General features: G+C 38.6%; 1 long non-coding RNA gene across 1 annotated transcript; it reads left to right on the top strand.

The window, feature by feature from the left end:
• Window positions 1–2,336: 2,336 nt before the first annotated feature.
• LOC137276946 (uncharacterized) lies at window positions 2,337–63,099 on the top strand. Its single transcript, XR_010956595.1, has 2 exons — window positions 2,337–2,512; window positions 61,679–63,099. It is a non-coding gene; the product is annotated as an uncharacterized lncRNA (long non-coding RNA).
• The last annotated feature ends 68,758 nt before the right edge of the window (window positions 63,100–131,857 follow it).

Genomic DNA, 131,857 nt, shown 5'->3' on the forward strand with positions numbered 1-131,857 from the left:
TCGTAAACAACAAACGTGATAGCTTCGACCGTGAATAAAGTAATCATTCCCTTTTTCAAATTAATGGAAATTTTCAAGTTTTCGACATAAAAGCACTTGACTGGTTTAACACCACGCGACAAAGTAATATCAAAAACCACAATATCAAAGGGCATTAAAAAACCGACCAAACACGGGAACAATAATCTAGTTTTATACAACTTTAAGTAGATTGGCAGCCAAATGAAAAATGGCATTAAGGAAACGCATGTACCCCGGAGTTGTCAGTGAGTTCCCACGCCTCGGCAGTTCGGTACTGAGAGATCCAAGAACCACGACAGCCGTTTACGCAATTCATAAGCAGCGAGTACGAAAACCAAAATGCCCATCTGGTGCATCGTTGCTCTACCAGCTGTAGATGGGCGCGTTGGATTTGCATATCCGAAACGTTGGGCTGCATTTTTGAAATTGTTATTTGGAGTGACGTTGAAGAATAGACGTCATACTGTAACGTCACGTTGACGTAACTACGCCTTGTGTCGCGTCGCGTTTGTTTCTTTGTATATGGAAATGAGGGGTTTAGTCCAGGTCTTAATGCTTAAGGCAATGACAACAGGATTTTCTGCTTCACCATATTGCAACGTTTCATCAGCTGACGTCATGAATTCATCTGAAACCGAAACGCATCCTGTTTTGATATTCTGCTAAATGGGGCTTAAAGCAATTACCATAGAAAAGATTATGTCTGGGGGTCTCGCGATGTCTTTTAATGTCCATCGTTGGAATAAACTGTGAGACTGTATGATATGACATCGAACTCTCCATTGCTTTTAGATGTGTGTTTCATGTCCGTTGATCCCTCATTTTATTAACAAGCCCACACCCTTCACAATTCAGCACCAAAATTGGGGGTATTTTCCTTGGAGTGCTATTTTCTTTTGGAAGATAACAGCCACTTTCTCATTGGGAAATTACATAAATGAACAAAATGGACCATTTTAACTACAAATCCTACAGTTTGGTTACAAGACACATTGTATGAATGAAGGCAGTTTACAATTATTTATCATTAACCGTATGACTGCATCGTCATTATCAGTTATTGGTATCTCTGTAGTCTCTCCGATGAAGAGACCGGAGCATCCCAAGTACCCTGCAACAGCCGCAACAATGAAGAACCGAGTCATTTACGGCCGCTTCGTAATCTCTCGCCCATCTCTCGCCAAGGCATTGTTCTCGTGCCGGCACCTGGCGCCGTGCTTTGATGTTTTCGCCAGAGGATTAAAACACTGTCAAATGAGGCACATTCACCCATTTCTGTAGTTACTTAAAAACGACGGAGTATCGCAAAAGAAAAGGCCCAGCAAGCCTTCACCATTGCCTGACGTCGCATAGCTCCTCGGAAGCGTTACGTCAGCCAGAGTATGTAATGTATACTCTTGTCTATGGGAAAGCACGGAAAACGAGCTTTCTGATCAATCTGGCTAAGACAGGGGAGGCAGGTTGCGTGCAACCAGTGCATCCCGCCCTGGCTTCCAAAATAGAAACCCTCATCCTGCATTTCCGGTCTCTCTCATTGACTAGATGATTATTCCAGTCAATTTGGGAAGGTTCTGACCTCTACACCCCTTGTTGGGGTTAATTGTAGGTGTTTTAAGGTGGTGGAACTGTACCCCGGGATTCTTGCCGAGTCCTGTTTGTTTGTTCCTAGCGCGTGTGCATCGAGTTGTATTTTGAAATGCTGTCTCATGCTTCCCGTGCTTTTTATCACCTAAGAGAGCGTGTGTATGCATGACCAACCTCTTGACTGAAAACATTACAAAACCATTACATCGGGTCATACCAGCTTGAAAAAACTTACAGAACAGAATCTTACCTTCACATTGGGCTCAGACGCAACAATAAAATGTTTTGTGTCTTATTCTATTAAAGAACACTGGCAACCAGTGAGTGAGAAATTATTATTTAAGAATAATTTACAATATTTTATAAGTTTAATTTTTATTTTAAAAAAATAGTCGTAACGGTGGCGTGTCTGCAGCTAAAATGCACCGCACCCAAACGAAAATTCAGCACCGTCACATACAAGAAAAGAATGCCACATTTGCAGGCTTCTAACCATCTGAGATACCATCAAGCGTAAAGTTCGGAATTTCTCATTAAAAGCAGCTTTGATGCACCTCGGCTATACTGGGGCTTCCGTTGACAAGTTTTCGTTAACCCGTTCGTGCAGCTGCGAAAAAGACAAACCCCTGTTCTACCGTTTGTGTGATTAAATCTGATTGCTTGTTCTCGTTGCTCATTTATTACGTCACGACGGTCGAGTTTAGGACAATACCGCTCCCGCTTTGTCCGTCGCTATCTAAACGCTATTTACGTATAGAAACGCCGTTTATGAACTGCAAACCCAGTTAACGGTAGTAAATTATGCATATTCGCGCCAGCTCGTCCTTACCGCTGTTAATTTGCTAAGAAGTAGCGCAGCGTGTTTGGATCTGAGGACATGCTAACTGCTCCGCGCTTCTCTTCGACGGTGAGTATATGTAGACATTTTGCTATTCATTGTCGTTGTCAGCTTCCACATAGTTGCTAAGTTGGTACCGTGGGTCTCTCAAAGTTTTTGTTTACCGTTAGAAACGACCCTGCCCCTTTGCATTAAAGAGCAGTGGGGGCTAGCGGTTGCTTTCATGGATCTTCAATAAGTGATAGTTTGGGCGCTGAAATGCATTTCTGTCTGATTGCATAACATCAGTAGGGCATGCTTTACACCCTCTCTCCGTATTCAGCGCACGAAATGGGCTGACCTATCGTCGAGACAGTCTTTTCTGTCGTAACCCCAGCCCCACTTGAATGAACAGAGGTGATTATTTACCCAAATACACCCGCATACTGCTTCGGTGAACGGGTAGATCGTCTGCACACCCTCTAAAGCAGGTACAGGTCTGGCGGGTGAAAGCAGACGACAACGCGTTGATTCTCGCCCCTTCTCTTCTGTCGTCTGCCAGACCGTGGTGTGATGTCTGCGCGAGGTGGAGCATTGGTTCAGAACGAGGTCACTTTAGGTTAATTTGCATAGGCGGGAGACAAACGGCGGAATAGCTCTTGGGATTAAAACCTATTACACCAAATCTACACAAGTATAAAAATTCATTTTGTACCGTTCTCTCCTTGAAATGATGGACAGGCCTGCAGTGAAATGTCAATATCACTATGTCGTGGGTGCCCAGTGTTAGATCTGTCTAAGGGTTAAGGATATTTGCTTTGCAAGGTGCGCTCTTACACGGCTCTCTAAACTGCCGTCTGCCAAACGCACCGCGGTTATGTAACCTGCATGTGTGTCTCAAGGAGGATAGCTAAGCTATATTTCTTGTTTGGAGGGGTTTACAATCCCTGAACTAGATAAAAACATAAAATCGAGATCATGGGGGGATACTTTGATTTTATATAATACATTAGTGGTAAAAGTTTACATTGTTTTTTGATCTATAAACTTCACTTGTGACAATCACTCTGTGTGTTTTTAAGTAATTCAGATTCTGATACAAAATATTACATTATATTTGATGCTGGCTTTATACTGAGACAGACTAAGACTAGGAACTGGATTGTTAAGACTAGGAACTGAATATACTTGAAAATGTGGCATTAAAGTAATGGATTTTTGTTCGTTTGTTGAAATTCTTTTAGGTTCACAGTTTCAACAGTTTTGATCAGCATTTTATCTGCTTTTGAACACATAAAAAATCAGATATAACGGATAGTTCATATGTTTGAAACTACAAGTCTGACATGAGTTTCCATGTTCAGTAACAAGAGATAGAATAAAACAGCATGTTTAACGTTCAAATAGCGGAACAAAATTTGGATTCGAGACTTCATATTTTTTTTATTATGTGTGTTGTTTTCAAAGGTCCATGATTTTATCGTTCACACTATTTATTAATGGCTATATCTCTCTGTGCCTTCAGATTTTGCACTTCAAGAGCACATTTAGGGAACATTGTGCTCTACTGGCAGGACCAATTATTTGACATTTTTATCGTAGTATGACATAGATTTCGTTTGTTTACCAAAACATTATATGTAAGGGGAAATATTGTAGTGAAGATTTGTTCTATATAGCTTATTTACCACGGGATTTGGCTACGCTATCTCGCCCCACACTGTGAACAATACAATCTCAAAAGAAAGGTAGAAACAAAGCAATAGCCTAGCACCAAGCCACATCCAGATATCGATTTTGTCTCCGTGAATTATGTTCTTATTGTATACAACAAAACTGAACAGATGTGAACACCAGACGCTGTATATGTGTGAAGGGAAATACAATATGAAATGGTTTGAATGGATTGTTAAAGTATATTTGGTGACACATTTATGAAACGTAAATCGCGAACATCTGCTTTTCCGTTTGATGTATTTGTCAAAGCTATCGGAAAATATGTGAATAACAAATTTCTTTTGATTTGATAGGGCAGACGCAAATGGTGTTTATCAGAGATTGGTGTTAAAGATATCGATTTGTGTCATACCTACCACGTTTGCTGACCCAGGTGGAAAGTATGCGTCTCGTTTTATCATGTCAATTCACAGTTATATAACCAAATAAAACCTACGTATATTCGCCTTTGATACTCAGCTGTTGGGATGACTGGATTTGAACATTTAAAATGTAAACAGGTTGTTGTAGAAGAGATTGTTCGTATATATAAAAGAAAATATACACTGGTTGTTACTAAGGATCAATATTTTGTACCATGTGTTAATATAATTATTTTATTGGTATATTTAATTATTTAAGACACATGTTGTGAAATCGTTAATTAATTCCAATATCTTTCTTAGACGCCGTATTTTAGGAGCCCATGTAATTTTTAAATTCTAGAAACTGGGTGGAGGAAAGATACAATACAGTTGTTAAAAACAATCAACAAGGTCATATTCGTGTAATAGACCTGGTGATATGTGCTTAATATACACATACATATATTGTGAAATCAATCATATTCATTCTGTGTTAAATCAGTTCCTGTGGTATTATTTGTTTTCAATCACTATAAATTTGTCAATGTTAAATTTGTTATTTAAATAAAGTCTTAACAACACAACCTACATTAAGTTATTCATCCACATATTGTCATTCTTCCTTAAAACCTACGTGCCGAAATACCACATAAGAATGTGATCATTTAGAGGTTATAAATTTGTTGTAACAAACTATGTACGAATCCAGGTTGAAATGTGCACGAAAATGGCAACCGCACAGGCGCTCTGTTTGAATAGTGTGTAGAGAAATTAACAAGCCTGGGGTGGTTATTGACAAGGGATAAGGTAGACAATGACATGATACTAACTAGTTTATCAGTCGGTGTACTCAGGCATAGTCTAATCAGCACTTGGGTCGAGCAGGCACTAATAAGGCAAAATTAATTTGCATGGTAGGTCAGTTTAACGCGCTTTTGGTCAGAGGCGAACCAGCAAAACACCTCGGTCAAAGCGGTCAGCTGACTCTGCGAACTTGGCTGGTCTTTTGGTCTGCTGGTCAGACTTAGGTGGAATGGTCATTCGGGAATGGTCATTTGGGAATGGTCAGACGCTTCTACGGCATTTAGGACAGTTTCCCTGGCTACTGTTTAGGATTGGGTTAATTGGTAATTCTCATACAAAACCATACATGAATTATGAGGTTTTAAAAGCAGAAACAGATTAATATTATATAATAGACAATTTGATAATAAACACGATTACTCTCAACCAGGTAGTATCGTCAAACCTTTGAAACAAAGATAATAAGGAACATTACCATTAATGGCAGAATTTTGTATATTGTTTAAGATGCTTTCAGCTTTCCTACAGTTTAATATAACAATTGTTTAACATTGGTGGCAAATGACATGTTGTGTGTGACTATTGTACGGTAATTTGGCTGCAATACAGTATATAATTTCCCACGGTTTTTAATCTGCTTGGATAGAGCTTGGAGGGGCAGCATGAACGACACACCGCCTCTTGACGACCACGCAATTGTTAACACATCATGTGTGTATTTGACAGCAAATTAACCAAACCTTCAGGCGGTGCTGGCATTTGTGGATAAGAGGGCTAAAAAATATCGGCTTATACCGCAGGGGAGCTCTCCATTATATATACCAGCCTTATAGAAACACGATAATTGTACTGACTGGAATAAAATAAATATACATTGGATCACCCTTCCAATATAAGAAAAACCTTTTTCCTCAATTTCCGATTTTTTGTAATCGTTGTTTTTAATTAGATATTTTCATATGTCTAATTCATATCATCTATTGGACAGAATCCCCTACATTGTTTAACTTAATCATTACGCTGAATAAATTCTGATTTTAAAACAAAGTTTTTAGTTTTTTACTTGCAGTAAAACATGTGTTTTATCATCTATTTAATCGAAAGTTTGACTTGGAGTACATCAATATGACAGGGCAGTTGTGACGCTGTGGAATTTTGATTTACTGACACAGATGTTTAACACCCACATATGGTGTTAAAACAAGTACTACCATGGATGTTATGTTCAAATATTCAGTGTTCCATAGAGATCGGAAGGTCTTTGACTTGTTTGAGAATTCCTTTCTAAAATATATCATCACGAGAGACTGAACAGTATCATGGATCATGTATCTGAAGTCAGTATCACGGTCTACACTTCGCAGATGACTAATTAATGCGATCAATGGACATGTATGCATAAAATGCACCTGTGATCTGTAGATATGGGGCGATATTAACAGGTGTTACAAATGCAGGTATCTCCGATCATATCTACAACACACCTTCCTAGCTCTTTTATGGGCTGTCTCGCGCATACGTGGACGTTAAACATCATAGAATTAGCCCAGAACACAGAAAATGCGTTTACTTTTATATGAGTGAGGCAACCGGGGTAAATCCTTATACTGAATCATTTCCTTTTGCTTTAAAACTGAGAGATATTTCTGAGTTTAATCAAACGTACCTGATGTTTGACGATAGCGATTCCGTTTGATCATGTGTTTGAATCGTCATTACCTTGGCGTTTGTGAAGCTTGAAATCCGTGTTATAGTTTTTACAGCTGCATTCATAAAATGACAAATCCTCTCTTGAAATTGTGCATCATCAATTATTGTTTCACTGGATGACAATCAACAACTAAGGTAGTTGAAAAATTATTATAGAATAAGCAGTATGATTGTGAGGACTGATTTGATACGCATGGAATTGGCTGCTGCATGTATTCGAGTTCGTCTTTCCAGTTGTAAAACTGGAGTATCGGGTTTTAAACTTGAACGAGGTAAGTTTAAAGATGACTATGTAAGTAATTCAAGAATGGGTATTGGACTGATTCATATAATATACAGTTTTGATATATCACTTTCTTTGATCTCAGGCATGTAACGTGTAACATGTAACAAGATGTGTTACAGCGAAATCAGGTAATAACGACAAAATATACATTTCATACCAAGTGCCACCATCTTCCATTTCTACAATGGAACAAGTTTCAAAGTCGCAATGCACGTATTGGGTATCAAATATTATGTCCATATCATGTCAATATCAGATTAATTCCACCATTACTCTAATCTCCAATCATCTTTCCATGTATATTGCATGGATGTCTAAATCATATTTCATATTTATAGCACAGCCCTAACCTCGCCTGGGGTCCTTACCTCGTAGCCTGGTATAATTAAATTATTTCTGTGTGGTCACACCAGAGAGTGAATGTCCCTGGAGTGCTACCAGCAGGTCTTGACCACAGTCCGAGTTCGGCCACCTCCCCCTTTCACTTGATCTCCAACCTCATCTGACCACTGGAGCCGTCAGGTCGGAACTGGGACTGCTAATTGTGATTGAAATGCAAATCCGGCCCAAGGCAAAACTAATGAAAACGGAATATTGAAGAAATTACTAGCCTTTATTGTCTGGGCATTAAAGACGCCCTCCTCGTTTTGGTGCTTAGGCGTCTGTTTTTCAGGCAGAATATCTGAAGCAGCCACTATGATGATTATTAAGACAGATTTTGAAAACATGCCATCAAATTCTTCTGCAGATTGATTAACAAAAGTATACCAGATACAACGTGTAATGGAAGAAAGTCAACGATCTGACATGAAATGTTACACCGAAAATTTAACATCAAAGAAAAAAATGATCACAGAATTTTCGATATATGTAATGTCCGTTTTGTAAATGTTGATTGTGTTTGACTGAATATTATTATTGTGTATGTGCCATTGCAAGATGGTAATTGTAGTGCAACTCAGAATGATATTTATAATATCAATATATAGACGAAATGTGTGATAATATAGGACGTTTTGCATGAGATTATATAAACATACGAAAAGGAGTAGGTTTGGATTTGAAAACTGTGTAGACTGTGCTAGTAGACTGTGGAAATACAGGTGCTGTATTATGAAGTATAGATAAACAATACACCAAATGAAGATAATATGTAGATGTGTAAGAGAGGTCCTCGTCGTATATGTTGGCAGCGGCTGGAGCTGTATGCCGTCCCAGCATAGTCGCTGATAGTGGAACGTGTTCATCGCTGTTTCATATTGTGTTTGGAACTGTAGAAGATCCAAACTTCTTTACTAAATGATATTCGTGAGAATGATAACGGATATCTTCACAAGACTGATTTCATTTTGAAAAAAATATTTATGTTTCAGTTTTGAGTGGAACAGTTTTTAGACTGAAAAAAGTGAAATATGATAACAAGGTGTGATAAATAGCCGTTTTTGACGTCTTTTGAAATAAACAACCTTGATTACATGTCGAGGTGTTAAAAACTATTTGTGTCATTTGAATATGAAATGAAGCTCAGCGGCAATCACTCAAATTTAAATAAATCAGAAGCTTGTATATAATATTTGTTCAAATACCTCTGCATCACAGGCATGTACATTTCACTTGTTTATTTCAACATTCATCTTCATGGGCATATTTCCGTAAATCAATCGCGACGTCCGAAGCCAATCTCTTATCTGATCATAATTCAATCATAACTGACAAAGTCTGACACTTTGTCCACTCTTTATCACTTGTGTCAGTCTGAAGGGCGGTCAGTTCTGACCTACAGTCTCATTACCTCCCCCTTGACCACAGGTGACCCCACCCCCCACCTCTACACTCACCCCCAACCCCTATACACCTTTAACCTCGGTCCAACATTTATGTCTAATTGAAACGGCTTTGACTAATCAATTTACCGAATGACCCCCAAGACTACTCACTATGCTTCCGCTTGATTTTCCGTTCGCCACCAAACCAGAACAAACATAATATACTATAATATACAACGAAACCCCTTTAATCTGGACTTAACTGTCCCTTTTAAATTCTGGATGACTCGTATGTAACGAGAAGTGAACGTGCATATACAAGCGTATACAATTGTACCTATTGCTGGGTGTCCAGATTACCGAGGTCTTGGTGTATAGAGTACACTATTATAAAGATAATAACACAATATAAATACCCAGTTAGATTAGTATACATGTTTTACAGTGAGGCAGGTTTATTGGGAGTTGGTACACATGTACCCCATTTAAATCGCAAATCTCCACAAAATCTGGTGGTCGATCTCTGTGAATATCTATGTTTTGATTGACACATGTGAATATCAGTTTTGAATGTGACAGGCGTCCGTGTCAGGTGAGAGGTGTAAGTGACACAACAGGTAGTTCCACCTGTAACTTTCAGACACAACACCTAGATACAGTCAACCCTGGTTTATCTGCACATCTAGACAGTCGTGTCATATTCTATAGTGGCGTGACTTATCCTCATAACTTATGTCTCTTTAGCGTCTCTTGTAAAATGAGAATTTTCATTTTTAAACGACCTTTTGTGAAATTTATGCTCATTTTGATAAATCCTCAGGTACTGTCCAAACCCATTAAGCCTTCATGTTATAAATTTATCACCACATCGCCTAGATTTATCATATGACGCGACTCATCTTTTATAAGTTAGTTCATGAACCTGTAAATTCCCCCATTAAGTACCCTTAAAGCTGAGTCGAAACAATCAAGATATCTTTAAACCTTGTGTGAACCTTGTTGTGTCGAAGTAATGGATTATTACAAATATACGATAAAACGGGTGGTCGAGAAACAATGGATTATGTTCAAGATAGCAGAGTTTCGAGTTAACAATATTTCGTAATAGCCGATTTCGTTTCAGTGAATGTCGAATTCGCTTACTTTTCTCAAAAACCCGGCAACTTCTTTAAAGAACTGATTTTTTTCTGAACACACCTTAATTCATCAACCATGATTTTATTACGCTTTTAAGACAAACAAACAAACCCAAACAATGTAATCTGAACAACGTCTAATTTCCGTCTGTTACACATTTTGACCCAACTGCCGAGCAATATGTATCCCTATTCCACGCAATGCATTTATCACATCACTATCGCTTTGTTGTACATTTCATATATGTTGATATTAATTACCCACTCAAACCCTCATTACTGACCCCGTTGCAATATACATTGATATATTTCACTATCAGTGTGAAAATCCACTTATCATGTATTGTCTTTGACCACTAATATTTGATAACCGCCGGCCCTAGCCCGTTGTCAACGCTTATTAATCAATATCGCACAATTCATGAAGTGTGTAGAGCATGCAAAGCATGTGACATGTGGGTGTTACAACTGTAACAGGCAGCGGGAGTTACACATGTCAATTTTGTAAAACAATGTAACATACACTTTGATATACCCAGTATAAATGGCTTTTTACTAATTCCCATGCATTCGAAACACGAGAATTAACTTAGTACATGACAGCAGCCCTAAGTTTGAAAATATCGTCGCCCGAAACCTGTCAGCATATTTTTATCATATTTTATATGAGTTTGCTTTTAAACTTTAATGGTACAGTTATAACAATATATATTAATATTGGCATAAGGATAATGGTATTTATTGCAACATCATAAGAATATGTTATTGCTACTTATTCGGTATGCTGAAAGTAGTTGTGACAATAAATAGTAATTCTCACCCTTTTGACGAACAGAACAAGCAATTACTCTATAGCACTTACCTTTGTAAAAGCCTCGACGGGTGGAATCCTACAAAAATGCTTGAGAACTACCTAATGTCTATTTAGAACATTTGACATACACTTTACATTTAAAATTAATGTGATATGAGTTTTAATGTATAGGAAGATAACTTTCAAAAGCTAATATTTTTATTAAATGTAAATCTGTGTTACTGAATCATAATCATTCGTATATTCAGCTTTTGTTGAATTGATTATTTGAATGTTCTTTTGCAGTTTGACAATTCAGTGTATAGTTAATCAATGCGTAGAATGTTTTCACACATGCCTCTACAATCACTTTCGTTTGACCCTTCTTGTACAATCGAATACATGCCAGTTTATAGTGATGTTAGCATCGCATATAATTATGTTACGGTCTAAATTAAAAGGTTTGAAGTATTCTCCTTTATTCGTATAGTATGCAAAATTCCCATCGTAATATGCGCGTAGTTCCTTTGATGTACCGAACAAGAAAAGCTCTGAAATCTTCAATGAATTCAACGAGATTTTGTTTCGGATATTTTTATAGCGAGCCAGCATCGCCCCATTGTTAGATTTGCGATAAACAGCCACATTTTGTGCACATAAATGCCCCATAAACCCAAATATTTTTTCTCATTTTTATATCAAGAATGCATCACCTTTTAAATTAACCTTATAGGGTTAATGAACGCTGTTTATTTTCACTTGATGCACATTTCTATTCGGCTTGGAGATATTCCTATTCTCTGTCTGTGTGCATTGCAGCTATAAGTGTCATATCACGGCCGTACGGTGTTAAATAACTGTGACTATGCGCTCAAGAGTCATAGCAAAACGTCAAGTTTATTTAACCCGTGTTCATTTCACATTTACATGTACATAGCAATCATCTCCATGAAATAGACATACTTGGCCCAGCTGGGGGGTGGTTCTACAATTATATTTAATTTGAAATTGACACTGTAGATTTAGTTAGATATATCTCCAGTGATGGTATCACCTCCATGGCTCGAATGCTATTTCTTATGATTATGCTGTATTACGTGGGGGCTGACAGACTGCCCTGTAACAAATGGCTTTACTCAATAGAGGGATAATTTGCTATTTATCTAAGAGTCGTTATAGATGTTTATCTCATCATCTCTATAATAAGAATAAATTACCTCGTGACCTTTAAGGGTAAAAGTCGTTGCTTGCAGCTGACTTTTTGGAAGTGATTATATAAGTTGAAAACGCGACACCGTGCCCTTTGAAGTTTATACAGCCAAATTCTTTTAACTCCTTTAGACGTTGTATTCAGGCTGTATTTGATTGCATTGGTGTTCGTTAAGAATTTAGATATATATTTTAAGTATGTGGATTACGATGAACGATCTGTGGTCCTGTTAGATTACTTGTAAGGGGTATATTAACATTCTTTGACTTTAAACAAGGCTTGGAGCATGGTGACAAGACAGAGGACATGACCTTGTGGAGATTTGCCCCAAGGTCAAAAAGGATACTCTTTTCATAAGTATGAATGAGTTAAATTTAGCTTGCCAGCTCCGACAGATTGGAGTGTGAGGCATTTAATGAAATAACAGCAGAATAAAGTGACTCATTTTGGGTAAAGGTTGTAGTATTTTTACCCCGTGTCATTTTTGATGATTGGCTCTTACCGGGCTTATAAACCTATTTATAGAGGTCGATCTGGGGCGTTTAAATAGTGCATAGTGCAGCAGGGATCACAGAGAGATGTCACTGCTGAATGGGGGGATGTAATTTCAGACCATTATTGGACATATGTTATGTGATTGTGCACAGGAGCTGTATGGTGCATGAATGGAAATTAGATTTCAAACTGTTGTGTCATTTGTGTACATTAATCTTACTTTGGGCCAGCTGCGAATACGGTTTGACAAATTGAGGCTCTACAGAAACGCAAATGATCTGTTATATCAGTTCACGAAAGTGTGTACTTTGTACAAATAGTGAGATGATAATAGCGCGTTTTGTTTTTGTATTGTGTGAGGAAAGAGACCTGTACACAGTGTTGTTTATTACTACATACTGTCCTAGAGAACAGTATAAATCTGTTATTTAGCAACATGGATGTCGTATTTTGTACATCATTCAACTTTTTTATTCTCTTTTATTTTCTGGTGGTGTTTGGTTGCTGTCTTGTGTCTTTTGTTTTGATTCTGCAACCAGTTTTTAAGGCTGTTAAGAGTTTTTCATTTCTTGTTATGACTTGTAACATCTTAATGAATACAGCATCACGTTTAATATGTATTATATCAACCCTGTTCCCCATATCTATGTAAAACCTTTATGTTTAAAGATATTTAAATGATAATGTTTTAATTAACCCAAACTAGTTTATCTGGAGCCGTCTTATACACTCTCTGACGTGAACAGATTCTAGTAATGAGTAACCTGAGAATAATCATAATATCGTTCGTGAAAAATATTTGACAAAAAGGTAACCGTCTCAACGATAACCTTAACCTTCAACCTGACACATTTTATCTTAAATTACTCCCACCCATACACATGTATATAGATATGCATAAAGTGTACATATCAGTCAATCAACACGTGACATGCAGGCCATGAATGTTATTTATGGTTGTGCTGATACTATCGGATTTTCTCAGTGTAAAGCATGCATCGTTCGAGCTATTGTACATTTCACCATACTGTAACAACACAGCATGTCTGTTTCACGTGTTAATTACATCATGACAGGTTCCAATTTCATTAATCATTCTGTGCTTAGAAACAGGGTTACAATGTGTTTTGTGAATATGATTTATGGGATCGTCAAAGAACAAGAACGACAGCCAAAACAATACAGCCTAAATGTTTAAATGGTTGAGAGATTATAGAGTCTTAAAAGATACGCTAAAGTTTGGAGATTTATTTAAATTATATACAAGAAGAACATGATTACTCTAATCGAAGGGTATTCAAATCTACATAAACGAAATATACACTCCAATTTCGAATGATAAGGCACATTACTTGCAAATATTGACAAATTCCATTAAGCCTGAGTAACCATCCCTATTGTGCCAATTTGTCTACAACATAAAATCATTCGCAGGAACAATAAGAGACATGTAATACAGACACCACATCAACCCAAATCAATGGCAAATAAATCATAATGTATTTGATCGATGAAATGAAAAATTTATAATATTTTCTGGACCCCTTAATTTATCTGTAATGCGAGACGGTCAAGAGAGGCGACTTCATTCATGCGCCATAATGACGTCATTTATCACGACAAGAACAAAACATCATGTCATAAAGGAGAAAAATCAAGGTAAAAATTAGAAGGGCCACGGGGTATCCCTGTTTGAACCAAATTAAACAATGAAGTTACATAATACATAACACCACAGGGTGTATTGGGACCTGTCTTGTCGTTTAAAAGCATCCAGATTTTTAATCGCTTTGTTTGTTTGTGGCATCATTGTGATATTTGCAATGGTTCCGTCACAAAATAAATCATGTATGACCACTCTCCCACACATTAGACACACTCTGTTAAACATACTATGTTGAATCTTTTAACAATAATGCATTCTGATTTTAACTGGTTATAAAGCAGGAAATATAAAAATGTACAAATCATTCTCTGCCCATTGTATTCTCGGTAAACTTTCAAAGGAGACTTGTATTTTTTTCAAAGCATTTAAATATCTTGATTTAGGATAACTAGACTTTTTCAAGTCCGTGATCACTGTTAAAGCTTTCATTGAATGTAAATGTACATAAATACTGTAATTTATACCCAAGTAACAAGTTATATAATCCATGTTTAGGTCCACAGACACACCGATAGCATGACACGGATGTGGCCAACACATGTGTATGTATCCAGCATCACCAGGATGAGGAGATATACCCCATGCAACTACAAACGAACATGTACAGATTTCAAACAGTCCACACATAAGTACAATATATGTTAAATTTCATTATACGTGATGCTCATAACAAAATGTTCAGAACATTTAGAGCTAAGCAACTGATTAGAAATGATTTCATTTTATGTGTTTGTTATAGCATGTATTGGTAAGTGAAAAAAGAAAAGCAAGACGATTGGAGCTTTTTATATCGCAAGTTATTATATTAGAAACGGAACATATGGTATGGAGTAAACGATTTATATATATCTGCAGCCTGTTAAGTTTGTACGTAATTAATAAAGCATTTACGTCTGAAAACTGAATAAGCGTGCGTTGGTAGATGTTAACAAGAATGTGTATTTTAGTTACGCCATACATAATCCCAATAAAGTGATTTGCATGAATTACTTTGTTATTAAAATCTTTATTTTTTTCATCGTCCAAATTGTGATTATATTTATACTTTGTTGAGCATGGCGTATACCAGAAAATTAAAAACGGAAGGTTATAATTTTGATGCCACTGGCATGCACAGTGAGCCAGACATAGACATCAAAGTATTCCTGTTGACAACAGGTGGTTGAATGGGGTACAATACAAGCTGTGTTGTTCAAGGGATATAGCCCACAAGCCCGCCCTCTGTCGGAGAGAATAGGCTCGACGCGGCCCTTTACGTGTTGAAATCTGAGACGCGTCTGCTATCTACATATCCGTGGACACGCCCCCCGATATATCTCTCCCAGCGCTGCGTGTAATTTTGTACAATCAAATTAAAACGAAAACGTGTTGGATGAAACATATACATCGACTTTTATGTGTTAATAAAAATATGAACGTAATAATCTAACGATTTTTTAAGTTTAAGGTCAATACACCTTCGAAAATACAATTTATCACCAGTTTGAACTTGTTGACGTAACAACACGAACTTCTGTTTCGTTCTTCATGAAAGTTCGTTTTAGCAAGATTTTGTTCGCAATGACGATCGATGTGCCTGTCGCTAACGAACAAATCCGATAATACGACCAGAAAGGATGGTTGAAAAATACTTGTTCTAGAAGTTTACGTTCACCTGTATATCTCAACACAGCTGTTGTATTATATATATAGTTGAATCATTGATTAGTTGAAATATTAGCGTATTTCTGGATGTAGATGAACAATTTCGATCCTTAAATTCATAAATAAATATCCGTAGATTAATTACAATCCAAACGATGCAAGTGTGTTTCATAATTTTGCTTTGTTAAATCGAGCGTGTCGATTGCAAGTACTATGGACGTTTTACTGTATACACAAACGTCCTGTAATATGTCACTTCGCGGTTTCATACACAATGGACATTGATTAAGGAACAAATATTAGACAGATATGAACATATATATTTAATTTGTTTATTAATAATAGATGTAATACACAATGCCAGAGATTTCCAATTTATAGTAATGAAATATTTACGACTCACTAGTGTTTTAAATTTCATTTTCAGATCCTGTTTTGGGTTGTTTGGTTTGGGTATTTTTTAGTTGTTTTTTTTTTTTTGTTTGTTTGTTTGTTTTGTTTGTTTTTGTTTGTTTTGTTTGTTTTTTTTGGGGGGGTATGCTTTATTTTTGTTTTTTCTTCTTTTTGTTATACATATATAATAGGTTGCACAAAGGGAGATCCAAATTTTGAATCAGGGTTGAACATAATACCACAAAAGCAACGTTGTCGGGGACGCACTTAACGTGTGGGATCAGCAGAAATAAGACTGGGTATGTGTGGATTGTGGGGTGGGGGGTTGAGGGGACGGGGAGGGTATACCCCTCTTCTGTATCACGAGGGAGATTTTTGTCTGATACAAAACAAAGCTGAGAATATGTATCTCACATTCACTGTACATGTGCTATGAATCTCTCGTCTAACGTACCGTATAACCATATATATCCAGTTACTTATCGAAGCTCATCCTTCTGCATGAAAGGGACATGACTCATGTAAAAACGGGAGTCCAGGAAAAAACAGTAAACGTTCTTATGTATAACCATGCACTAATGTAGGCAGTATCAGATGCATGTATTATATACAAAAGATAATATTTCTTGAATAATGTCCCAGTGTCCGGATATTCTTTAACGGGAAGATTACGCTGAGCATCGTGCGTCCAGATTAATGAGGTTTAATGTACATCTATTGCAAGGCGATATTTGTCTCAAATCCACTCTCTGCAATCAATCTCTCGTCTTTATTTCAATACATCTGCAATTAATAATCTAATGGCAATGTACAACCTTAATCAACTGTAAATATCTCGAAACAATGTTCTATATTTTTCTTTGCTGTGTCCACATCACAAATATCATTTTTCTTTGTACAAAACCATGTAAACACTGGACATCATAAACTCCAAGTTAAGAGCTCCCTTTTTCAGTCCTTTTCATCCGATCTTCACGCGCACGCACATGCATTTGTCATACGGCGAGTCCGAGCCACGCGAGATTTGCGGTTACAACCGCGAGAAGAGTTCGGCATTAGAAATAGTATTAAACACGCTCGTGATGCGGGGCCTGTAATGCAAAGCTCACCACTAATTCAAGCAGTTTCCTTCCAAGAGAGAGCCACACAAACCACAAAGAGCATGTAACGGCTAATGCAAATGCATTCATTCATCGCGGATCGATCAAACCCGTTTGAATTACCATTTAACAAAGAGGCAGCCGCCCTATTGAAATATGTTGCCAGCCGCGAAAATTTCTCCGATTTTTTTTCGATATTTTTGTATTAAAACTTAAACAAAATCGTTATAAGTGTTAAAGAGGCAATAGTTGTATAATAATGCGAGTTGGATAAAAAAAATTACCGATTCACGCTTTGTTTATTGATGAGAAGGTTTTAAAGAGCTCAAGTTAAAAAGTAATCGCTCAAAAGCGATTTACCTCATTGCGCATGACACTTGACCTGTTTCCGGTTCACATGGATTTGAGAGGAAGCGGAAATCAAACGCCAGGAGACGAGTGAGATGTGATTAGTTTGTATTGTTGGAAAATAGTTATTAAAACCGTATTAACACATTATCATATCAGTCTGAAATGGGAGTGAATTTGCCAAATCCGTCTTCTGGTAAACTATCTATTGTAGAAAGGCATAAAAACCTTTGGTGCCTATTTTCAGTACAATTGGCACGCGTAAAGCACTATGCTTAAACCGCACCTTAATCAATTGCAAACTGAAATATGCATTTGAAATGCATTTGGAAATTTGCTAGATTGATAGCTGTTTTGTTTGAGAACCGGATTGATTTTTTGACAAGAAGTTCTTTCAGAGAATACAGCTCATCGACCACGAAGTGTCCATGCATGAGGGGGCTATTCTTTTAAAAGCGATTAAATGCATATTTTGTAGGTTTGTTATACACAAAGGAAGCCAAGCAAATGTGCGTTGAACTGAACAGACAGTTGATGTAAACCCTTTGTCTCGATCATAAAGCCCGACGACAGGAGTCCTCTATGCATTTACTGAAATTTTTATACTTGCACGACCAACGAACTCAACGTTAAATCAACTTAAGATCCATTGTGAGAAGTGCGTGATTCTTTGTTCAGTATGAAAGATAAACACTAAACAAGTGTAAATTAAGACCCAAGTTTCATATTTTCAAAACGACAGCTTTTCAGCGTACATGTCTGTCGAGAGCATACGGGGTGATTACATTGTATTTTCATCACAATTAAAAGTGAAAGTCTGTGTTGAAAATGCCTCAAGTATTATATAATTACAATCCTATTATTCTGTAATTGAGAGTTGAAAGATTCGTAATTAATCAAATTCTATTCCACGACAAACATGTTGTTTTTGTGTTTTTGTTCATTCTTTTCAATTCGACCAGGGAAGAGCTATGACAATTATACCCCTTGTTGTTAGGAAATTATCAGGGAATTTGTTAATCCTGTTTCCCACAAAACTAACATTACCACGATGTCCATACGGAAACTGTTGATTGTTGTGCAAGAAGTGTCATTTATTCTACCACTAACGAACTCACGTGCACTTATTCTGTAACTGAATAGTGATTGAAATTCAACTGGATTTTCAATAAAGGGTTACAATGTTGTTGTGATGTTCAGTTCAACAACACAAAAAACGTCAATAAACCTGTTTTTTTTTCTTTTTATTCTTTTGATTTGTCGTGGGACGTTGAAGGGCGGGATGGGGGTGGATTGGGTTGTGGGGTGTGGGATGGCGTTCGGGGGGTGGCTGCTTAATCTAGCTTACTGGGAGCTTTTGTCTGTTTTACTGTAATCGTGTTTATCCAACAGAATTCTTCCAGAGGTGGCGTATTTCCCGAAATAAGTCCAGTAACCAATGTGACTTTAGTTCTACCATCATCTTTAATCGATTTACGACTAGATTTGGAAAAGCAAAATCGCTGAAGGGATGATGCATATCCAACTGGGGTCCATGCAGGAAGCAAAAGTACTGTAAGTCCCTATGGTCCCTAGTATGGTGATCTACCTTCGTCAGTTCGCAATATATAGTCTGTTTTTATGTTGTGTTGTCTTCTAAATTTCAAGCGTTTTTAGATTTACATACTAGTTTTATATCCATGAGTGTGATATCCCAGTTGTTTTTACTAATAAAAGTATCCTTTCTTGACAGTATATTTTTCAATTTTAACTTTATGCATTATGAATCTATAAATTGTTTCAGTTCAGTATGACTTAAATTCTGAAATGAACTTAGAATTTCAACTTAATCCCATCCCTCACTCAGTCGGTGAAAAATGAATTTGCTTTACGAAAGTTTAGAAAAAAAATAGATTGGTGTGAAAACTAACCTTGAACAGTCTACCTTGTTTAGAGTAGAGTCTTCGTGAACCTAGTAAATGAAACTATCGATGAATTGCAATTATTGAATCTCCGATAGCAATTAATCGATCTTAGAAACGCAAACCTATCGATGCATCCATTGTGTGTGTGGCTATCGACAGTTTAGTAATTTATATTAAATACGTATGTTGTTATGTATTTTTCTATTGTTTGGGTGTAGACATACTGAGTTTGTGTTTTAACTGTTTACCTGATCTGGGTTTTCGTTTCTCGCCAGTTATTAACAAAGAAACTACGTCAACTTGTATTGATTTCATATGAAGTATACATTCATTTGGGAATTGACGTCAAATGAGACAATACAATTTGAGAAAAACTACAGCTGGTCGCAATAGCATGTTGCAATAGACTATGGTTATCTCAATATTTGTTTCCCCTTCAATAGTCTTAGTAGCAAAACCTAACTCTAAAGGAATCATGGTTAAAATTGGTTCTTGGTCCCCGTTCAGCAAAGCGACCTTACCGACACGACGATTGTAAGCCCATGTTTCAGCATGGGAGTTACGATCACTTTAGCTCTGATATCTTTTTAGTGAAACTGGGCCCCGTTTCACACTGCTGTCGTAGCGTGACGTCACAAGGTGACGTAACAATGTACGACGCACTTTAACACAGACTTACGACAACGATCGCTTTGTTAAACCGATCCCAGGAACCTGGGACTAGATTTTCGAAGCTCTCTTAAAGAAAGAGAGTTATACGTGCCATACATTTACGTAGACTTACGACTTTCTCAGCGATAAGAGAGCTTCGAAAATCTAGGCCCTGATTCTTGTCGATGTCGTAGGAGACGACAACAGTGCATATAACATGTGAACCTCGGCGACTTGGCTGACGGCGACCATATGTTATAACACCCATATGTTATATCGGCGTCGTAAACTTTGCTGACAACAATCACTAACTTAATGCGAAATGCAATATTACTTTATGTTTAATGGCGGACATCTTGAAAATGGCCGCCATCTTGAATTTTTTAAGAGTAATCCTCCCAACCACCCCCCCCCCCCCCCCCCCCCAAACATGTGCGCCAATGTTGGTGCTTGTGTCCAGAAATGCCAGAAATGAACGGTTCTCATGAAAGTTTCAGTTATCTGATCCACTACTGCGACAGGAACGACTTCAACGACTGCCCTTGAGGTATAGTCGTCTAGAACGTCTGCCCGGAGAGCGGAAATTCGTTGTTCGAGAACCTGGCCGTTTCAGACTTAAAACATGGTACTTGTTATTTCTCTGGCTTGATGTGATAAAAGTCTGATCGGCCTATAGTCAGTCTGTGACTGTGTCTGTATGGGATGATCGTGGGGTACCCATATTACCTGCGGCATGGGATCTCAGTAAGCCAGGACCACTGATTTTCATAACAATACTGATAACAATAAGTACTTTTATATTGCGCTAAACTCCACTAACTAGGTGAATACCCAGCGGTAACTAATATAATCTGATTGTTATTACCCCCGGAAAACCCAAGCTGCTTGTGAGGCTCTAGAAGGTTAATATTCAGATGACTTATCCCACCGGGTGCCCATTTTCTGCTGGGTGAACAGACCGACTTTGTAAAAATCCACTTGCCTAAGGTAAGATCACTCGGTGGGACAGAACTGAAATCCGAGAAACTTTCAGGAGTCAAACTGCCACAGCCACCCATCCAAAGACTCTCCGCACCCAACTTCAACTGATTTGCGACTTGCGCTGTATGTCCAGGACCACACACCACCAGCATCCCGACTAATACAAGCAAAATATGCCTGTCTTTGTTTGTTCGAACATTGGATCTTCTTGTCACCACTCCTCATTGTTGGTAATATAAAACTTTATACTAATCGCTGTGATGCATCTTTAAAACAGAAATAACTGTCACTCACACAAACTTCCTCTCTGATGTCAAATACCAGGTCACAAATGTGTCTTTCCTCCAGATTAAATTTTGATTTCCTTACTTTTAAAAATTCAAATATTCCGTTCTTGAATTGCCCCGCGTTACTAACCAAATAATGAAAGGAACTACCGCCATTGATCTGGAGCTGAACGCATGTCTGGTTCATGCAAGGACAATCACATTCTTTGTTGTATAGCATCTTTGGCAATCAGAATGTAACCAGCTTAAGACGTTATGGCCAGGGGTTGACGTTGATATTGAAACGTTATTCTATTTCAAGCTTGGCCTGGTCACAAAGCCCTAGAACCTCGAATAGATGACTAACAGAGTTTATAAAGAACACGTTCGAAATAATCGCCAAACTTGGAAATGAAATTTGCGATAAAGGTTTCGGAATCGGAAGTGTCTATGACCGGATCTGTTAACTCTTAAGCTCAGCGCATGCGCGGGCGGAAATTCATTTTTACCGGAGTTACGCCTGGTGAACCTTATTCAAGTGTGCGCGGAATTTGAAAGAGGCAATCTAGCCTCGTGCTTCTCGCATCACTGGATCGTTCCGTTATCTAAGTAGATTAATCTAAAACTGCTTCTCCTTCAAAAGACCTTTCACCTAAGTCGCATTTGCTACAATAATGCATCGGCCATCTTGGTTTTTTTCTGCTCTGCACTCACTTCAGAAGAGCAGCGCCTTAATGACTGTAGCCAGTTACATGTGAAGCCAAAAGTTTCCGGAGTTATTGCCTTGAACTTTAACAGAACTCTCGACAAAATTTTCCCGTGAATTTTGCGGCGAAGCATAAAAAGGAAACTGTCTATTAATAATCGTGAACTTCAAAGAGTGCGAGTAGGAATCGATCTCGTACAAATTAGCGTCCATATCTGTAATCGGGCGATTTGGCTGTGTCGTTACACCACCATTTTCAGTGTTCTGCAATTTATAACCGAAATCTAGATTCTTATCTCGACTTGTGGATAAATTGTGGTTATTGATGACAGAAGGTGATGTAGATTTCTGTTTTAATTTGTGTAGCGGGCACGATTTTACATGATGGATTTCAATTCCTTGCTTGTCAGTTTCAAATGAAGTTTCCACAGATGTAAACCGCAAATTGCCGTTTCCAGAAACTTTCATGATGCCTCGGATAAGGTTGACAAATATGACAAATGACCTGAAAAAAATCCAATTATTCCAGAATGTGTATTTTGCAGTTTGAATAAGGGGACGTGGTCGAATACTAGAAATAATGATCTTGAATATCAATCATTTTTAACATCATTACAGGTTAAATCTTTAAAAAAAGTTGTAATAAGGGTGACAAACGACAAATTATCAATCCTGTTTTGAGAGAGCATTACATTTCTAATTAGTGCTCAAATTTTACAAAGCTTTATGTTTCTTTCATTCTTAAGGAAATGTTTCAGATATTAAATATTACGATTGGATTGGATTGCCATGAATGAAAAAAACAGTAATGACAAACAACGTGATTGACCATTGTTTTAAATAAAAAAACAACACGTTTGGCACTGCTGATGCTGGAAGTGTGTTTCAGAATATATCACAAAATTATCCTATATGTCATGGTGCATTTCTGCTAATGAGATTACGCGGTTCGACAAAAATTTATAATGATGTTAATGAGATTGCTGGCTTCCAGGCATTCTGACTTTTCTGGACTTTAGAACACTTCTCTGAACTTACTAATATGGCCGTAACTCAGATCATATCAACTTTGAAAGATGAAAAGTTTAAAGATTTGATACACATTCTTCCTCCACGGGGACATATCCATCAAACGGAGCAAGGCGGGGGTTGTTTGTATTGATCAATCTTGTTAGATATACGTGCAATGAAAACTCTATAGTTATACAGACACGGTCTGTGAAAATACTTTTTTCTGTACTGGGGATGTTTTTTGGACCTCGATTTAATCTGCTGAATTGGTGCCATAAAATATTTGAATATCATGGCTATATCAACATGCATATTTGATCGAAAACGTTTAAAGAAATTGTACATTAGTAATTTCTTTTGGAGAAAAAACGTAAAGATACTACTTAATCGGAAGGGATACGCATTAGAAAATATGATGAAAGTTATATTATTTTTAGGCACATGTATATTGCTGTCATGTAATGTAGTTTAGATATTACCATTGAAAGCATAGATCATGTGTTCGAGAACCAGCGCATGTTTTCAAAAAGTAAGTTTCTTACCCATTATTTCGTTAAGTTCATTCTCTACTCTGTTCAAACCTTAATTCAATTAGCTGTCAAAAACACACACTTGTATATGTGCCTCTAAGTCCGTCACTCGCTTGATAACCGTGGTAGTACCCCTTAATTAATACCTTCCTCGAAATGTCGTTCCTGTTGTAATAAAGACGTTACCCAGCGATGTATTCTCAGCCTTCTTCACCGGCAAAGAATCAGGCTTGCTTATCTGCTTAATCGTATGTCGATATCCATGATGTTAGTCATCGGATTGTCGAGTCCAGATTCGATTATTTACAGATCTAAATATATGTATCTAGAATATTGCTGAATGTGACGTTAGAAAGCAACCAAACAAACACATACTTAGAAATACAGTATTAGACGTCAATGACCCTTACCCCTTTGAACTAAATAAACAATAAACACTAATTAAGGCACGCAAGCATACCGTACAGGCATTCATACCCTATTAACGTGTGACGTAGCTTTGCAAAGGTTAATGACACCGGGTAGCGTGACTGGGACATACAAACCACACACCTGTCAGTCAAGTGTTACTTGTGCCCAGGTGTATCTAATGTACACGCTTCATTTCGTGGCAAGAAGTGGAGGACCCTGGCTAATAAATAAGTCATTTAGAGACGGTGGGTGGCGACTGCCGAGCAGGACAAAACGTCGGGCTGATGAAGGTGACTCGCTGAATCGCTGATGCTCTTTGTCAGTTTCCTGGATAGAGATTCTTTTCAAGACACCCCACAATATTCATCCGTTTCAGTTAGCTAAACATCTAGATTTTTGTAGCACCTAGGACCGGCTGTAATGGTATTTATTGATATATACATCTGTCCACATATACATCCTTCCACTCATCCACTCACTCATTTATTTATTTATTTAACAGCTCTTGATTGGGGCTAAGTCGCATAACTTTCGTCTATGCGCTTTTTAAGAATATGTTTTCCAATACTAGACCGAAAACGGGTGTTATTGTTCTCACACTGGTCATATATCAACATAGGTGTTCCCTGACCGCTGTTTCTACACCAAACCCGCGACACTAAGAATCTGATCAAATATGTCGAAGCTTTAAAACTTCCCTCCAAGCGACCACCATAAAAGAACAGGAGGTATCGCATCACCTTGGCACAGACCGCAACCCTATAATTATTGTAATGGAAACAAATTGAAGAAAAAGTTAGCCTTTGTCAAAGAACTAATTGGTTTTAATTACATACGGGCGCCTTCAGATCACGGAGAAGGGTGTATCTCATTCTATGTAGGCTTGATACTCGCAAACAGATTTATCTGTTCGTGACAAGACATATAAAGAAGCAGTGGTTGAACTGAAAACGCATTATGTAATTCTAGGTTTTGTCTTGCTTTAACAATATCTGGCTCGGCCTGGAGACGATACCTCATTATACGTAACTGTTATGCTTGTAGGCTATGGGAGATTTTGGGCATCGTGTTTCTTAATGGCTATTTCCACCAAACATTAGTTCGGGTAAAGCAGAAATAGGTTTCTTATTCGAGCGGAAAGTCTTGAATGACGTGAAACCACTCAAACAATGTACCACACATACACATACACATGCTCCTTACATCTATTATCAAGTCAAGGAACATCACGTGTCCATTTCCATATATAGAGCACGTAAAGTGCTTAAATAGTCACAAATGAAGTTTTTCTCAAGTTAATATGTATAAAACAGAATGGATTGTTATATAACTCTGTCGAGGAACTATTTAAGGTTTCTGTATTTCAAAATTCTGCCTCACTGACTTGGTTGATGCAGTCGTATCCCGGGTACGCACATCGGTTCTCTCACGGTTTCATTCAGTGCATCTACAGACCCCCGTCATCTTGCTGGACTATCACTGAGTGAGGCGTTAAACAACCAACCAACATACACTTGCGAATGTACCGTTAGTTAAGTATGCTGACCTCAGCAGTCTGTCATACAGACCCTGAAACAAATACGCTCAATAAAACAAGATAAGGGCAATCCCAATTTTCAATATTAAGCATTTACTAGTACGCATTATGATCCATATAATCCTTAAATATTGAATATTGAGGTGATCCTTGACTTCTTCTGGTCAGTATATATCCAAAAATGCCCATGCATGTTTAGAATGTGTGGCAAGTCCATATTTCCAGTTTCAAAGGAGAAGGTCTCAGGGCTTTTTTTCATACTATATATATATTTTCAGAATGAACTTTTTTTCCTGTAAATTACAGTAAACGCTAAAAGAAACGTCACCCCATGCGTTATTAATTCCTTAGAAACTGTCACATATATGTTAGAAGGTATGAACTTACAAGAAAGCTTAGTGACGATACGATTCCATGTTTGGCTCTAAAATGCAGCAGAATGTTTCATCCTCACTTGAATAGAATTTACGAAATGCATTAAGGAAGGGGAGTTACGTTTCTTTTGGCATTTAGTGTATGTTCATTTCTAGCTGTTAGTCTGTGACCTCAGAAAAACCGAAGTCCAAAAAACCCATACAGCATTACGATGATGAATTCTACATTATATGTCATATACTGTTTGTCTTTAACTCATAGACAGGACGTTAAAGGTTTTCCTTCGAGCGAACGAGGTTTAACTGTAATTCTGTAAATACGCCTAGTTGCTGACTCACAGATGGTAGCATATCAAGTTTGACATTTTTTATTCATTCGATCCCAAATAAAAACTCGTCTCTAAGGTTCATGAGGTAATTCGAAGGCAACGACACGTCGATCGAAATCAACCAAACCAACACAGCACATAGTTACATGATACTCCACACTCTTACTATCTGTTCGACACATATGTCTCAGAACGCTCACGGTTTTTGTATGAGTCATATTTTGTAGTTTAGCAGTCATATCAATGTCAGATGTGACTCTAAGGATAATTTTACAATCATCAGTGTCATCCACTAAAGGTATTCATAGCAGGGCCTGGTTTACGTTAGAACGTATCAGTGGTGTGCTTTATAGTTAACCTACTGTCATATGCCCTAATGTAATATTTCCGCCACAGCGGACGGACAGTTCCAACAGGAAAAGATCCTGTTCCTCTTGGGAAAGGCTAATACAGCCACGTTAAGAACATGTCAGGATGTGCTCTAAATCGACATTGTCCCTGAAATATCTGCCATCTTATTGTCTTTTTGGGCTGGGACAGCTGTTTTGTGGTCGTAAATTTCAATAAGGACGTTGACAAAGACCACGTTCCTGCTGTCTGGTCGTGACAGAGGACCCACCTTCGACCCCGTTCACCAGCGCTCTGGAACAAGATTAGCCAAGCAATATGGCACAGTACTTGTAACAACATACACTGGCGGCCATTACGGGGCATTAGATTGAAATAAAAGCGCGCACGAGGGACCCCAGCCCTAGCTTTTCATCGCGGCTAATCTAATTGGTTTCGCGCAACATGGATGCAGTGCCTTCTCTTGAATATGAAATATAACAATGTCCACCAAGAATGAAATTTGATGAAGTTTTCCGCACTTATGACGTCACGGTATTCTCGCGAGATCTGACCAGATTGAGATTTATGCTATGAAAATGGAACGGTGTTTCTCGAGATGACACGAGACAGCCTGTTTCCTGTGTGGCACTCTGACACGGGGTATTCAAGACATATCTAGATCCTGTGGCGGATTTGTATTGTATAATTAGAGACAAAGGGAAAGACAATTTGTCAATGCTTTTCACCGATGACTAGGAAGAGGGAAACAGACGTATGCAACGTGTCTGGCATAATATATCTCTTGTCACAAATTATTGCCATGCAGCGTGAAAGCAGAATGCATGTCGTAATCAGGGTTCTAAAATACCGCAACACACGCGTGGTCGTGAAAGAGATTACACGTCCTGTGGTTTCAGCTTCGCAGATAATAAATTCTACTGCACGTGCATGCATTCGTTTCGCAACCTTGCAAGTCCTTTTTCTCTGAGTCATTATTGTATCAAAAGACCCGTTTTGAAACTCAGGCTTAGGATTCTGAAATTGATGACAGCCTGCGGTTTTCCCTTTCAAATTTCAGCTCACAAAGAAAGATACAAGCTGGAGATTCGGTTTTTGTGCCTTTAATATCGTTATGGAATTCGGTTTGAAGGGCACGTGACGTAAATGACATCATTAAAGACGACACCGAGAACACTGTACCTTTTATTCAACAATACACGCTACAGCTCATCATAGCTTACCAAAACCCGGCTCTTTGATTAAGCGTGTCTTACATTCAGCACCAGATGTTGCACATTATATTAGAGACATATATTCAAAATACTCTGTTTAAAAATCCATCTGTTAGTGTTTGACTGTCATCGAAATCCCTAAAACAGACATGACATGCGCGCTTATTTTTCCTCAGGATTATATATTCTACCACGTGGTCCCTATAGTGAAATGAAAGTTATTTTTATCAATAGCTTTTTTAGAATTTCCATTCTGTTTTGTCACTTTCATGTGAAAAGTCAAAGCTATATAGCTTACCCAAGAGAGAACCTTTTAGACGTGTGAGTTTCCCTGCTATATCAGCGTCTTTGCAGATCGCGGAGGTGTCTTTCTATCAAGCACATGCGAGCTTGACGTATGTACATTTCTTTGCCAAAGTGACAATTTTATGAACAAATTAATGTGATTTATGTCAGGCGGTGTCTTTGAAGCTTAACGCTTGTAATTATGATGGTACTTAGTGATTAAATACTGGTTCGGAGGCTGCATTAACATCTTATGTAGGGCGTGGGCTCTTGCTGACATAAACACGCGTGCTTATAGACGGATTAAGCGGATGAAATGAAAATCTTGCAGACTAGCTAGCGGGAAAACAAATTCTAACCTTGTAATACTATTGTTTACACCCAGGCGCCTGAGGAAAACATTAATGAAATCTGGATTTTAACCAAACACCTCTCATAAACATTAGTAAATGCCGAAGCTGTCGAAACGTTTGAATAACTGAGGTATTTTGAGTTTAGAGAGAATTAAAATGAGTGTCTATGGGGATTTGTTTGCGTGCTTGCTTGCTTGCTTGCTTGCTTGCTTGCTTGCTTGCTTGCTTGCTTGCTTGCTGGCTGGCTAGCTTGCTTGGTTGGCAAGTCTAGTATTTACAGGAATATTAATATTCATATTCTTTCCGTATAATAGGACAGTCAAATGTCGAATGTGATGCATCTTATCCATTGTTTGTGATGATGATGATGATGACGATGATGACGATGATGGTGATGATGATGATGATGATGAACACGAAGTTCGAACCCACAATTAGGTGATCATGATTACTAAGGACGCCCAGAGCGTCTCACACCAGTAGGAACTTGCGCTCTCCAGGAGCCTTTTGAATAATGAAAAGCCGTATCCTATAATATATCATCCATGTTTATTGCCGATTTCTCATACCTTTTAACTAGCACCGCATCGTCAACAAATTACAACAATCTACCGATATGTGCGGCCAAAGACACTTACAGGACATTAAAAAATGACATTGCTTTATTGCTAAGTCCCACTTAAAAAGAGAGAGTGTCACATGAAACGAAGAACGGCTCAGCAAACCCTAAACGACCGAGGCGTTTTATTGCGATATTCCCACTGACACTGCCCCTCAGCACTGCTGTCATGAAAAACCGACATCTTTGATCCCATATTTCGTGCAAAGGAGTGTGTATATCATACTGTCGGACACGTGTTGCGTGCGACGTCGGCGTAAGTCACGTGCTTAACTACCTCGACTCCGACGTAATACTACTATTACTTCAGTTTTGGAAATTTATTCCTGTTCCCCCCACCCCCACCCCCCTAGACTGAATGAAATGGACATATATTGTGACCATTTTATATGTAGTTGTTCACTAATTTTGTAGGCACCATGTTACCGTAAAGTTGTCAGCCTTTTGGTTCCGTTAAGATATAAACGTTACATAGATTCACCCGAGTCTTGGTGCACGTTCGATGTGCTTGGTTCTGATTACATACACTTTTTTACACTTTCGGGAACTACATTGCAGATTGTTTAAACGCCGTTTCGTCTTATATTTGTTTTAGATTTAATCTGGGTTGCAGATTGAGATATAAATCATGTTAGCAACCAGGATGAATTATATGATCATATAATGTTTATTTTCAGTTTTTGTTCTTTCGAAATGCGTGGCCATGAGGTAGCCTTGTGGTTAAAGAGACTGTCGATGTCGGGGTGTCCATTATCCTCATGGGTACAATGTGTGATATATGGAAATGTTGGAATATTGATGAAAGTGGCATAGAACCTCACTCACTCACTCACTGTTGATGTTTCTGGAAGCGTAGGTGAATATTGTGATTCAACCATTCGTGTCCTTTTGTATAACTATAATTTTATATAATTAACTAATGTGTGTCCAGGGCCCAGATTTTCGAAGCTTTCTTAGCGCTGTGTTAGTCGTAAGTTAATGTTAATGAACGGCACTTACGACAATCTTAGCTCAAAGTGGGCTTCGAATATCTTGACCCAGCATCAACGATATTCCGTACGCATGTTCATATTGAACTACATTTTTCGATAACTGCTAAAACACAAGCTATGCGACTGATATTGATACTGCTTCTATTTCCTACCGTTATCATCATTACTGCCTGTAAACACGGACTCTTATAGGTTATATATTTTCAGACAAATCAATTCTCCAAATGTCCTTGAGCAAAGATTTTATGGAGGGTTTTCTAAGCACAGGAATTATGAAAAATGTATGCACTGAAACTGTAGCATTGTTGGAAGGACAAGCAGGGAACTCATGTCATTTGTCGAAATAATAGTGTCGCGTGAATGTTAGGGATTTAGGCCCCCTCGCTGTACAATTCAATCGCTTAAGGATCATTACTTCTATCTTGCGACTTGGTGAACGGAAATTCGGAATTCTAGTCAATGGCTACTGGAAACTGCTTTTTAAATAATTGTTTGTAAATTGCCTAGTTGAGGTTTTGTGGCAAGTATTCAATTGATGGGGAGTTTCGTGATCGTTGAGCATATTAAAGAAACATTAGAAACGTGAGTATTTCCAAGGCGAACACAACTTTGCAATACCGCTTTAACTATACAAGCCCTTCAGAGCCAAGAGAGGGGTTAGCCAGGGTTACGCTCTAAGTGTCAGATTATTCGATAATGATAAAACGTTAACTGGCTACACAATAAGTACCCAATCTTACTGATTAGGTAGATTCAACCAATACAAAAGGGCGATAGTTCGTTCAATGATCACAGGCCCTGATTACCCATAGAGAATCTCTAACTTTGCATCTCTTAGGTTTTGGGCTTTAAACTGCTTTGTTGGTTTTTGCCACTGAAATACGTGTGACGTGGTTCAGCTGTGTGACGCAACATTTAGAAGTCAATTAAGCGTGGTGTGGCGCTAAATCATCATTAAGAAATTCTCAAAAGCAAATGGCAGTTTTCCAAAAGGGAGTGAAGCTGCATATGTTTTTTGTGCTTTTTTTTTGCATCCTGTCTTTCTTTGGTTTGGAGCAATATTATGAAGACGATCAAAGCAGTTCATTCATTGACAAACTTTCATCTGTCTGATTATGTGCATGTGTTTTGTGATTTTAGACCATATCCTCTTCGTCTTCTTTCAAGCAAGTTATATTTAAAATATTATGGTCGCTCCATTGATATAGTTTTAGATCATGTGATTTACAGTCGTAAGTTGAAGAAGGCATGCGTGTTTATTAATTATTCTATAGCCGATCAACAGCATAGATTTAACAAAGGACTTATATATTACTCATGTTGGTTTATTTCAGAAATACCTCTGGGGGATTTTTTCCCAAAGGGTAATACTTTTTTGATATATTCCTAAAGCATTATGTGTGTCGTTATCAGTATACACACTACTCCTCTGTTCGTTATGAACCTGGAACACTGTTGATAAATAGTCAATCGATACTACTAAGAGAACCTTAGTACAAGCCTTGTCTATTTCCATTGTTCATATATGAACATATAGCTCCATAAAGGCCACTTTGTTGTCAATTTCTCATCTATTGTGTCTACAATAAATATTCTCCCTTTCATTGCACATTGTTAGTCGTGTTGCTTTCAAAGGTTGAAGACATTGTTGCTACTGATGGATTAATTGATTTCTTCTACTACATGTCTCTCTACCAGTAGACAATTACCGCAGTAAATGTCATCATCGCTGCGCTGTCTCTCTGCTACAGCTCATTTGGTGAGATGCCAGCTCTAGTATGGTACAGACACGGTCGTTAGAAACATGAGACTGGTATATAGTTCGAAGAAATATCAAATATCATAATTCAAAATTTCATGTGAAGGTATTTGCGCATTACATTCGTGAATGGACAAAGTCGTAAAGGATAACTGGCATTTTTAACAATTTTATTCCATATAAAGCTGCAATTTGCGTCATCTATATCAACGCTGACAGGTGAAAAATAGAATTTGTCCTAAACCAAATATTTTATACATTTATAAAACTTAAAGCAATATTTTGTCGTTCCTCCTCAAATCATGTCTAACGCGGCAACCTCTACCCAGCCTATGAACCAGGGCTTATTTACAAGCATCATTAGACCATCAATTACGTTTAGCAATAACAATATCTCTAGTCTAAATGTTATGTAACAAACAAGCCTGTAAATCATTCACAATATGGTCATAACGGTACTCCTTGCTAATGAAGACCGACATGACTCTTGTGGTGAAAGCATCCCATTGGCATGAGATGAAGATGGTGCAGAGCGAGCATATGATGCCACTACTTCGTTCCTCCTCTCCTATCACTTAGTGGCATGAAAACAGAAAGGCTCACAATTACTTACGTCATTAAGCGATGTAGAAGACTGTCTTACAAGTGATGTATTTAAGCTGCATTAAAATGTGTCTCCCGTGTATCATTCCGTTCGTTATTTATGGACTTGAGCGAGTTTCAGATTCTTGTACGAATCTTGTTCAAAAGTTGTTTGATCATGGTTACGATTCAAGACTATAGGGAAGCTCTGTAAGAGTGGATATGTGAAAGACAGTTCCATACTGGAACCATCTTTGACGGTGTCTCATGTAATACTTCATTTTCACTAGTGTTCCTGTGTTTTGAACGGTGAGGATTTGGTTTGCGTGTTGTTTCTTGTTGCATCGACAATTGATTGGAACTTGTTCAACATAAAGTGGTCAGTTAGTAGTTCAGCATAGAGTGGTTAGTTACTTGTTCAACAGACGAGGCTTCTTACTTGTTCAACACAGAGCGGTTTGTTACTAATTCAACGTACAGTGGTTTGTTACTGGTTCAACAGACAGTGGTTTGTCATGAATTCAAGGAGTGATGTTTTACTAATTCAGTAGGTTCAGTGGTTAATTACAGGTTCAACATCGAGTGTATTTACTATGGTGGTTAGGTTCAGCCTACAGTGGTTAGTTACTAGTTCAACTTGAAGTGGTTAGTTATTAGTTCATCCTGCAGCGGTTAGTTACTAATTCATTGATTAGTTACTAGTTCAACCTGCAGTGGTTAGTTACTAGTTCAATCTGCAGTGGTTAGTTACTAGTTCAACCTGCAGTAGTTACTGGTTAAAGCTGCAGTGGTTAGTTACTAATTCACTGATTAGTTACTAGTTCAACCTGTAGTGGTTAGTTACTGGTTCAACCTGCAGTGGTTAGTTACTGGTTCAACCTGCAGTGGTTAGTTACTAGTTCACAGATTACTAGTTCAACATAGAGTGGTTACTTTGTGAGTGTTCAACAGACTGTGTATAATAGTTACCTTACCAGTTCTCCAGACAATGGTTAGCTGCTGTTCGTACATACAGTTGTCACTTGTCAGATCTTGAGATGTAGTTATTACCGGTTTTAAAGGAAGTGGTTAGTTGTTAGTCCAGAGACAGCGTTGAGTTCCTGGCAGACAGCCGAGAGTTATACTATAGTGTGACATGATAACAATAATATAGATAGCATACATATATAATATATAGTGTGAAAATTGGAAACACATCCCACCTAAAGAAAAATAGATCAGACGAAAGTTCAGTGTAGTCGGTTTTGTTTTAGGGGGGAAAATCCTGAAGAAAGCGATATAAATTCATTGAATAGTGCAAATGGAACACAAAACCAAGTTACTGTACGATACCGTTACCATTCTAACAAACGCTTTTAATCGACGTTAAGCAAAGCGCGGTGAGTAAACAAAATAATCGATGTTCGAAACAGTTTTCCGGTCAAGTTGGTGAAGAGATCTGCCATTTTTCTGGCAAATAAGAATGACTCATTGCACTTAATACAAAGCATTAGACACTTGACCAAAATGCACGGCCTTTGGGTAAACCTCGAGTAATATAATCAATTCTGCTATGGCTGAGTTCAATAAAGGAAAAAGGTATATCTGATATTCAACCTCGGGGATGTAATGCATGGTGTTGTTCTAAAGCACGTCTCTGCTGGCGCCTTTGAGCATCGTCTAAATGTCTTTCTTCTCAAAACGAGATAGGGCTACCACAGGCCTCGGGTAATGATGAACAGTTGGGTACAATGCTCCAGTCATGTATTGGGCAAATGTACTTGTCAGATCTTTCAGTTAGAAGGGGAACCGTAACCTTTGGACAAGAAGCCCACAAATCAACAGCCAACTCATTAGAGCAACGTCGAGCTTCCCCGCAGAAGGTTGGTTAATGTCACACTTGGGGCAAAGCAAAGCCCATGGGGCAAACCCTCTCGCGTGTAGACTTTTGAAACTGTCCAATCAGATTGGTCTTTCTAAAGATCGATGCAGGGTTACTGTAGAAGATTGAAATTTAGTAAACATTTCAAATGCCGATGGATTTGACTTAATGACACAAGATTTCGTTTGAAGTTTATCTATATTATCTCCGATTTGGGTAAGCAATTCGCAGTCCGTATATAGATATATATAAATTGCCATTTGATTCTTATGTTGGAATCTGCTTTTGATTTATACCATTGGTGTTTTCGATCTTGGTATTGATAAATGTGATTCTTGCATTTTTGTCAAATACTGTATACCGTTTAGGTTATAGCTTCAAAACCTTCCCTCTTTGAAAGGAAGAGCAGAAGACGTTTAATTCTTTATTTTGTTTACAATGAAGTCTGTTTTCGGATATCAAACACTTCCAGAGAACAATGTACGAAGGGGATTTTGTGGTAGAGGTTAAAACCTCAGGATAAATCGTTTTCTCCTATTCTTTTCGTTGAAAACTCAACCTCTCTTCTTTTGATCACTCCGGGAACGAATTTGAGATCCCACGTGATCTCGATGTCCACACTCTTATCATAATGGAAACACATAATTTTTCATATTACTGTCAAACTTTCAAAGATCCTTACTGACATTCTGAACCTTTAAACTTTCAAGATCGTAATAGTTTCTTTATATATACTGACTTCTTCTCTCTAACTTCTTTCACTTTTGTTTCCTCCTTCAGAAACATGTAAAATTGAGAAGTCGCTTCCTCGTAATGCTATCCCTCGTGATTTTTTTATTGATTGCCATTCACAAAATGAACATCTTTTGTCATTCCATGGCGTTTCTGTATTCTTTGAAACTACCTTTAGATTAATTAATATAAATTTGCTCCTTCTTGATTTACAGAATGAGTAATAGATTTCACACCATCACATGTACATTTCGGTGTAATTTGGTGGCAGAAGGCTTTTTCATCCCTTCTGATTTATGTTAATGAGAACGTCCGTATCTTTTGTTTGATGGACACAATGGAGAGGACAAATGGTCACGCTTTTCATGAAAAAAGTGAACGAACAAAAGACAGTGGTCAAGTGAATGGGCGGGGGTCATTCCTTATTGACCTGTTCATTACTTCTGATATTGGAGATAATTGGGCACAACATTTGGTGTGGTTTTGGTTTGGTCTCATAGATCACGTTTCTGCAGATGACTGTGTAACGTTTCATTTGTTGAAGACGTCGTTCCAGGCGAAATACGACTTGAATATGATAGCAGACATATTTTTTATTCAAATTCCGATGTTCGTTTTGTAGTTTTCACCAGAGTGCAACATTTGAATCGCATCATGATAATGTATTTTGGGGTTTTCTTATTCCAGATTATAATGGTTGCTATACTCCATCGTATCCCAGCTGCCCAGAGAGGTAACCATGATCCCAAGTACTGGAGACTGTTTGGTCCAAACTCGATCATTTAAAGACTATTATATACCTTGGACATTTGCTAGGTACAGCGTTCAAAAACAAACAAACAAATAAGATATTTGCCAGAAAACTGACATAATGTTTGGACGATATTGTAGTTATTTCACATGTATATACTACTAAAGAAGATAGCTTGGAAAAAGACACCTGAATAGTATTTCCGTTCATCGACCTTACACATGACGCTCTTAGATTGTTAAGATTTACGATGAAGATACTGGTATTCATTCTGCCAGGTGGGGAAGGGAGATGATAGCTACAACAAGGACTGGCCAGCTCGGACTGTGTATAAGTAGAGTGCCTGCGTTAAGCTCCGGCATGAATATGCTGTAAGACAGCATAAATCCCTTTAAACGCATACATGAATGCAAGATGCAGTATAAGTGCAATAATTTCGTAGGGTAAAACCCAGTTTACCTTACCTATGGTATTTTCAAATCCTTGGTATCCTAATCACATGTAGAAATGAGAATCTGATTCTTTTCACTTCCTATACAACGAATGTATTGTTGTGTATATCATGCTGTCCTATTCTGAGTGATATGTAGTCTTACGTTACGCTTATTTATCATAATTAATTTCAAATATTAATGAAGATGTATACTATCGAAGGCCATGGGTTTACAGCGTTTCTTGCATGTTTATTCACGTTTCAGGTTTAATATACATATACACTAAACTCACTATTTAGAACTGCTATATGACGTTTCTCACAAGTGTTATATCGACGACATAGTAACTACGTATTTGACACCTATTACTGCAGGAAACTAACAATATAACTCCTTCGAAATATTAGGCAGTGCTGAATATTCAAGATTTGCACAGACGAAGTCATGCGTTAGAACCATCTAATAGTATTTATTTCTCGTTTAAAGGTACTTGTCAATTTCGATTTCTTAATATATTCACATTAAGAGGACCATACATGTTTAACGGATTGTAAGAAACCGCCTTGTTGTATTGCGTCCAAGCGTTCATACAGTCCTATACATATTACATTGTCGTCATACAAGTATTGAAGCAAAGGCGCTTGGCCCCATTCAAACTTTATACGACTGTCAACCTATCAATTTTAACCTTCTAACGGGCTAAGGTGAGTTCACATTAAAACTTGTATTAAATCATTTATTCCATATCAAACTTTTGTAAGTGGAGAATATTTTTAAGATAACAACAGCTGTTGTGAGGATGGGTAATGTCAAGCTCCTGGAATGTCGACATGTTTCTTGACTTTCAACATTGAAATTCAACACGTATAACCACCGGTCATGCATTTGCTATTTTTACGTTCAGTTCAATTCAGCAGTCAGAGAAACTTTTCAAACCCTAATGTCACTTTTATGACCAACTGGGTGTTATAATGACATGCAGAGTTAAACGCTTTTAGTCAAAGATATGATTTATGGGAGATATTTTTTTCGAATTGAATAAATCAGGTTTATTTCATGCCACCATGTAGGTACAGGTTTTGACAGAAATGCATGTCAGGTCGTCTCTCGTTCAATCCTTACTCCCCGCGTCGCTTCTCGGTTCTAAATGTTTTTCAATTAGTTTATTTGTTAGGAGGGTGTCAAGAGGCCTGATTACACAACCACCCCTTGTATCACCCCGAAATCGCAAATATTTCGCACGAGGGCAGAGCATGAAATGAAAACCCAGTTGGTCGTGGATCGTGACCAAGATGTAAAACCCTTCTGCAAACTCCCCTGTTCTTAAGTGGGGGAATGACACCTTTTCCTCGGCCATTTTGTTTGTAAAGCTAATTTGCTTGAAGCGTCATTGCATACGGACTATAAACCAATTAGGGAGCCGTGAAGATAGGGCAGCCACGTTCGTTGATTTTTGTTTACTTTTCTTTTCAATCGTTTGCCTGCATGGCTTCGACTAATGCAGTGTGCAAATTTGGCGAGAGAAGCTTCCTATTGGGAGCAATGGGTTGTCATTTAGCTACCTGAAAGATATGTCATTGAAATTCGTGTCACTGGACCAGTGATACATGTGTGGACTGGTGCACTATTTCAAATGAAATGACATTAAGGTGTCATGTGGTATGTAATTTATTGGCGTGTATTTCACATTAGCCGAACATAAAGATAATCTACTCTTATAAAACGTGATATTCGTTCATTTAGACATGTTTGGTGGATATTTATATGAGTGTGTATATGTACGACATAATGCAATAGAGGCTGCGAACCATCCTCACGTCCACACCAACATTGCTGTGTCTACTAGTATATTATGAAGTCAATAAATGAAAAATAATCGTCTGACTATAATTTTTATTTTTTTTTAAATTTTACGGATAAAACTGCAGAATGATTTTAGAAATGTAATTTTTAATTCACAATTCCATAAAATATACATACAACCATAGAAGAAGCTTCTTTAAGAACATGTTTAAACTTTATGAAACCTAGTAAATTCAGGACACTGGTACATCAGAATGCTGTGACATATGCTAAATCCCTATCGTTACAGTTGTATTGTATAGAAGAGATAGATTTACATTAGAAAAATAAAGGTGCGAATAGGTAATGGAAGAATCAGTTTGAAGTCATGTTGAATGTTAACGTAATTAATCTAACGGGATTAAATGGAGACATAGAATTCGTCCTACTTTTTGTTGAATCCAGAGTGTTACACGGCATATAACTTACAGGTGTCTATGGAGTATCGCCATTTTCGGTGATTACACTAGTGTATTTGCATAATAAACTCTTGTATTAATGATAAATGCGTTTCCTTGAAGTTAAAAGCACAAACGTACCTACCAACATGTTGGTAACCACATAACATTTTAAACATTATTAGAGAGCATACTAAATATTACTGGTGAGATTTGAACAACGTTAATAACAAATCATTTAAAGTATATTTTACATAGTGAGTTTGACCTTTTCATTTTTGAAAGTGTGTATTATTGAAAAGGTTATTTTCCTTTCATGATATATCTGCTAATACTTTCACAAGAGAAGTTGTAATAATGCGCTTTTATTGTTCTCCACAGGACCCATTAAATCTGAAACTGGAATTTCAAAGTAAACATTTAATATAGATGTTATAGCATTTAACTTTTGTGTTAATATCTCCAGGGCGTCTTCCTTTGATCGTGTCGACTGTCAGGTAATTCAGCTAACAGCAATAAGAACAGCTCAGATCTATTGTCATACTGTGAAATAACAAAGTGTAAATATATATATTTATTAAAGTGTTTATCGTTGTATTTTTGTAAAAGTCAACAAGGCATATTTTGTTCTGACATGTCACCAGGGTAACAAAATGGAGAAAACAATAACACTCACTAACAGAAGTCACAGGATATTCGCATTCCGATAGGGAATGAAAAATCATTTTCTTAAATCAAAGAAACATCCATATCAAAACTTTATTCAGAAAACATTTAATAACACAATGGTACTTTTTTGTAAAAGAAAATGTATATTTTGTGCATTGCTCAGTCGGACATCTCTGCTAAATGTATACGTTGTACAAAACCGTCTGACGAAAGAATGAAAATACTTATCTTTGACGGTGGATAGCATGAGGCCAGAAACTGTTATTCACATGTGGTGTATTTCATTCGGGCGTATTAGTAGTATGCTGGACCGAGAGTGTGTAATGTTTCCGAGACTGCTTGCGGCAAGAAAGTTTGGGAATTGCATACATTTTTGTGTAAATTCCAATTTTCAAATGTTAACTTTCTCATGTCCACCAGTGAATTTGATGAACGGTCCTTGTGATAAATTCTACTTTTTAAATTTTCATATAACCTCCACCTACATAAAAACACCACTCTAGACATACATTAGAAATTTAAAATAACTTAAATCAGTATCTATGGATGAAAGAAAATTAGGCCTAGAATATTTCAGTGATACAGCTAAACAGATTTGGTTCGAAATGGTATTCATGTATGTGACCATTATTCAAATTTTTTAAAACAATTCGTATATTCTCCCTCGGGATCTCTCAAAAGTTCATGCTTGCATACGGCTATTCCCACCAACACTTAGACCGAAATGGTTATCTTTGAAGATCAAAACTCCCACTGTGCCCCACTATGGAGAACACCAACTGTGAATGTCAAAACCATCAAAGGAAATAAAAATTCAGACTATTACACTCAATAAATGACACACAGCTTAATAACTGTACGACCAAAAACAGGTTTCCAATAGCAACACTGCCAATGAAAGCAACAGCAAAGGAATCTGTAACTTTTAGAAACTCTTCTATATATGAGTAAGTATAATTAATTTGAATATGGACCCTGGATTCCCTGGCATGTGAGAATAAATACTGGGGTTACATTGTGTGGAATCACAGTTCATCCGTCTCTACCAGTTCCACCTACCGTAACGAAGTGTGGGAACTTCACGTTTCTTGGTGCCATTTTGTGTTTTTGAAAATGACGTTATCACAATGTTGACGGTCATTTTCACATTAGCACCGAGGAAGAAGGTCATTTAAGGTGTCAAGATTCACCATGTTACCAAGTACTCCTACGACAGTAGCTCATGTCAGCGTGGTTAATGCTATCCAGGTTTACAAATACCTCTAAAGGCGACAAATTACTAGCGCGCGCTCTTAATGCGATCGAAGTAAATGTTGATAAAATGTAATTGAACACTGTGATTACGGTTCGGAAAGGAGCTTACCTTCAAAGAAAGGGGGATATTTGGTTTAAAAAGGGCTAAAAGTTGTGCTGAGAGATGAAGTGAGAACAGCACCCTGGAATACTCCACTAACTGTCATTTGTCAGCTCTTGTTTTCAATGAGCGAACGCTGGCTCTCCAACCACTCATTGGGGCCTTTATGCTCCGTGTTCGTTTAATTAACTCCTAACAAAGCTTTCCTACTTGGAAAAAAATAGCGATCGATCGGTCTTTTCTTGTTCCCTACCAAATCCTGTCGATCTTAGTATAAATAATAAATGAAATTTGGCTTAGCGTCCGGCAAGCAGAATCGCTTCTGAGTCCACGAGAATTAAGACTGAGACATTTGAAGCGAGTATTGTCAAAAAGACTACAAGATTTGTACGATTTATACGCCAGTGGGACTCTAATATCCACCACAGAACCCACAGGGAAATGTCGTGTTTTTGCCATTTATTGACCAAGGGGAAAGCGGAAAATTAAAAGCCGAAAGCTGGAGAAGTGTTTCCCTCCGTCGCTGTAGAACTGCCTGCTTGGGTATCACATGGCTAGAACCACCTCTACCTACCTCTCACACTGACACTAATAGCAGTCGAGTATGACTCTGGCTGTTTGGAACACCGGTGTCGGAGGTGGGGCACTCGAGACCGCTTCACTCACGCCCCCGTTTGCTTCGCTACAAGAAATAGTTCACGGTTTAGCTTATAAATTGAGACGTATTATTGAACATCAAATGTGCCTTTTTCCTTGCTTGTACTTTAATCAATATAAATTAGTTTTTATATTACAAAACAATCTGCTTCTAGCAGATTCATTTTGATTATTGAAAGGTTTTTTAATCTACATAGTCATGCTAATTCCTTTCTCTTCTTTTAATCTGTTCTCACTAGATTGTTAGTGATGTCAGTCCTGAATATCCAGATTCAATAAGAAGTTTACATGTCTGGGTTGTAAGGACTTTTAGACATATACCCTTTATCCTGAAGAATGTGTGGCTTTGATAGGATATACACACGTGTTCTCAATATCGCATCAAGTGATTAACCTATACAGTTACCTTCACAGAAGACCTAAAAGACAAGAGACATGAAAACATACACCAACAGATCTGGATCAGGTTTTCAGCTTTTAGCATTTCAGTAATGTCACACTGAATAAGGACATAAGCAGTTCATCAATCTTAACGTATGTGTCGATGTTTTTAAAATTTCCATACGTTAATAAAGGTATAATTTCAATTCAATTTAGCTTTGAAATATGATTGAACACAATAGATTTGATCAAATACCACATACATTTCACATCCCATTCCTACCCACACTCCAAGAATCAAGTTGCTCGTAGACAATTATACTTTAAATATAAATTCCATCACATCTACAACTGAAAACGTTTATTGTTGGATTATGTTAGGATCTTATTACACACAGACTCCAATATAAATAAAAGATATATATTTAACAGTGCATTCATAAAAATGTTTTCCAACATAAGGACCACTAAAGGTTTCAACATCCAAACGTCACAGGATGAAGAACTTTTTTCTCATTCAAGGCAACAATCTGCATGGTTGGCAATAAATTCAACATAGCGTATCGAAGCTATTTTTCTAGAGTGTGTTAGTCCATCACTGTCAATATCTGCTCATGACCAAGTTGATATGGTTTATCATTCACTCAGCCAACACCTGATGTGTTTAGCATGGGATTCAGGAATTCGCATATTGCATGTTGGCAAATCGACTGTATTATGAGAATAAATACATGGCCCAACACGCTAAAACCCTCACACCGTGTGAGAACGGGACCAGGGTTAAGATTACATTTTAATAACATGCGTAATCTCACTCTACACAGTTCTCTCTTTATTCCAAGTGGCCTGGTTTCAGCAATATAACACGATACGTTCTATCATTATCGGGCCTCTAAACACGGACTTAACTGCGCCCAAAAGTTAAGACAATTTTTCTCCCAATTTCTTTTCTGCAAAATCCCCTCAAAAAGCTACAGCTTCGTAAATATTCGTAGGGTGTGGCTGTACATGTGATCCTTTCAGCGAAAGATATAAAACATCGATGACATTAATATTCAATACGCACAAAGATTACGGGATTTGGATATTAAACGGAGAACGTCCATTTGTTAGGTTGCAGTGACAAGCTTAATAGTTACATAAATCAGAAAAGCATAGAATATTTTTTTGCGACAACTATTCATACAGATTTCGGGCTGTTGGATACCATCGTATTGTAACAACGTATAGAAAGTGCATATTTTCTCAATCGCATTCCGTAACCCAGATGCATGGTGTGTCTTAGGCCAAGACCTCCTTTATCCCACAGTCAAGGAAAGCCTAGTATTAGGGAATTACCACAAGAGGATCTGACCCAGCACAAAGTTTTACGATGTTTTCTTATGACCTAAGATCGCACCAGCCCAAATCTGTAGTTGCACAATCACCCTTCGGCTGACATAAGTTTTAGGAGCCAGATTAACAACGGTGCGACGGGGTCGGCTGAGGTATCAAATTTCGTCGGAGGGCTTGTGTGGGAAAAGCCGTGCTATTAAAGCCTTCACTTTGCGTCAGAGGTTTTTTCCTTCGTCTTAACGGTATATAAACAAGCACAAAGGAATACTGCCTGTTTGGGATAGACATTGATCCCACTGACATATTGACATTATGCCTCTGCGATCGTTGAAACGATCGCGATAAGATAGGAGAATGCAGACAACCTTAGGTTCACCTCTTATGACCTGATACGTGCTGAAAGTCACACACCGGCCATGGTACTGATTACGTCTGCTCGGCGGACGTAATAGCAGACGACAGCAGTTTGAACATCCCGCGTTTCAGGAATGAAAAAAATATCAGTGAAGTTTGAACCTTTACATGTTTGAAACCCACCACCGGAATTTCAAAGCGAAACGTTGCGTTTTAAGCTAGAGAGGCGACTGCGAAAAAAGACTCAGCAAAAACGATACAGACGGAGGGTGAGATCCCGTGCCAAGGGTTGAGTTTGTGCTATGTGAGGATCCTCCCGATATGCAGTCGGCACGCTTACCGAGGACGTCAAAAGCATTGTATCTCCGGGCTGTCTTGCTCTGAGGGGTTAGTCATAAAAACGTGATGAAAAAAACCTTCTGCCCCTGGGTGAAGAGGCAGTTCATGGAGCCATGACCTCGTAGTTCCGCGTTACGTCTTAGAAAATAACTACTTTCTACAGTCGAGTGTATTGAAATTTACGTAGGCGCGAACACCTCCGAACCCGGATTTGTATTAACAGTGTGGGATAAACGTAGAAGTTCACGTGTACTATTACGTTTTATAAAGCGACCATGGCTACAAAAAAACTGATTGTTTGTTCAAAATACTACGTCTGTCAATCATTATTTTGATAACTGCCAACCCGAATTTAAAGATTCTGAAGAGACGAGTTGGAGTAGACGACACCATGACGTATTTTTTATATTAATTAAATTCAGAAAAGTATGTGCATCTAGCACCATGGACCATAGTCAGATTTAACGGATGAGAATTTACAGTAGTGAGGTGTAGATATGGAGTCGTTAAATATTAAAAGATAGCGGATAGTTTGATCAAAAGAGAAGAGATATGCGAGAAGCATCTTTGAACAATACAGACAGCCCTTTGATAGCTAATCAACCCTCCTCATATCAAGCAAGCGAGCCATGATAGATGTACTGGAGACCGCTGTTTTATTTTTTGTAAATCGGCTAGTGTTAGTTCCCAATATACGTCTTATTTCCTCGCTAATCCACCAGCTTTGTGCCTCATGCTCTTCGCCATTTAGCCTCGGCGTGCGCATTACAGTCCAAGGGACATAACTCGCGGACAGCAGCAACAAAACTTCGTGACTATGAGAGCGACACCTGAAATGCATGCTGACCGAGGTGGTTTTTTTTCATCAATACTGTAGTCGGTCTGGTACTTCCTTGTCTCATTGTATAATGTTAAATATCAACACTGATCATGTACGATGTTAAAAATATGTTGTGGCGACTATGTCGCAGTTGCACAGACATGAACACCCCAAATGAAACTATACATCTGTCTTTGCGTGAACTATACAAAATCTGCGACGTTTAAAGCCAAGTATTATCAGAAGGCGAGAAGCATTTACTTTTACATTTGTCGTATCATAGGTATGCTCAGTGGAGGAGGAGAACATATTTAGAGTGATTAACCATTTTTCATCTCAATCAATAATCAAGGGATAGTTTAATATAACCACTACCACCATTACCCACAATATGACATCATTTGATTTTATATTATTGAAAATAACGTTTTCAGTCTTCACTACAAAAAGCATAAACATTATTATCCTTATTATGATTATGATCTTTAACGCTCCCATGTTCAGTATTGATGACTATTGACTTCGTGTGGTAAGCAGATTTCTGTGCATGGAACGTAGTGCTAGTCTTATGCTGAACAAGAAGACGTTAAATTGGTATGCACATAACACATACATCGATTTGCAGAGTCACCACCCAGACAAATTGTCTCACCCTAGGAAACTCATTACACTACCCACATACTCGGAATATGTCACATAGAGAAGGCAGATTGAATATTAGTATCTCACAAAGAAAAACTAATATATCGCACTCCGACAAAACTGAATTATCTCACTCAGGCAATCGGGATGTCTCAGCTAAAAAGCCGAACTATAGCATCCAGGACGAGGTAAATTGAGAATATCTTTCAGACAAAATTCTATATATCCTTCGGGCAAACTGAATATATCATACATATGGTAAATATCCCACCCACCTATACTGGATATATCACCCACCTATACTGGATATATCACCCACCTATACCGGATATATCACCCACCTATACTGGATATATCACCCACCTATACTGGATATATCACCCACCGATACCGGATATATCACCCACCTATACTGGATATATCACCCACCTATACTGGATATATCACCCACCTATACCGGATATATCACCCACCTATACTGGATATATCACCCACCTATACTGGATATATCACCCACCTATACCGGATATATCACCCACCTATACTGAATATATCACACGCACATACGGGATATTTCACTAACCTATAGTGACTGTTTCACCCACCTGTACTGAAATACCTTGCCCGCCGAAACTATCTCACATGAAACATAAAACACAAAGAGAAACCTTGTTAGCTAACATAAGTGATATTTTACGAAACAGAGGCTTACTAGATAAATGTCTTGTTTTACATGGCAATGCAGACCTCTCAAGTGAAAAAAATCTAAATATCTTCAAACATGTCCATCATTACATCAATCAAACTAAACGAATCCTCGGTTCATCTTAAACAGTTATATTCTCAAACACAAGATCTCTTATCTTCACCCGCCTTTTCACATGTAAATATAGTTGTTTGTAAATATTGGGAGAGGACGTCATTAAGTTGCCCAATCCATTTCTTCAATGAATAAAATATGCTTAAATCAGCTCTCTCACCTACCTGTACTGAATACCTCATCCATCTATAAGGAACATCTCACCCGCCTATACTGAATACCTCGCCCACCAATACTAAATACTTCACCCTCTTATGATGAGCATCCCACCAGCCTATACTGAATAACTCGCCCGCCTATGCTAAATACTTTACCCATCTACAGTGAATATGTCCCCCACCTATACTGACGATCTCACCCGCCTATACTGAATTCCTCACCCACCTATACTGAATTCCTCACCCAACTATAATGACTAGCTCACTCACCTATACTGACTACTTCACCCAGATAAACTTAATGCCTCACTTACTGATCCCGAATGCATTACCCAGATGGAATGAATACCAAGCAAGATCAAACTGACTGTATTTTGTTGTCAAACAGAATGTCCCACCTTATCAAACAGGATACTTCACTAAGTCAAACCGAATACCTCTGTGACACGCAAAATGGGCACCCCAGCTATGTAAACTGTAATTCTCACACTAAACACCCCGCCATGTCAAATTAAAGATGTAACCGAGTCCAACTAAACGCGTCACCCATCCGAAATGAATGTTTCACCCAGGCAATCATATTACACCATCCAGAAAAAACTGAAGACCTTACCCAACCAGACGGAATACATGTATCTCACCCAACCAGACTGAATACATGTATCTCACCCAACCAGACTGAATACATGTATCTCACCCAACCAGACTGAATACATGTATCTCACCCAACCAGACTGAATACATGTATCTCACCCAACCAGACTGAATACATGTATCTCACCCAACCAGACTGAATACATGTATCTCACCCAACCAGACTGAATACATGTATCTCACCCAACCAAACTGCATACATCTACCTCACCCAACCAGACTGAATTCATGTATCGCAAATAACCAAACTGAATACATGTATCTCACCCAACCAAACTGAATACATCTACCTCACCCAACCAAACTAAATACTTGTATCTCTTCCAACCAAACTGAATACATGTATCTCACACAACCAAACCGAATACAACTACCTCTCACCCAACCAGACTGAATATATCTACCTCACCCAACCAAACTGAATACATGTATCTCACACAACCAAACCCAATACAACTACATCTCCCAACCAGACTGAATACATCTACCTCACCCAACCAGACTGAATACATCTACCTCACCCAACAAGACTGAATACATCGACCTCACCCAACCAAACTGTATACATAGACCTCACCCTACCAGACTGAATACATCGACCTCACACAACCAATGTGAACACATGTATCTCACACTGCCAAACTGAACACATATATCTCACACAACCAGACATAATACCACATCAAATCGCACTTCCTCACACAAACCGATCACGTCACGATCAGCCAACAAATTATATATAAACCCCATCAAGAACCTAAGGAAACAAAAACCCTCGAGGCTAAAGAAGCCATACATCTACCGATACTGTAGACCTTTATGTAAAATCAATGGCTAATAGTCACAGTAAATATACAAATCGAAACAGCTAAACCGACTATCTCATAGAGTCACCGACGGATCCCTTATTTGCTCCTAATAGGAAGCTCTCAAACCTATTGTCTCCACCTCACAGTCAGCTGATATTATTCATGCCGTTCTTATTTTCGTAAAGCATATAAGCGGATTCTTAATGGTTTAGTTACCAATAATTCTTGGGAAAATGGGAAATTCTGTCTCTTGGGTTTGGATTCTCAAAGAAGAAAATATTACTTTTGTTGGAAGACGAAGTGTAAATGTCACAATGTAACGCAAAACACATCCTCTGTTTTGGGTTGAAACAATGGTCTGAACTAGAGGAATTTGAAACATGTTGCTGAGATATTGGAACTGTCAACCGTATTTGATAAGTGGCATATCATCAAAAATTAAACTGCTGGGCACGTTATATTTACTACTTTCACTTGGAAATTAGACTTCATTCTTCACGGTATATTTAGTCACATTTGCTTATTTTCGTCAGTATTATTCACTTAGAAAATAATGAATATATTTTATTTATTTTAGTTTTATCAGAATCTACGCGCGTTCATTATAAGTAAATGATCAATGATAACAGCGCTCATGGCCAAATCCCTTGGGTGATACTTGCAACCAAGAAAGGCTGACAGTCACGCATGCACGGACGCACGCACGCACACACGCACACGCGCACACACACACACACCATCGCCTAAGTAATTTATACCACCAACATCCACGAATTCTATATATTCTATTATATACCGGTTTCACGTGAGACAAATTTTGTAGTAGAAAATACCATGTATAATCTGTAGAACCTTATTCATCTTTATCTTAAAAATTCTTGACAGCATCCTTTTATCAAAAATAATAATAATAAACATATAGAGCAAACGAACAAGCAAATACCGAACGTCTTAGCTTAAATATCATATTTAAGTGAGTTTGTCTGTATTTCGGCCTCAACAGTAGATTGTTTTGACAAGGAAATGCGTGTTGATGTTCATAGACAAATGTCAGTTGTCAACATCAGACCTTGCAGCTAAACAGGTAACACATTTCATGTATATATACATTACTGACATTTACAAATGTTATAGCAATGTTATGTAAGATGATACTAAGCACATTCGCATACACACATGTCAGCATGTCATCCTGTTCAAATAATGATATAGCAATGCACGAGGAAGTCGAGACGATGGCTGTATGAATGGGAGACACGCCTGAATGGAGATCTGACTTGGCGAGATAACACCTAGGTTAAACTTTCACGTTATTTTACAAACTCGTTTTCACTCGAGTAAAATAAAACAATAATGGATTTGTATAAAAGATATTTCATAACAGCTTAGGTTAAATTGGACGGTTAATGCAGAAAAGCCCTGACTCCATCAGATAGAAATATAAAGTATATCCAGTTGACATGTCTTGATAAGATGGCAGCAGTCTCGTGTTGATTTGAATTTCCCTGAAATTTAGACCTGTCGCCCTTCCTCGAAAGACAAAATCAAATTTAATTACATATTGTCTTCAGTTGTCTTATTAAAAAAACATTTAAGTCTCGCTGAGTTATAAAATACACACTTAATAACTATAAAAGCGTCCGTTTAGTATTTCATTTTACTATCTTTATCATAACAACTGGAGTAAAGGTCAAGTGGGTTGGTTAAATGGCATAAGCGTTCGCCTTTGCATCTAAGGTCGGTTCAGTTGTCTACATAACAAAGGCCATACCCCTACGAGGTATTGCAGGACAATAGAAAATTGTTCACAACAAGAATAAAGTAGATTCTGGAAAATGGAAAAAAAAGCTTTATGTGTACATTTCATGGTCACAGTCCAGATACGTCCCTCACACTAAACATTACCCATTGTTCTTTATGCATTAATCCTGGAACTGTTACACCAATGACTGATGTCATAAGCAACGTCCAAGCCCCAGTCAACCAAGTCAAAGACTGATCGCCATTTATAAGCATGGTTTGGACCGGTAAATCTGTAACACAGTCCATGGACAATAATAGTTCCCTTCCGTCTATAATTGTAAGCTCTCCAAACCTAAGAAAGTTTAACCGATCTCCTCAGGTTCTGAATCTTCCATCTTATTGAGGCTCTGTTTCCTCTAATTGGAACCCTTTGTTTCTCAGTGGTTTGATATCTTCAGAGATTATACGTGACGAAAGAACTATCTGATTTTCTCTCTTATGCAAGCGCTCCAAACGAAGCAGTTCTAGATTTCCTCGGGTTCTGAATCTCACTGGGGCTCGCTTTTAATTGTCATTGAACAATTTGTTTTTGCAATATTTTCAGACATTAAGTATGGCAAGGGGCACATATTTTCTCTCTTATGCAAGCGCTCCAAATGAAGCAAGTCCTCATTTCCTTGGGTATTGTCACTGGGCTCCTTTTCAGTTTGAATGGAACTATTTGTTCCTAAGTGGTTATATATTTTCAGAGACTAGAATTAGTCTAGTACTCGGATTCCCCGCTGAGATGCACCACTACGAAGCGATTGGTACTGGCTGACGCTTTTACTCCATGAGTGTTCCCAACACAAAGTCGTGTAGATTTGCATGTACAGTAGCACGTAATTATTGGAAGTGACGACTGTCACCTTTAGCTGCTATAAAACATAACACTTGTCATAATTTGAGAGAAACATACAAACGTCAAGTAGGTTGCACTTCATGGGTTCTAAAAACATCCTCCTGAACTTTGCAGTCTTTGAGGCTCAAAAACATGTCTCATGGTACGAAATCTCCTAGCAGGCTTAAAATGCATATTTTCTTAGTGTCTGTCAACACTAAGTGCTTTTAGCATATCTTCTGTGTCCCTTTTTTCAAGTGTGAATAACATCGTCTCCAATGACATGTACATTGCATGTCAATATCACTATGCGCATTACAGCGGCAGGGGTGAAGGTCTTGTACATGTCATGCCCATGCTCTTCAAGTGCATGTCGTTACCAGGTAAACACGGTAGATGTCAACGCTGCAATGTGTGCTCCCCGCGGCTTTTTTCTTGCCTTAAGAGTGAGTGAGTTCAGTTTTATGCCGCTTTTAGGAATCTTCCAGCAATTTCACCGCGAGGGACAGAACAAATGGGCTTCACACGTTGTACCCATGCGGGGACTCTAACCCGGATCTTCGACGTGACCAGCGAACGTTTTAACCACTGGGCTACTCCCACCGCAACCTTACCTGAAGAAGCAAGAGTCTAAGTTCGAGTTTGGTCTGATCATAATTCGGGGTTTGTAGGCACCATGTTCGATTTCGCTGGGTATGCAAAGATGTTTTCAAGCGTTCGCTGATCACGCTTATTTTAAGACCTGGGTTCGATCCTCCACTTGGACAAAACGTATGATTGTTCATTGCTGGTGTCCCGCACCGTGATGTTTCTGGAATACTCCTAAAAGCGACGTAAAACTATGATTTTTTTACTCATAAAGACATAAAACATCATCGGCTAGACTAACACCTAGTCTCTCAACACTCACAATGCTGACTGAGATTATATTTACATCTAATCTATCAAATGAACATAATAATACTCTTAATTTATTAAAGAAATAATAAAAATGAACTAAGAGAATTGTTTTCACTGAAACTAATCAAACGTGCCAAAAAAAACAACCCATAGACCTGCATATGGTCTTTGTTAGATATTGTTTCATGTTCAATATTACAGATTAGATAGAAGTCCACGACATTTATGTTGAAAAGGGGCCCAATAAGAGTCAGAACCTGGTTACTTTACAGGGGTACTTGCTTCATTTAGAGCTGTGACTTTACTTTTGGGATTTCCAGAAGGGGAAATAGTACGATGCAGGGTCTCTCAACCCCGTTACCACTTCCACCCAGCTCTTTCTGCAACGCTAAAGCCTTAAATGAAGTAAGTCTAGATATCCTCAGGTTCGGAATCCTCCACTTCACTAGGCCTACATTTCAATGTAAAAGAGTTGTCTGTTTCGATCAAAATGACATAATTCAGAGAATAAACCTTAGTCTAAGACTCAGAAAGACTCGTCTACGGCTGCATCTGTCCATGGGATTTCTAGGCGAGAGATAATTGAAATAGTGTTAACGCTTATCGCGCGTTACCTTCTTCCCCAGAGAATTTTAATATTAGCACGACTTGAGTCTTTATTTCATGGGATTTCCTGTTGATGTGACTTACCCACACTCGTAACATCTATATCACTGTATATCTATATCTGTAACTGTCTAGTGTATATGAAAATCGCACTTAAATATTCATACATGAAATACCTAATAAGGAAGTGCAAGCTTGTATATTGCAAGCCCCCGTGTAACATAATACCATAGATATATTTACGTACAGGTGCATGCATGTTGATGACTTATGTCCAGTATACTTACAAATCACTTATGTCATATACTATTATATACGAATATACTGTGTACCACAGAAAACGGACTCAAAGAGACTACCAAATTCTAAATGATTCTCATGTAACAATATAGGTGTGATCACACCGTGCGTATGGTGGTTTGAGTTACACGTGCAGGAGAATGTCGACGAAAGCAGGAGAAAGTCACTTGTCAAAGAACAGATCAGGCGAATTTTACTAACAACAGATCAGGAATGTTATTCATGCAAAATCGCCTTCTTGCTTTTTCATGAAGGTATGCAATAAGTAATGATGTATAATATTTAATAATGAAAAATAATATCCCAAATTGTCACTAAGGCACATAACATAAAACGAACAACATCGATATTTCAATATATCATCGAAATTTAAAATATATTTAACTTTTAACAAAAAACAGAGAATGTTTTATAAAGTTTTTGCTAAATTAACATTTCACTTGCATTCCTTTTTGATTTGACATTTAATTACATAACTTTATTTATATCGAAATTTCAAACGCAGAGTTCAACTCATTTCAGATCGATGATTACTATAAACCTCTGGGCGTTCGGGTTATTGAGTTTTTAAGAGTCTTCATGCATGTTCCTTACAGCGTATTTTAAAAGAGACGAATTTAAGCGTCAGACCGGTTTATGTCATGTAAATATCAGATCAACGCGGTCGTAAATGTATTTCGTTATTGTTCGGAACATAAGCCATGAACTCTATACATACACTGTAAATGTCTTGCACATTTCTGATTTAACGACATCGTTGCATTACCGTCTTTGTCCCTTTCATATGTAAGTATTACACCCCAGGTGCATATACGAGGCCGTCACTTTGCCTCGACGTAATACAAATGGTAGTAAAAGGTTTTTAATGATATGTTTTTGTCCTTGTAACGATTTATGACGCACAAATTTATGCCATTTCTTCAATAGCATATCTTGTTGACGAATCCAAATAAGAAAGAATACACATGAACATATTTGATAGCATTTATTGCACACTGTGCAACAAAAGGCTGGTTTGTGTATATAGAACACGATGAAATATATTTACACATATTCTTTCTTCAGATATGGAACTGACAATAAATAAATCGTAGACTATCGAAAAAGAGAAACCATTATCAAGTAACAGGACGTAGTCTGAAGAGATATGTTTATTCATGTTGGTGATGACCCCCCACGAAGATGAAATCAGCAAGTGCGCCTAGCAAACCACGTGTATCCATTCATATCTCCAAACAGATAATAAATTTCACTGTCTCGTCTACTACACGGAGCGTCTAGAGGGGTGTATTACATAATCCCATCAAGTGAAACCCGACACCGCACAGGTGTTGAAATTAATCACCTGTCATTAGAAGTTTGAAAGAAAGTGACATGACGGCAAGGTTTATGATTCACGTGTCAAATGCTAGTATTATTGACTGTTATTTTCACTCTTTGGGAGAGTGAACTATGCAAAGGGAGACGTTCTCGCTCATCTGCAAGCGACCACACTGGAACTGATTCATCAAAGGTTATTGCTTGTATCCCAAATAACATTTACACTGACAGTCACAAAACTAAAAACTGGATTTGACCCAAAACGTTTCTATTCCGAAACAGCGCAAAACATAGTTGCGATCGTTCTATCAAATGCATAACCACCGAATAACAATTGCTTGTTAATAGTTTGATAATTAGTCAGCATCAAACAAGGGCGCAAACGTTCGTTTTAGGAGTGAGTGAGTGAGTGAATTCTACGCTGCTTTTAGAAATATTCCTGCAAAATCACGACGGGGACATCATAAATTGTCTTCACACACTGTTTTGAGGAAAAAGAATATTTTAGCGATATGTGAAGCGAAGTATTTTTTGTGTCCATATTTTTCATGCAAGCAGTGGTATTTATATGTTGTATTTTCTACATACTTTTAAATGCGCCTAGGAAGTGATTAGGAAAAAAACGCTGGAATAGTTTATATTCAAAATATTAGTTTTAGCCCCAAAACAGTTGTTGGACGTTTTCGAAATCATGGGAGCACGAGTTAGCTTTTTTAAATCCTTTGCAATTCTCCAATAACATTTTAGCAGTATTACAGAAACACTTCAGCAATGTCAAGACTGCAAACACTTGAACTGGGTCTACACAATGTACCAGTTTAGTGAATCGAACTCAAAGGCGAACGGACGCTTTAAGAAACAGGCTAAACCAAGATCACCATCGTCTTAGGTGACGGTACGTCCGGTAAACGGAGTGGAGTTTAAGTCAGAGCTTGTAGATGATCGAGTCTGGAGCAGACAAACCAACTATGAATGATACTCAGTGAGTGCAGACTGTGTAGACGAACGTCAGGAAACATTAGGAATATCTACCCGGAACAGCCGCGGGCGAAATCGTAAAAAGATGTGACGGGATGGCTAGACGGGGTCAGGGGGTCAGAGGTATACAACAATGTCTGCATGCAATAATACGGACATTGTTGCGAAACGTTACCGAGTTGGATCATATGGTTTCTTGCCAAGAAACATCCGGAATTCTGAAGACAAAAGAAGGTTATATCATATTACTGGGCACGAAAAGGTGTATGGCCTCTTGACGGAATCAGGATACTTGTATACTTATACTTAGACGGTATGTGACTGAGGGATGTGCTATGGGCGGGTTATGGCCTAATATACATGCTGATGGTCAGTAGACGGAGGATGGGCTTATGGATGAGTAGTGCACGACCTAATGACATGCTGATGGACTAAGGACCATGAATGGGTACTGGACGGAATGGAGAGTTATGGGTGGTAACTAAAGGGAGTTAGGATGCACACACACACACACACACACACACACACACACACACACACACACACACACACACACATGATACCAGACTGATCAGCGATATGTGTATGCATATATTCATAGACGTGCTAACGTACTTAAGTATATATAAACTTCCTGTTTGACTTAAGAACGTAAGAGTTTGACTGAATAACGTCTCCCCGGTTACTAGCTGCTGATGGACTTTGGACATGTAGACTGAGTGAGAACATGTTGATGGTGACGGGATATAGTCGGGGTAAAGGCGTGTGGGCGGTTACTACATGGAGTAGGAGCTAGAGATGTGACATCTCTGCAGACTGTACAGGAGTTTCATGGTAATCAGTCATGGCGATAACGTATGGTTGGTAGGCATGCAGTGGCATGTGGTTTGTGGATATGGTAATTTCATATGGTTGGTAGGCATGGTCACATACGGTTGGTAGGCATGGTAGTATTATATATAGTTTGTTGGCATCTTGATTTCCTGTTTGGTAGGCATTTGTGACATCGTATGGTTGGTAGGCATGTACTTACTTATGGTTGGTAGGCATGATATTATAAACTGGTTGGTAGGCGTGGTAAAGTAATATGGGTTGATAAAGGTGGTAATTTCATGTGGTTGGTAGGCATGGTAATATAATATGGTTGGTAGGCATGGTAATATAATATGGTTGGTAGGCATGGTAATATAATATGGTTGGTAGGTATGTTAATATAATATGGTTGGTAGGCATGGTAATATAATATGGTTGGTAGGTATGTTAATATAATATGGTTGGTAGGCATGTACTTACTTATGGTTGGTAGGCATGATATTATAAACTGGTTGGTAGGCGTGGTAATGTAATATGGGTTGATAAAGGTGGTAATATAATATGGTTGGTAGGCATGGTAATATAATATGGTTGGTAGGCATGGTAATATAATATGGTTGGTAGGCATGGTAATATAATATGGTTGGTAGGTATGTTAATTGCATATGTCTAATAGGCATGGTAATGTCATATGTGTACAAGATATGATTATATTATATACACCTTGCAGAATATGTGCATAGTGATGTCATCTGATAGCTGCACGTGGCACTTTCATGTGGTGCCAGCTATGGTTTGTCATAAGCTCAACTTTCACTGTGGCAAGCCCTCAGAGCAAGAGTAAGCCTGAACGGTAACTGCTCAAAGGAATATAACGATGTAACCATGTAGCGATGGTTGTCCTATATTCCTTGCCAGCAGGGAACCTTTACACTGCTCTGATTGTCAGTAAAGATAAACAATCATCCAGCAGAAGAAAACGCTTGTCTATTGTGGATGTAGATATGCAAGCGAAAGTCAATATTTACAAAGTATGGCGTCATATGCAACAAGTGTTGCAGGAACTGTTGCTATAAAGATCACAGTTGCGGCGGCAGAGACGGTGAAGCCACAACCTCTGATAAACCGTTGCATCGCCTTTTGCACAGTACAGACGTACAAGACGAACACCCCCACCACCACCACCAGCCCCACCCCTGCCATCACCTCCTCCCCAGCCCCCTTACCTCCTCGAGACATAACACCGTGTTTTATGAGAATCTTGTTATCTGTTCTGAAGAACATTGGCTTTCTCCCATCTGATATTCTAGAACGTAGCTTTGGTTGTTTGAGAAAAAACATAATTTGTGCCGAAATATACTGAAAAAATAATTTTTGCAAATGTTGATGTATAAACGTCTTTTGAGAAAAGCAATTGTTAAATTCCTTTGTGATAAAAAGGTGTGTGTCTTGGAAAAGTGAACGAAACCTATTCTGTTTATGACAAATATGCAGACACCGCTGAGAAGATTAGATAAATGTTCTCTACTAAGACGGGTTCCAGCCAAACATGTATAGCAGTATACACATCCTCAACTACCCTCTCATAATTTCTGCACATCGGACAGTTCATGCACTCTGATCTGACGTGCATATAACTTAAGATGAATCATGTCTATTCTGAAAAATATGATTACGTGTAGCTCTTCCGGTTGGTGATGTTTCAATCAAGACAGGGTAGATAACTCTCCGTGATCATATAATCCGCTGCCAAAGTTGTTTGAACAATGGGTCACAAAGAAATCGACCAGAAAAGCGTGTGTATTGACATCATACCAGGCTGACGTATAGAACACATTAAGAATCAATTTCCATTTATAAGAAATTTGTGATCAAAGTAGGTAAGATTTTGGCAATATCAAAAGCATGATATGAATCACTACCAAATGGGTATGGTACTAGGTGTTTGCAGGACATATTCACAAACAATCCGAGTCAAGTCAAGTGTTCGAGTGAATTAACACAAGAATACATGTCAGAAGTCGCAGAAAAGCAAATTGTTTCCTTCATAGTTTTTGACACAAAACGTGAAAATTGGAAATGTCCCGAATCCCAAGTCATCTCGTAATACAACTCTGACACTATGAAGTTCATATTCATGCATTTTTTTCTTTTAAAGTAGTTTTTAATGCCAATAATGATGACTAAAACACTACAACACGCGGTTTTGATCACTGTAAATCTATAATGATTCCGCGGAAACTAAATTGAAATTCTTTCAGACTCAATTCATCATTTTCCCGCAAAGTGATTTGACGATAAAAATAGAGCATGTCAAATACTACTCAACAGCTTGACACTCTGCTGTTACAAAGCGCCTAGCTTCTCCATATTGCAAACCAGTGTTTCATGGGCTATTAAAATCATTACCCTATATTTACACAAATTTGGTAAAATATAAACCTCTTAACAGAGTTGTTCAAGGTTCCCCAGGGGGGCCGTATCAAGAGAATATGAAAAGAATTATGCAACGCGAAATGACACCCTATTTAGACTGTTTTAACCTAGTGTTTTTTATGCCTAATTACTTCTCCTAAATAGGCCGTGCAAAATCAATTTCCGTTTTCTGGGTGGCGGACAAAGGCAGAGACAAATAGCGGGTATGGTTTATTTCTCAAATCAATACGCTGTACTTTAAAAGGCATCAGATTAGGTAAAGTGTTTGGTAGGGGAAGTCGTTATGTAATTTGAATAGGCGTAAAATGTGTTTGTGTTTTGCAATGATATTCATTACGTGGGGAGACTGGCATATTTGGACGATCAGGTAACTGCAAATAATCTCCTCGATGTGGGGTCCGCCAAAACACTCAATTGTATTCTCATGATGAATCAGTTAGCAGAAAGACAACCAGAAATTGATAGTTAGTTGTAATCCTCCGAGCTATCCCGTTGCTTGAGTTATGTGGCTACGGTTCCCGAGATGTTACGGACAATATTAACCGTCATTCGGAGGTGTTGCGCGGTTTGACAGATGTTTAGTATTATTTGCTCAGCTCGGAAACAAAACAATCCGATCACTGTCGTTATGTAAACACACGACACGTTACACCTCACTACAGCGATACCTTAATTCACAGATAATAACTAAAGTATTTAACAAATTACACTGAACCTTATATTCTCATCTGTTAAGTATTTAATTGAGGATGTAATTTACAAGTTTATTTTATTTTGTTTAAATGCAGTTTGTTCTTTTTCATGAAGTTTTAAATGACCATAAAATACGGCAGGATTTTCATTGTAAAATTGTTCAACGAATGTAGTGTCGTTTCCTTGACAAATTCGCAGTTATGTAAACACCCGTCTGAATAAATTCAAATAGACGGTATTAATCTAGCTGTTTGACATGGTAGGTCTGAAATGTTAACTCACAAACCCGTAGAGTTTATAGTATTTCAACTTTCATGTGATTCTCAGAAAGGATGGATTACAATCACTGTAAGATCGCACTTTGAATGAAACACCTCGGCCAGTGCAGTTCTGATTCGGATTTATATCAAAACATTTATATGTAGTAGTATTGAGAGGTGATACTGACCTTTGTCCGATTGTCCACATCGGGTAGAGCAAAGAAAGCATCTTATGATGAACACTGTCCCAATACAAGACCTTGATATACCTTGCAGGACAAATAAATACATACTTTTTAAAATTGGATTTGAAATTAAAACGTGATTCTCGTGCTCCTTGAGATGTGCACGTGACTTGAGATGAGATACCAGTACAAACCGTCAAATGACCACTTTCATAATGATTCTAGCCACTTTCAAACATCGGAGTATTCTTTCCTTTGAGGATAAATTATAAAAGTATTTAGATGGCTACATCTGGTGATAACAGTAAGCATATCATGTTCTCTGAATATGAATATGTGTTATTTATAAGGCTAGCTGCACTTATCAACTCTTTTTAACGACCAGTCATGAAGTATTATAAGGTTAGCTTTATTTTACTAAGGCCTACTTATGACCTCGTTGTTACGACGTGTGATGTGTAAGGTTAGCTTTATTTTACAGAGGCCCACTTATCACCTCGTTGTGACGATGTGTGATGTGTAAGGTTTGCTATATTTTACTAAGGCCTACTTATCACCTCGTTGTTACGACGTGTGATGTGTAAGGTATTCTTTATTTTACTAAGGCCTACTTATCACCTCGTTGTTACGACCTGTGATGTGTAAAGTTTGCTATATTTTACTAAGGCCTTCTTGTCATCTCGTTTGTAGCGAAATGTATTGTGTAAGGTTAGCAATATTTTATCAAGGCCTACTTATCTCGTTGTTTCGAAGTTTCATGTGTAAGCTCATCCATTCATTCATTCATTCATTCATCCATTCACTCATTCATTCATTCACTCTTACAATGGAACCAAGGCCTACTTAATATCCCAAGGTTACAAAGTGGCATGTATTAGGTTATCAACATTGGAACTAAGGTTTGCTTAACGTATGTACTGTGGCGAAGTATGTTGTGTAATATGACTGAGTGAGTGTAATGTATAAAGTGAACTGTGAACACAAGTACCACCACGTTGTATCCCATTGCAATGTACGCATTACCAGGTAAGCTAATAGTCACAAGTCAGTTTATTTCATAAAACTTTCGGTACATACAATAACGTGATAAACCATTCAAAGTAATAATGTACAAAAAATCAAACTTTCCGTCAATTAGATGGCATGTTCAGGTGCAGTGTCGAGTGTCTGTGTCTTGTCAGGTGAGCTACAGAACCAGTGACACTCGACATATTCCATATTCTCAGGTCTCTCGGGTTCAGCATCCAAGCCTTATTAAATTGTCACTCTGCCAATGTCGCCATAAAATGGTTTTACCGACACATAAAACCTGTCAAAACTTTGCAGATATATTTTATTCGTCGTCCAAGGGAGGGAGCAAGTTGTACCTTACTCTCACTGCCATCGTTGCAAACACCGAGAAACTTGATCCAGATGAAAACTGGTCTCCTGTGCTGTCAGCGTATCAATCGGGACATTCTCCCTTTGTGACAAAAGCTTTTAGGAACATTTATTTGATGCAGATTTGTGAATTTTTCATAAATATTCCAAACAGTTAGTCGCGTTTTGTGTTGTTCGACGTTGTTATAACGAGAGGATTGTCAACTTTTTACCTTTAAATTGTAACTTTGTGAGCACTTTCTTTGTGCCTGTCATGGGGCGTCATATTGACTTTTCATACGATATCTGGTTTAGCAAGTTGAGGTGGTTATTGTGGGATGGCGTTAACTCTCCAGACACAATGCACATCTAGGATTTCACATTTAGAATGTATGCCTTCAGTAATATGTTACATCGGGTTTCATTACATAATGAAGTTAGTCGCCGTTTGTTAAGTTACATTGTTTCATAGGGATCTGTTTTGTCAACATGTTGCTGGCTTGAACCATTAATTGCGTGATTCAGAACTTTCAACATAAGACTCTTGGGGACACATTGCATTATGAACTTTGAATCTCGGACACATCAGTCTAGACATGCCACCGCGCATAACGTGGTGCTTTCGATAGGGCTATGGGCTTGATATGGCGTTTCAAAACACACTCGTCGCTCTGATATTCCGTGTTCGGTTACCCAAATGGGCACAACGCGTTAAGCACGTCTATCGAGTCTCTCACAGAGTACGGTATTGCCGAATAGTAAAAGCTGGGTGACACCATAATCACGTTTCATGTATCGTTCAAAATTTCAACAGTGTTTGTCGTGAGTTGCTAACCTCGTTCATCCGTAAGTTGTCATTCCGAAAAGATACGTAGTCTGGATTAACAAGGTGATGTGGGGAAATCCCGAAGTGATGACAATATTTTGTCTAAACGCTGATCACTCCTTAAAGCCATCAACACAATTGCTGTAATGTTTTATCATATCCAGTGCCAACTGAGAATTCGTAACCCCCATTTGCCAAATGTTGAAATAATTCAATTAAAAACATGTCATGTCCTTGTTTAAAATAACGTTTATATATAGAGTCTTTTCTACGATAATCTTACCTAAGCTTGATCCTGCAGCTGTAGCTTTATTATGGGGTGAGTTTAGTTTTACGCCACTTTTAGCAATTCCACCAATATCACGGCGGGGGACACCAGAAATGGGTTTTTACACATTGTACTCATGTAGGGAATCGAACAAGTTTCTTTGGCGTGACGAGCGAACGCTTTAGCCACTAAGCTACCTCACTTTTGATTACCCTTCCGTGATATTGCTGGACTGTAGTTAAAGTGGTGTAAATCCATACTCACTCGGACATCCTGTCCCATCAAGCTGACTTGCTGTAAAATTACCTGAATTCTGTTGAAAGTGGCGTTACACTCAACACTTTAACTCACTCTTGGGTCATTTAGGTTTGACGTATTCTTTATTTCGGTTCCAGGTCCAGCAGCTGTGGATATTTGTGTCGGGGAAGACCAGGCATGAAGTGAAGCCACGGAGTTGTATCTACAACTGCTTATTACAATTAAATCAGTCCTTGGTTTGTATGGTCCGATGTTTTACTTCTGTAATGATGTTCTTTTGTTCCTGGTTACTTCCTTTCTGGGTCCTATTTGGTTCTTTAGTCGGGGTCAACTCGGAGATACAGAAGGGTGGGTCTAGATTACTTATCGTAACATAACTGGTCATCAACTAGAATTGGCCAGCGACAGCTGGATATATTGGCAGTGATAACTCATTTAATCAGGCTGACATCAGTTGATATACAATGACACCCCGGTAATCCGGTCATTCTTCCCGATAAACAAATTCTATAGGAGCCAAAGTAGAGTTAACAGCAAAACAACTCTGGTGTTTTGTCATGGTTTTGATAGAAAACATAAACATGAACGCTTACTTTCATGAGAATTCATTTTTTTTTTTTTTGCGTTTCTTTTGCTGTTCAGTATTCTTCATCTGTACACATGAAAATGGCGGCTGTTGACTGTATGTCCAGATTAACGGGTTATCGCCTATAACTTGATTTAGTTTATACACATGGTACGGCCCAGAATATGATGTGAGTGTCTTGGAAAATGACAAATATAGATGTTTTTGGAATAGCATGACTTGTACAATCTCGATCAGACGTATGAAAACCAGGAAACCTGACTTTTTATGAAACGAATTAATCTTTCCATATGAATGAGTTTTCTTTCCCTTTTCTTTCCCTTGGGTTAGTGAGGTTAGTTTTACGCCGCACTCAGCAACATTCCAGCTAGATGGCGACGGTCTGTAAGTAATTGAGTCTGGACCAGACAATACAGTGATCAAAATATTGACCCTCGATCTACGCCGTTGGGATACGATAACATGTACCAACCAAGTCAGTCAGCCTGATCACCCGGTCCCGTTAGTCGCCTCTTAACGATATGCATAGGTTCTTGAATATCAATTCAAACCCTGTTCCTTTTTGACATTAATGTGATTGATTCCGAAAAAGATGGCAAATATACGGATCTCAACTTTGGAATGTCTCGTTGGCATCCCAAGTACAAATCAGTCCTCTGTGGCTCTTGCCGCAGGTCAGAAGTGCGTCCGAATTCTCCACCGGGAGCCCTTCTGCAGAAGGCAGCAGTTTGTGAGAATCCCCATCTTTACTGCCCGTAAAGTAGGCAAGGGCCCTGAGCTGACGATAAGGCTAATCTACGTGAAGGTGCCAGGACCTGCCGAATGTGCTTTGTTACATTCATCTATTTACAGCTGTGAACAAAAACGATGAGGAAAACATTTTGTTCATCCTATTGAATTTTGTCAGCGTGGTGATTTCACATGCCATTGATCACTGATGTACCAATGAAATCCTACATAAAAATCCTGAAATACACACCTGGTTGTATGTTCTTCATTTCGACATAGTTCCGACAGCCAACTCAATCAGAATGTCTTCCGTGAGATAGATATACGGCTCACTGTATCAGTAAATTAAATCAGAAAAGAAATATGTCTTCTTGATATCTACATATTTCCTTCCGCACGAAGACTTGCCAAGAAGGGATTCGAACATTCTACATTATCTGAAGTCCCTAAAACATCTTCAAGCTGAGTTGAAGATCCTTCAAATTCAGACGTCAGTACTGGACTATGTACCATTCGATATTCGTACACTCGACGATAAGACTTTAGGTGGTGCTTGTGGATTTTCTCGTCTCCATCCTACAGAGGCAGCGGTGGGTTGAAAACAACCAAGTATAAACCATGTAACTGACTTTTGCATACACTCGTTACGTGTGTTATATTAAGATTGACGAAGGTTTAAAGATTGTTCACATTATGAATGTTAGCTTTGTCATTAAGTAAGTTGGTTTGGTTTAACGTCACTTGGAGTCATATGACAGTGTGTCTGATTATTGTGGGAGTAAAACTGTTTGCGTAGTTATGCACGGATGTACAGAAACAAACAAACAAAATACGTGTAAAAACATACGTAACAGACAAAATGTTGCATTATCTTGATAAAATATAGCAAAAAGGATTCAAGAAACATTATTTCATCAATCCCGTTCATTCAAATATATACTCACCATAACAATTACACTTGAGAACAACACATGTTATTTGAGCTTAAATTATAACAACAGTCCCTTAGAACAAGATATAACATCTCACGAACACGATTTCTGTCAACGTTATGTCGACACCAGTCATTGTTAACAGGGATTTATCACCCACTGTATGTCCAAACAACCAATTCTAGAACCATAAACCTACCTAATCAACTTTTATGCCTCTCGAACAGAGAAACCCTAGAAGAGAGCGAACATCCTTGTCACAGACCTATCACCGTGGGCAAACACAAAACCAGAAATTGAATATCCGAAATATTTCCAGTTTCAATTATCCCGATGTCTGCATGGTATCCAATACGCATCAAATATAGCGTAAGACTGTCAAAGATTCATTATAACTCTATTTGTGCTATAACCATATCGTCATTATACATCGACAATGGCCCAGTATCTAAATCATACGGCAGACTACGTCTACCTCCTTCAGATGCTTTAAATAAATGTCATACCAAACACTGTTCCTACGTCTACCAGCTGCGGCTGCATATTCCTGACTTATCGGAAATTAGTTGGTTTACTATGTCGCCGAGTTTAGAATTGTTTTCGTCTGAGTGATATTTATCTCCTTTGATGGGTCGTGTGAAAACGACAACGCTCTTTCGAAAGTAGGCTGCGCTTGGTTTTATATTCCAATACCTTCATCTAGATACATCCTCAGGTGTTTCTGCCAAGGCGGTATTAAGGTTTTAGTTTCAAAGTAGGTTTCTTTCAATAATTAAATATGATATTAGAAATTCAAAAGGTTGATTAATTTTATATAAATGTCAGACATTGTACCTAACTAAATCCCTAATTCGATAAAAGGTGAAATCAGCGATGCTTGATTTGATGATGGCTGTGCTGACTTATAAAAGTTATGGGTCACTATTAAATAGGAAAAAAGGGCGCTGTGAACTCATGGTATTACGGATTTTATATTAAAACGCTTTGAAGTGAATAAACGTAAGTCAGTTAATAATATAGTGATAATGCTTATTTGCCCGTATTGCGAATGTCCCGAATGTTTTTCTGATCATATATTACATTTCAAGGTGGTCATACTTTATTTGTGCAGGTGTAATTAATGTTGCATAATTGTTTAGATGGGGTTTCTTAATAAAACTGCTAATGTGAGCGACAAAAACCAGACCATGAAAACTTTTCAAATATAATTACAGTTTGAACACGCAATACATTGTGTAGCATCATGGTAGGTAGAAATGCCGGCATAATGTAGCATAATGCATCATTCCAGTAACAGTTCTAGATGATAGTTATATCATCCAGTAACAATAGTAGTTGGTAGCTTTGTCATCCAGTAACAATAGTAGATGATAGCTATATCATCCAGTAACAATAGTAGTTGGTAGCTTTGTCATCCAGTAACAATAGTAGATGATAGCTATATCATCCAGTAACAGTAGTAGATGATAACTATATCATCCAGTAACAGTAGTAGATGATAACTATATCATCCAGTAACAGTAGTAGATGATAACTATATCATCCAGAAACAGTAGTAGATGACAACCATATCATCCAGTAACAGTAGTAGATGATAACTATATCATCCAGCAACAATAGTAGATGATAACCATATCATCCAGTAACAGTAGTAGATGATAACTATATCATCCAGCAACAATAGTAGATGATAACCATATCATCCAGTAACAGTAGTAGATGATAACTATATCATCCAGCAACAATAGTAGATGATAACCATATCATCCAGTACTAGTAGTAGATGATAACTATATCATCCAGTACTAGTAGTAGATGATAACTATATCATCCAGTAACAATAGTAGATGATAGCTTTGCCATCCAGTAACAGTAGTAGATGATAGCTATATCATAAATAACAATAGCAGATGGTAGTTTTGTCATCCAGCAACAATAGTAGATGACAACCATATCATCCAGTAACAGTAGTAGATGATAACTATATCATCTAGTAACAGTAGTAGATGACAACTATATCATCCAGTAACAGTAGTAGATGATAACTATATCATCCAGAAACAGTAGTAGATGACAACCATATCATCCAGTAACAGTAGTAGATGATAACTATATCATCCAGCAACAATAGTAGATGATAACCATATCATCCAGTAACAGTAGTAGATGATAACCATATCATCCAGTACTAGTAGTAGATGATAACTATATCATCCAGTAACAGTAGTAGATGATAACTATATCATCCAGCAACAATAGTAGATGATAACCATATCATCCAGTACTAGTAGTAGATGATAACTATATCATCCAGTACTAGTAGTAGATGATAACTATATCATCCAGTAACAATAGTAGATGATAGCTTTGTCATCCAGCAACAATTGTAGATGATAACTATATCATCCAGTAACAATAGTAGATGATAGCTATATCATCCAGTAACAGTAGTAGATGATAACTATATCATCCAGTAACAATAGTAGATGATAACTATATCATCCAGTAACAGTAGTAGCTGATAACTATATCATCCAGTAACAGTAGTAGATGACAACTATATCATCCAGCAACAATAGTAGATGATAACTATATCATCCAGTAACAGTAGTAGATGATAATTATATCATCCAGTAACAGTAGTAGATGATAGCTTTGTCATCCAGCAACAATTGTAGATGATAACTATATCATCCAGTAACAGTAGTAGATGATAATTATATCATCCAGTAACAGTAGTAGATGATAACTATATCATCCAGTAACAATAGTAGATGATAGCTTTGTCATCCAGCAACAATTGTAGATGATAACTATATCATCCAGTAATAGTAGTAGATGATAATTATATCATTCAGTAACAGTAGTAGGTGATAGATTTGTCATCCAGCAACAATTGTAGATGATAACTATATCATCCAGTAACAATAGTAGATGATAACTATATCATCCAGTAACAGTAGTACATGATAACTATATCATCCAGTAACAGTAGTAGATGATAGCTATATCATCCAGAAACAGTAGTAGATGATAACTATATCATCCAGTAACAGTAGTAGATGATAACTATATCATCCAGTAACAGTAGTAGATGATAACTATATCATCCAGTAACAGTAGTAGATGATAACTATATCATCCAGTAACAATAGTAGATGATAGCTTTGTCATCCAGCAACAATTGTAGATGATAACTATATCATCCAGTAACAATAGTAGATGATAGCTATATCATCCAGCAACAATTGTAGATGATAACTATATCATCCAGCAACAATTGTAGATGATAACTATATCATCCAGTAATAGTAGTAGATGATAATTATATCATTCAGTAACAGTAGTAGGTGATAGCTTTGTCATCCAGCAACAATAGTAGTTGATAGCTTTGTCATTCAGCAACAATAGTAGATGATAACCATGTCATCAAGTAACAGTAGTAGATGATAACTATATCATCCAGCAACAATTGTAGATGATAACTATATCATCCAGTAATAGTAGTAGATGATAATTATATCATTCAGTAACAGTAGTAGGTGATAGCTTTGTCATCCAGCAACAATAGTAGTTGATAGCTTTGTCATTCAGCAACAATAGTAGATGATAACCATGTCATCAAGTAACAGTAGTAGATGATAATTATATCATCTAGTAACAGTAGTAGATGATAATTATATCATCCAGTAACAGTAGTAGATGATAATTATATCATCCAGTAACAGTAGTAGATGATAACTATATCATCCAGTAACAGTAGTAGATGATAATTATATCATCCAGTAACAGTAGTAGATGATAATTATATCATCCAGTAACAGTAGTAGATGATAATTATATCATCCAGTAACAGTAGTAGATGATAACTATATCATCTAGTAACAGTAGTAGATGATAATTATATCATCCAGTAACAGTAGTAGATGATAATTATATCATCCAGTAACAGTAGTAGATGATAACTATATCATCTAGTAACAGTAGTAGATGATAATTATATCATCCAGTAACAGTAGTAGATGATAATTATATCATCCAGTAACAGTAGTAGATGATAACTATATCATCTAGTAACAGTAGTAGATGATAATTACATCATCCAGTAACAGTAGTAGATGATAACTATATCATCTAGTAACAGTAGTAGATGATAATTATATCATCCAGTAACAGTAGTAGATGATAATTATATCATCCAGTAACAGTAGTAGATGATAACTATATCATCCAGTAACAGTAGTAGATGATAATTATATCATCCAGTAACAGTAGTAGATGATAACTATATCATCTAGTAACAGTAGTAGATGATAATTACATCATCCAGTAACAGTAGTAGATGATAACTATATCATCTAGTAACAGTAGTAGATGATAATTATATCATCCAGTAACAGTAGTAGATGATAATTATATCATCCAGTAACAGTAGTAGATGATAATTATGTCATCCAGTAACAGTAGTAGATGATAATTATATCATCCAGTAACAGTAGTAGATGATAACTATATCATCTAGTAACAGTAGTAGATGATAATTACATCATCCAGTAACAGTAGTAGATGATAACTATATCATCTAGTAACAGTAGTAGATGATAATTATATCATCCAGTAACAGTAGTAGATGATAACTATATCATCTAGTAACAGTAGTAGATGATAATTATATCATCCAGTAACAGTAGTAGATGATAGCTATATCATCCAGAAACAGTAGTAGATGATAACTATATCATCCAGTAACAGTAGTAGATGATAATTATATCATCCAGTAACAGTAGTAGATGATAATTATATCATCCAGTAACAGTAGTAGATGATAATTATATCATCCAGTAACAGTAGTAGATGATAGCTATATCATCCAGAAACAGTAGTAGATGATAGCTATATCATCCAGAAACAGTAGTAGATGATAATTATATCATCCAGTAACAGTAGTAGATGATAATTATATCATCCAGTAACAGTAGTAGATGATAACTATATCATCTAGTAACAGTAGTAGATGATAATTATATCATCCAGTAACAGTAGTAGATGATAATTATATCATCCAGTAACAGTAGTAGATGATAACTATATCATCTAGTAACAGTAGTAGATGATAATTATATCATCCAGTAACAGTAGTAGATGATAATTATATCATCCAGTAACAGTAGTAGATGATAACTATATCATCTAGTAACAGTAGTAGATGATAACTATATCATCTAGTAACAGTAGTAGATGATAATTATATCATCCAGTAACAGTAGTAGATGATAACTATATCATCCAGTAACAATAGTAGATGATAGCTTTGTCATCCAGCAACAATTGTAGATGATAACTATATCATCCAGTAACAATAGTAGATGATAGCTTTGCCATCCAGTAACAGTAGTAGATGATAGCTATATCATAAATAACAATAGCAGATGGTAGTTTTGTCATCCAGCAACAATAGTAGATGACAACCATATCATCCAGTAACAGTAGTAGATGATAACTATATCATCCAGTAACAGTAGTAGATGATAACTATATCATCCAGTAACAGTAGTAGATGATAATTATATCATTCAGTAACAGTAGTAGATGATAGCTTTGTCATCCAGCAACAATTGTAGATGATAACTATATCATCCAGTAACAGTAGTAGATGATAACTATATCATCCAGTAACAGTAATAGATGATAACTATATCATCCAGTAACAATAGTAGATGATAGCTTTGTCATCCAGCAACAATTGTAGATGATAACTATATCATCCAGTAATAGTAGTAGATGATAGCTTTGTCATCCAGCAACACCAGTTAGTTGATAGACAAGACGATGTCAGTGATATCATTCAGTAGCACCACTTCGTTGACAAACCAGTAGATGATATGTAGATGTCATCCAGTAACTCTAGTAGGTTCACGGACAAGTAGCTGACAGTGATAATATCCAGTAACACCACTTGTGTGCAGAACCAGTAGATGATAGGTATGTCACCTAGTAACATCAGTTGGTTGATGGACCAGAAGGTGACAGTGATATCATCCGGTAACACGACTTGGTTGACAAAGAATGAATGACTCAATGTTTCCACACAGTGTCACAGGCATGTTGACGAATGACTCAGTGCTACCACACAGTGTCACCAGCATGCTGAAGAATGGCTCAATGTTACCGTACAGTATTACAGGCGTGTTGAAGATGACTGACAGTGTTACCACACACTGTCACCAATAGGTCGACCACTGGGTTTCAGCGAGGATTCGGGTGGATGCTTTGCTTGTCTTTGGTGGTGCTTGTGGTGTTCGTCGCCGATGGGTCAGTGTTCTTATAGGTCTTAGCTCAGTTTGGTGATGGTTCATAGGGATATGTTTGTCAGCGCCACCCGTTCTTTTAGGATGACACTGCATAGAATCGCCATTTACATTCCACTCTGCTCAGGGGCTGTAGGGTAGTATGTTGGTTAAAGCGTTCGCTCGTCACACAGAAGGTTCGTGTCCCTACATAGAGTAAACAGTGTGAGATCAGTTTCTTGCGCCCCATACCTTGAATGCTGGAACATTACTAAAGGCAGCACAAAACTACATTCGTTCACTCACTCACTCTAATGGAGCTTTCGTTGAAGCTTTTGTTCGTTACGCCGAGGTTCCGAGTTCGTTTCCCTACAATGTGTTGCGTCTGCTGCACGAATCACTAATAACCATATAACTAAAAAAAGGCAAAAAAATGCATAAAACCCTGTTCTTACACGTCCATTTATTGAAGAACCAAAGTGTTTTATTTAATCCTTGTGCTCTTAAATGTTTTTTAAATGTAAGCTACATAGGTCTTTGGCACCAAAGACCCATTGAGTTTCCATTAAAGTGCTTCCGTACAGAGTATGTCACCTCAGCACAAACATAGGTTTCTTTTCAAACGGCATTGCCAGAGAGAGTGTAAATGCCATTGCCCGAAGTGTTGGCACCCATGGGTACACGTTCCCAGTGTTCCAGATATAAGAACAGTCTCAACTACACAGAACCGTTTTACAAAGAAACCTTGTAATTCGGCATGGATGGTAATGTCACTTTTGAGAAGAAAACGTGTTACCTAAAGGTTGGCACAAAACACATCTGGAAATAAAAAAGAAAGTTTTCACAGAAAAACCTGCAAGGCCTCTTGACATTTGAGAAACCGTTCTTTACGGTATAACGATCTCAAGATGATTTCGCAATACTGAAGAAGGATAAGCTCTCCGTTCAAAGAACCTTTACCCGCAACACAGACAGAGCATGTTGATAACAAACTTGACATCTTTTTCTGATCAGGAGTCGATAGATTCTCGCCGAATCTGATCTCACTGCGCATGCGTCGACCTTGAAGTGTCATAACTGTATGCATTAGGTCACACTGACACGGAGCGCATATGTGCCTACACTTTGTTTCTCATTACGCTAAAAGATCACCTTTTAAAAAAAGTCCAGCAGGGCACGATCCATTTCATAAAGAATGTGGTAGCAAAGTGCAACTGCATATATGTGATGTAGGGCTACACTAGAGCATGTAATGATGCGTAGGCTGACATACATGATTTGACTAGTGTCAATTTTAGCTGCTATGGTGATAACAGCTTTGTAAGTCTCCTGGAATAAGGGTGAGACAGGAAGATGTTTAACATCGCGTTGCAGATTGGTATACGTACATAGCGATGTGAGTGGTTGTATTTTTCCAGATGTTTGTCAGTTCTCTAGTGCTCGCCCACTGGGTTGCCATTCTGAGGCCCGTTTAACACAGTGATCGTAGAGCTACGATTGTCGTAAGTCTATGATAACGTATGGGAGTTACGATCATCGTATCGCTACGACTGTCGTAAGTCTGTTTTAATGTAAGGGAGTTACGATCACTTTTGCGCCACAATTCCTTTGTGAAAGGGGCCCTGCTGATTAAAATGGATACTCCACTAAGACACTATATACTCACTCCGAACCGACCATGGTGCCTTTTACCAACGGTGATCGTAACTCTAAGTGACGGTCGTAGAGACAAGACTGTTTCGTAAAACCGGCTCACAGTCTTTGTAACCCCATAATACCACGCGTGAAGCGGTAACATCGAACCACCGAACTTCTTCAATCCGGGCGGTCGCTGCCCAGTTGACCACAGTGACAGCCTTTCAGAATAGAATAACATAGTATATTACCTAATCCATATCACGTGTTTATTCAAAAACGCAAGATGCAAAAACGCAGTCTTTCCTTAATCAATCGAATCTTTAATCATCGCCTTGATTGTTGAAATGAACCTTCGGTAGAATTAGGGCCCAACGAATTTCGGTCTCCAAATTATATACTGCGCAGGGATAAGTCCCTTCTACGAATGGCATATTCGAAAGAATATAATGTACTTATTGTATATTTTTGTGTATTGTATATTTTTGTGCAGTCAGCGCGGCATTAAACCCCAAACCATGTCATTATACGATTTCAGTAATGATTCGGAAAAGGGCTCACATGTACATTTTTTGACATATGTACTCTCCATTAAAATTCATTTTCTGAAGCTACCATTAGCGTTATCAGGTTAGTTCATTAGGATTACCGTATGGGATTCGCACCCGTGTATTAAGTTTGGCGTCAGAAAGCATTTACTATTTGGCCATCCAATCATTCACTTCCCTGCTACGAACCACATTTCTCTCTAACAGACACACTTGTTCGGAAAGGGAAACCATTTTAGGAATCTCACGTCAGAGCAAGAGTTCTCCAGAAGTTGAAGTAAGAAAGATCACAGCTTAAAACAGATAAACTATAGTCTGAGAAATGGGATAGGGGTGTCAGTGACAAACTAAAGTTTTGCCATTGTTTTCCTGGCCAAGCTCTGATACGAGGCGTGTCCCTGTTAGAGGATTCGCTGATCTGAGATTCACGCATATCATGTCATGTGGGATGAGCGCTGAACACAAACCGGGGGGTGGGGGGTGGGGGTGGGTTAGCCTGTGGAGTAGTCTGTTGTACAGATCCTGAAGTAAATATATCCAAGAAAGCCCACGCAAGTCTAGAAAATGTGGCAAGTCTAGATTTCCTTAGACTAGTTTCAGAGACTAGTTGTTAGTCTACCTGTGGAGTAACCTGTGTCACATTTAGTATTGAAGACTCGGCTGTGTTCAAGACATCCAACTTGCCCAACGGTTTTTTTTTTCTTTCTTTTTTCTTTAATTTTTTGCTTTCATTTCCTCTTTTTTGTTTATACATGTATCACACAACATGTACCACATACAACATCACGTTTCATCGGCATACATATAAGTCATACAATCTTCATAACGAATGACCCAAGTTGTCCAGAAGATGACGTAAAGAGCAATGACGGATGAATCGGACTAACACTTCCACCCCACATAACGCTTCTCTGAACAATATTCCATCTAAATTGTAGTTGCCAGTAAACAACTGAATCGGGACCAGAAAAACCAGTGTTTGATATTAATAGCAACATTCCACTCTATGTAGACACGCAATTCACAATGTGAGCTAGTAAAGTAAGGCCACCAAATCCATTAAGTGAGTGAGTATGTTTGTTATCACTCTGCCTTTAGCAATATTCTAGCAATATCTGGGAGAACCAGAAATAGGCTTCACAAACTGTACCCATGTGGGGAATCGATTCCTTTGGGGTGACGAGTAAACGCTTTAACCACGAGGCCACCCTAACACCTGCGATTCACGACCAACCTTCACATCCCACCCTAACGTATCCGAACGACATCAGGATACTTGTGTTCTTCAGTTACGAGGATTTAAACCACATGTCTATGACACCTCCTCCTTAAGCTTTAGGAATTCAAATGCACATAGAGGAACGTGATCTTTAAACACTAGATAGATGAGAGGGCACGTTCATGTAATGACAACTCTTCTTTAATCTTAAAAATTCCAGCGCGCATGAAGGAACGGGATCTTCAGTTATTTTAATAATAGTCTCTACGGAATCCTTTTCAGACGTTTGCAAAGGCCTTCATAATCATCGAATCTCACACTACTGACCAGGAATTCGCTTTAACATTGTCACATAAGCGTCTCTCCAGCCATCATTCCATACATCCTGCAATATTAGTTAAGCACCCCATTGCCTCAAACAGATTAAACCCTTATAACCACAATTATTTTAAGCATAGAAATGAACGTCAAGGTTCCATGTTTAAAACATATAATTCATTTCGTGCACCGCCGTTTCTCCCCAGCAGCGCCATCTTGTACCGTCTGACCATCGTCAACGTGAAAATGATCAAATTAGCTGCAACAGACGTAAAAACACAGTTTCCTGTAGCTGAAGACGATATAAAGGAACGGGTTTATTTGTATTTGAGATGAGCATTGTGGACTTGTTCTCGTTCACCTCCTCCTCAATTAGGGAGCGTCATCCCCAACGGCGGAGTCTTGCTCCCTCCTCAACGTCAAATGACGTTAATCACCTAAGAAAATCGCAAGTTTTGAGAGCGATTTGCTTTACGAATCTGGTTGTTTGAGGAGGCGAAGAGAGCCGAATGAGAGGCTAAACCAGGGCTAATCAGGGAAAATCACCCTCGTTTGGTTAAATCTCAACTTGATGAATAGCGTTTTTCAAATTATCTCCAAAGGGGAATGCGGTATTAGGATCGTCGATGCAATGAATAGCGAAGAATTAGTGGCCATCTCCGCACACACTGTTCACAATGGTACACTGGATACCGGAGGGCATTATAATGCGTTATCGTGCAAAACCTCAAAAATCGGATGCAGGCGTTTGTCAAGGGTATAATACCCTTCCCCTTTCCTTGGGGCAATAATCACAGATTTTGGCGGAAAACGCATGTCCGATGCATCAAGTGTACTTAGCTCCCCACCTAAAAAGTTCTTTATGGTCACAAGAAAGGACATTCTGCACAAATGAACCATCTAAAACTCATTTTTGAAATCATCATTATTTCTGGAAAAAATCGGAGCAATGAAGGACGAAAATGGTTCGGTGCGGTAAATGTCAGTCAAGATGTGGTCTTTCACTGTGGAAATATACCACATAACACGAATGTTATCATTTTGTAATGTCGTGTCTGGTTTTGGTGCTTTTAGCTGTTTCTCATGTTGTCATAGTTGTTGCTAGTATTGTTCTTGTTTGTGCAGTTCATGTTGTTTCGTTTTTTGCTTTGTTAAAGGTGTGTGTGTGTGTGTGTGTGTGTGTGTGTGTGTGTGTGTGTGTGTGTGTGTGTGTGTGTGTGTGTGTGTGTGTGTGTGTGTGTGTGTGTGTGTGTGTGTGTGTGTGTGTGTGTGTGTGTGTGTGTGTACGGGGGGTGGGATGGCTGTCGACGCTGTCGATATTGTCAGGTCAGGGACGAATTTAAAAGGGGATATGGTGTTGGGGTGGGGGTGGGGTGGGGTGGGGGGTGGGGGTGGTTGAGGTATATATAAACATAGCTAACACGTTATGTTCTAACCGAAAAAACAGTTCAAGCAGATCTCGAGTATGGTTGCTTGGTTTTTGGGAGGTATGGGGGAGGTTTCATATTAATTGGCTTCAGTGTTTGCATCTGGGTAATTTTAGTAAAGTAAATTTCAAAAACTACAGGATTGGTTGAAATCTGACTCGATCCCGTTGTAGCGCCGCGCATACATGCCGTGTCTATCACAAAGAGATGACACATCCCGGTACCAATTCTCATGGAAGCAGAAATGACACACTCTGTAAATGTCACAGTACTTCTGAGTACTCTCTCATACCATGCATGTATTTTCAATCAAATTTGCTATGGATTCCAACCCAAGACCAAATGTCAACAAATGAATGTATGTCCCCAGGGTGTCAGAAAAAAAGGATTGATCCCTGGTCAAAATGTCGCCGAGGCCAATCATGTTGATGGCGGATTTACCCCATGCAATGACCTCCATTTAAAACGTAGCGTCCAGTATTGTGTGGTCATGAGAAGACTGTCAGCAATAAATATACTCTGGTGTGTTCTCGTGACAAATACAGGGCACTCTACAATCCTCTTGACCACTGACCATCAACTGATTGGAGGATTTGGAACCAGTCGAATATTGGACTGAGCATCATTCTCACCTAAGACCCCTCTAACGAAAACTGACTCCCCTAAATGTGGTTGGTAGAACTGAGAAGACTGAAATCAGGCTCTATTATTTATGCAGTCACAAAGTCTGAACTGTATTGTCTGAATTATCGATAGACATTAGATGTTAACAGAGTAGTGGTATCAACGGTATGGTCTTGAGTAGTTGTATCAACGGTATGGTCTTGAGTAGTTGTATCAACGGTATGGTCTTGAGTAGTTGTATCAATGGTATGGTCTTGAGTAGTTGTATCAATGGTATGGTCTTGAGTAGTTGTATCAACGGTGTGGTCTTGCGTAGTTGTATCAACGGTATGGTCTTGAGTAGTTGTATCAACGGTATGGTCTTGAGTAGTTGTATCAACGGTATGGTCTTGAGTAGTTGTATCAACGGTATGGTCTTGAGTAGTTGTATCGACGGTATGGTCTTGAGTAGCTGTATCATCGGTATGATGTTGAGTAGTTGTATCAACGGTATGATGTTGAGTAGTTGTATCAATGGTATGATCTTGAGTAATTGTATCAACGGTATGGTCTTGAGTAGTTGTATCAACGGTATTGTCTGGAGTAGTTGTATCAGTGACGTCTTAGAATGGTGACGGAAAGATTCCGAGATTCGTTGTTGCTGGATTCAGTAACTCACACTTTCGAATGCCTCCAGTGACGGTTACTGTATCCCCCTCTTCCGTTCATCATGGAATGTCATGGGTGTGTGCATATTTCACTACGAGTTAAAAGTCTGCTAATGTCTACTGTAGGATTTGCAGCTCAAGGCTCCTCAAAGGCCTACACATCAAAAATATTTGTAAAATGTACCAACAATCTCTTCCTTAATATCTCGCCAAAAACTTCTTTTATTTGTTATCTCTAGACTGAATTCAGAATAATGGTTCCAGATTTGGAGTGTGGAAAACAAAATGGCGGTCGTGCAAAAGTCTTTTGACGCACAAATATGTTCCGCCTGTATATGAACTGGTCTGGTTTCAGACTATTACGAAATCTAGACTATTGGTCAAAGCATTCTTTATGTATCAAGTTAAATGTAATGTTTGGATGCAAACAAGGCCGAAGAACAAACTAGACCAGGACACTGTGATAAATAATTGGCACCACTGGCAAGTACAAATTTGCATGTAAACTAACGTTTGATCCCATCTGGTTAATGACGACTTTTATCTTCCTAGCATCATAGTCTACACAATAATTTGACCATATCCCCCAGCAGCCCCCGTAAAAAGGTCTCCACTAGCCCCGGGGTCGGACTTCACGACCATAGTGATCATGTATCACCCGCTCAATTTACTGTTATGAGTAGTTCCATTGACAGCTAGGGGAACGATGCTTTATTTTCAATATTACCCTAACAATGGACTGGGAAGGTCAAAACAACGCCTGTCGTGTTATTTCTAAAAGTATTCACCCCGACAGTGTTTTGTACCATCCGGGCACTTTGTGGACATCAGTAATATATTTCTATGGTCGTTCCCTGTGTCAATATAATCGCAGCAAATTGAGGAAAATAAATAAGCGATAAAACCCGGCAGTGTCACAAGAACATGAAAAGTGTTGGCTCAGTGTCATGATAAGGTTTGTCTGAAGACAATCAACTGTGAAGACTAATAAAGCCTGTTCTGAGATGGGGATCGAACACTAGAATATAAAACAATCCTTATACTAATTGGAACGGGGTGATGCCTCGCTGTCAACGCTCTGTGTACAATAGTCTAACCGCATCAATTTTTGCAAATTTCCCCTGCAAAATTACGTGACATTATCAGAATGAAAAGCGTGGCAATTACTGCTCCCTATTTAAAAGCCGGGCGAGGGTAAAGCAGGTTTGTTGACTCTGCCCAGTCTGTTATTTTGTTGAACTGACCTTTGGCTCAATTATGGCAAAAATAAACAATCTCTACCACAGGGATTCTTTAATAGATTTTTCAAGTTGCTGAGGTGGGTTCCTTGTTGCCATGGTGTTACAAAGTCCGGAAGAAAATTGAAGTCTCCCTCCCTCTTAATGTTTGTTTTATCTTAAAATTTGACAATACGATGACCACACACGTGAAAAGTCATAACCCTAATCCCGTCAGTTGTAAAGACTTTGCCAAAAGGAACCTAGGCCATGAATGATAAACTGTCCAAGTGGGAACATTTATAGAGGGATGGTGAATACCCTATTTCATCTTATTACAAGCCTTGGAATTATTTTTTGGCAATAAAACAAATTAAATCTTGTCTTCGCCTCCAAACCAATAAATCACCTATGCAGTAGAAATACAATGGTGATTGTCCATGTGCCAATGTTGACTAATCATCTCAACGCGGCGGTGTTTAACGATGCTCAAAGAATGTTCATTCAAATACAACCGTCTCTGGCAACCGTTAAACGAATAATCCAAAAGATTTACAAAGGGGATGTCTGCTTTTCAAAAATAACTATCAGAAGACACACGAATCTAACTCTTCAGATTTAACCAAATATATTGTCATGGTCAAAAGAACCTATTTAGATTACATGGGAGCCACTAAACTCAGATTAAAAACGACACATTTTACATTAAGATAAACAAAGTTTTATATAAACTGGAATAGTAATAATAATATGTGCATTTATATTGTGCTAAACTCCATTCACGTGGTGAATGCTCGTAGTGCTATCAGTCAAAAGCACGGCATATTATTACCACGAATAACCCAAGTTGCCTGCTAGTCACATGATTTATCCCACCGGATGCCCATTTTCTGCTGGGTGAACAGGGGCAATTTTGAACAAACGCAGGAACAGCAAATTCTGAACAAACAGCTTATCTAACATAATTATTATTCAACGTTTTATAAAATACTCCAACTTTACAGTTTTTGAAAAAGAACCTGGAGGAAGCCTCCCAAAATTAGCAAAAAGATACCAATTTAACTCTTTGACTCTTTTAACATTCAAAACGAATTCTTCACCGCAGTATCATTCATTTTTCAGGAAACCAAAGTCAGCTTGTATCAAAAGTTTGTCATTCGTCTGCGAAACATTAACTCCATGGCGAACATATACGTAAACATCAACACCCAAACTTGGACCAGCAAGCAGAACCTGCCCCAGCTCTATAATGCTTATGTTCTGTGCCAGGTCACGGAATCTGTACAGGAAGATGCCATGCTAACGGCCAGGCGTAGAGAGCCAGACCCAGTTCTACTCACTAATGAGCAGGGGAAAAACACGTCTTGATTAACAGCGTTCATTTATACGTCTAGGAGATGTGGAGATGGTGAGTGTTTTGGGGGGAGATGGTGGTGGCATCAAAGAGCTCCGAGATATGACTTGAGAGACTCGACACCCTTGAAGTTTCCAAGTTACGCAATTAATCTGTGGTAAACGATAAACCTGCGTTTCTGACGAAAATCTACATAAATATATCCCCTGTTGACTGAAACTGCTGTAATGAGTCAGAACTTTGATCGCAAAAACGACTTCCAGACCAAACCCGTCTTAACCCTTGGAAACATTCTGAAAATATTGACATAATCGGAACGGAGAAAATAGCTGTAAGGTAGTCGAGGATCAAAGGCTGGGAAACTTAGGGCGTTTTCTGCCACAGCAGGGTGAACATATCTTGACTTAAGAAAACCTATGTCAACGGTTTCCGTCGAGTTTTTGTTTTTTGAATGCAAACAGTTTTTAGTTCTAATTATCGACAGAACACAGGAATCTACATAAGCCAACAGAGTTTCTCTAACAAAGGTTAAACTTCGAGAATATTTTTTAGTATGAGAAAGGATTTTTTTATTCTTACCAAGAACAAATTCGCATAATATAACGTCTTGGAATGGTATTTAGAAGTGATACACATATGGAAGAGAGTTTAATGGTTGTCAACTTCTATATAATGAGAAACGCAATGATTCGGAGTTTATCCTTACACCTTTCTCAGGTGAATGAATGCTTTGAGGCAGGGAGCATATATAGATGTACATGTAAAAACAACAAAAATAAAAAATATTTAGAATTAACCGTCTCCATCTTAAACCTAATATTGGTTCTTCTGTTTTAAGATTGGAAACAAACGTTGTAGTAGTTATACTCGAAATTTCATTTGGGACTTAAATTAAATTGGTAAGTCGTTGAAAAATGACTCACATATTTCGTGCTCATTTTAACCGGAAAATTGTCCTTCATTCCAACCAGTGTACAGATCATTGCTTTCAATTCCCAAAAGCCAGAAAATGAACTAACATCTGCGAACGTATGGTTACATATATTACATGCGGAAATATAATGTCATGCTACTTTAATCCAAATTACAAATTACGACTTAATGTTCGGTTTTCACTATTGCACACGCTGTCAATTTATTTCATACAATTTACGAATTAGTCGAAATGTTCGTCTCTGTGTTCTGCTTGATCAAAACGATTGTGCACTTTGCGACCTAAATCATTTCTGCTCAAGAACCTACAGCCTGTACTTGAAACAATACTGATAATACGGTAAAAACAATTATATTGTGCCTTTGTTCTTTATTGGTAGTTTTATATCTTTGATTAATCAAGAAAATAATTGCTTCTTGAGCACATATGGACGGCAATAGACTGATCGTTGACCACACCAATTTCATGTCTATTGGCAATTGACAACAACTGTTGGTCAGATAACAAGTGCCAATCAATTTGGTCACGTGCAACACGTGACTTCTGACCAGAAATTACTAGAACATTGGGTCAGTCGGTAAAATATGACAAATTGTCGGATAAAACAATATGTAACACCAATCGTAGTGAAATAGACGACGGTCTAAGCTAAGCTGTACGACTCGAAGTCGAGTGGCGCTGAATCATGGCAGTAAATGGTGGCAATTAAGTTTAATTGTTGACCTATTACAGTGTCAAGCTGAATGTCACAGTTCTAGGTGAGCCTTGCTACCAAATTGGGTAATTTGAGTACGAAATTGTGACCAAACGTCAACTAGGTACGAACTGGTGCTGTTTTAATACGGCTGAGAGAAGGCTCGAGAGATCCTAAACTTTCGCATGATGATTCATTGAAGAACTTTTGTCAGCTTCACTTGGGATATTGTGGCCAGTCCCTTTTGGTGGTGATTTTGAATATGAATAGCGATCGTATCTCTGAATATGGGCATAACAGATAGTCTCATTGCGTCATTTGGGCAACATTAGGATGTTTTTACAAAGTGCAGCATTATGACCGAATTCTGGGTATTAGAAGAACAAGATATTATTTACTTTTTATTCAAAGTTGTATTTCCTGTAAAAAGAAACAAGATATGGAAACAGTTGATAGGGGAACAGCCCAGGTCACCTCTACATATTAAGATAAAAGTAAATTATTTGTATAAATATTTGCACAAAATTGAAATAATAATTTATTTCAGACTATTTGTTGAAAGTTGGGGAGTAAGCCTTCTAACTGCAACACTGCTACCATAACTACCGCGGTGCCACAGCTAAATGTAGAAATGATTTATTAATTATGAAACACCCAGGGTCATATCATTTTAATTCAACAAATTCGGATATGTTTACTTAAACAAATTCGAAATAAATTACCGCTTGATGAGTTTGCAAAGAAAGGTGTCGGTTATTTCAATCCAATTTTGTTTTGATAATATGAAATTGAATTTAAACTGCTGTAGTTCGGACCTGTTCATAGATCGTGCTTTCTTTGCACTGCTGTGCTAGTATTGTACTATAATATACCACTAGAACGTTTCTACTTCACGTTCGTGTTTGTTTTATTTGGTAATGCAGCGAATAAAACGCTCAATCTGATGGAGGTAAATAAAACGTCCTTTCATCAATGGTCAATCTGTCATCGGGCAATAAAGGTACCGTTTTCACCGCATGTTAATTTCATATCCCCAATCTGGCAGCTGAGTTCAAATATTTTCTGACAATATATTGTAATATTTGATACATGTTCTTTTGCATGCACTGTCAACACGATAATTGTTTATTGCTGGGAAATTAAATACATGACTCTTTCATGAAGAAAATAAGGCGAATTTTCATTACGATTACAAAATTATTATTGATTTTACCGCAAGAGTTTATTGGCTATGTTCATGGACAGAAAGACAACCAGGGTCCGAAAATATTTTACTGCTCTCCGTAATCTGATTTTTCTATGTTTTGTGACTTGTAAATCTGTTTGAATGGGTTGAAGGCTTTTCTGGTTTTCGGCAATTCTCTTGATTAAATTTGTCCTTTCCTACAAAAATATCACCATAACGGACTGGAAAAGGGATCATTATTTGATCTTGGTCTGATTTATCTCAACAAATTCAACAGTGATCGGAATTACTAGTGCTAAATTTGATAACTAAACGCAAGGAAAATATTTTTCAAACGATTGTTAAAACTGTTGTATGATATCGTTTAGTGTAATTGAGTTTGAAACTCGTTCATGGAATCCAAATCTCTGGTCTGTATTTCTAGATGAGATGTTCCGATGGTGAGTGTAGAGACGAAATGACATAAGTACGTTATTCCACGGTCAGTGTACACAAAACGAAAATCAAGACCTAAATAAAGCTGCAGGGAAAGTTGTGACGGAGCAACCCGAGGACTCTCCGTGTTCTCTCGTTTTCAAACAGACAGTTTTAATTGTAGACTTTGATTGTCGCAATTCCGTTACACATAAGTCTCCATAAACGACATTTATTGGCAAGTATAACATACTTTATGATCTTTCCACAGAGTCAATGTTTTTCCTTCAAATGTATATATTTTACAAAATATATTTCAAACAATGATGAAGTGGCCAAATTACCAGAGGGATGTTATAAAATTGTCAAAATATGGCATTTTGAGGTTTAGGTGCAGAAGAATGTGAAGTGTGAATAAGAACAAAATTAAATTATCCGATAGACAACAGACAGCTCATGACATGTGAACGTGACAAAACTAGACATAGAGACATGTTTATATATAGACGATACTGACCGATGTATACAATTAATTCAAACTGGCTTTTCAGTTCGATAGTTTAATAGTTTAATAGTTTAAACAGATCCTTTTAATAGCACAGTCCTTATGGAATGGTGAATATATTATGTAAGTATTTAGTTACGTTAATAAGACCAGTTTCGACAAAAGCTCATACGATATGTTTCAGCGTGCATTTAGGAAATAATAGTACAACTACTACATTAATAGAACAGCTCCTTTAGCCAAAATGTTACACCTGAAACTTACATACGAGTAGATGAAGAAACAAATAAACTTTTCTGTAAACTAAACAAACTATCCGTCCCAAAGACACTTGTTTGAATCAGTCGAAGATATTCATCAGTTTATAGAGTTCAACTATAGATTGTGGAAGTTGTGCATTTACATCTGTTTTAGACAGTATGCATATAGGAAACATAAAAATGAAATATTTGGTGTGATTATTTTAATGTTAGATCCCACAGGAACTCCCACATTCATTATCAAAATGTTTGGACAAATAATATGATTGACATGTCGTCCAGGATATGAGAGATGTGCTTCAAGACAATCAGTTATCTCATTCCAGTTTAAAATGCCACTACTATGAAATAACAATTACTATTATCAACATTACAGGGAAAAACAAACTGGAAATTTATTCTGTATGCATTGATAATAAATGTGAAATCAAATGTTTTACGAATCTAAACCAGCATAACTGATTTGTGTAAATTTGCTTGAAATATTTATTTGCTTGAATATGATCTTCTACTCTAACACTCATCAATAAGAATGCACATATACTGACGACTGGGTAGGGTCATAGCGTAAAGAAATGTATTGAAAATAAGTCCCCCGATTTTTCCAGCTTATTAGGGAGACGTGATTTGTGCTGTAAAATCAATTTATCTTCTAAAGAAATTGGCTATATTTGTAAATATCATTCATCAGAGATGCACCATTGAAAGGCAAGTCACTCCATTTCAATTGGTTCTCATTTTGGAATCAAATGCAGAACGCCAAAATGGATTTACAAAGGAAACGGTTCACCTCTTTTGCATAAAACTTCAATGGAATAAATAATGACAAATTTCTAATCAAGGCATTCAATTTTAACTGAATTAAAACTTTTACAATTAGTTCTGATTAGCAAGTCAGCCTTTGAAGGGACGTGGTACAAGCAAAGCTGGGCAACATGACTGTTGAATGAATTCCCCGATCTGTTAGCAGGGTGAAAACCGCAGGTCGATTTCGACGCAACCGCAAGTAAAAATCAATCACTCATCGTATGATTTCGAACGGGAGGACATCACGACTTGATCACTGCAAATTACATTTCCAAAATAAAGATCTGATAAAATGCAAATGAGCGCAAATATCGGCCGCAATCATGACTTCAAGTGAACCCTATTTACCGCAAGTTTGCCTTTTTAGACGCTGTGCCAAGCAAAGGGCGTGGACGACTCATATATACATCAAAATCAAGAAAATTCTGACTTGTGGTTGCCCTATGCCGTTCGTTGCGACTCAATTAGCATTTGTTCCATCCCGCAAGACATTAGAGTTCACGAAATGTCCGGCTCTCCAAATGGCAGCAGATTTGCTATGAGCCTCGTTTTGACATGAAAACGACACCGATTGGGGATGTCAATTTCATGCGATCGTCACTTAGAATGAAGTCATCGTAATGTAATCACATTATTACTAATATCAGCAAATTATCTTTTTAAATTATTCAAAAATGCGCCGAAGCGATATTCTCTGCTTTTCAGGCTAAGCTCGGTTCTACTGAAAGCAGCGTAGGTTCTTAACCAAACCGCCGCAATCAGCTAGAGTCGTAGCCAAAAGCTTCAAGATGCAGTTGTTAGACATAAAATGTCGGCATATGACGAAATGTTCGATTTAATCCTCATGAAATATTAAAAATTAATCATGATAATTACTTGCTGGATTAATAAGAAATCTGGCAAAAATCGACAAACCTAATGAGGGTGCTCGATGAATCGGAAACGGGTGTTCTATACAAAACTCTTCCAGAGTTAATAGCTTCATTTGAATAATGTGAAAGGCGTTTTAAACTGCAATAAAACAGCCGAGCTTGTGAATGATGACGTGTTCAATTTTATGAAATTTGTCTTCAGCATTGTATTTTAATATTATGAGAAATTAACTGCACTGTAATAAGCTGCAAGCTTTGAAATTATTTGTCGATTAAGATTCGCAAAACCACTTATAGGATTTTAGAAATTGATGAAAAAAACTTTTTTCTGTAATGCTAAAGTATAGAGGCTGTAATATCAGTTCTTTACACTCATTCGCTTAGTTAACTTCAATCTGTCATATCATGTTCAAATAAGATTATTACATTCTAAAACGCTTCTTGCATTAATGCGACACACTCAACTATAAAAACAGGATGGCTCAGTTTAATTCGTTCTGGACACATCACCGTTTTAGATTTCAAGCTATTGTTAGTGTATTGCTATCTGATATGCTCGGGAATATAATGTTTATGTCTGAACGTGGTAAGTAATATGTCTATATATACAATGTTCTTTTGACAAATATCAGGTGTCCAGTTCTTGGAATCTTGATCTCTCTTGGGCGAAACTGGGGGGAAAGAAAGCATTCTGAGTTTAAACTTTATTTTTTAAAGTATATATTTTTTTTCTGTATCTCTGGATAACAGTTCATTTTAATGAACTGTTGTTTAATTTGATTAGGTGTGTTTAACCGTCACTCATCCCTGCAAGATTTTATAAACAGTAATGTAGCCGGATAATTTTGCGTAAAATACATTGGTTAAATGAAGAATGGGGTAAGAAATGAATTTGCAAAAACATGACGTCATCGTTTGCCCAACATGAAATGTTTTGAATTTTGCAGATTAAGTGGCAAAAGTATTTGCAATTTTTTATGCTGATTTTTAAAAAGTTTAATTTCTTATATATTTTTGTAAAATTTATAACTGTATTTTTGATACGGTAACCCTAACTAGTTATATTTCAACTACAAATCAATCATGTGATAAAATCAACTAGGAGATATAGTTCGCCATGCCCTTCAGTATTCCCACCCGTTGAAACTTAATAGGAGCATGTGGGCGTATTTTGTTTATATTTGTTCCAGACAAAATTCAAACCCATGATTTTACTACCACCAAAGGAAAACTTGAAAGGATACTGTAGCAGTTAAGATAATTCATATCAACAGTATTTACTGACTTTATGTTAAGTTTTATGCAGCTGTTAGCTCCTACTATAAATAGATGAGCGTTTCCCAAACTTTGTTATGTTTTATAATAATGGACAGGTTTGAGTTTTCCCATGGGGGCGGGGGACATATAAAACTGTATTTGGAAGATGCAATATCAAGTATAAAATGTTGTCTCAATTGTGTTTTAGTTTACCAGTCTGAGTTTTTGTTTTCTTGTTTTTACGTCGTATTCAGCTACATTACAGCTCCGCAACGGTGATCTGCACATAGAACCAGACAGTCCAGTGATGACATTCATTAACCATTTCAACACCCGATTCAGCCAGTAGCTTCTTACGTGTTTTCTGTAGATCAATTCTAATGACAAAAGGGGAGTACACATTATGGGATAAAGTAACTAGACAGCTGCGGTGTCAGCTTAAACACAATGAAACCATTTTGTCAGAAAAGGTGTGAAACAATTGTCAATACCATAAGGTGCTCCAATATTCGGTTCACTTGCTACATCAAAAATAGGAAGAAGGATGCCAAAGAAGGATATTTTCAACAAGAATATCTCAAAGTTCTGAAAAATTAGAATATCCCTAGAAATAAAAGATACATCATACTCATTCCGAAACAAAACTATTGTTTAGCTAAGGAGAGGGGAAAAGGAAACTGATCTATTTCTGCTGTTAATGTTTGATATGTTAGAAAAAAAACTAAATATTTTCTTGTTATTTTAAATGGAACTAAATGTATATGTAGGATAAGTTGCCTTCCGGTTCATTTATTAGTACTCTCTATGACAACCGGATATCTGTAAAAGCTGCAATATCCAGAATGTGTACTACTATTTCTAGAATAAAAACTACATGTACATTCATTTAAAAGGCATATGTCGGCATGCGTTACTTTCTTATTTTTATGTGTTTTGCATGACTTAGATGTGAATATTATGAAATTATTATGCTGCAAAAGCATGTAGGTTCTATACTGCCATGCGTACCATAAAGTTATTATGTAATTGTTATTTGATATGTACAAGTAGTTCTTTGACATTCATTCTCGAGGAAACTTCACACACCACATATTCCTCGGTCAACGAATATCGAGTTATTGCTTTTCACCACGGAGAAAAGCTTCTGTGATGTTGGTAAGTTAAGGTACCATGCAATTCACGTGCATAAACTAAAAGACTTTTAATAATTCATACTTTCAAGTTCCAAACGGATCGTGTAGAAATGCAACTCTTGTGTAATTTTCCAAGGCGAATTCTGCGCTTCCTGGATATGGGGGCTGTTAATCACGAAACATGCATAAAAGCAGTTAAACGTACATAAAAATACGTGCATGAGAGGAGAGACCTGTTCCCACGTCGCGGTGCTGCAAACTATAAACCGTCGTCTTCCATGTGCACGTTGCCGAACACGAGGTAGACACGACCGACGGCCTGCGGGATTTCCTTTGAAGAAACTTCCATGCTCTTTGGGCGCTCTGGTTGTAATCGCGGGACCTCCTCTACCAAAGAGGCAAGATACGCAACACTTTGCTGTACAAATTAAAGCAGCGGGAAGTTTGTATTATGAGGCGTGTTATGTAACCTCAAAATTTAATGTCTGGCAGACAAAAAAAATTCTAAATTGAAAATGTCAGATCTTAAAAAGTGGCGTAATACTTGCGAGTTTGGTTATCAGTAGGGGGATTCACTCCTCAAAAGATACCGACTTCAGGGCTTCGTGCGTTCACGTGTCGAAACGCAGTCATTGGGAATCCGCTATGTCTTCATAATTCAACATTCATGGAAGCAATAGGTTTAATGACCACGTCTGAATACTATTTGTGACGAAACTAGCTAACATATTGCCAGAGGAATATTGATATTAGCTTTGCTAAAAGGAATAATGAAACCATAAATCTGAAATAATGGACGGTGTAAATTTATTATCATTTACTGATGGGGTTGCATATATAATCATATATTTCATATTGAATAATTTATTTGGTTGTTTTCGTATTTATATATCTTTCCATTATATTGTTTCCATTATTTGTCTGTAGTTTATTTATTTGTCGTTAATTTTGCCGGTATGAAAATTGTGTAATGTTGTTGTTGATGATGATGATGATGATGATGATGATGATGATGATGGTGATGATGACGATGACGATGATGATGATGATGATGATGATGATGATGATGATGATGATGATGATGATAAAAAGTGGAAATAAAAAGCGAAAAGTTATTCATGCGACTCTAATATTGCTTCCAAAACGAATAACACAAATGCACTGATTGAAGTTCAGTAAGAAACTTATGCATGCATATGTATGGGGAACTGGGCAGATTTTGTTTTTGCTCTTTAATTTGTTGTTTATTCGCATTTGAAGGTATCTGCTTGTGTAGCGGGAGATATCAGGATTATTAGCAACATCTTTCATGACTGCCGGTGGACCTGGTGCAACAGAGATAGGCTATCGAGAGGAGGGTGGTTGTGGGGTTTGTGTGTGTGGACGGGGGAGGGGAGACGATAAGCGGGTCGGGGGAATCACACAGGGGTTGATGGTCCTTAAGAATACGAAGTCAAATGTGCAGTTGCACGTAGGGCAAATTCCGATGAATAATTCTTTCGGCAGGATGGTTGAACATCCTTTATTTCACCTGACCCATGGTGGTGATATCTGAAACAATACATCGATGTAAATATCCGGAGGGGGCGGAGCATCTGTACCCATCTTTTCAGACAGCTTAATCTTCAGCCTGGCGTGCGTTTATATTCACTGTATGATTCTGGGATTGAAAATTCACGTACACACATACGCACAAACGTATATACACTCCACCCCAGTAATAGCTGAAACCACCAAATCCCCAAACGTTCTAACCCACCTGGCACCAAACACTCACACACATGCACATGTATATGCTCAAACGCACATACACAAACACCCTACATTAGTTTAAAGCAGCAAATCCACAAACTCAACGTCCACACACACACACACACACGCACGCACGCACGCACGCACACACCGCTAGTAAAATGGTTTACTTAAACATTCACAAACATTTGACACCAGACCCAAAGCAAATTTCACATCCAGTGGCCATACAGGTGCCTCCCCACTATCAGATTCGTGGTACAATCCCGTGACAGTTTTATTACGTCCATCGAAGACAGCGTATTTGATACAGCTCGGAGACACACCTGACGAGGGGAGTCGCCCTTTCTCCTCATTGTAACATTTATCCCCGCACGGGGGGTAACATATATCACACTGTTTCCACGAGTGGCATGCACCATGTACTGCAGGAAACAATTCTTCCATGGCCCCCGTTTCGCATAATCCCCACATTGATATCCACAACTGTTCACGTATAAGGTTGCCGATAGATGACGATTTGATAACTGGTGAATAAAAGAATCACCTACAGTGGAAGGGTATAATAATTAGTCCAAACAATACACTTGACAACTCCTAGACGCTCGACCCGTGAGGCTTGGCGCTGGGGCATGCATTATGTTACTGCGCAATCCGAGAAGAAAATGTGACGAAAAAATAACACGAGGTCATTGTGGTGATTGTTGTATGCATCGTCGCAGCCTTTCGCGGCCACGTATCGTATCTCAACATCTTGCGTTTGTCTTAAATACGTGCAAAAAGCGTCGTCGGATGACAAGGCGGGCCCTCTACTATTGTGTTGCTGTTTCTGAGACTGTCAGGCTTCTGTGAGGACAAATTAAAGGTTCCAGGATCATGTCAAAGCATGTTATGGGTCCCGAGCCACAGAGAGTTCGTAACGTTCCGACTTGTCGTAACTCTGTACTGTATCATAGGTTTTGCGAATGACGTATCGCTGCGAATACAGGGTGGATCGGGACTCCGGTCAAGGAACGTTTTACACCCTGGAAGTAAGCAATATAATTCGACTGCATTGCTACGTCTTGTCCTTCAGCGTTCATGTTTATACATAGGACCAAACACTTCAAATGTCATTTGCGATTTTGAGAAATATGAAACCCGTTCAGATCTAAAACATACATGACATGTTCGTTGTAATTCATCGGGCTGAAAACGTCACTTCACGTCACGAATCGCCTAAGGTCAAGGCAACATGCATTGTGTGATTAATTACGTCGCAAAACCCAATACATTTATTCGAGGTTTAACCTTATCAAATGGTAAATTACCACAAGAAACTCGGTATCGTAGGCAGCACTGAGGTTTCAGGGGTGAAGGTCACGTGAGGTCTGCGCTATATTACGTAACACAATCCGACGCCATTACGTCACCCCTGACCTTCGTGCGAGATAGCCGAGCAGCCGAGAGGCGATATCGGGGTGAGAAGGGAAGATTTTGACAGAAGATGTTAAACAAATCCTTCCACTGCAGCATGGGTCGCCCTTTTGCATGTATACATAACCCGTTAATTACCATCCCAGGCGCAGGGCACACACAACGTTGATATAGGGACGAATCTCATTTCTTGAGGTGTCTACGAAAATCTATATTTTAGATGAAAACTACGATTGCACATCTCCCGTCGTGCCTCAAGTCACGTAGTGTTTCCACACTTTGTTTACACCGTCGTTTTTTTAATTTGCAAATTTATTACTTTGCGCATGACCAGTACAGAAGAATTCTGGGCGTGTCCCGGCATGGTAAGACAGCCCTCCGTAAATATTTGTAATCCTCATTGTGTCTGTTATTGTATCGTGGGCGAATTCAACATCTCCACTGCATCAAACCACAACTGCACTTTATACGGTGTCGACGAGAAAGAAGTTGTTTTACTTTCAACTTTGGCATGTAATCTCCAGTCTAAAGTTTCACTTACTTTTTCGGCCAAGATTAAGCGTTAGAGTTGTTTTCTAGACAGCCAATTCATTATGCGTTCTACGTGATACGAAGACTCTCCCTTGCAACTTTTCGCAAACTATTTTAGATTTTACGGATGCTCTACACTCAACCCTATCGATGGCATCAACGGATGTAAATACTTTCTAACAACCTAATAAGACATAATTACTGGTGCGAGACCTAACGACTAATCACCATGCTCATTAAAAGCATATCCCATGTGCCAAAACACAGAGAGTCATCACCGGTCGCCACTGTTAAAGGGAAACTACTGATACAGCCCGTTAATAGCCAAACCGGAAGTTACACCGGATCCAACATCTGCGCATGTACTTTAAATCTACCCCACCTGTTATTGAAATTATATGTCTACAATTTCCTAGCGACGCAAGCTATTTCTTAGGGTTAATGTGTTTTGTATATCACATCTTTTTACCATAAGGTCTGCTCTGCAGAGCCGAGCTGAGAGTTGCGTATTTGACGAAGCTACTTCGAGTTTCCAGTCATGCGTTCCAAGACCTGGGTTCATGCCTTTGCTACACAGTACACATTTACCATGTGGAAAAGCAATGGCACCCATCGAAATTCGCAAGATTTTGATGTAATTGTAGCTATCTGGGAACAGGGTGGACAATTTGAAATTGAAAACGTAAATTTTAGAAAATGTTTCCCACATGGGTTAAAGAGAAAATGGAACATGTTGAATGGAAAATGTATTTCGTACCGTTAATGTTATCTCTTTATTTACTGTTTTGCTAGTTTGTTTATAGGCAAAGAAACTGAGAAATCCAGATGCCGATAATAAGAGGGACCGGAATTTAAAACAGACACCGTTACTTCTCCTCAGTGCATTGACTGTTTTAAGTTCATAAAAAAAAGTCTTGTGGAAGACTGGCAGCTGAAGAAGTTAAAGGACAACTATCATCTTCCCATACACCGCAGAGAACATCTTTCTTACAGCTAGGAACTCACGACGCCAAATACAATACACGTGTACGCCTGGAAACGGATAACACTACAAGCGGGAAGTAATTATGTTTTTTCTTTTGATAATAATATCATTAAACACCTATCATGATTATTGTATTTTGTCTTTACCTTCAAAAGATTATTTTGTTTTCTAATGATAAGTGCCTTTTGTTTTGCTGGGGCTGTCTTTGCTCTGTTTTTGGTAAAAGCTCGTTCATCTTCCCGTTCTTCGCTCCATCGTGGTACTGTTTGTTTGTTCGTGCATTGTTGTCTTCATTGTCTTTAACTATGCATTCCAAAGCCATTTCTATCTTTATTAGACAAAATAATATTGTGGCAAAGCTTGTTGAACTGTCGCAGACACATAATGTCAAACATGTCTCACCACTCGATAAACGAAATATGTCGCCTAGCTCCACGGATGTATGAATAATCGTTTATTCTCTTGTGGATACCGATGTCCGACATGATAGCACGTTTCACAATAAAGAGATCGTTACTTGCCATGCATGAGATATGCTATGTTCGCTGGTGCTAGTGTTCTTGTTCCTGTCTCATCAAGGTTATGCCATATCAGGCACACAAGGTGACCCTGCGACGTGCCCTTACATCGAATACCTCCCGAGTCCTATTACAGGCATGAATATGTCATCAAATTCAGAGCATCCCGATATTAAGCTACATCTGCGTCTTACGTAGATGCCACCAGAAGACTGTGAAAGGATACCCGTCGACATCAAAGCTATTGCTGTTTGTTTTTCCTGCATAAAGGTACCGCGCAAAACGCATGTTGCTTTCCATGTGACCCTGCCCTCAAAACATGCATTGCTGTTGGGTCATAATACTAGTTCCCCATCCACGTGCTTCTCTACTTGGGAAACAGGGCCGACTACATTGGTACGACAGATCGAACGGGATATGGATCTGACAGTAATATAGGCCAGCCCTTTGACCAAACGATTTGTTATCCGTCTATTACGAACAGCAAATTTACAGAGTCAGACAGTAAACAGTACAGGTCATTGTTGTTCCTGCAGACAGATCGTTAAGATTCAGATCACAGTTTGAAATAATATTGTTGAATGGCGCAAGCTGTGACTTAAAGTCAATGCGTTATTTCTATATGCATGAGCAGGACCGAGTACAAAGGTCCGAGAACATAGTGAAGTTGGGCACACCTCGGCTGTGTCTCAAGGTGCATATTGGCCCGGAGTGAATGAGTCATGTTTTACGCCGCTTTTAGCAATACTCCAGCAATATCACGGGGGGGGGGGGGGGGGGGGGACACCTGATTTTGGCTTCACTCATTGTATCCATATGGAGAATCCTGTAATCAGCGTCAACGCCTTAACCACTATTCTACCCCCACCACCTCAGATTGGCCAGGGTTTCTCATATAAAGACCACATGGTTTATGAAGAGCCGACATCTTCAATGATAGTTTTGATCTCGGTGACACTTCGCGGTGAGATCCTGTTTGTTCGGACCGTGTCTTTCCTATCGTTGGATTATTATGTTTAAGATCCCTTTCCATATTTTATCAAAATCTAAGCATCCAGAAAGTGCTTGGGATTAACCAAGTTTCGCTGTGTAGGGGCAGTCCAACAACGAATGAATGAATACTGTATTACGACACAGTGTAAGTAAGTGACTGGTGGTTTGGTTGGTTGTTGTTCAACGCTGTGCTCAACAATATTCCAGCTATATGGCGACGGTCTATCAATTATGGTGTTTGGACCAGACAACCAAGTGATCAACAGCAGGAGCATCAATCTACGCAATTGGGATACGATGGCATGTGTCTGCGAGCCTGACCACCCGACCCATTTACCCGCTTTTTCCGACAAGCATGGGATGCTGAAAACCAACTGTAACCCCGATCATCACGGATTACTGATTTGTAAGAATACTAGTATGGACCAATGTAAGAATACTAGTATGGACCAATGTAAGAATACTAGTATGAACCAATGTAAGAATACTAGTATGGACCAATGTAAGAATATACATCGAAATGTCGATTAATACAATAAATCCATTACGTTGTATGCTTCATTATTGACTCACCAACTTCTAGAATAGCGACTAAACAATGGACACATCGCATGTTACATTACCGTCAGTTTTAAATGTTAGAGTCAAACTGGGAGAAATGGTATCTTAGCCTTAGAATATAAGCTGTATTTCAGTACTACGGTGATACATGTAATATATTTCTAGCATCATTCTTCGTTGAGAAATTAGTTAAAACTAAGTTTTCTCTTTTTTAATGAATTACGAAACGAGATATTTTGAACTACCTGCAGCAATTGTCAACGCATAGCGTAACTGATTACGCAATCTAATTAATTAAGATAATAAATACAGACCATGCATGGTAGCAGGGAGACCATCGAACACAGATATTCCAACAATACCTATGAAGCCTTGATTCATACGAATTCGATTCTTTAACAGTCATTTATATTATATATAGGACAATATTTGTATATTTAAAATAATTTTCGCATTTTTTCCTAACGTTTTGCTCATGACGTGGTGATGAGAGACAAAAGGTCGTAATGAGTTGAATTAGTAAATCAATCCTTTCAAGAAAGATCCCTTCATGATTAAGGAACGCAACTGTTCATCTTTCACGGGGACACCCCGACAAGACGGGTCGTCAAATCGGATACAATTCTCGGCGACATTCTGTATACAAGGCTTGAAAGGAAGCGAAGATCGTTAGCCAGGCCAAGCATATGGCAAACTATACTCGACATGTCAACACCGAGGGAAAAATTCGATAAGTATTTACTAGACTGCAAAATGCATCAATATGCACGACAGCTGCTGTGGTGCACGACGCTGTTGCACAGCGCAACAGATGCATGCTATATGCTGCAGCTGCACCAGACCGCATGTGCACTTTTGTACACGCCCATGTTACTAGAGCAGTTAGGGAAAGATGGAAAAGAAATTACGTGTCCTCTTGTATTGCAGTTTGGTTTAACGTCAAACTGATCACCCCTCCAGGATGCCAGTTTGGCCATTACTGCGAATGTATCGTGACTTGTAAATAAACTCTTTGGGCGTATGTTGCATCATGTTGGTAACACACATAGCGGTTGAGATTATAGCCCGCATGTCTCTTATTCTCAACCACATAAAATACCTGCCAATAACACCTCGTCATGCATATGCTCCTACCATGACCGCCGTCGGAAGACCGGTCTGATTATTACTGGATTTTATTAGGGTTTCAACTAATCGATGAAATAATATATTTAACTTCTTCATCTTCTTTAAAGCAAATGTCGACCGAGTGGTGTTTCTGCAACCATCTATACGAAAGAAACAAGCATTCTTGTGTTCCACAACCGGATCTGTGTTATTTGGTGTTTGTTTTCAATTATGTAACCAAGAGCAGAATTACTTATCCCTTTGAACCAAGTGACCTTCTTCCTTGCGACAAATATAGCCGAGTTTGTCACAGACGCAGAACCATCTGTAGTGATAGCGCCAAATCATGAAAGTCACTTTCTGTACCATTCCCCGTCTCTCTCGCTTTCGTTTCCCTCCCGCTAAGAACATCCTCCCCAAAATCTGTCCCCTCCAGGTGGCGCTAATTGTTGCCAAGGGCCGATGATCTTCTGAGTTTATCCACAGAGATAATGCAGGATCGGTACATTCTTGCACCTACACCAAGTCAAAACACATATGGCTTCCATCCACGGTGTCGTCTGCCAATTCTAAGCGCGTGCAAGGTCACGCGAGGGCGTACCTAATGACCCTGGGGCACGGATGTTGTGTTTTGCTTGTGTAGTGTACTTATTTGCCATTGTGTTAGCACGTGGAAACATTTTCTAACCCAAACGCGACTGGGAAAGATAGAAGCCCTATTCCTAATGAGCTGTATTGAGATGTGGGTGCTGTCTCTATGACACTGATGGGTTACCTTTTTTGCAGTGTACGATGTTAGGCATGTTTCAGACATGCCGTTTCCTGGGTCAAAGGTGACGGGCTGCTGGCTGCGCCGGTAGATGCGCCTGTTAGCGTTGGGCTAATACATATTAACCAATTGCGACTGTTTATTGACCGTGTTATTGCCTCGTTGACAACGTGGGTAAAAAAACAGATACATTATACTTTAAACGTAACCATGGTTTATCCCAGTTTCTGTGTCTTTTGGAAGAGCTTTTCTTCTTGTTTCATAAGACAGACAGACATACTCACTGTCTGTCTGTCCGCCTGTCTGTTTCAAAAGAAATACATTAAGTCTGGAACCAGACAATCCAGCGATCAACAGCATGAGCATCTATCTGCGCAATTGGGAACCGATGACATGTGTCAACCAAGTCAGCGAGTCTGACCACTCGATCCCGTTAGTCGCATAGCCAAGCATAGTTAGACAAGCATAGTCACCTTTTATGGCAAGCATAGGTTGCTGAAGGCCTATTCTATCCCGGACCTTCACGGGCCTAAACTTAAAGAAACTTAGACAAAACTCGGAGTAATTTGTTCTGAATAATGACATTCTAAATTTCCTTGTTTCCTTTGTTAATGGAAACATCTATGGTGCAGCGGGTACAGTGCAAGCCACGAGAACGGAAGGTCGGTAGTTCGATCCCTGGGGAATGTTATACGAGTGAGTGTGTGACTAGTTTTACGCCGCACTCAGCAGTATTCCAGCTAGGTGGCGGCGGTCTGTAAATAATCGAGTTTGGACTAGACAATCCAGTGATCAACACCATGAGCACTGATCTGCGCGATTGGTATCTACATGTGTCAACCAAGTCAGCGAGCCTGACCATCCGATCCCGTTAATCGCCACTTACGACAAGCATGGGTTACTGAAGATACATTCTAACCTCGGGTAAAGTGTTATACGAACAAAATACTTGTGAACATAGGGGCTGAAAAACAAGCACCGGAGTTCATTTAAAACCATGGCGTTTGTCCATGTCCATGATACAACGGTGACATTGCATTTCACCTCGCTCAATTAGTTTACTTTTGTGCCACTCTTAGCAATTTTCCTGCTATAAAGTGGTGGGGGACACCAGAAATGGGCTTCACACATTGTATCAGTGTAGGGAATTGAACTCGGGCCTTCGGTGAGACGATCTAACGTTTTGACCTCTAGGCTATCCCATCGCCCCTGGGTCACCTGAAGACTTCAAGTTAGACTGTTTCCTAGAATGCAATAAACGCTGGACATGTTGCCCTTCTCCTCCTGTTAGGATCAGCTGCTGCCATTTTCCACTTCATGTCACTATCCTTAAATGAACTCAACGCTGATTGGTGACGGAGGGATGGACTCGATGTCTACGGGTGTTCTTGCCGTCAAAACGAATTAACGAACAGCAACATCGCCAATTACATAATCTACAGGTACAAATATGCTGGCAAGGTTACTATCCGATTAGAAGTATGTGACATTTGGGCGTTAAGAGACTGATTAGCTAAATTTACTTTTTCGGCATGTTGCTTGTCAGTTTTGACGTTTGATTGTTATATTGTTTGGCAATTGTTTGAGGGCGGTGGGGTAGCCTTACAGTTAAAGCGTTCGCCAGTCAAGGGTTCGATTCCCCACATGGGTACAATGTGTGCGGCCTATTTCTGGTGTCTCCCGCTGGAATATCGCTGGAATATTGCTGGAATATTACTAAAAGCGGCGTAAAACCATAATCAATCACTAACTGTTTGACGCCGCTCCCGGTAAATACGTAATCGCAATCCAAATTCCAGTGATTGACATCATGATCAACCTAATACGTTGTTGTTGCTGTAATTATCGGAGGTCATTTGTGGCGTGGAAGAACACCTTATTTCTATCTGTTGCTTAACGCTGCATTCGACAATAGTTTGTAAACAATGCAGTCTACAATCCGGTGATGAACATCATGAGGATCGATGTACGCATTCTGAAACTATGACATACATCAAACAACAGAAAAGACCGACCAACCAGTCCCGTTAGTTGCCTCTTAGGACATAGGCTGCGAAAGATCAATTCTAATCTGGATCTTCACGTGTAGCGGAAGTGCAGATGCTAAAATGGACACGAAATGCCATAAAAGAAATAAAAGATACATGCATGAATAACCACTCTCAATCCGGGTAAACCCGTGAACATCCGGGTCAGAGCTGATCTTCAGTAACCCATGGTCATTGTAAGAGGAGGTCAATGGAACCGGGGGTCAGACTCGCTGTCTTGTTTAACACATGTCATCGTAACCCATTTGCGTAGACCGGTGCTCATGCTGTTGATCATTGGATTGCGTCGTCCAGACTCTGCTATTTACAGACCGCCACCACATAGCTGGAATGTTGCCGAATGCGGTGTAAACCTAAACTCACTCACACACTCAACCCAGATAGAACCCTGGACCCGGCGTGCATGAACGTTTCCAGAGTTCCATCTTCTCAAACAGGGCTTCAGCAGATACCCATCTCACGTATCTTACGATATCTTACATCATTCCCTCTTCCATTACTTAATGCACCACTAACATTTTACATTAATCGATTTCCCTTTCCTTCTAATATACATACTCTCATATATCTCCCTCACATCTGATCATTTACCTAAAAGCCACTTCCGCATGGACCGGGGCAGAAAGTTAAGTCATTATTGATTCTCAAAAGGAACACTGACATGGCCACCAAGGCCAAACAAACCGTCTACAACCCCAACCGTCGTCATCTGCATCGTGTTAACTTGTCGGCCTGGCTGGGCGTGAACGCAATATTATATATCAAGATTCGGGTGGTGAAAATGTCGAGGGTCGCGATCGGGATATGCATGCACATTCAAGGCAAGGCATGTCGAGTGGTGTTTGTAGCGACCGCAAATCTGCCACAGGAGAGTGCAAACAAATATACAATTACCAAGAAGTGTTTTTGAGCCTGAATTTAAAGGTTAGAATATTGTTCAAATTGTGCGGGGGTTGTATGTGGAAATAAAGAACAGATTTTCGTGACCATTACGCTTTATTGAGATCGCGGTTCTTTATTTCGTTTCGTTTTTGTTTTTATTTTTAGAGGTTTTTTCTTCACTGGATCTGCTGTCATTAGGGAGAGTTGAGACACATGTTACAGGTTATGCCAATACTATGTGCCACGGTATGAGTTGTGCGCTTCATTATAGTAAAAGGAATTATAATTTTTATATTAATTGTCGACAATGGACATGACCATACATCATAGACGCCCGACCCTGATATATGTATGATATATATATACTTATAAATATATCGGGCGCCTATGCGGTATATAAACATATATTCTTAGCACTGGTTCGTCAAAAAAACGGAAATGGATTATGAGTATTTAAAAAAAGACGACAATGCAAAAGCGAGTATTTTTTAAACAATGGTTATATTTTTTTAAGAAAAATTATATCAATAAATGAAAGATAAGAAGCAGTTTTCACAATAAATATCTTGAAACCGATATCTGAACTCGTCACACGCCATCAATTGTAGCCAATGTTATGCATTCAGAGGCAGAAACAACCTATCTCAAACAAACATCACAACCTAAATTATTCATGTTTTCTTTGCAAAAAGTAAAAGCTATTCCGGTGACGAAAATGATTGGTTTTCTGAGTCCTCAGTGAGCAATAATTTCCTTAAATGATAAGAATATGTATGAAGAAAATAGGTTTGCGTCTACAGTAGAGTGAGTGGAGTGAGTCGAGATGGCAGGATTAAATTTATTAATGATAAAAAATAATGTTTGGGTTTTTTTTATCCAATGCTTTGAGAAACAGTTGTGTGCTGTGTTAGATTTTGTTTGCATGTAACAAAATATCGACTATACTGTCTGTCAAAAGCAGAGTGTAACGTGTGTTTTATCTTACACTTATTTAGTAAAGTACAAATTCGAACCCGCACCCTCCATGATCAGGCACCTACACACAAAATGTTGATAACGGCAAAGGTACGATGAGAATATTCTTATTTATGTACAGAGCAAAAGTATATAATTCTAAATATCTTCCTTTTCATAAAAGTCTCAGAGGCTTTTATAGACTTTCTGGGGATTTGCAATTTTATCAAATTGAGAATAAACCCATTCAAATATTTTGAACTAATTCCTTTGTCCAAAAATGCAAAATTGCTAATCTAAGAGGCAAAGGTTTCCTCTCTTATTACAAATTACCCTATCAATACCCCAAATTCTTTTCAAAATTGCTGTCCCTTTTACCTTTTACCGCCTTCAAACGCCGGAAGGAATGATCACCGAATCCTGATATACATAATATCAGAGACCACGGTCTCTGGTTATAGTGAAACTGCCAACAATGGCAGTGACTTCTACTTTCACTTTTTAAAACTGAAATTCTGAATAATATCGGCAATTAGTATGACATATATCTTTGTTTCTTCAGGCAGACGCAGGCGCACCATAGACGAGCGCATAGGTCAAGTGTCGTTTGTTTGATCAGCTATGTGCAGAGATGTAAAAATGGTTAATCTCTGTAATCATTATTAGTTCGACTGACTGATTAAAGACAAACTTATCGCTAGTTTGATACCACGACCCGTTCCTTGAAGCGAGCTGCACATAGATTTTTTTTCTCTCAAGTACAGCAGTTACGCCGCGTGACCTTTGAACCTTTCTCGTGTTTCAAATTTGGGATTCGAACCCTACTGTCCCTGTTGTCCAAGAAGCAAATGACGAGTCGAACTAATGGCTCAAGAACACTTTTGATTAACGCTATTCACGTGAAACATCAAAGTATCTTCCAAATGACGAGTTACTGTCTCAAACTGTGGCGATTAATCATTCATCTTAACTGCTGTGCATTACACAATGATATTTGACAGGCTTTTCCATGGGGACAAACTTGATGATTGAAATGAGTGATTACAGTCACGTGGTAGCGTCAATTCATTTGCATACAACATCGATTTCGGATGCGACAGGAATATTTTTCAAGATATCAAAAACTGTGAATCTAGATAGAATGGTCTCAAAATGGATTTTTGTAATGCCGGTGCCCCAGTTCGTGATCCGAAAACCACAAAGGAGGTTGAATATTAACCATTGATCATATAACACGAAGATCGTCGTAAAGCGTATATGATTTATCCTCACAATTATTTCGCGTGAAAAAAGCCGTGACTAACTTGTTTGGCTGAGTAATAATTATCATTCGCCAATAAATATGGCTACAAGTTATTTTATACTGGCGTACTGTCAATATGGGCTAAAGGTTGTAAAACGTGTGAAGTGGTTTCATCAGGCAATAGGTTTGACTGGTATTATCTCAGCGAAACGCAAAACTAGCGTGACACTGAAATGACTTTAGTTAAACGGATATATACACTGTTAGGTGTTTTTATGATCTAGCTCATTCCCTAAAGCCAATAGTATTATGACAAATCATGAACGGTTCAAAATTTATGTCTGTGTGGACCTCACATATCTGCAACCGCCAGTGCTGATCTACATCTATTCAAAGAACAGAGGAATCTGTTCAAACCGGACTTTTGACTAATCCGATATCTCTTAGTAGATGTCTATATTTCAAGCACCTCTCGCATGCCTCACCAGTTTTACATCGGTAAAACACACACCAGCAGGTCCAACTCAGGGTCATAGCTTTCAATAATGTACCCCGGGAGGATCCGGGTTAGAAATCATACCGAAAGGGATCGGGTGGTCAAGCTGACTGTCTTGAATGACACATATCATCGTATCCCAGTCGCGTAGGTCGATGGTCATTCTGCTGATCGATGCTTGTCTGGTCCAGGCTCGATTATTTATAGACCGCCGACATATAGCTGGAACTGCTGATTGCGGCGTTAAACAACAACCAACCAAATAAGCTATTGGCCACCCGATACTCTCATGCCAGAACAGTTTTGATATTTCAAATAACTATAGTAACATGTAAAGAATCAGGTTGTCCTCCGCTTCATTTGAGCGGTATAGAAACATTCTAACCCTAACCATAATGTCACTACGTACATCGCCAAGACACCGAGCAATATTCTGGGATACACTTAAACAGTTGTTTAATGCAACAACCCTTGAAGGACAGGGTGACACTTTTCATTAACCTTTATCAAACGTTTTTGTCCTTAGCGCTTCAAGCTACCTTTCACATCTCCTTGACCCCTGCCCTGACGGCTGACAACGCCGACTGTTGATGAAAACAGGCTTATGAAACATATTAGTATACATAACGCTGCAAGAGACATTTGTCCCATACGTATCATGCATCCATGCATCCTTGACCCATATTTTAAAGAAAAGAGTTATCTTAAGAGAAGTCTCTCAAATCTACCCGTTGGTATCGAAAACCAAAAAGAGGGATATCATATCACAAAAGCAAAATCGTTTTTGAGCATTAGGAAGTACCGGGTGGTCGAATATCCACTTAGCATAACAATAGATTTAAACTCTTAACAAACACTTTTTGTGCATGTGAGACGTGAGAAATAAGCAAGTGACAGAGACCATGAACAAGCATATCTAAACAGGAAATTGATATGCCATGTATTATACACTCAACGCCCATTCTACAAAAGCGGCTTAGAAAATACACATTATGTCTGAAGCCATTATTCGGTATGGCGTAGTAAATCTAAAATGAACAGATTAAAATTTTTGAAATGTTTGAAACGTAAAACCATTGCTGACAAGTCTAAACGTCTTTACCAAACGAGACTCCAGTTTGTTCCGAACTTAAACCAAGCAGCACCATTAGCCTGTCCTGTATTCACAGACCGAACTTGAGTGATGAAATTCGTTAAAATTACCAGGAGATATACCTAATACTGATCAGCTTCACTGTAATTTCGTCTCACAATATATGTTTATATTTCCACACGGGTAATTTGATGCTCATGATGTTGATCACTGGATTGTCTGACTCGATTATTTACAGACCACCGCCATATAGATGAATATTGCTAGTGATCAGATAACAAGAAACCAACCAGTAATGTTGCAACCAATCTTGATCGAAACTTTAAAGCAGGCGTCGCACAAAGTTGCCCTGTACATGGGACGTTATATTCCAGTGGATATGATTTGCTCTATTTCCTGTCATGTCATATACTTTCATTTATACAATAGAATCTCTCCGTTTATGAGATTTATTGCATTTACTGACCCAAAGCTGCAGACCTCACGATTCGATTTTGAAATTTCGGATTTAGGAAAAAAGATTAATTTGCACTCGTAAGTTTCAATTTTGGTTAAAAATTCTTAATCTGAAATGTAATCAGCAGATGGACACTACAGACACTGCAACACGCATTACAATGAGGATGCCTCACGAGTCATGTAACGTCAGTTACTCTGCCATCTGTGCACGAGTCTCACTATCACAACAATCATCGCATTATCTGTGCTAAGTGTGACACCATATAAAACCTCAAAATGCAATTTGTCAGATGTGTAAAAATTTCCGAAATAGTGTGTATTGTACCATCTGACGATGATGAATCTCTTGAAGATTTAAATTGAGGTTTTTCACAATTTTGCGGTTAGTAATCGTGCCCCGGACGGGACATGCGGGTTAGAAACGGAATTAAACAAACCGCAAAATGACATAGAATAATTTGGAATTTGAAACCCAACAAAAGAATTTGATGCAGGCAAATAGGGACGTGGTGTAATTGTTAATATGGACAGGAAGATTAATGCACGGTGCTGCCACCTTCATTGAGTGGGGTTGAAAAACTTGATCGGATGATTTCTCCTGAAAATTTAACAGGGAATAATCATTTGCAAAATTGGCGTTTTTGATGCGAAATTGAACGAATTATGACGCATATTTCGATTTATGTTGGGTGCTAGTAGGTAGAGAAGCTAATAAAAGCGAAAGGGATGCCATGTCGCTATCATCAACAGCGTCTTTCATCAACTTCTCATTTGCATCTTAAATTCGAAATTTGGTCATTTTGCATCAGGGCTGTTTTTGTTGAATGTGACACAGAATCTCGACAGGAAATTTCTTAATTAACATTGTTAATTACATCGAAAATTAGTTTGGAAATTTACGGGAAAAGTGAGAATAAGCGTAGTTCTTTTTAATCAGATCTTTCCACAAAAGCAGTATCTCAGAGATCTTGTGCAAGCTTAACTTACTTTGATGTCGTCTGCATGAAAACCTTCCCGCCGTAATTGTATTTGTTCGGTCATGGACGCCATTACACAGAAACCACAAACTTCTTGTTAAAAGGAAGCAGACGACACGATCGTCTGCCATGTTGAGGCTTCGTTGGTGGATTCATAAACATTAAGCGAGGAAAAAACTCAGCTCCTAGCAAACGAATAATATCCTGTTGAAACCACACCAATTAATTGTACTTGCGGAAAAGTTAGTTAAATCTTGTAATTTTCGAACGTGTTCGGCTTTAATATGAACAGAGTAGCCTATCTAATCCAGGAATATGATGACACCCATTTGTCGATTAGTTGGTTAACAGTATACTTTTACAGGCGTCTTTGGGAAGTATGTATAGTAACGATTTAACGAATTAGATACGCCGATCATAAACATTGTGGTTGAGTGAGTGAATGGTGTTTTGTGTTGTCATTGGCACAACAACCGATGGTTGATGGTTACGTCCCATCATGTCTAGTCAGGTTACATTGTGACCACCCGATCCCCATTTCAGTCTTAATTCAATAGAAACATGTGGTTTGAAGGACCCACTGCCAGTCTACATACTAGTATTTGGTTCGGAAGAACAGCCAGTTCCCAAAACACACTCACTCACTCACTCTCACTCTCACTCTCTCATTCACTCACACACTCACTCACTCACACACTCACTCACGCTCTCTCTCTCTCTCTCTCACTAACACACACAGAGTACTGAAAACCTGTACGTGTATTTCTTGCACAGAGGTCAGAAAGAGGTGACCCACCTTTGATGGTGTCTAGGTGCTACCGCTGATTGTTCTCTTTGTCTTGTAACGTGTCGCATGAAGTTTGTGATTTCAAAATACAACTTTCAAGTGTATACTTATTTAGCTAAAGGTTTATCAATATTCGGTGTGGTCAAGGCCAAACGAACAATCAACGAACACGCACTGAAAAACGTAATTTACGTGGCCGAAAAATTGATACATTATCATGACTTTGTTTTTATCAGAGATGCCAATGCCAGTTGCTGAAATAAACGTATGATTCCGCTTGTTTGTCGAAAGTAAAGAAATGATTGTATCTTGTTTCACTGAATCAAAATAATAGTTATTGTCAGAGACCTTGCTCGGTGTTTTGAACAAGAATCACTTATTGAACAACATGAAACCTTATTCAATGTTATAGAACAAGAATCACTTATTGAACAACATGAAACCTTATTCAATGTTATAGAACACGATATCAGTTATTAAACAACATGAAGCCTTATTCAGTGTTATAGAAGATGAGTTATTAAACAACATAAAACCTTATTCAATGTTATAGAACAGGAATCAGTTATTAAACAACATAAAACCTTATTCAACGTTATAGAACAAGAATGCGGTATTGAACAACATAAAACCGTATTCAATGTTATAAAACAAGATTGTGCTACAGGAGAACATTTCAATGCATTGAATGTCCATTATGTGTACACTGGTTACATCTGACCAACTTAAGTTTAGACGCCTTTGGTGTACCAAGTGCCTCTGAGAGGGGCAGCCCTTTGATCCTTTAAACAGTATATATTTCACAGTTCAAAACATGTACACGTGGTGCCAAAACAAGCTGAAATGTGTTTCATCTTGCGGTGGTTTTGCTGAGAGAAGATGTGGAGTGATTCTGTTTTCGCCGCAATCAGATAGAGTTGACTACATCAACTTGTTGATTACTATGTACAGACACACCACAAGCTGACTGCAGGAACCTTGAACCTTATCGTAACAGATCCACTTGACAGACAAGATTCACAGACTGGAGTCTCAGAAAAGCAAGATGTCGAGATGGCTGTTCGACAAGACGACTTGAAGTCTGCCCATACGGCCTGGTGAGTTACCTCTTTACCGCTGAAGTGCTAAGTTCTCCGCCTGCCCAAAAGCACAAGCAAACCAGATTGATTGATTGGTTTTAGGAAAAAAATGTCTTACATCATACGTGTTGCAGGTAACAGGGAATATAGACATCATCAAAATACATATTACAATATAACAGAACAGTGGGTGAGTGAGTGAGTTTGGTTTTACGCTGCTTTTAGCATTGTTACAGCAGTATCACGGCGGGGGACGCCATAAATGGGCTTCACACATAGCAACCATGTGGGGAATCGAACCTGGGTCTTCAGTGTAACGAGCGGACGCTTTAACCATTAGGCTGCCCCACCGCCCCGATAATAGAATAAGTCGCAAATACTAAACATACATATACTAAAGATAGAGAAATAGATACTAAACACAGAGATACTAAACACAGAGATACTAAACACAGAGATACTGAACCATAGCAAGCGAAGTCCAGATGTGAAGAATATATGAACAGGAACATATATAATCATTGTTGCGTATTATAACAACACTACCCCGCGTCTGCGACCCAGCAATAGGCAAACTTCAATAAAACAGACACCGTTTATGCGGATTCCCCATTCTTGGTATTTGTAAGTGATATTATGCAGATTCATTAAACTGAGATGTGGTAAAGCTCATTTCAAGCGCTACTAAATCCCAAAACGAATTCAGCTGCCAGTATCATGCTATCTGGGACAGACGTGAATTATTTGGGGTTTTTTCTATGCACAAGTCCTTTGTGGTAGTAAGTAAGGAAAGGAACTCCACGTGGTCACATACTAGTTTAGGTCTTCCAATCTTTGGGTATCTCTCAACAGAGTCCTTTTACTTCACCGAGAACTATATCTGGTCTCATTAGGTTTCCCTGGTATCAAGTTTATGGAAGCCAGCAAGTGTACCTCCGTTAAATCTAGCGACCCGGAAGTAATAACCTACAATGCACCGAGTGCCATTAAACGGAGAAGTCAAATTAAAAGGCCTATCAGCAGTTTATTAATTCAATTAGAAATATATCGTCAATGACTTTTCCCTTTTTGTCACTTTCATTCATTGGAAGAAACCAATTCTACTCCCCCCTCTTCACCGACATTGGTATTCAAACATTTCTGGCACACTTTAACACTTGCATCGAAATCTTTTTGAGAGCTTCTATTCAACATTTGAACATGAATGCTACGCCATATTTTCATAGTAATTGTTATGATAATCACGAAGACGTTATTATTTGAATCAATGCACAATTACTGCTGTTATTGGATTTGCCATAAAAATCTGGTTGTGTCTGATCAGGAATACGGTATGATATTCACCACATAAGATACATGTGGATCGTGCATTTGGAATAGAACTGACACATGTAATACTTTATTAAAGGAAGGCAGAAACGCCTACTAGTCATCTATGCATTGTGTAACTTTCAAAAGCGTTGTCTCTGAGGCACACTTTAAACGATTTCTGAAAAAAAATCGTTCACATTCTTACGTCACTATTTTAATATTTAATACGTGTTATGTTGATTAAATTTTCCTCTTTGAGCCTATTGTGGTTTTAAAAGCTGTGCAATTGTCATCAGTGTGATATCTAATTATACTGAGGCAGGATACTCCTTCCACTCAGCTATTAAACTGTCGCAATTATGTTTAATATAATTCCAATCGCTCTTCAATTAGAAACTTTTAAACAGCGATTGTCAAACAACCGAGACAGCTCTCAGGGGATTGGACGGGACGTATTGACAACATATGTTGAACGTCTCCAAACTCAAAGTATTTTTCAGGAATCTTTTACAGAATTTCGCATCCTGATCTTATCGGATAAATTACAGAATCAAAAAGCATCTTCAATGTCCAGCCGCAAGCACGTGCTCTTATTTATTTGGGATAATGTTCCCATTTTCATAAAAATGCAAACACATTAGCTATCAAGCTCGTCGCATATTACTATAGAAAAAACTCTCGGTAACCATTACACAGGACTAATTGTTCGAACCGCTTTGTTCAACCCTCAGTGCAGGAGATGCATTGTCTTATGTAGTTTGTGATGCCTAGCCGCTGCGCTTGGTGACGTTCATATTGAAGGATTGACATAAAAGTCATATATTCAATTGTGTCAACACACAAACAGTTGACATAACACGCCGGTGAAATCAACTCCATCCAATATATTGATACGAAGCTTAGCATCATGATCTAGAAACTCTTCGTTTTCGCTTTGAACCCTATAGCCAGCACAGATAAAGATCAAGCCAAACATATTAGAATCAATTTAGATTTCATCGCTCATGTTGTCAATTGCAACACAATGTTATGTACATTGCAAAAAGGTGCGTTAAGTATACATGCTTAATGGATGGTTTCCCATATCAATTGCAGGTAAACATAGGTTTCATATCATGGCCTGGCGTGGATGCAATCAGTCAAATGCAATCATAAGAGTTGTTATTGAGATGCACTCCTGGGATGATTTGGGAAGATTATCTTTCGCTATTGCGCGAGTTATGGAGATTGGCAATCAACTTCATTGTAAGTACGCTACGCGACATCAATTAACTTATGAGACTGTCAACACTTTCCGACAGTGGTTTTACTTCAAAATTTAGATATTAATCAAAACCAAATGGAGTGAAAACGACACATGCGTGCATGACCGCGCATTAAATGAATCTGAGAATAAAATCTTCTCGCAGTTTTTATCACCTGAACAAGATAGCGGTAAATTTGAATAAATGAAATTTAAACACGCTGTTACACAATGGCTCCGGTCTAAACAATAAGTGCTACATTTTTGCAGGAACAGTTAATACAAAATTTCAAATGCTTTATCGCGACGTTTTAATCCCAAATGCCTCCACGTCTTACTAGCTGAAGAGGCTGGACATCCAGAAGAGTTTCCAGAATAATTATTCTCATTTGTAAGCGATTGATTAATCAGGAGACCAGAGATTGGTTAGTTTTATATCACGTCATAGTGATGAATAATGCTGAACTGATAACTTTTCTTAATTAAAAGTTTAAAGATCAAGCCAAGAGAATTAGCTACAATAGTTTCGCATGTGTTTCTGGGTAGAAACCCGTTCACTTTACAAACCACGCGAACATAATCCCATCTGTGATACAATGAAACACTTTCCGTTTCTTATTTTCCCGAGTCAAAGTTTTTCGTTTCATTTTCAAAAACACTGACATTTGATTTTGGGCATATTGTACAAATGAATGACTCACAGATCGAACAAAAGAATAATTGTTCCGGGGCGATCGACCGGGCTACATTTGAAACTAGTTGGAAACCGTGCATATTTTGGTTGATTTTTGACAGATGGTAAAGATACACCCAATGAGTTTGTATTGCCATAAGGCAAAACGTTCCTGAAAAGTGATGGCATAATGAAATAACGAATTTGAAATTCAATAAAGGAGTATGGAACGGCTCCGTTGGGTATGGAGGGACACAACCACAAAGGATTGTTTCCTAAATGTACTCTACGGTTTCATTCCCTAAAAGTTTGGTCGCACGACATTGACAACTGTCGCTTAGATCATCATGATATTACATGTGATATCGAGATAATATTATTTTATAGAAGAATAGTAATTAATATATTGTACCTTTCCCGCGAAGTATTATGTATAGCCTTTCGTGCGTGAGTTGTTATCAACAGTGGCAGGGCTATGTTGAATACAGTATCAAATCATGACGGTATAAAACATTAAAATTAAAATTCATGTTCACGGCTATACGGATGGAAAAGCCGGCCCTGATTATGATATTTAGCTAAATGATCGAAGCCGCTGTTGTATGCACGCAGGCACGACGGAGTCTCTGGTTGACAAATTTCAAACAAAAGCTTGAGGAAAAAACTCAGTTAAGGGAAATCATAAAATTGTCAGAGGGAACCTTAAAACATTGTTGTTATTATCATATTTTTTTATATTTTTCCTCATCATTATCGCAATCGAGCATTATTAATTTTGATGACAATGTTTCCAGCTATAGCGGCGGTATTATTATTTTAAAGTTACTAATAAAACAACTGAGCACTTTGAAATAGTTCTTGTATCCATGACTACTTCTACTGGGGAATCCCATTACCGTCTTCGTGTAATGTGTTTAATGTAACAGTAAAACCTCGCCTATCCGTACAGCGTCATACAGAGTTAAACTGTCCGGATTAAGGATTGGCAGGGTTCCTCGGTTATGTGTAAAATATTACGTGTGAATGCCATATTTGTTCGTTAAAAGAGTGAGAGAGGGGGGTATATATACGGGTGGTGAGAAAGTGAGACATATTTGTATACAAGATGTCCCATATGGGTGGTGAGTAAGTGAGAGATCTCAGTATACATGTCCCATACGGGTGGTAAGTGAGACATATCTGTATACAACATGCCCTATACGGGTGGTGAGTAAGTGAGAGATCTTTGTATACAATATGTCCCATATTGGTGGTAAGGGAGAGATCTTTGTAAACAATATGTCCCATACGGGTGATGAGTAAGTGATAGATCTTTGTATATAATGTGTCCCATACGGGTGATGAGTAAGTGATAGATCTTTGTATATAATGTGTCCCATACGGGCGGTGAGTAAGTGAGAGATCTTTGTATACAATATGTCCCATATGGGTGGTGAGTAAGTGAGAGATCTTTGTAAACAATATGTTCCCTACGGGTGGTGAGTAAATGAGAGGTTTTTGTATACAATATGTCCCATACAGGTGGTAAGTGAGAGATATTTGTACATAAAATGTCCCATACGGGTGGTAAGTGAGAGATCTTTGTATACAATGTGTCCCATACGGGTGGTAAGTGAGAGATTTTTGTATACAATATGTCCCATACGGGTGGTGAGAATATCTGTATACAATATGCCCTATAGTTGCCGAGTCAGTGAGAATATCTGCATACAATATGCTATATAAATGCTGAGTAAGTGAGAATATTCGTGCACAATAAGGCCTCACCGACAGCCAGGTTGGGTAACATCCTTAGGTGTGACTTTAGATGAAGCCACCGGCCTTCCGCTCTGTCAGCTGGACCTGGTGTTATCCATTCCTACAGTGAGTGAGTGAGTGAGTAAGGCTTAACGCTGCATTTAGCAAGGCAGAGGACACCAGATATGAACTTCACACATTGTACCAATGTGGGAAATCGAACCCGGGTCTTCGACGTGATAGCGAACGTCTTCACCACTAGGCTAACCCATCGCTCCGGCCATTCCAGGAAAGGTACAGATTATGAGTGAAACATTTCAGCATGAAGAACTGTCTACTGAGGACAATAAAACCCTTGTATATCGAACGTCGATAAATACGTGTGGGCATCAAGACTAAAACCTTGCATTTAAAGCAAAACGCCAATCTTTGCTGGTACAGGTACCTCTGTTTCAGGCAATGCCGTTCACACATAATGACATGCTACTAATCACACTATTAAAACACACACAAACCAGTTTAAATTTAAAATGGATGTGGCATACATTAGAAAACACTCTCTCTGATAAAACCCATGAATATGATCCAATTAGGCTTGGATCAATGAAATCCACTGCAGTGTTAAGTCACAGCTTGGAAAGCTACCGGAGACACTGCAATTTTAACCTGTCGTTCACAGTAAAAGAATCTATTACAATGTAGCTTTTATCAATACAATCCTATTTGTGTCCAATCTGCAAATATTAACCATGGGATTAGTTAAACAATACAGGGCATGCTCTTTTTAACTCCCCCAGACTCGCAGTCGGGAGTACGGTGAAACGCCATTGCACGCAGATACGAATCAGTAGGAGATCGAAGGTAACACGGAAGCTAAGGAAGCGTGAAAGTTTAACGATGCTTATTGTTTACCAACTGAAGCACAGACAGAAAACTGTTTAGTTACCCGACCACTGGGAACACTCGTGTCGTTACATGACGGAACTCAAAGAAACCAGGACAAGGACCACAGATGACAGATGAAGTCCTGTTGAGGGTCTCGAGTGATGGCGCCGACGGGCAAATTCATTCTTATATGAATAATGCACTAGAAAACCTTTAGATGAATCAGGCGGGATTATAATGACGTATTTGGTTGAAAGTCCTGGGAGATTAATTTTGTGTTCACGCTCTTTGGAATTTAATGACTTTGATGCGGTCTGAATATAATTTTGTTCTGAATATAGTGTTTGATTAATCACGAAAATCAGAACAACTGTTCGGTTTTATGGGAAAAGTCATGATTTTGTCTGTTGCTGGGACCAACTGCGTGCATTGGATTTTCGTTTAAAACATGCCTTTTTGTTGGTAATACTGTTTTGCGAAGCAATATAATTCTTTGTTCTTTGAAACTGGTTATCCTGTTTTTCCCAATCATGTACTTCAAACGTTGTTGGTGATCTTCAAGAAGACGTGTACTATGTGAGAACTTCAGTAAATATGCATGAGTTACTATGAAACAATGACAATATTGGTAATTTATGGATGATAGATGAGAAATTTGTTTTAAAAAGAGTAAGTTTCAACTGGATTTGAATAATAGTTTACAGATATGTTCAAGACATGACTAGACTTAAACCAGTTGCCGAAACATCGAGCACTTACGGTTTGTGAGACGGTATGGTATTCGCTGATGATGTCTATCGCTGTGACGGCCGTACTTTATTACGTGTTGTGCATTTATCATATGGCTGTGACGTGCATGGTTTGTGAGACGGTATGGTATTCGCTGATGATGTCTACCGCTCTTTGGAATTTAATGACTTTGATGCGGTCTGAATATAATTTTGTTCTGAATATAGTGTTTGATTAATCACGAAAATCAGAACAACTGTTCGGTTTTATGGGAAAAGTCATGATTTTGTCTGTTGCTGGGACCAACTGCGTGCATTGGATTTTCGTTTAAAACATGCCTTTTTGTTGGTAATACTGTTTTGCGAAGCAATATAATTCTTTGTTCTTTGAAACTGGTTATCCTGTTTTTCCCAATCATGTACTTCAAACGTTGTTGGTGATCTTCAAGAAGACGTGTACTATGTGAGAACTTCAGTAAATATGCATGAGTTACTATGAAACAATGACAATATTGGTAATTTATGGATGATAGATGAGAAATTTGTTTTAAAAAGAGTAAGTTTCAACTGGATTTGAATAATAGTTTACAGATATGTTCAAGACATGACTAGACTTAAACCAGTTGCCGAAACATCGAGCACTTACGACCCACACAGCCCTCGCCCCATCAAATACCAATGAAACCAATGAAAAAAACACCTCTTTTGTCATTCTTTTAAAAAGAAATATGAGTGTATACTTTCTCTCTTCCGACAGTTCTGTTGACACCTTTGTCGTGGTTCCGTTCTAGCAGAGTCATAGTTAAGTTAGGATATTACTCATAAGTAACTTAAGAAATATATATATATATATATGGCTTCCATCAGTTTCGTTAGATATCAAACCATTTCTGAGAGACTATATCGACACTACCAGTGTTTGGAATTTTAAACATTTTCCTGTAATTTGATCTCTGTACATACACGCTCTGAAAACAGTTTTATTTTTTAAAAATATTCACATATACAGAGTACAAAGAAAGTATACTTTATGCATATTCCAATTCTGAGCATATACCGGCATGGACACCCACCCCTCTCCACCCACTTAAATAGGTCTCGCCGCGCTCATACCTTTCAACGTCTTGCTGCGATTTTAAAAAGCCACTTTCTCGGTAAATTGATTTTTGCTTTGTTTCATGGTGAATAAAGCTTCTTGTTGAATTAATTAGTTTGTCTTGTGAAAGTACTTCGTCAAATTTATGGGAAATTATTACGTTTTTATGGCAAAATCAAAAAGCGACTCAGCCCAGTCAAGAAATGTCTACCCATCGGTGGCTGGTCGCTAACACGTGAAATAGCTATCGGTTAGGAGGCCAGGTAAGCCATACAACTGAAGGCTTTATGTGAAATAAACAACCTGAATCTGGGCAGAGCTTGCATGTTTTCTTTGGATGCTTGGTACTTTCAAAATTTAACTACCAAATGAATGAAGTTGAGATTCGATTATTGCATAAGGGCTAGATGTCGATGTACGTTATTTTTCAAGAAATAAAGTGCATTTACCAGATTCTGTAGGGGGTATTTATGAGTGGGTGTTTGCTTATGGCCGATATTACTTTTCTGGAACAGTGAAATACAGTCCCTGATTACAATGCATATACTGCTTTGGGAAAGCATCTGTGGAACTCCTATATATCATTGCAGAGTGAGTGAGTATAGTTTTACGCCGCTTTTAGCAATATTCCAGCAACATCATTACGGGGAACACCAGAAATGGGCTTCAAACATTACACCCATGCGGGGAATCAAACTCGGGTCTTCGGTGTGACGCCCGAACGCTTTAACCACTAGGCTACCCCCACCGCCGCTCAATGGAGAGGTTCGGATCAGTACAGAAACTATGTTATAACAAAATCTACTTATTACTGCAAATGTTGGGTGTTAGACATTGAAAAAAGCAAAGACTCATACCCCTGAAGCATCAGATATGAATGGCGAGAAAAGCATACCTATAAAACAAACATGAAGGCGCCACATGAAAGAATGTAACCGTAGGGCGCCTCATAATGCACATCCTCACCTGAAAACATTTCCATACAGATATGTTGTTATATATACTTCCTTTCAAAAGCTCAGACTCTCTAGTGTAAATATAGCCACTTACTTCAGGCAACTATTCTAAACTAAATTTTGCAAAATATTCCATTCTGTTTATATTTATACTGTTTACACATGAACAGATGTATTGTAAAATAAATTCGTGACGTTGAAAAGGTTATTCTCATAAGTTAGATATATGATAAAAATCAGTGAAACATGTCGAATTCCTAACAAAACTTTGCGCAGCTGTTCATATATACGATATTTGCACAGGCTTGTCAATAAATTAACGCATGCTCCTCGTGTATATATATAATGTTTTAAGCGAGTATGAACTCTTAAAAGGAAGTATATATAATTATACTTAGCATATGTTACCTGTTATAGCTGATGGGGTGTGTGACGGTGTGTGTGCGTGCGTGTGTTTGTGAGTGTTTGCGTGTGAGTGTAGAGGTAGGGTGTCGTACAGAATGAGGAAGGATAGAGTTCCACCCCTAAAACAATGCTACGCACTACGCCAGGGACAGTTGTGAAAAACACACTGTTTAAAAGTTAGTAGTAATTGTAGAATTATACACCGTCGTGTGGCAGTTGAAAGGACCTACTTCGAGTTATCCGAAGTTCGCCACAACCACATACTGACGACTCTACACGCAAATTCAGGACTCAGTTCTTACTTCGACACAACCGTGCGTTCGATACACCATAGTTCGACACAAGTGTGTTTCACTGAAGATGGGGAGTGGTGGTGTGACATATACAATGGACAAGCAAGTGTGGGGGTCCGTCGCCGCAACAAAATCCTACTCCCTTTAAGCGTTCGCGCGTCAGTCAGAAGGCCAGGATTCGATACTCGGTTAAAGTCTGGTATCCACCCCTAGCGACGTCAAGAAATCCCACCCATCCACTAACCCATTCACTGACTCACTCACTCAATCACTCACTCACTCACACTTAGCGTCTTCCATCAGTACAAGTGAAAGAAAAAAATAGAAGTATGTTTACAACGATCAATCAACCACCAGAATTCGATACCGGGTGCGAGTCTGGTGTCCTCCTCGTAAACGACATAAAGGAATACCACACGCTCACTCACTCACACACAGACCCTCACTCATTCTCTCTCAGCTTCCTCCATTAGTAAAAGTGAAAGAAGGGAAAATATAAGAAGTAAGTTTCCAACGATCAATCAGTCAATCAGTCACCATATTACCTCACCCAGCACACTCTTTCCATTGACTCTTAATGGTATCATCCCTGGCACGACCCTTCCAGTTTTTATGATTTAATCACAGACAAGACTCCATTCATTGGCAATCCCGACAATCTAATTATACCGAGACGAATTTAGCTTATCAAATCCATAGAAATATAACAATATAACTCAAAACGCCCATATGCGTCTTTAAGACAAGTATAAATACACAAACAAAATTAGAAGCGACAAAAGGGAAAAATTATCACAAACGAACAACTTCAAATAATACCATTCATTCAAAAAATAATTAAACCAATGTAAACAATAGCCAATATTTACCAAATAAACATCTTTATTCAACCTAAATCACGAAAAACACAGTACCGCTTTTCATTACATTTTTATGCTATACCTCTCCGGTTACAGCCTAATCTTAAGCAAGAGTGCACATGCACCAACTGTAGTAGGTGGTTGTCTGAGCGGATCCGTCTGCCCGTAGTACAGAAGATCCAAGATATGGCGACATTAATGAACATGTACAATATGTCAGATAATTCTAACAAACCGTGAACAAATCTTGACAGGTTGTCATTATCAGACAGAACACGATCGTCAAGCTACCTTGACGTTACCCAAGGATGGGGCTGGCTCCCCAAACGCATGACAATCACTGTGGGTATCTCTGTAATCAGCACGTAGCATTGCATAGGTCTAACGTCTATGCACGTCCTCCCACGAGTAATACTACCCCATTACAAATACCTACTATGGGAAATACAACATTTCATTGTTTTGCAGCGTTGAGATTAATGAGTTTTTTGCGTCCCATGTTGGGCGCAGATCAGCCCAGCTGCTAGCAACAGTCTGTACTTGCCCTGACACTGCATGCGTGTTTCGGCTTATCTACGTGATCACATTTTCAGATCCCAATTCCAAGATTGTCTGTCTCGTGTCACAAATAAAAAAACCCATAAGATTATGATGATAACGCTACCATTAAATCTATTCCTGTTTTTCACGTAACTAAATCTTAACAACTGCTGGACAAGTGTTCGGAATTATCACTTTTGGCATTTTGGAATAAATTCATTTTTTTTCTTATTTAGTTTTTATGTTACGATCATGGAATATGGAAGTATGATTTGGACCAAGCGTTTGGCCAACACGTGGGCCTGTTATGATAAACTTTCCAAATGTTAAAAGCTTAATGTCACTTTTTTATTTTTTATTTTCTTTTCGCTCTGTAGGAACGAGTTTGCCCTATGTAAGTGAAACGGCTTGTTTTGGCATGTAATGTAGATTACTGCTAGCATGTGTTCGTCGGTGAGTTGTGCATGGAGCAACAAGGGCTTGACATATCTATAGACAACATGCGACCTACACACAAACCGGCCTACGTAGGCTCTATCAGTGGTCTTCTCTGATCCACAGGAGCATACTCCATGCTCTAGGTCACGTGATGGCATGATCGCAGGGGGAGGGTGGGGCTAAATGCCATCATGTTAATCACCCCACGCCCCCAACCGGCTCACTCCCTACTTGTAATATCCTGCAGCAGAGAAAAGTAGTCCCGGGTCGTGACCATTGACCCCGGAAGTAACCCCTGACCTATCGTTACGTCGATGACATACATTACCTAAGAAGCGAACGCTCGGATTTCCTCGGCTTCCAAGCACACTACGACAGTTTGTAAATCGAAACCAGCTTAATGCAGGCGCCTTGAACAAAAAAAATATATGCATTTCTCAATTGAAAAATATTTCAGACGTCTTTGGCGTTGAATAAGTACTATGGTCTCAGCTTTTATAAATTCGGAGTGGAAATATTACTTCATATATGTTATCGATCCGGTACGTAACAGTAAAGCTTTCAGCTGTCGTTCGGCATGCGAGTCAGATTGACAGCGTAAGGCATTCATAACCCAGTCGTTATCAACAGCGAGAATGCACATAGTGTGAGAGAGAGAACGTATAAAAGTGTCAGTAAGATAGACAGACAGTGCCAATGATAAGAAGAGAAGTTAACACACATCGAGGCACCTTACACGTCAACAAAATGTTCAAGGCTTACGGTTCCGTCAAATATACGTGAATTTATTATGGTAAAAGGAAGCACTTTTTTTAGTTTTCAAATCCCGCATGGCCATATTTAGGTCTGTGAGGAAACACTAAACACAAATAATGAGGCTGTCAATAACGTTTTTAGCAATCACCGTCAAATAGTGATTATAACTGGTGCCCACTTTTCATTCCAGTGATCACGCTCTACAATATCAATAAAAGAACGTGCATTACAAGAATCACACTGTAAATCACACTGTAACAAATGGCACATTGTCCCTTATGTTGCTATAGAGTGAACCTGTTTAATCCCCCACAATACAACAAATGGCACATTGTCCCTTATGTTGCTATAGAGTGAACCTGTTTAATGTACCAAAATTTAATAAAAGGCACAATGTGCCCTACGTTGCCATAGACTGAACCTGTTTAATCCACCACAATACAACAAAAGGCACAATGTGCCCTACGTTGCCACAGACTGAACCTGTTTAATCCACCATAATACAATAAAACGCACATTATGCCCTACGTTGCCATAGAGTGAACCTATTTAATCCACCACAATAAAATAAAATGCACATTGTGCCCTACGTTGCAATAGACTGAACCTGTTTAATCCACCGTAATACAATAAAAGGCTCATTGTGCCCTACGTTACCAAATAATGAACCTGTCTAATGAACCATTATACAGTAAAGAGCATATTGATCATACCTTGTTGCCCTGCCTCTGAAAGTCCCATCAAGTTCCAAGTTAAAACGAATATTCAATGTATAGAATATATTACCTTTTGTCTGCAATATGGGCTCTAAAAAAACTATCATTGAAGAACAAAATTGATATACAAACATCCAGTATACATTGTACCCATATATAGTGAAACATGTATCTGAAAAACGTAGCTACACCGGCTGGCGCTATAATACACACGTAAGATTGAAAAACACCTCCATGTGCACATAGTGTCAGTTTGAATAACAATGTAAAATGATAGATAGAACCTGTTTCATCCACCACAAATACCTGCATGTGCAAACAGTGTCAGCATGAAAAACAACGTAAAATAATAGAGTGAGCCTGTTAAATCCACCACAAACACCTACATGTGCACACAGTGTCAGCATGAAAAACAATGTAAAATAATATTTAAACCTGGAACGCTTCAATGTTTCCGGAAATCATTAATGTTAAATGATAAACCATTATCAACCCGATCACTATATGTTGTTTGAAAACTTGATAATCCAAACGTTTTAACACAAACAAATCTTTCCAGTTAAAGAGCTATCTTTCACATGGGACTCAAGACCTGTACACCCTAAATTGAAAACATACATCAGTTCGACGCCATGTATCACTATTTTAGCCGGAGTATGATAACAATTGATTATGACCATTCCATTCTCGCTTCAAAAAAGCTTCAATATGAAAACACCCCTCTCTGTCATCCACTACCCAACAATGCGTTTCCCTCTCTATTTCCAACTACTTGAGAAAATATACTCCATACACTGACACAATCTATATTCTAAGTTCACATTCTGTCGCCATGTGTTTTACAACTAGAATCCTGTAAGGTCACGTGACCTCAGCGTATCTTAATTCACATCATAATCACTTTGTTTGATGGGGGGACATCCATCAAAGATCACGACCCGATAAACGACAAAAAAATGACCAGAGGTTGCTATTTTCCCCCAAATAATTCGAGTTCTCCCATCATGTTGTGACATCCAAATGATAGACTGACTTCTGTATATTCAAATTCCGGTGTCCGGAGCAAATTAATTCTCTGCAACTGTGACTTTCATTGTTGGCTTACATCTTGATAAAAGTCACTCGTGTAGCATCTGGATTAGAAAAAGACGAATCGATTATTCCCAAGCCTGATTGATCAGATTGTTGCTTAAGAAATGAGGTCACCATAACTATTTTGCTTAAAACCTTGTTCCTCCATGTGGCTGTATGTCAAAGTAATATGTGTTAGCCCCAAATTTGGCCAGTGTAAGATTACTTCTTGATAGCGGTGACAAGTGAAACATTTCGACCAAGAATCAGATTTGATTATTCCAGTATGACTGCTCCCATTCGTAGTAAATTCTTTTTTCCCTGACCATTGTCGTTTATCACGATTTATCTATAGCTGTTTTTTGGCAAAGTAAACACAGTTTGGCCCTTGCGTAATGAGACGCGTGTCTTTACGCTTTTGAGTCACCGGTCAGGCAACGGGATGTCTTGAGATATATATCTTGATGATGAAAAATCGAATCATGAACTACATCATAATTAAGATGAACAGTTTGGGATGAGTGAATATGTCTTAAAACTGCATAGTAGGAGGCCCATACGTTCTTGGAAGAATAAATCCTCTAAACAGAAAATATTCACCCGGTTTGAGGGTGACTGAAATGAAACAAACAGACAAAAGTCTTGAGATATATATCTTCGTGATAAAAACTCGCATCACCAGTTACATCATGATAAAGTGGGGGAATACGTCTTTAAATTGCACAGGAGGAAGCCCATACGTGTCTGAAGGAATAAATCCTTTAACATGAAGAATTCTCCTCCGAGGTTGTCTGAAATGGAGAAAAACCAAGATAATGGAATCTTTGAATGGCATTTAAAATTGACAACCATAAAGGCCTGAATTAATGGATGTGAACCTTTTTATTATGATGTATAAGACGTTTGGAATATATCCTTACTGTTTCAACAAGCCATGGTTATTTCCTGGCGATGTATATGATAAAGATATCATAGTTGTGTCTGGGACTCTAAGTACACAATGTTTTCGCTACAGCTTTCAGCCTTAATCAGGTTTGTAATTAATTAGTCTAACTGGTTTTCATTGCTTTCATTAGCTCGAAAGTTAGTTTGGTTAGAAAGGATAAACATATAACAAATATAGATATCTGTCAAGAAGACAGATGTCTGAAAACATTCCAAGACGAACAATTCTGAGAAATGAATCAGTTTAAAGAACGTTCGTGCTTGTATAGTATTACAAAGTTCAAAATCGGTTTTAAAAGGCTTCAAAGGAAATTGTATTTATCTAAAGGTTTTATAATGACGCCCAACCTATACGACTACACGAAAGTATTGAGCACTGGAGTTGAAATAACACGTACACCGCCTACTTTACTTAAAGAAACAAAACGTTTAAATCATATCAAAATATTTTTTTTAGAAAAAGATGTGAAAGAGACCGTTGAGTGATGCTCTCTTGATGTAAATCTGTATATGATCATACATTCTCCTATCAGTTTACTCCACAGCCTTATAACGATCAAACTGTCTGTTAGAAGCATTAACTTCTTCTATGTTCAATTCACGCCCTCGTAGATCTGCAACTGTCTGTGGAAAAACACAAAGAATATTGTATGAAAATTTGATAACCATGAACAATTTAATGATGATGACAAAAAACGAAACTGTATACACACTGAAAAAAAACCTGGCTGCAGGATGGTTTTGTTTTTTGTTGTTTATTTTACCGTTATTTTCCATGCCGACTGTTCCTCTCCTTGTTGAGAACAGACCTCTCCCAGACTTTCTACAGACATCTGAGAAGTTTTGCACAACCCTTCGTTGTGAAGACTGACGTGTATAGTATCAATTTTATAAATATTATTTACACGAGTAAACAAAATGCCCATAAAACCAGTAGTTACGAACTTTGATAAGCTTATTAAAAAAGATATCACTATTGTTTGGGCATCTAAATGAACATGCCACATCTCGATATGCTGCTTAATAGATAAAGATGTCGAGAGTGCAGAAAGTTTAAAACACACTGTCTGCAGTTTGTAGTTTCATTATTATTATTTTTTTAAAAACTATGATAAACTGACATGGAGTGCAATGAAATATTCACATAGCAAACCGTCTTGCGGATCAAGACCGCCCAAAGAGCGCATTGTGAGAATTTCTTTGACAAAGGCGCTGTAGAAATTACGCTTGTAGGAGTTACCTCCCTTTATCAAAACACGATCGATGGCTACTTTCGGCTAACAGCACAGCTGGGAGGCGAGTGACGCCTTGACCCCGGTGCAGACTCGCAATTGGTATTTGATGAAAGTTATATGCCAGATGCAATCGCCAGATACCAGTTAAATCATACATGCATGTAGGTAATGTGTTTACGCATGCACTGGAACCCAGATCCAAATCAAATATCAGACTTACATTGTTACAAAACGTCTCAAAATTTCGTGTTCTTTTATCAAAAGTGGACTATTCACTAATAGCCGCAAAAGTCTTTATGCGTGATATCAAAGTATGAGTCAGTCAGTCGACGTGGATGTATTTAACGGATAGCTCTATTTCAGTAATAAAGGAGCAAGTGAGGAATCGAACCCGCTCTTTGGCGTGTCAGTGCAAGCAGAAAGTTATTGTTTCGTTGTCTTCATGTGATCAAAAATTCTTACTATATCCCATTTGGCAGTTTCTGTAGTCGTCCCGTATCAGTGTTTTGGGTGAGTTGGTTTTGACGCCATTGTGGACACTATTCCAGTTATATCACTGGTGTTCTGCTGAATGTATGAGGAAGCCCCGAAGTCATGCATATTTATCACAGAACGTGCAGGGTACCCAAGATGCAATCGTCGAAAACTAGGATTCGAACGCACGATCATAGCGAGGTGTCTGGTATGTCCACGGCAAACACCGGGCCCTTTTTACACAGGGCTACCCGTACCAGAAAACGAGAAAAGTATCTTCAGCCAGAGTTCAGTCTCTTCAGCCAGAACCCCTGTGAACCAGGAACAACATGTACCTATTCTCTTGACATTTGGTAATGCGGACACCTGCTTATAGCGAGAACACAACACGTGGAAGTACTGGGTTGTCAATGGAGTATTGTTTGGTCCCCAGACTCTAGAGAAGCAACCCAACAATAATTTTACTCAAGAATACATGTATTTGCAAAGCCTAAGTAGTCTCACCTCTAACATAAATCATTTTTGAGGACCTCATTTAGATCTAAATTTTTCTTAAAACTATATACATTTGCTTAAATAATGCAACTATATTTGTTGGAATAAATGTCATTTTTGATGGAATATAAGCTAGTGGATAAATCGCCGGCGCCTCATGTCGACGGTCTCATGTCGATGTGTGAGTGAGTATGGATTTACAACACGTTTTTGCAGTATTCCAGCAAAATCACGTTGGGGAATAGCAGAAAATGGCTTCACACACGGCTGGGTGTAAAGGGGAAATATAGCCCAGTGGTTATATCGCTAGTGGTTACATCGGTGACTAGTCACCCAAAGATCCGTGAAAATCAGTGAACCTCCCTCACCGGTACAACATACAATGCCCATTCCTGGGGCCAAATGGGATATAACAAGGTTATTACTAGAAACGGCATAAAACCACACTTGCTTACTCTGGTTAACCAAAACGCATTTAGACATATATCTACACAACTAGAGACGGACTGTAATTATGCTCATTGAATACGGACGCATTTGTACCACCCCATAAAGTTCACGAGCAGCCCTAAGCCACGGCTGATTTCCAACGATGCTCCCTTCTCCAGATCAACGATAAAGATTTTGGAGATCCAGTTGTTAATATTGTTTTCTGCGGCTTTGAAACTCGGCAGTGATTTTCACACAAGTGTCTGCATCGTGTTAACGATGTAGTATTTATGAGCGAGCGTAAACATTGTTGTTTCCAATGCTGTTAATCTGTCGCTTTTATCAGTAATGCTTTGCAATCCGGATGAGAAGGGGCCTATAGATTTTTATTCGAAAACCGAAGAACAAACTTTGAAAAGGAACTTGGAATAGATCAATGTTAAGCACCATGAGATGACATGGGGTCGATTTCAAGAATATCTGCTGACTTTTAAAAAGTCACGATCCATAACTTCTATATCATTTCTAATGGATTTTTTCCGGGCTATCATAATTTAATACTCAGTTTATTTGAACCAAAGGCAGTAAAATTACATCGTTATCTATTGCGTCCCGCGATTCATGGAGAATTGGCGACTTGCGCGCCCTTTGAAGTTTCGGTCATATCAAAAGACGGCAAAATTGCATCTTTCACACTCCCTCCAATGTGTGCACTTATTACAGGAGGAAGATCTGATGATCAGATTGCTAACACACAAAGGCTCTTTTTTCTACCGGTTTGCCACAAAAGCCAGGGTCTAAAACCCAAGTTGCTCGGTGTAGGGCGCGATAGCAACGCTTATCACGATTCTGACATGGGGGATTTGAAACGTCAGCGTTATGACGTGAAAACCAGGAACCATCCATTGATACTGATCAGATTCTGGCTGTTACCAAAGCTGGACTATAGCTTCTGATCGTAAAAAATCCCCCCAACAACTTAGTTCGCATCTTCCGAGGATTGACGCGATGATGGAATGGTCCGATTCATCAAGAGACAACAACGTTTTTGACAAATTGCTCTCGATGTTCCCGTGCAGATAGAGGGGTCCGATCGCCCTGACTCGCCGCCATCGCCCGAACGCAATATCCCCCTCTGGCTGTACACATGCTACAGAGATAATGTAAAACCCAACAAAACAAAAATGGCTGTTTCCCATTTTCTATCATTTGATCACCTCGTTCCGGAATAAACCAAGCGCTAGTGACGCGTATAGGGGTATCGCCTCGCTCGTACAACGTTGACAGAGGAAATCTTATCGCGCTGGCTAATTTTGCGCCAGCGTCGAAGAGAGTTCGAACCAGCTGCGCTCTCAAACCACAAGGCCATATTAATCTTTTTTATTTGTGATAAAGAACGCTCCGCGGAAAACATAACTTGGATATTGGTGTGAAGAGCACGGCAAGGGCCTTCCAGGGTCTGACATCATGACCCGTTCCTCTCCCTCAAAACCACATAGTGGAATCTTGGCCGTGCGAGAAAAGCAACGCATTTAGTAAGCTATTTGCTTAATTAAAGAATCATTCCACAAACGAAACCATATCCAAATATGATTTAGGACTGTTTATTTTTCATCCGTGATAAAACGGTCAGTGCAAATGGTCTGCACGCGTTCATCCAGTGGTGATGTTTTAACACCGCGAACGTCTTTTGTCCAGTTGCCCAAAGAATACACTGAGATCAACGGCTAATTTTCTCGACTTCGGAAGTTCTTAAATGCATTTTATTGATAATATTTGCGGCGTCCACTCGTCTGTTTGCTTAACAGAAAGATTTATTGTGAAAATAAGTTTATCCCACCTCCTTAAAAAGCTTCGGGCGTGTTTCTTATTGAGACGTCTTAAATTTGTCATGAATGGAAAACTTACAGAAAGGAACTAAAACTGGCTAACGTTCTGTAAAACGTCTGGAGACTGTAAAGGATGTGATGTTTAACTCTTATGCTTCTTCAGAAATATGTCCGACTCTCCCTGATAGTAGTAACAATGGTTTAAACTGGTAAAATATAATCATAGAACACGTCTTACGTGTTCAGTGAACAATGAATCAAATATGCACCGTCATTGAACATAAATTTCGAAACTTAAATTTGAGGTATAATTATTCTCGAACTCGGAAATAACATTCACAGAGAAACATTGCTTTACATTTGTGTCCAAATTCAGTTCTACCCTTAAGTCTTAACTTTTATATTTACATATGGCATGTTTACTCTGATCATAATCGGTGTTTGTTAAACATCTGCTATACCGTATCTACTATACCGGTATACATTTGCTTCTGTGTAAGAGTGAGTGAGTGAGTAGGGTTTGAATCCGCTCGGAGTAGTATTTAGTTCTATACTTTTTTTCTGATATAAAGAATAAAGGGTAAACATCGGTAAACTGTCATCATAACCTTACGTCATTGGTGAATAATTATTGGCAGATATAACCTTACTGAGCATATTCATTACCTCCGTGTTTCTTCAATCATCGAGCTGACCTGCCTTGGTAGAACTGATGCACAAGAGACACTAAATCAGACTCGCCGACTGATTCTCTTTGTACTCGATAAAAGACGTAAGTCTTCTTCTCCTGGTACTGTCTTTATATACACCATAACCTTTCGGTCACTCGCTCTTTCACTCAAACAATCATTCATCAAACTCTCATTAACTCGCCCAATCACTCACACAATCGCCCACCCACCCACCCACCCACCCACCCACTCACTCACTCACTCACCCACTCATTTACATACTCACACAATCGTCCACTCACTCACTCACTCACCCCAACATCCACCAACTCATTTACTTACTCACACAATCGTCCAATCACTCACTCACCAAGCGGTGACCACTCATAAGCTTTGTGATGTTGAGAGGTGACTTGTGCAATTAGCGGGTTCTCCAACTCAGTTAAGATCGCCCCGTGTCTACCACAGTGTACCATAATCTAAACACAATACCGGTGCTCAGGACAGCGAGAGACTGAAAGGTGTCTTCATCACTGTCTCTTACAGAATCCACGTTAAGCAGCACAATTACAACCCCAGTCCCAACGTTGTTCCAGTCGCAGATGTAACAGCACAGAATGGTGAGGATTAAATGATAGTTCAACCAGATAACATCTGGCATGTATGTTGACAGTCACGTCGGCAGAGATTAAAGGATTGACACCTCTTGTGACGAGGACGGTGGCTTCCTAGTGGCGTGTAGGAGTTCAGGATTCAGTACTATTGTATCTGTAGTTCTATCTGGCTTCCATTATAGTCGGGGGACAAACCCGGTCTCCTGTGGGGCACTACAACATGATGCCACCAGATAAGACAGTCACTGGACAAGATTCCATCAGCGCTAGGCTTTGTGCGGTCGCTTCTCAAGGATCAGTTTGGGTATCATCTTCCCCAGGGTGTTGAGAATTAAATACTGATCCGCAGACCCGGTGACAATTGTGCTCATGTGTTGTTGTTGTTATCGTCGGCGTTATCGTCGTCATCATCATCATCATCATCATCATCATTGTCGTCGTCATTGTCGTCGTCGTCATCATCATCATCATCATCGAGGAGACGTTGCGACTATCTTTTTGGTGTGTCTTTCGAGTGCACGTACATTTTACGTTCGCCACTAACGTTGTACACGTGCACCTCTACGAATACCTCTCTCATGTACACGTCTCAGTCACTAAGGCCACTATGGCAGTTTAGTAAGTTTTCAAGCAACATTATCTCAGTTAAGATTCAGTAGAGGTTCGTGATTCTGTATTTCCACAATAGGTGGTTATCGGGGATGTATTACTATATAAAGTAAGCAGCGGTGTTGAAGTTGATACTACCAGATGCTTCTTGAGTCTAAAACAAATTTGGAGAAACAGTGCAAAAAAGACTAACCCACTACAATATGGAACAGCCAGAAGGTGTATACACAAAAGAAAACGCAAGGACATGTCTCTTTCATCTCACATTACAGCATGCCCAGCGGTTGAGTGAAAATGAAAATCTACAAAAGAGGCCTGAAGTGGAAATATGGCCAGTGTATACTGTTAGGTGAATATTATCATAACTGATTTGATGCTATTTCAACAGCTATAACATTTTATACCATTATAATTGTATTGCTGTTCTATTGTATACAGCCACAATTAGCATTGCTTGTACACCTGGTAAATAATGTCATTACGTGAATGACACTGTTTGTTGTCGACAGGTTGAATTTGTCTGCGTATAGATTCCTCTGTTAACTTATTTTTTCACTTTGGAAATCAACGCATAACAACGAACAGTTCTTTCATGAAATATTGAAGACTACTACTACTACTACTGCTACTGCTACTGCTGCTGCTGCTGCTGCTGTTGCTACTGCTGCTGCTGCTGCTACTGCTACTGCTACTGCTACTGCTGCTACTGCTACTACTGCTACTACTGCTGCTGCTACTACTACTACTACTACTACTACTGCTGCTGCTGCTGCTACTACTACTGCTACTACTGCTGCTGCTGCTACTGCTGCTGCTGCTACTGCTACTTCTACTACTACTGCTACTACTGCTGCTGCTGCTACTGCTGCTGCTGCTACTGCTACTTCTACTACTACTGCTACTACTGCTGCTGCTGCTACTGCTGCTGCTGCTACTTCTACTACTACTGCTACTACTACTGCTGCTACTGCTACTGCCACTGCTACTGCTACTACTGCTAATGTTGTTACTGCTACAGTTACTATACCTGTCTCACAGTCCCTGAAATATCATTTTCCCTACTGCCTAACCTCCAATGACCTTAATAAAGTCTAGATTTCCCCAGGTTCTGAATATATGGGCTCCTTTTCGATTCAAAAACGTTTGTTTGCTACTATCGTGATCATGTGTGTGTGTGTGTGCGTGTGCGTGTGATTATTCAGAGACTAAGTGTTAGTCTGTTGTTACTACTACTATTGCAACTGCTACTATTACTGCTATTGCTACTACCACTACTGCTGTAACTACTATTGCTGCTACTACTACTGCTGCTGTTACTACTACTACTGCTACTACCACTACTGGTGCTGTTACTTCTACTATTGCTGCTACCAGTACTGCTGCTACTACCATTGTCACTAGCACTACTGCTGGTACTACTACTATTGCTACTAGCACCACTGCTGCTGCTACTACTATTGCTACTACCACTACTCCTTCTGTTACTACTACTATTATTGCTACTACCACTACTCCTTCTGTTACTATTACTACTACTGCTACTACCAATACTCCTTCTGTTACTACTACTACTATTGCTACTACCACTACTTCTTCTGTTACTACTACTACTATTGCTACTACCACTACTCCTTCTGTTACTACTACTATTATTGCTACTACCACTACTCCTTCTGTTACTATTACTACTACTGCTACTACCAATACTCCTTCTGTTACTACTACTACTATTGCTACTACCAATACTCCTTCTGTTACTACTACTACTATTGCTACTACCACTACTTCTTCTGTTACTACTACTACTATTGCTACTACCACTACTTCTTCTGTTACTACTACTACTATTGCTACTACCACTACTCCTTCTGTTACTACTACTACTATTGCTACTACCACTACTCCTTCTGTTACTACTACTACTATTGCTACTACCACTACTCCTTCTGTTACTACTACTACTACTGCTACTACCACTACTTCTTCTGTTACTACTACTACTGCTGCTACTACCACTATGGCTGTTGTTACTACTACTACTACTACTGCTACTACCACTACTCCTTCTGTTACTACTACTACTATTGCCACTACCACTACTGCTGCTGTTACTACTACCACTTCTGCTGTTACTACTACTATTGCTACTACCACTACTCCTTCTGTTACTACCACTACTACTATTGCTGCTACTACCACTACTGCTGCTGTTACTACTATTGCTACTACCACTTCTGCTGATGTTATTATCCTTGTTAACTTAGATATCCTTATTAACTCAGCAATATTTCCAAATGAATCTTTAAGGTTAAAAGGGCTTGAAACGTGTATCTATCCATGTTGTCACAATCATTATTATTTTGAGTTGTGTACTTGAGTCTGTGGCCTTTGTATTGAATGAACGTACGAATTACCAAGTACTTCTTGTGTAGACTCTTTTCCTATTATTATGCAGTTCCACGCCTTTGTGGAAACAATTACCTCTGTAATTTCTTTGATTAATAATTATTGATTGTATTCTGTTATATTTGATGGAGCGGCACTTACATAAGCCGTTGGCGCGTTGTGCCAATCAACAGTCATGTTTTGTTTATATTTCATGAATAAAATATGTTGATAAAAAATATTTTTAAGATACTGAAAAAGAAAAAAAACTTGAATTGAACTAACTGAATATCTGTCTCAACAGCCTCTCTCTGTCTTCCGTACAGATAATCATCCTCCATACACCCACCTGTACATATGGCTGGCACTATGACTAATACCTTATTTGTCATAAGTGTGGACCGTCACTCTCAAGCCATTTGTGAACACATGTGTTGACTGACCTTTTCTCCTGACCTTTTAATTATCCAGACTCGCGTGTTTATTATTGTGAGAAAAAAGTGCCACACGCACGCTTTGACTGATAATGGAAGCTCCACATCTCCGCTACATCCTCCGACAGTTTATCAAAATAGAGCGAGATTTATGAGAATTTGTGGTTCAAAATAACAGAGGTCATTTTCATTTTCAACATACAATAATTACCATCGGAAATAGGAACAGGTTAAAAGGGAAAGAGCGTGTGCCTTCTGGAACGTGCGAAGTTAGTAGCGAAGTTATCGTTTCCCAAATTATCAGCTGACATTAGAGATATTAATTTTACCTGCGAAGGCTGATCATCACAGTGTAGTTTATTATTTTACATAACTGAGGGTGAAAATTAATGCCTCATTGCCCTGCGTTACGTTTTGTTTTACTGCCTGTGCATTGAGTATTGCATTGTAAGTGATGGCCAAAGCTACGGTTATGGTAAAGCTGGGACGGGCGCCAGTCTAAGGGAAATAACTCCATCCAAATTGTGCCCCGACGTGTTTTCTTGGCCTGTTGAAGAGAGGATTGTACATGCGCTTTGTTCTGCATGGCAAGGTGGCACCAGCAGAAGTTTCAAAGGGTTAACCTTTTCAAACACAGCATACGGTCTCCGAGCAGCCCTTGTTGTATCCCCTAACACCGACCAGTAGTCAAGGCAACAACAAACACCATCTTTTAACACCTCCTGGTATGACTATATAGGTCTGGGAACAACCGCCAACAACTTGTACTCCGGACAGACGCCCTGTCAACTAGCCAAGTTTCGTTTTAAACGAGTGGATCAGTACAAGGCTAGAAGTGCGGGTTTTATTCCCCGACAAACTATATGGAGTGTCAATATTTCTCATTTAAGCAAATATTGCCTCACTACACGCCATGATGCCTTATATGTCGAGTGATATTACGCAGTATGGGTGTTGTCGGGCTAAAAGATAATGATTTTCCAGACGCTTCGTTGGATTAGTGGGGCTTTTAATACGCGCAGTGTTCACGATGGTTTTCGAAAGTAACAGGACATTGGGTCCTGTAAGTTTTAGATGTCTGTCTGACTCAAGGAAAATTCACAGGACCCGCAGAATTAAGTCAGACAAACATTTCAGATGTAACATTTCTTAATACTGGCACTGAAATTATTAGCATTATATGATAACAAACATAAGATTTATAAACAGCAAACAAGTGTCACATGCCACGAAAAACAACTTCACACAAAGACATTGTGAAATATTCAGTCAGACACTGGGGCTGATGGGTTGGTGATTTCTATCTGACCACTGGCGAATCTGCCAGATTTGTCAGAGGGTCAGACGCTATGCGCGAACACTGTACTGTTCGTATTTATCGCCGCGTTCAGCAATAATATACCATCTGTATGGCTGCGGTCTGAACAACATCGAGTCCGGACCAGACAATGCCGTGATCAACAGCATCCATGTACGATGGATTGTGATACCAGAAGATGTGTCAAGCAACTCTGACCACACAATTCCCGTTAGTAGGCAAACATGGGTAGCTGAAGATCAATTCCAACTCGGATCTTCACTGGCAGCTTCTGTTTATGTTTTCCTTATCTCCATCCTCAACCTCATCCACAAAGTGGGTCGTCGGAGAAGAAAAATTAAGACCATACATTTGTCGGTAAAATCTGGAAAACTCTACCAGGTGTATAATGTATTCTTTCATTCATTCACTTGTGTACTTCTTTCGTTATTTTTCTGTATTTCTTTATTTCTTTCATCCATTCTCATATAATTCTCATGCTTTTGACTCCTACTATAATTCATTCATTCATTGTAGACCCGTGAAGGTCCCGGGGTAGAACTATCCTTCAGCAACCCATGCTTGCCATAAAAGGTGACTGTGCTCGCTGACTTGGTTGACACATGTCATCGGTGCCCAGTTGCGCAGATGGATGCTAATGTTGTCGATGACTGGATTGTCTGACCAGACTCGATTATTTACAGACCGCCGCCATATAGTTGGAATGCTGATGAGTGCGGCGTAAAACTAAACTCACTCACTCACTCGCTCATTCATTGCAAAATTCAGACTGATGCAATAAACTGGCTGAAGTACTGTTAAACACAGCCGGAGTTGTGCTGGGAACGAACCAAGTCACTGCATGTGTGCGTTGTAGCATGAGGCACACGCTAATTAGTACAAATGGTAAAGAAAGGAAGGGAGTGACCTATCCCCGTTGTAGATTATCCCTGGTA

The sequence above is a fragment of the Haliotis asinina genome, chromosome 3 (genome assembly GCF_037392515.1).
Source record: "Haliotis asinina isolate JCU_RB_2024 chromosome 3, JCU_Hal_asi_v2, whole genome shotgun sequence".
In the NCBI taxonomy this organism is placed as follows: domain Eukaryota; kingdom Metazoa; phylum Mollusca; class Gastropoda; order Lepetellida; family Haliotidae; genus Haliotis; species Haliotis asinina.